Source organism: Salvelinus alpinus, chromosome 17 (genome assembly GCF_045679555.1).
Source record: "Salvelinus alpinus chromosome 17, SLU_Salpinus.1, whole genome shotgun sequence".
NCBI lineage: Eukaryota > Metazoa > Chordata > Actinopteri > Salmoniformes > Salmonidae > Salvelinus > Salvelinus alpinus.
In genome coordinates, this window is record NC_092102.1 from 30096411 (window position 1) to 30209167 (window position 112757).

At 43.9% G+C, this 112757-nt stretch overlaps 1 protein-coding gene across 1 annotated transcript; it reads left to right on the forward strand.

The window, feature by feature from the left end:
* Window positions 1–25389: 25389 nt before the first annotated feature.
* Window positions 25390–103227, forward strand: LOC139542722 (semaphorin-3G-like). Its single transcript, XM_071348496.1, has 16 exons — window positions 25390–25786; window positions 51227–51387; window positions 55986–56048; window positions 63242–63361; window positions 67344–67434; window positions 69035–69151; window positions 69515–69657; window positions 75376–75490; window positions 75718–75787; window positions 76008–76152; window positions 82577–82808; window positions 82922–83013; window positions 83129–83170; window positions 83302–83527; window positions 88683–88816; window positions 89384–103227. Exons 1-16 carry the CDS (start codon window positions 25678–25680, stop codon window positions 89876–89878), a joined length of 2355 nt encoding a protein of 784 aa, XP_071204597.1. The 5' UTR covers window positions 25390–25677; the 3' UTR covers window positions 89879–103227.
* The last annotated feature ends 9530 nt before the right edge of the window (window positions 103228–112757 follow it).

The following is a 112757-nucleotide window of genomic DNA, read 5'->3' on the forward strand; positions in this document are numbered from 1 at the left end:
TTCAAAAGTTTGTGGTCACTTAGAAATGTCCTTGTTGTTGAAAGAAAAGCAAAAAAAATGTTCATTAAAATAACATCAAATTGATCAGAAATACAGTGTAGACAATGTTAATGTTGTAAAGGACTATTGTAGCTGGAAACGGCAGACTTTCTTTATGGGATATCTACATAGACGTACAGAAGCACATTATCAGCAACCATCACTCCTGTGTTCCAATGGCACGTTTTGTTAGCTAATCCAAGTTTATCATTTTAAAAGGCTAATTGATCATTAGAAAACCCTTTTGCAAGTATGTTAGCACAGATGAAATCTGTTTTGCTGATTAAAGAAGCAATGAAACTGGCCTTCTTTAGACTAGTTGAATATCTGGAGCATCAGCATTTGTGGGTTCGATTACAGGCTCAAAATGGCCAGAAACAAAGAACTTTCTTCTGAAACTTGTCAATCTATTATTTTCTGAGAAATGAAGGCTAAACCATGCGAGAAATTGCCAAGAAACTGAACATCTCATACAACGCTGTGTACTACTCCCTTCACGGAACAGCGCAAACTGTCCCTAACCAGAATAGAGAGAGGAGTGGGAGGCCCCGGTGCACAACTGAGCAAGAGGACAAGTACATTAGAGTGTCTAGTTTGAGAAACAGACGCCTCACAAGTCCTCAACTGGCAGCTTCATTAAATAGTACCCACAAAACACCAGTCTCAAAGTCAACTGTGACTCTGGGATGCTGGCCTTCTAGGCAGAGTTCCTCTGTCCAGTGTCTTATGTTCTTTTGCCTATTTTAATATTTTATTTTTATTGGCCAGTCTGAGATATGGCTTTGTCTTTGCAACTCTGCCTAGAAGGCCAGCATCCCGGAGTCACCTCTTCACTGTTGAATGTATTTCTGATCAATTTGATGTTATTTTAATGGACAAAAAAGTTGCTTTTCTTTCAAAAACAAGGACATTTCTAAGTGACCCCAAACTTTTGAACGGTAGGTTATATATATATATATATATATTTACATTTTACATTTAAGTCATTTAGCAGACGCTCTTATCCAGAGCGACTTACAAATTGGTGCATTCACCTTATGATATCCAGTGGAACAACCACTTTACAATAGTGCATCTAACTCTTTTAAGGGGGGGGGGGGGTTAGAAGGATTACTTTATCCTATCCTAGGTATTCCTTAAAGAGGTGGGGTTTCAGGTGTCTCCGGAAGGTGGTGATTGACTCCGCTGACCTGGCGTCGTGAGGGAGTTTGTTCCACCATTGGGGTGCCAGAGCAGCGAACAGTTTTGACTGGGCTGAGCGGGAACTGTACTTCCTCAGAGGTAGGGAGGCGAGCAGGCCAGAGGTGGATGAACGCAGTGCCCTTGTTTGGGTGTAGGGCCTGATCAGAGCCTGAAGGTACGGAGGTGCCGTTCCCCTCACAGCTCCGTAGGCAAGCACCATGGTCTTGTAGCGGATGCGAGCTTCAACTGGAAGCCAGTGGAGAGAGCGGAGGAGCGGGGTGACGTGAGAGAACTTGGGAAAGTTGAACACCAGACGGGCTGCGGCGTTCTGGATGAGTTGTAGGGGTTTAATGGCACAGGCAGGGAGCCCAGCCAACAGCGAGTTGCAGTAATCCAGACGGGAGATGACAAGTGCCTGGATTAGGACCTGCGCCGCTTCCTGCGTGAGGCAGGGTCGTACTCTGCGAATGTTGTAGAGCATGAACCTACAGGAACGGGTCACCGCCTTGATGTTAGTTGAGAACGACAGGGTGTTGTCCAGGATCACGCCAAGGTTCTTAGCACTCTGGGAGGAGGACACAATGGAGTTGTCAACCGTGATGGCGAGATCATGGAACGGGCAGTCCTTCCCCGGGAGGAAGAGCAGCTCCGTCTTGCCGAGGTTCAGCTTGAGGTGGTGATCCGTCATCCACACTGATATGTCTGCCAGACATGCAGAGATGCGATTCACCACCTGGTTATCAGAGGGGGGAAAGGAGAAGATTAATTGTGTGTCGTCTGCATAGCAATGATAGGAGAGACCATGTGAGGATATGACAGAGCCAAGTGACTTGGTGTATAGCGAGAATAGGAGAGGGCCTAGAACAGAGCCCTGGGGGACACCAGTGGTGAGAGCACGTGGTGCGGAGACAGATTCTCGCCACGCCACCTGGTAGGAGCGACCTGTCAGGTAGGACGCAATCCAAGCGTGGGCCGATGCCCAGCTCGGAGAGGGTGGAGAGGAGGATCTGATGGTTCACAGTATCAAAGGCAGCCGATAGGTCTAGAAGGATGAGAGCAGAGGAGAGAGAGTTAGCTTTAGCAGTGCGGAGCGCCTCCGTGACACAGAGAAGAGCAGTCTCAGTTGAATGACTAGTCTTGAAACCTGACTGATTTGGATCAAGAAGGTCATTCTGAGAGAGATAGCAGGAGAGCTGGCCAAGGACGGCACGTTCAAGAGTTTTGGAGAGAAAAGAAAGAAGGGATACTGGTCTGTAGTTGTTGACATCGGAGGGATCGAGTGTAGGTTTTTTCAGAAGGGGTGCAACTCTTGCTCTCTTGAAGACGGAAGGGACGTAGCCAGCGGTCAAGGATGAGTTGATGAGCGAGGTGAGGTAAGGGAGAAGGTCTCCGGAAATGGTCTGGAGAAGAGAGGAGGGGATAGGGTCAAGCGGGCAGGTTGTTGGGCGGCCGGCCGTCACAAGACGCGAGATTTCATCTGGAGAGAGAGGGGAGAAAGAGGTCAAAGCACAGGGTAGGGCAGTGTGAGCAGAACCAGCGGTGTCGTTTGACTTAGCAAACGAGGATCGGATGTCGTCGACCTTCTTTTCAAAATGGTTGACGAAGTCATCAGCAGAGAGGGAGGAGGGGGGAGGAGGGGGAGGAGGATTCAGGAGGGAGGAGAAGGTGGCAAAGAGCTTCCTAGGGTTAGAGGCAGATGCTTGGAATTTAGAGTGGTAGAAATTGGCTTTAGCAGCAGAGACAGAAGAGGAGAATGTAGAGAGGAGGGAGTGAAAGAATGCCAGGTCCGCAGGGAGGCGAGTTTTCCTCCATTTCCGCTCGGCTGCCCGGAGCCCTGTTCTGTGAGCTCGCAATGAGTCGTCGAGCCACGGAGCAGGAGGGGAGGACCGAGCCGGCCTGGAGGATAGGGGACATAGAGAGTCAAAGGATGCAGAAAGGGAGGAGAGGAGGGTTGAGGAGGCAGAATCAGGAGATAGGTTGGAGAAGGTTTGAGCAGAGGGAAGAGATGATAGGATGGAAGAGGAGAGAGTAGCGGGGGAGAGAGAGCGAAGGTTGGGACGGCGCGATACCATCCGAGTAGGGGCAGTGTGGGAAGTGTTGGATGAGAGCGAGAGGGAAAAGGATACAAGGTAGTGGTCGGAGACTTGGAGGGGAGTTGCAATGAGATTAGTGGAAGAACAGCATCTAGTAAAGATGAGGTCAAGCGTATTGCCTGCCTTGTGAGTAGGGGGGGAAGGTGAGAGGGTGAGGTCAAAAGAGGAGAGGAGTGGAAAGAAGGAGGCAGAGAGGAATGAGTCAAAGGTAGACGTGGGGAGGTTAAAGTCACCCAGAACTGTGAGAGGTGAGCCATCCTCAGGAAAGGAACTTATCAGGGCGTCAAGCTCATTGATGAACTCTCCAAGGGAACCTGGAGGGCGATAATATGAATGAATATATAGTACCAGTCAAACGTTTGGACACACCTACTGTACTCAAGTGCATTTTTTATTTGCTGATGATGTTGACCTGAAACAAGAAAATGTAATAATAATAAAAAATGAAATACCAGTCAAAAGTTAGGGGACACCTACTCATTCAAGGGTTTTTCTTTATTTTTACTATTTTCTACATTATAGAATAATAGTGAAGACATCAAAACTACGAAATAACACATATGTAATCATTTAGTAACCAAAAAAGTGTTAAACAAATCAAAATATATTTTAGATTTGAGATTCTTCAAACGTGCCACCCTTTGACAGCTTTGTACACTCTTGGCATTCTCTCAACCAGCTTCATGAGGTAGTCACCTGGAATGCATTTCAACTTACAGGTGTGCCTTGTTAAAAGTTAATTTGTGGAATTTCTTTCCTTCTTAATGCGTTTGAGCCAATCAGTTGAGTTGTGACCAGGGGAGTAGCCAGAATTTTTGGGGGGGATGGCCTCGAAAAATGTGGATAGGCATTTTTTTGACTTATTTATTAAATTTATTTTGCGATGTGCACCGTATATTACTTCGTAATACAATCGTTTTATACTAGTGCATAGTACTTGGAGCAACCTCGTTACATATACAAATAATTACCTGTCCCAGCATATTAAAATAAGATAGTAACTTTAGACCAGTTGCCAACTTGCCAACAACATAAAACTCATCTTCATGCGCACTTTAATCTTGATGGGAAAACAAGCCTATATTTGATGTTACAATTTATACCACGGCGGGCAGTAGTACTATAAAAAGATACCTTACCTTTAGTAGACGTATCATAAGGCGTGACCTACATCACAAGGCACAGACGGCGAGGCTTTGAGTTGAATATGGTGATGATTTCATCATAATCCAATGTATCTGTCAGTTACCTTTGTTGATTGCCTCTTCAGTTTCTCTGTGCCCTCTGAGTGGAATTTCCTGCTTTGCACACAATTGAACAATGTCTATGACCACTTTAACATGTGCACGGTTTATTTCTATAAAAACCATGTTTGCATCACCGTTTATTTGGTTTAACAGTCCCACGACTTCTAGGCTCATGGGTCGCCTTGTAGGATTCACATTTTTTAAGGGCACTAGCATGTAATTTGCTATTCTCGTGTTTGCAGCAAGCATTTCTTGTGAGTTTCCAGTTTTTAAATCCATCTCGTACAAATCTGAATTCGACATTTGCCCCAGAAAAGTGCCTACAAAACGTACAATAAATTGCATCTTTTGCTTTACTATACTCAATCCACACGAACTGGTCATTCCACCTTGAAGAGAAACAGCGTGATTTGCCATTTATCATACTTGAAGGGAACTTTGCTAGCTTTGGTTGACAGGCTGGTTCATCAACGGCAGACAAATATGTCGTTGGGCCTACTGCGGGTTCACCCCGCCCGCAGCATCAATAACGAGAGGAGACGGTGGGGTAGGCAAGCATGCCTGGCTCAACGTGGCATTGGCGGTTGTGATGGCAATTGCGGTTGTTTCTATCCTGGCGCCACCTGTTAATGTCTCATCAAAGTTTATCCACGTGACGTTGCCAGGTTGTTCAGGTAAACCACCGTATTAATTTAAAATAAATGTAACCAATTGTCGGAAGCTAACTTGATTGTCACGGACTATTTCTTTGTTGCATAGAAAGTAAATCTCACATGCATTTATTTTTAAAATGTAATAAAATAAATAAAAATAAAATAATTTCTGGAACCTTTTGGGGTAGGCCTTATATGAAACTGGCCTACCTGTGGCTACGCCGCTGGTTGTGACAAGGTAAGGGCGGTATACAGAAGATAGCCCTATTCGGTAAAAGACCAAGTCCATACTATGGCAAGAACAGCTCAAATAAGCGAAGAGAAACGACAGTCCATCATTACTTTAAGACATGAAGGTCAGTCAATACGGAAAATGTCAAGAACTTTGAAAGTTTCTTCAAGTGCAGTCGCAAAAACCATGAAGTGTTATGATGAAACGTGGTCTCATGAGGACTGCCACAGGAAATGAAGACCCAGAGGTACCTCTGCTGCAGAGGATAAGTTCATTAGAGTTACCAGTCTCAGAAAATGCAGCCCAAATAAATTCATCACAGAGTTCAAGTAACAGACAGATCTCAACATTAACTGTTCAGAGGAGACTGCATGAATCAGGCCTTCATGGTCAAATTGCTGCAAAGAAACCACTACTAAAGGACACCAATAATAAGAAGAGACTTGCTTGGGCCAAAAGACATGAGCAATGGACATTAGACCGGAAATATGTCCTTTGTCCTGATGAGTCCAAATGTGAGCCGTGTCTTTGTGAGACGCAGAGAAGGTGAATGGATGATCTTCACATGTGTGTTTCCCACCGTGAAGCATGGAGGAGGAGGTATGATGTGTGGGGGTCCTTTGCTGGTGACACTGTCAGTGATTTATCTAGAAATCAAGGCACACCAGCATGGCTACCACAGCATATATACAAATAAAACTGAAATACACATTTACATAAGTATTCAGACCCTTTGCTCAGTACTTTTTTGAAGCACCTTTGGCAGCAATTACAGTTTCGAGTCTTCTTGGGTATGATGCTTGGCAGACCTGTATTTGGGGAGTTTCTCCGATTCTTCTCTGCAGATCCACTCAAGCTCTGTCAGGTTGGATGGGGAGTGTCGCTGCACAGCTATTTTCAGGTCTCTCCAGAGATGTTCGATCGGGTTCAAGTCCGGGCTCTGTCTGGGACACTCAAGGACATTCAGAGACTTGTCCCGAAGCCACTCCTGTGTTGTTTTGGCTCTGTGCTTAGGGTCGTTGTCCTGTTGGAAGGTAAACCTTTTCACCAGTCTGAGCGCCTGAGCGCTCTGGAGCAGGTTTTCATCAAGGATCTCTCTGTACTTTGCTCCGTTCATCTTTCCCTCGATCCTGACAAGTCTCCCAGTCCCTGCCGCTGAAAAACATCCCCAAAGCATGATGCTGCCACCACCATGCTCCACCGTAGGGATGGTTCCAGGTTTCCTCCAGACGTGAAGCTTGGCATTCAATCTTGGTTTATCAGACCGGAAAATCTTGTTTCTCATGGTATGTGAGTCTTTAGGTGCCTTTTCGCAAACTTCAAGAGGGCTGTCATGTGCCTTTTACTGAGGAGTGGCTTCTGTCTGGCCACTCTAACATAAAGGTCTGATTTGTGGAGTGCTGCGGAGATGGTTGTCCTTCTGGAAGGTTCTCCCATCTCCACAGAGTAACTTTGGAGCTCTGTCAGAGTGACCATCGGATTCTTAGTCACTTCCCTGACCAAAGCCCTTCTCCCCTGATTGCTCAGTTTTGACAGGAAGCCACTAGAAGAGTCTTGGTGGTTCCAAACTTCTTCCATTTAAGATTGATGGAGACCATTGTGTTCTTCGGGACCTTCCATGCTGCAGACATTTTTTGGTACCCTTCCCCAGATCTGTGCCTCGACACAATCCTGTATCGGAGTTCTATGGACCTCATGGCTTGGTTTTGCTCTGACATTTAATCCGTTTTAGAATAAGGATGTAACATAACAAAATGTGTAAAAAGTAAAGGGGTCTGAATACTTTTCAGAATGTTTTTCCAACAGTCTTGAAGGAGTTCCCACATATGCTGAGCACTTGTTGGCTGCTTTTCCTTCACTCTGCGGTCCAACTCATCCCAAACCATCTCAATTTGGTTAAGGTCAGGGTATTGTGGAGGCCAGGTCATCTGATGCAGTGCTCCATGACTCCTCTTCTCCTCCTGGAGGTGTGTTGTGTCATTGTCCTGTTGAAAAACAAAGGATAGTACCACTAAGCGCAAACCAGATGGGATGGAGTATCGCTGCAGAATGCTGTGGTAGCCATGCTGGTTAAGTGTGCCTTGAATTCTAAATAATTCCCTGACAGTGTCACCAGCAAAGCACCATTACACCACCTTCTCCATGCTTCACGGTGAGAACTACACATGCGGAGATCATCCGTTCAACTACTCTGCGTCTCGCATCTACATGGCGGATGGAACCAAAAATCTCAAATTTGCACTCATCAGACCAAAGGACAGATTTCCACCGGTCTAATGTTAATCTCTCATGTTTCTTGGCCCAAGCAAGTCTCTCCTTTTTATTGGTGACCTTTAGAAGTGGTTTCTTTGCAGAAATTCGACCATGAAGGCCCAATTCACACATTCTCCTCTGAACAGTTGATTTTGAGATGTGTCTGTTACTTTTTTCCGAGGCTGGTAATTCTTATGAACGTATCGTCTGCAGCAGAGGTAAATCTGAGTCTACCTTTCCTGTGGTGTTCCTCATGACAGCCAGTTTCATCATAGTTCTTGATTGTTTTTTCGACTGCACTTGAAGAAACTTTGAAAGTTCTTGAAATTTTCAGTATTGACTGACCTTCATGTCTTAAAGTAATGATGGACTGTTGTTTCTCTTTGCTTATTTGAGCTGTTCTTGCCATAGTATGGACTTGGTCTTTAACCAAATAGGGCTATCTCCTTGCTCGCTCACGCTTTTTCAGTTCCGTCCACAAAGTTTCTATAGGATTGAGGTCAGGGCTTTGTGATGGCCACTCCCAATACCTTGACTTTGTTGTCCTTAAGACATTTTGCCACAACTTTGGATGTATGCTTGGGGTCATTGTCCGTTTGAAAGACCCATTTGCGACCAAGCTTTAACTTCTTAACTGATGTCTTGAGATGTTGCTTCAATATATCCACATCATTTTCCTGCCTCATGATGTGTCACGCCCTGACCTTAGAGATCCTTTTTATGTCTCTATTTTGGTTGGTCAGGGCGTGAGTTGGAGTGGGCATTCTATGTTTTGTTCTATGTTGTCTATTTCTATGTGTTTGGCCAGGTGTGGTTCTCAATCAGAGGCAGCTGTCTATCGTTGTCTCTGATTGAGAACCATACTTAGGTAGCCTTTTCCCACCTGTGTTTTGTGGGTAGTTGTTTTCTGTTTCGTGTGAGTGCCTGACAGAACTGTTGCGTTTTGTTCCACTTTTGTTTTTTGTTTCAGTGTTCAGGCTATATTAAAACATCATGAACACGTACCACGCTGCGCTTTGGTCTACTCCTTCTTCCTCAGACGAACATCGTTACATGATGTGGATATAGATATTTTTGTACCTGTTTCCTCCAGCATATTCACAAGGTCCTTTGCTGTTGTTCTGGGATTGATTTGCACTTTTTGCACCAAGTACGTTAATCTTTAGGAGACAGCACTGATTTTGAAGGTAGGCCTTGAAATATATCCACAGGTACACCTCCAATTGACTCAAATTATGTAAATTTGCTTATCAGAGGCTTCTAAAGCCATGACATCATTTTCTGGAATTTTCCAAGCTGGTTAAAGGCACAGTCAATTTAGTGTATGTAAACTTCTGACCCACTGGAATTATGGTGCAGTGAATTATAAGTGAAATAATCTGTCTGTAAACAATTGTTGGAAAAATTACTTGTGTCATGGACAAAGTAGATGTCCTAACCGACTTGTTAAAACTATAGTTTGTTAACAAGAAATTTGTGGAGTGGTTGAATAACGAGTTTTAATGACTCCAACCTAAGTGTATGTAAACGTCCGACTTCAACTGTAAGTGTCTTATACCGGCTGAAAGCTTAAATTCTTGTTAATATAACTGCACTGTCCAATTTACAGTAGCTATTACTGCGGATAAATGCCATGCTATTGTTTGAGGAGAGCTCAAAACAACAACTTTATTTCACCCCGACAGGTTTGATAAATTCACCTCTGAAGGTGAAATGTGTACTTACATTCTGAAATCTTGCTCTAATTTATCATCCCAAGGGTCCCAGAGATAACATGAAGTGTCGTTTTGTTAGTTAAAATCATTTTTCATATTCTAAAAAGGTCCATATAGCATGCACAATTGATTTTGTATTTCCACTCGTTCAATTTGCAAAGAAAGGAATCTGTGAAAATCTAACCCTAAATGTTGTTTCAACCAGTCAAATCACGTTCGTATTTATTCCTCAGAGATCCGAGAACGTAACCAGACTTCACTATATCATTAGAAGTGTAGTATATCCTATAGGACACCAAATTTAGTCTGAGAGCGACTTCTTCATGGCCCGCCGATGACACGGGCGGTCTTCACTTGATTGACTGTAACTTTGTCAAATAAGCACCAATCGGGATCAAACAAAGCTAGCTAGATAGCCAAAGAGCTGGGTTTTACGGGAATATGCACAATTTTGCTGCTAACCTTGTGTGACAGCAAGCATTTTCCTTTTGGACAAAAATGGCAAGAATATGGAGAGTTATGAAGTTATTAAAACTGGGTGTTTTGCAAATGTTGAACTTACAATATGGCTACTAATACTGGAAAAGCTAAATCAAAGTCCAAATATACAGATTTGACGATATTCTTGCAGAAAAATTTAATGTAAATGTAAATGTACATTTGGGCAAATCGTGAAGAACACCTGGGTGACTTCACACTAAATGTCATGTTTCTTGCTCATACTTAGTTATCAGTCTGTTATCAGTCTGACACTTTGCACATACACTGCTACCCTCTTGTGGACACCATCGAAAATACAACCAGAGTGATGGCTAGATTTGGGACCTTTCTGTTGCATTTCAAAGATGGTGGTAGAAAGAAATACAAAAAACGTTTTGTTCTTTGTATTTTCTTCTACCAGATCTATTGTGTTATTTTTTTCCTACATTAAATCCACATTTCCACAAACTTCAAAGTGTTTCCTTTCAAATGGTACCAAGAATATGCAAATCCTTGCTTCAGGGCCTGAGCTACAGACAGTTAGATTTGTGAATGTCATTTTAGGCAAAAATGTTTTAAAAAATCTATCCTTAAGGAGTTTTTATTAATAATTGAAATGCATTCCAGGTGACTACCTCATGAAGCTGGTTGAGAGAATGCCAAGAGTGTGGAAAGCTGTCATCAAGGCAAGGGTGGCTACTTTGAAGAATCTCAAGTATAAAATATATTTGTTTATTTGTCTAACACTTGTTTGGTTACTACATGATTCCATATGTGTTATTTCATAGTTTTGATATCTTCACTATTATTCTACAATGTAGAAAATAGTAAAAATAAGGAAAAACCCTTGAATGAGTAGGTGTGTCCTAACTTTTGACTGTTACTGGATTTTTAAAATAATTATTACATTTCCTTGTTTCAGGTCAACATCATTAGCAAATTAAAAATGCACTTTCAGTTCTCTACTCTTTTACAATGTGTCATAGTGTTTCCTGTAGTTAATATGCACACTGCATAATGCCCAGACAGGCAGTGCTGGTATATGTAAAAAGGAGGAAAAAGGGATATGTTGAGATGGACTGATAAGAGAGGGAGAGAGGGAAGGAGGGACAGATTGTCATCTGGCAGAGGTTGTCCCAGTGTTTAGATGTGGCCTCGGTGCAGAGACTGATAAGCAAGAGGAAATCTCAGATTAGCTGTAATCAGCACAGACTCGTTTATCTGGTCACACTTTGACCCATCCATTCAGAGAGAGAGAGCGCAAAACTCTGCCCTTCAATTCCCTAGGACTAAGGGAGAAAGTGATGGAGAGGGAGAGGAACCAGAGTTCCAGCTCCAAAAATAACATATATTTCACCAATCCAATTAATTTAGAACTTGGTTTGGTCTCCAAAACTAAGTTAGAAGAGTTAAGCACCTTACAGGGATGGAAGTTGAGTCTATAAAATCATCAATGCGCCAAAAGCAGCTCTGAATCAAAATCAGCTCTGCACAGTACAGACAAGGTACAGGATCAGCACAGACAGGCTGGACCACATAGCCTTTGAACATGTCACTGTGTATAGGGAGTGGGACCCCAAAACCAGCCAAGACTTAGGGGGTGTGAAAGGGAAAGCTCCCTGGCCATCTGTTTCCAGTTGGGTTTGATCTCTCAAACTGGTCTGGGCCCAACAATATGCCCTTTCAGTGACACACTCACTGGTCGCAGCTACATGCTTGCATTAAGCCAGCGCTGTGATCGGCCAATCAGAGGCATAAAATAATCCAGTTTACCTCAGTCTAAGGACTGGGCTCAGCACTCTGCTGTGTTGTAGGCATGGGTCTGGTTTAGTTGAAACAGGACCATTTCTTAAGACAAATTAGATTTTAGTTGAAAGAAGGTATCATGTTCAGGAGAGTGGGGTAAGTTGAGCCAAAAGGGTAAACTGAGTCACCCTTGTGAAGGAAGAAACCACATGGAACAAGTGGTAAGCAAGTTAAGTCCAAAAAAATGATTTTCACCCAGTCAAATGAATTGATTTTGTTAGAGGTTTCATGATGCTTGTACACTACATGACCAAAGGCACTGATGTTGTGCGATTAGGCCTGGCTCGCAATCGGCGTTCCAATTCATCCCAAAGGTGTTTGATGAGGTTGAGTTAAGTTCTTTCACACTGATCTCGACAAACTATTTCTGTATGGACCTCGATTTGTGCACGGGGACATTGTCATGCTGAAACTGTTGCCACAAAGTTGGAAGCACAGAACTGTCTAGAATGTCATTGTATGATGTAGTGTTAAGATTTCCCTTCACTGGAACTAAGCAGATTAGCCTGAACCATGAAAAACAGCCACAGACCGTTAATCCTCCTCCACCAAACTTTACAGTTGGCACTATGCATTGGTGCAGGTAGTGTTTTCCTGGCATCCGCCAAACCCAGATTCGTCCATCGGACTGCCAGATGGTGACTGCTTGTGTGCGGCTGCTCGGCAATGGAAACCCATTTCATGACAAACAATTATTGTGCTGACGTTGCTTCCAGAGGCAGTTTGGAACTTGGTAGTGAGTGCAACCGAGGACAGATTATTTTTTACGGGCTACGCGCTTCAGCACTCGGCGGTCCCATTCTGTGAGCTTGTGTGGCCTACCACTTCGCGGCTGAGCTGTTGTTGCTCCTAAACATTTCCACTTGACAATAACAGCACTTGAATTGTTGAATTAGTGGTTGTGGTAGTGTAGGCGGCTTAACTTACCATATCCCACGGCTCAACTTACCCCATATCCAGGGTAAATTGTGCCAAGACACCACTTCTTTTTGGACAAGCTATGTTTTCAAAACTGTTTACATGAATTCTGATTATTTCCAGGGATACCTAACATCCTGAAATATAGGTAGATATCTTTGTTAGAAAGAAGATTATATTTCCCTTGACGCAGTGATGCTGAATGTAAAATATAGCACAATTTACCTCACTCTCCCCTACCTATAAGAGAAATGGTTTGGCTTTGGATTGGTCTTATGTTCTTTCTCCAACTTTATGGGCTGTTTAACACATATTTTTCCTACTGTGTGGAAGATTCACTGGGGATCTGGACTGGTGAGAGATGGTAATGGCATGTATTGACTGGAGAGTGTGTGTGTGTGGTCCGTGGGGAGTACTATAGAGTCCAGTACTCTGACATTTCTCTCCCTGCTGGACTATAACGGTAAACCCTGAAGGCACCCAGAAGATACACACACACACTCACACACACACACACACACACACACACACTGTTAGACCACCCATGTGTAACACTAAAATCAAACAGACCTACATATTGACAAAAACCACAATCACTCAACCCACAACACATTCTAGGCTCACAAAGCAAAGAAGCAGTGCGACACATACACACAACCACACTGCCACCCTCCCTTTGACAGACTTGATGAATGGCTTTCTGGATGGAGGGGGTAAACAAATATACATCAAAAACCATGATCTCTGGGTCAGGGGTTATAGGTCACGGTGAATGACAATGCCGCTCTGATCATCTGTGTTCAGGTCACGAGCTTAACATTCTGCACCAATCACAGCGCAGCAGAATCCGCATCACTATCTCCCCTGAGCCAAATGTAATGGATTATCTGCCGTACTTAACATTATCGTTGCATATCATAAATACTTATTTAGTCAGAGTGGTGTGTCTTCCAGGTTCCCAGACGCTCTAGAGATGATGAAACCATCCATCAGGAAGGGAGATTATCCTGACATGTCTCCCCATAGAGGGAGCACTACTCTGGGGCCTGGTGCCAGGGAACCTTCCCTCAGTCCTCCTGGGTGTAGGCTAGGAGCCAGGGAGCTATCAGTTTGGTCAGTAGTGGATAAGAGGGCTATAGAGCAGTCACCCCGTTCTAGAGATATGAAGGTTTTGGAGAGTTCCAAGAATACAGTGCATTCGGAAAGTATTCAGACCCCTTCACTTTTTCCAGATTTTGTAACATTATATCCTTATTCTAAAATGTATAAAAAATGTATAAATCCTCATCAATGCCCCATAATGACATTTATTACAAATACAAACTGAAATATCACATTTACATAAGTATTCAGACCCTTTACACAGTACTTTGTTGAAGCACCTTTGGCAGCGATTACAGCCTTGAGTCTTCTTGGGTATGACGCTACAAGCTTGGCACACCTGTATTTGGGGAGTTTCTCCCATTCTTCTCTGCAGATCCTCTCAAGCTCTGTCAGGTTGGATGGGAAGCATTGCTGCACAACTATTTTCAGGTTTTTCCAGAGATGTTCGATCGGGTTCAAGTCAGGCTGGGCCACTCAAAGACATTCAGAGACTTGTCCCGAAGACACTCTTGCTTTGTCTTGGCTGTGTGCTTAGGGTCATTGTCCTGCTGTAAGGTGAACCTTCTCCCCAGACTGAGGTCCTGAGCGTGCTGGAGCAGGTTTTCATCAAGGCTCTCTCTGTATTTTGCTCCGTTCATCTTTCCCTCAATCCTGACTAGTCTCCCAGTCCCTGCCGCTGAAAAACATCCCTACAGCATGATGTTGCCACCACCATGCTTCACCGTAGGTATGGTATTGGTCAGGTGATGAGTGGTGCCTCGTTTCCTCCACACGTGACGCTTGGCATTCAGGCTAAAGAGTTCAATCTTGGTTTCATCAGACCAGAGAATCTTGTTTCTCATGGTCTGAGAGTCCTTTAGGTGCCTTTTGGCAAACTCCAAGCAGGCTGTCATGTGCCTTTTACTGCGGGGTGGCTTCCGCCTGTTCCGCTCTACCTTAAAGTCCTGATTGGTAGAGTGCTGCATTGATGGTTGTCCTTCTGGAATTCTGGAAGGTTCTCCCATCTCCGCAGAGGAACTCTGGAGCTATGTCAGAGTGACCATCGACACTTCTCCCCCGATTGCTTAGTTTGGCCGGGTGGCCAGCTCTAGGAAGAGTCTTGGTGGTTCCAAACTTTTTCCATTTAAGAATGATGGAGGCCACTTTATTCTTGGGGACCTTCAATGCTGAAGACATTTTTTGGTACCCTTCCCCAGATCTGTGCCTCGACACAATTCTGTCTCTGGCACACCTGTTCCTTCAACCTCATGGCTTGGTGTTTGCTCTGACATGCACTGTCAACTGTGGGACCTTATACTGTATAGACAGGTGTGTGCCTTTCCAAATCATGTCCAATCAATTGAATTTACCACAGGTTGTCTCCAATGAAGTTGTAGAAACATCTCAAGGATGATCAATAGAAACAGGATATACCTGAGGTAAAATTCGAGTCTCATAGCAAAGGGTCTTATGTAAATATATACAGGTATTTCTGTTGTTTTTTTAAATAAATTTGCTACAATTTCTAAAAACCTGTTTTTGCTTTGTCATTATAGGACATTGTGTGTTGGTTGATGAGGGCAAAAAATATTTCATCAATTTTAGAATCAGGTTGTAACGTAACAAAATGTGGAAAAAGTGAAGTGGTCTGAATACTTTCCCAATGCACTGTAGATCTCTGAGGAGCTCCAGAGATTGTTTCAAAGTCCCCCTGGTACTGAATGTTACTGAGAGCACAGGTGGCACTATGAAATGGGTCATGTGGTATTGGGGAGGAAAGGGAGTAAAGGAGTAAAGGAGAGTAAAGGAGAGACAGAGTAACAAGGTGAGAGAGAGTGGGAGTGGGACAGAGGGACGAGGAGAATTCTTGGTCAGGGGAGGGTTGAGAGAAGAAAACCAGAAAGAAGGTATAACTGGGACTGCTCTATTTCAGGCGAAAACACAATCCACAACTGTGTGTCTGGGAGTCAAAAACAATATCCTCTCAGTCTCAGGACAGTTAGAAAGGCTGTTCAAATTACATGTACTGTATAGTTAACCGTGTCTTTGTTTGGCTCAGTACATGAATCGAAACATGCCTTCTTGTACTACAACATGTGTTGTTTTTGACTATCAGTTGTTCATTCTGACTATGTATGTGAGGCAGTAGTAGCGTTGAGTCTGTTGAATACAAAGCTCCACCTAGTAAGCAGCTCCCTCCCATGCTGCTGTGTTTAAAGGCACCGGTCAGCGGTCACTGTACAGGTCAGTCTGCAATTAGGGTCTGCTTAGACTGATGCCCTCTGGGGTGTCTACAGGGCTCCTGAGCAACCCCCAGGGTCAAAAGTAAAATGTAACTAGGCTAGGTCCATGAGCCTGGGGGTTAGGCCCACTGATATAACCATGGCAACCCAGGTGGCTGATAGGTGGGGTGGCAGATACATTGTCTCATGAAATGTACGTAGTTATACACACAGCAGCCATTCCCTCAACACATCCAGACCCATCTACAGTCACTCTGCACCTGCACTAAGATACTATATATATTGGAGGTTTGGAGTGAAGCCAGGTGTGCTTTGTATCTATCAGCCAAACATGACTCGGCTCTCCTTCCTGTCCAGACTATAGCTGCCACACACACACACACACACACACACACACACACACACACACACACACACACACACACACACACACACACACACACACACACACACACACACACACACACACACACACACACACACACACACACACACACACACACACACACACACACACACACACACACACACACACACACACACACACACACACACACACACACACACACACACACACACACACACACACACACACACACACACACACACACACACACACACACACACACACACACACACACACACACACACACACACACACACACACACACACACACACACACACACACACACACACACACACACACACACACACACACACACACACACACACACACACACACACACACACACACACACACACACACACACACACACACACACACACACACACACACACACACACACACACACACACACACACACACACACACACACACACACACACACACACACACACACACACACACACACACACACACACACACACACACACACACACACACACACACACACACACACACACACACACACACACACACACACACACACACACACACACACACACACACACACACACACACACACACACACACACACACACACACACACACACACACACACACACACACACACACACACACACACACACACACACACACACACACACACACACACACACACACACACACACACACACACACACACACACACACACACACACACACACACACACACACACACACACACACACACACACACACACACACACACACACACACACACACACACACACACACACACACACACACACACACACACACACACACACACACACACACACACACACACACACACACACACACACACACACACACACACACACACACACACACACACACACACACACACACACACACACACACACACACACACACACACACACACACACACACACACCCCTCTCTCCTCTCCTCCCCTACTCTGGAAGAGTACAGAGGATAGGCTGAGGTGAGGCGGACTGTAGAAATAGATTCTAGACTGGTCCCAGTGGAGAGACGCAGCCTACTGCTCCTCTCTCCTCACTCCGCTCTGATCCACTTCCACTCCCAGTGTCCACGCTCAGCTCAGTTCCAGAGAGGGATGAAACATTTATGAACCCCCCCTTCCTGCCTCTAAAGGATAGGCTGCCCGCTGGCTGTGGCTCCCCCACTACTGCCTCCTCTAGCTAGCAGAGCAGGGACCATGGAGACCATGCATGGAGGGTAGCAGACAGCTAAGTTAGTATCGCACAGTTATATCACCTTCACTGACTTTGTGGACATCTGAGTTACATCACACTATTTCCAAATCATCAAGATTTGACCCTCAATACAGGGGATTTAGTCAGGAGGAGAAAAAATATAGTGAAGAAAATGCGTTAAAATGTTTTAATCAAGAAGCCTGACACTATGATTTTCACGGTTGTAATATACTGAACACAAATATAAACAAACATGCAACAATTTCAAAGATTTTACTGAGTTACAGTTCATATAAGGAAATCAGTCAATTTAAATAAATTCTTTAGGCCCTAATCTACAGATGTCACATGACTGGGCAGGTGCGCAGCCATGGGTGGGCCTGGGAGGGAATAGGCCCAGCCACTGGGGAGCCAGGCCCGCCCACTGGGGAGCCAGGCCCAGCCAATCAGAATTTTTTTTCCCCACAAAAGGGCTTTAACAACATTCTAAAGATTGATTCAATACATCGTTTGACATGTTTCTACTGACTGTTACGGAACTTTTGGACATTTCGTCATGTTTTAGTGAACGCGCTTTTTGACTTTGGAATTGTTTACCAAACGCGCTAACCAAAGTAGCTAATTGGACATAAATAACGAACATTATCAAACAAATCAAGCATTTATTGTGGACCTGGGATTCCTGGGAGTGCATTCTGATGAAGATCATCAAAGGTAAGGGAATATTTATCATGTAATTTCTGGTTTCTGTTGACTCCAACATGGCGGCTAATTTGACTCTTGTTCTGAGCTCCGTCTCAGAATATTGCATGGTTTGCTTTTTCCGTAAAGTTTTTTTGAAATCTGACACAGCGGTTGCATTAAGGAGAGGTATATCTATAATTCCATGTGTATAACATGTATTATCATCGACATTTATGATGAGTATTTCTGTTGAAACGATGTGGCTATGCACTATCACTGGATGTTTTTGGAACTAGTGAATGTAACGCGCCAATGTAAACTCAGATTTCTTTATATAAATATGAACTTTATCAAACAAAACATGCATGTATTGTGTAACATGAAGTCCTATGAGTGTCATCTGATGAAGATCATCAAAGGTTAGTGATTCATTTTAGCTATATTTCTGCTTTTTGTGACTGCTATCTTTCGCTGGAAAAATGGCTGTGCTTATTGTGGTTTGGTGTGACCTAACTTAATCGTTTGTAGTGCTTTCGCTGAAAGAATATTTGAAATCGGACACTTTGGTGGGATTAACAACAAGATTACCTTTAAAATGGTATAAGAAACATCCTCAGTATGTCTGAGGAATTTTAATTATGAGATTTCTGTTGTTTTGAATTTGGCGCCCTGCACTTTCACTGGCTGTTGTCATATCATATCATTACCGGGATTGGCCCAGCCAATCAGAATTTGTTTTCCCCACAAAAGGGCTTTAATACAGACAGACACGCTCTCTCAAAACTTGAGACATCTGTGGCATTGGGTTGTATGACAAAACTTAGAGTGGCCCTTTATTGTCCCCAGCATGAGGTGCATCTGTATAATGATCATGTTGTTTAATGAGCTTCTTGATATGCCACACCTGTCAGGTGGATGGACTATCTTGGCAAAGGAGAAATACTTACTAACAGGGATGTAAAGACATTTCTGCACGAAATTGGAGAGAAATAAGCTTTTTGTGCGAATGGAACATTTCTGGGATATTTTATTTCAGCTGATGAAACATGGGACCAACACTTTACATGTTGCGTTTATATTTTTGTTCATTATATGTATTAGTTTTTATTTTATTTTATTGTTCCCTTCACACTTAAGTTTAGAGCTTAAGTATTTACTGTACTCTGCATGTGACTTAATAAAAACGTAATCTAAGCACTTGGATAGTATAGTAGGGCATCTGCCATTGTGTAGTGGTTGTTTTCAATGTGTTTTATGTCATGCGATCTTGATGATAGCTGCTGTCAGACTTGTGTGTGTGTGTCTGCATGTTCAATATGGCCTCAGTATGACCCGACTGGACATGGAGTCATAGAGACAGACCCAGACATAGTCATTCTCTGTCTCTCTGTCTCTCTGTCTCTCTCTGTCTCTGTCTCTCTGTCTCTCTGTCTCTCTCACACTCACTCTCTGTCTCTCTCTCTGTCTCTCTCTCTGTCTCTCTCTCTCTCTCTCTCTCTCTCTCTCTCTCTCTCTCTCTCTCTCTCTCTCTCTCTCTCTCTCTCTCTCTCTCTCTCTCTCTCTCTCTCACTCTCTCTCTCTCTCTGTCTCTCTCTCTCACACTCACTCTCTGTCTCTCTCTCTCTGTCTCTCTCTGTCTCTGTCTCTCTGTCTCTCTCAATTCAATTCAATTCAATTCAAGGGGCTTTATTGGCATGGGAAACATGTGTTAACATTGCCAAAGCAAGTGAGGTAGATATTATACAAAAGTGAAATAAACAATACAAATTAACAGTAAACATTACACATACAGAAGTTTCAAAACAATAAAGACATTACAAATGTTATATTATATATATACAGTGTTGTAACAATGTACAAATGGTTAAAGCACACAAGTTAAAATAAATAAGCATAAATATGGGTTGTATTTACAATGGTGTTTGTTCTTCACTGGTTGCCCTTTTCTTGTGGCAACAGGTCACAAATCTTGCTGCTGTGATGGCACACTGTGGAATTTCTCCCAGTAGATATGGGAGTTTATCAAAATTGGATTTGTTTTCAAATTCTTTGTGGATCTGTGTAATCTGTGGGAAATATGTCTCTCTAATATGGTCATACATTGGGCAGGAGGTTAGGAAGTGCAGCTCAGTTTCCACCTCATTTTGTGGGCAGTGAGCACATAGCCTGTCTTCTCTTGAGAGCCATGTCTGCCTACGGCGGCCTTTCTCAATAGCAAGGCTATGCTCACTGAGTCTGTACATAGTCAAAGCTTTCCTTAAGTTTGGGTCAGTCACAGTGGTCAGGTATTCTGCCACTGTGTACTCTCTGTTTAGGGCCAAATAGCATTCTAGTTTGCTCTGTTTTTTTGTTAATTCTTTCCAATGTGTCAAGTAATTATCTTTTTGTTTTCTCATGATTTGGTTGGGTCTAATTGTGCTGTTGTCCTGGGGCTCTGTGGGGTGTGTTTGTGTTTGTGAACAGAGCCCTAGGACCAGCTTGCTTAGGGGACTCTTCTCCAGGTTCATCTCTCTGTAGGTGATGGCTTTGTTATGGAAGGTTTGGGAATCGCTTCCTTTTAGGTGGTTGTAGAATTTAACGGCTCTTTTCTGGATTTTGATAATTAGTGGGTATCGGCCTAATTCTGCTCTGCATGCATTATTTGGTGTTCTACGTTGTACACGGAGGATATTTTTGCAGAATTCTGCATGCAGAGTCTCAATTTGGTGTTTGTCCCATTTTGTGAAATCTTGGTTGGTGAGCGGACCCCAGACCTCACAACCATAGAGGGCAATGGGCTCTATGACTGATTCAAGTATTTTTAGCCAGATCCTAATTGGTATGTTGAAATTTATGTTCCTTTTGATGGCATAGAATGCCCTTCTTGCCTTGTCTCTCAGATCGTTCACAGCTTTGTGGAAGTTACCTGTGGCGCTGATGTTTAGGCCGAGGTATGTATAGTTTTTTGTGTGCTCTAGGGCAACAGTGTCTAGATGGAATTTGTGGTCCTGGCGACTGGACCTTTTTTGGAACACCATTATTTTGGTCTTACTGAGATTTACTGTCAGGGCCCAGGTCTGACAGAATCTGTGCAGAAGATCTAGGTGCTGCTGTAGGCCCTCCTTGGTTGGTGACAGAAGCACCAGATCATCAGCAAACAGTAGACATTTGACTTCGGATTCTAGTAGGGTGAGACCGGGTGCTGCAGACTGTTCTAGTGCCCGCGCCAATTCGTTGATATATATGTTGAAGAGGGTGGGGCTTAAGCTGCATCCCTGTCTCACCCCACGACCCTGTGTGAAGAAATGTGTGTGTTTTTTGCCAATTTTAACCGCACACTTGTTGTTTGTGTACATGGATTTTATGATGTCGTATGTTTTACCCCCAACACCACTTTCCATCAATTTGTATAGCAGACCCTCATGCCAAATTGAGTCGAAGGCTTTTTTGAAATCAACAAAGCATGAGAAGACTTTGCCTTTGTTTTGGTTTGTTTGGTTGTCAATTAGGGTGTGTAGGGTGAATACATGGTCTGTTGTACGGTAATTTGGTAAAAAGCCAATTTGACATTTGCTCAGTACATTGTTTTCATTGAGGAAATGTACGAGTCTGCTGTTAATGATAATGCAGAGTATTTTCCCAAGGTTACTGTTGACGCATATTCCACGGTAGTTATTGGGGTCAAATTTGTCTCCACTTTTGTGGATTGGGGTGATCAGTCCTTGGTTCCAAATATTGGGGAAGATGCCAGAGCTAAGGACGATGTTAAAGAGTTTTAATATAGCCAATTGGAATTTGTTGTCTGTATATTTGATCATTTCATTAAGGATACCATCAACACCACAGGCCTTTTTGGGTTGGAGGGTTTTTATTTTGTCCTGTAACTCATTCAAGGTAATTGGAGAATCCAGTGGGTTCTGGTAGTCTTTAATGGTTGATTCTAGGATTTGTATTTGATCATGTATATGTTTTTGCTCTTTATTCTTTGTTATAGAGCCAAAAAGATTGGAGAAGTGGTTTACCCATACATCTCCATTTTGGATAGATAATTCTTCGTGTTGTTGTTTGTTTAGTGTTTTCCAATTTTCCCAGAATTGGTTAGAGTCTATGGATTCTTCAATTACATTGAGCTGATTTCTGACGTGCTGTTCCTTCTTTTTCCGTAGTGTATTTCTGTATTGTTTTAGTGATTCACCATAGTGAAGGCGTAGACTCAGGTTTTCCGGGTCTCTATGTTTTTGGTTGGACAGGTTTCTCAATTTATTTCTTAGATTTTTGCATTCTTTATCAAACCATTTGTCATTGTTGTTCATTTTCTTCGGTTTTCTATTTGAGATTTTTAGATTTGATAGGGAAGCTGAGAGGTCAAATATACTGTTAAGATTTTCTACTGCCAAGTTTACACCTTCACTATTGCAGTGGAACGTTTTACCCAGGAAGTTGTCTAAAAGGGATTGAATTTGCTGTTGCCTAATTGTTTTTTGGTAGGTTTCCAAACTGCATTCCTTCCATCTATAGCATTTCTTAATGTTACTCAGTTCCTTTGGCTTTGATGCCTCATGATTGAGTATTGCTCTGTTCAAGTAGACTGTGATTTTGCTGTGGTCTGTTAGGGGTGTCAGTGGGCTGACTGTGAACGCTCTGAGAGACTCTGGGTTGAGGTCAGTGATAAAGTAGTCTACAGTGCTACTGCCAAGAGATGAGCTATAGGTGTACCTACCATAGGAGTCCCCTCGAAGCCTACCATTGACTATGTACATACCCAGCGTGCGACAGAGCTGCAGGAGTTGTGACCCGTTTTTGTTGGTTATGTTGTCATAGTTGTGCCTAGGTGGGCATATGGGGGAGGGAATGCTGTCACCTCCAGGTAGGTGTTTGTCCCCCTGTGTGCTGAGGGTGTCAGGTTCCTGTCCAGTTCTGGCATTTAGGTCGCCACAGACTAATACATGTCCCTGGGCCTGGAAATGGTTGATTTCCCCCTCCAGGACGGAGAAGCTGTCTTCATTAAAGTATGGTGATTCTAGTGGGGGGATATAGGTAGCACACAGGAGGACATTTTTCTCTGTTAAGATAATTTCCTTTTGAATTTCTAGCCAAATGTAAAATGTTCCTGTTTTGATTAATTTAATGGAGTGAGTTAGGTCTGCTCTATACCAAATTAGCATTCCCCCTGAGTCCCTTCCCTGTTTCACACCTGGTAGTTTGGTGGATGGGACTACCAGCTCTCTGTAACCTAGAGGGCAACCAGTGGGTCCGTCTCCTCTATACCATGTTTCTTGCAGGATGACAATGTCTGCATTACCGATTTCTTTGGTGAAGTCCGGGTTCCTGCTCTTTAGGCCAAAGGCAGATGACCTACCCCTCTGTTAAGAGAGGGGGGGTTAACGAGGGGTGGAAACTCAGGATACTTGACAACGAGGACTCTGAGTCAGCTAATATTAATCTCTATAAGTCTGGAACAGTATTGGTACAGGGCAACCACAAACAGTTTCAGCTGGACTTTCACCTAATCAAAGAATTAGCCCAGCAGGAGAAGCTCTCCCTTGATAAAGATACCCCCACCCCAAGTGGGTCAGACCAAACCTCTTCACCATATAACCCCACAGACGAGCAACCCTCAGCAGACAGTCAACCTCCCAGTACAGAGTACTTCTCCCTCATTGAAATGAAGGATAAATTCACCCAGCTGGAGGTAAGGCAGGTGGAGCTGGAACAGCAGGTGATCACACTCCAGTCAGCACTCTCTCTCTGTCTCTGTCTCGCTGTCTCTCTGTCTCTCTGTCTCTGTCTCTCTCTCTCTGTCTCTCTCTGTCTCTCTCTGTCTCTGTCTCTCTGTCTCTCTGTCTCTCTGTCTCTCTGTCTCTCTGTCTCTCTGTCTCTCTCTGTCTCTCTCTGTCTCTGTCTCTCTGTCTCTCTGTCTCTGTCTCTCTCTCTCTCTCTCTCTCTCTCTCTCTCTCTCTCTCTCTCTCTCTCTCTCTCTCTCTCTCTCTCTCTCTCTCTCTCTCTCTCTCTTTCGCACACACACACACTGAATATAAGGAGTTCAACATTCTCTTTGACATTCTCAATCATAGCTATGGGATGTTCTCTTGATAAGTGAGTAAATTGAACCACTTTCCTGTCCTGCTAAGCATTGAAAATGTAACAAGTACTTTTGGGTGTCAGGGAAAATGTATGAAGTAAAAAGTACATTATTTTCTTTGTGAATGTAGTGAAGTAAAAGTAGTCAAAAATATAAATAGTAAAGTATAGATACCTAAAAAAACTACTTAAGTAGTACTTTCAAGTATTTTTACTTAAGTACTTTACACCACTGGTAACAATGTAATTCAGACCAAAAGAAGCACAATTTATTCAAATGCCCCTTCAATCATACTTTCCTATACATTCCGTATTCAACCATCCACACTTTTTCCCTGAACTTGGGTGTTGAATACATGCAAGGCCGCAAAGCTCTAGGATCCCTTATAGTTAAGAGTTCCTTTGGTCCATTCCAATTAGGTGTTGCTATGGCTTAGCCAGCACTGGAATGCATTGCTTAGGTTTAGGTGATGGGGACAAGAACAGTTCCATTTTGCATTGATATCTTAATCAAGCTGCAAATGCTACTACCACTGCCATTAAATCCCTCAAGTACAAGAGAAGGGAAGAGGGAACCCCTTTCCTTGAAGAAACAAATGCCACAAAAGGCAATGGATTGCCATTTCCCTGACACCTTAAATGCCTAGCCATAACCCCTTTGAGACCCCTGCTCATTTGGAGAGTGGAGGAGTACCTGCAACTTAATGACAGCACCGCACACGTTACAATAGCTCTCAAGGGGTTAACGCAAGTCGCGCACAGACGCCCATGGTGCTGACAAACTCAGTGATACCACATTATTATTGCGCACAGACCATGATAATTTATTCGTTTCACTCCATGTCAGGTTAAAATACATAAACAGACGCAGGTTTTGAGCTTTACTCAATTACAGCCACTCATCGACAAAATAATGTAACAAACTTATTTATCACATAGTGCGTAAAGTGGACTCTGATGAGCATTTGCGTTGAGAGCGTGTCTGGCGAGAGGCGGGTCGCTTAGAACGCTTCCCTTTGCTGGCTGCTGCTCTGCTCTCTTGCTCCTCCAGAGAAAGGCGGGGTTATAGCGAAGTCTGTTCAGAGCTAGAAACAAACCCACGCTGTCAAGCCCGGAACAGAGAGAGTGGTGGACCCGGAACAGACTAATATCTGAGACAATTATGCACGGAGTCTAGATACAGGAGTGACTGAGTCCTTCAAATTTATGACAAACAGTTTTATAACTTATGAAAATACAGTGCTACAATAATTTTGAATGTAAATATTCGTTTGTTACAGAGGTGAATTGCAAAACTTCCCAAACTCAAAGATCTATCGAAATTCAAAAGGACATTTCTAAGGAAACATGAAGGAATTATCATATTTCTGCCAGAGGATGATTCGGTTTGCTCTTCTTCTAACAACAGTCTCAGCTACCAAGATGAACGTACCACGACTCAGACTTTCATACAAAGGTAAAAATACATTCAACTACATTCATTTGATCACATTTATTTTTCTGGTCAGCTATATTGATAACTTTTTTATTTTCAAATGTTTTATTATTTCAACAACGTCTAAGACCCCGATGGGGAGGAACGTTTTTGACCGATCTAGGCTTACAACTGGGGAATAATTTAATTATTCTATTGCCTAATAGGCTATTCATTTTCAACTATGTGTCATCATTTGAAAATAGGTTTTGACAGAATGCGCACAAGGTGTTTGAACATGATCTGTCAAAATTGTTTGAACAAGTGCATTACTTTTTCCAGGGCGTGTATGTGAATTATAGCCTATTGCTTTTTATCCATTATTAGGGTACCCACTCCCATGTAAGCACCTCAAAGTTGAAGAATGTATGCTAGTGTGTGTTTGTGTTTGTGTTCGCCTGTGTGTTCGACAAGACACATCACAGACGCCAGGGCTCTCCACAGAGCAGAGATTCGCGACCATTCAAAGCGCTTGAGCTCAATTGTGGGCAACAGTGTGATTTTAAGAGGTCTCTGAATTTCTTAAAAACACTCAGAAGCTAAATTTGTAGCTATAATATACCTATAGAATATTGTATTTTTTTGTATCTAGGCCTATTACATTTTTTCAATGTTCTCAAAAATCCTACACATGAACTCATGTTCTCATGAACTGAACATTAGAACATACTGTATTTCTTATTGTCCAATAAATTATGTCGATTATATTTAATTCAATAGTACATAGAATATAATTTCATTAACACCAATATATTTAATTGCCTTTATCCCATTGTCTGAATTGTGCAAGCATAGGCCTATAATACTCTACAGTATTATTTGCAACACACCTTTAATGCACAGGCCTGTTTTATAACATGTGGATGAGTTAAATATTTTAATTCCTCAGTGTTATAACCTACATCCCACGCACAGGCTTCTTGGAGGGTCTTGTCAAGGTGGGAAATGATTGTTTAAATATGGTTGATTGTGGTCTACTGTAGGCAGCGAGCGGTTAGTCGAAGCCCCACATTTAGTTAGTTGGTTTTAACGTGGATACATCGCCGACCTTTCTCCCTGAAGGGATTTTTAGCGTATTTTCACCTCCTTGCGGTCTGGCACACTGTGGCGCGCGAGACGTTTATTCCATTCCTGCGCCGCAATTACGTTTTATAGAGCGAGCGGACTCTGCTGTTCGAGACGGAAACCTCTAGGCTCTGTCTTCGCACACTCAACTATGACAATATATGGATTCATAATGTATTGTCTAACCACTTACATTCAACTGCTGTTTTATCTGCGACTCATAGACTGGAGTGGGATAAATCAATCTCACAAGGTTAGATATTTGGAACCGATTATGGTTGTACATGCCTTGAACGTGTGATACCCCTGAGTAGCTTTGTCATCTCAGGCTGCCTGTATATGTATATGCTTCATTTGGCTGAAACATAGAGTTGTAATTTCCTGGTCAGTGTTCACAAACATGGCCCTTCTCCAGTCCCAGTGGGTCTGCAAGCATTAGTGAGACAAATCAAAGGGATTTCCCCCTGTTGGACTAGATGTTTTCAATATAAAATAATTATGCTCATATTTTATTTATCCTGTTGCTGAAAAAATGGCACATCTGACTGACCTGTAAAATTTAGCTGGTATTGACTCAAATCTTGACCTAAGTTTCCCCTAGTCAGATCCCGCTATAAAGCCCTGAGATATCATCCTTCCCTTTTAGAGGCAATTTAGAAAAAGGAAAAAGTGTAATTATCTCATTTAATCAATTAGTATGGGTATTTAAAGCAGGAAGGAGCACCAAGCAGCACCCCTTCCTCTGAATCACCACTACCTCTCCTTCCCTCCATCTGTTACAACCCTCCTCCCATCTACTCCTTCACTCAAAGATAATCATCAGACTGTTAAGACTCCAAGTCCCAGGTCCCCCTAACCCTCCCCTTTACTCCTTCCCCCCTTCACTTCCCCATACCCCCCTCCCCTCCCTCTCACCCTCTTCGCCCCCTGGTGGTATTGGTTGATGTTGGTATCTGGTGGTGCCCCTGCCTCCTGCTCTGTGTGATTAGTCTGGGTGTCAGGCTGGATGGATGGTTGGTGTCGGAGCAGGCAGTGTTTGTGATGTGAAGTGGGGAGCCCCTGGTGGTGGGCTCTTAAAGTGGGTCTGGGGCCGGGTGTGTACTAGGGGTCTCAGGGGGTGTCATTGTAGCCCCAGGTCTGTTCTGTTCTGTGTGTGCTGGTGAGTGTTTGTAGATGGAGACCCCCAGCCCCCTGGCCCTCTGTCTCCTCACCTCCCACCATGTCCTCCCTTCTCCCCATCCTCCCCCTCCTCTGCCCCATCAGGCATATGTAGACCTCAGCTGGGTAAATAAGCCTGGACACGCTCCCATGCACTGACGCAAACAGTCACACACACACGCGCACGCACACACACACACACACACACACACACACACACACACACACACACACACACACACACACACACACACACACACACACACACACACACACACACACACACACACACACACACACACACACACACACACACACCTCTCTCTTGCTCACATGTACACAAGCATAAATACACACATAAACACAGGGCTCCTCATCATCACCCATTTTGAAAGGATTCAATTTGTTTCCAGAGTACTGCAGATGGAGAGGCTGTTTGTTTTAATTAATTAATGCGTTTGTTTTTCCAGTGTTTTCCAGATGTTGTTCGAGTGGGGATTTAGAAGGAGCTGAATAATCTGTCATTGTCTGGAGATCCAGAGGCTGGAATGTTGGGTGTTTCCATCCCTCTCTCTCTAGTTCCCAGGCTTCTGCAAAAATCTAGAAACAGAAAGCAGAAAAAGGGGTCTCAGAAACCAATCCAGTTGGCTCATCACACCAATTAACAGCATACTGTACAGCTCTGAGAGTGAAATACGGAGTAAAACGTTTTGGTGTATGACAGAGATTGACAGAATTGGAGTGGACTAGCTCCTGCTGGCATTACCTCTCAGCTCAACTCCAGGAGTGTGTTTAGAGTGTGTGTCCATGAAAAGGGTCATTATGGAGTCACTTTAGGAAAGCAGAAGCTCAAGAATGTCTGAGGAGATGTTCTAATTAAGCAATAAAGCCCGAAGGGATGTGGTATATGGCCAATATACCACAGCTAATGGCTGTCCTTAGGCCCAAAGGTGCCTTATTGCTATTTTAAACTGGTTACCAACTGTCACGACTTCTGCCGAAGTCGATGCCTCTCCTTGTTCGGGCAGTGCTCGGCAGTCGACGTCGCCGGTCTTCTAGCCATCGCCGATCCATTTTTCATTTTCCATTTGTCTTGTCTTGTTTTCCCACACACCTGGTTCTCATTTCCATCATTATGTGTTGTGTATTTAACTCTCTGTTTCCCACATGTCTTTGTGTGGTATTGTTTATTCTATTTCATGTTATGCGCACGTTAGTCTGTTGCGCTGGGTTATGTTAACCCGTATTGTTATTTCGTGTTCACTTTGCCATGTGCTTTTGGTTCGCCTAAATAAAAGGCTCCGTTGGCTACCCAATATCTGCTCTCCTGCACCTGACTCCCTTACAGCCATTTACGCATACCTGACACCAACATAATTAAAACAGTAAAAATATGTTTTATCATACCCTTGCTATACGGTCTGATATAGAACTCGAACCACCCAGTTTATAATATAGACTACCATTGAGTGGTCTACCATTGAGTGGTGGATTGTTCTAGAATGTCCATCAACAATGTCTGTGTGTTCCAGTATCTCACAAAACAAGATGGTGCTGGTATGCAGGGATGGTGACAGTAGCAGGTAGCTATCTGCTTGACGCCCGACACCTCAGAGCTGTCATCTCTTCTCTTATCACACCCTGTGGCGCTCTCACACGTGTGTGTTTGGTGTCTGAGCCCTGATAAAGTGTCACCTTGTCGTCACTATGTCTGCCACCTCCGCCGCAGCACTCTGAAGTTACAGCTCCCAGACGACAATACCGTCAGATCACACAGCACCGACAGAGGAGAGAGGGAGAGGAACACAGGAGATGTGTGAGAGAAGAGAGGGGGAGACTGGGAAAATAAAAGAGAGAAAGAAAGAGCCTGAGAAAAAGTTCCACTTGCCAGACCGATGGATACTCTCCGGACTCTGGCAAACCTGTTGTGTTTTTCTTTATGCCTATAAAGGAAATTAAAATGAAGTGAGGTTGAAGAAAACATATTTCTTGGCAGGACAGATCATTTGACGTGGAACCAGAGGGTTTTTGTAATGCCTCATCAAGTCAGTGAAAGCAGGTGGGGTTATGAACTCTACGCAACCTAGATGCAACCTCTCCTCAGACCCCCTCTACTCCCAGCACCCCCAGTATCTCCCAGTCCCAGTAAGGGCATGTTAGTGTGACTGGGAAGTAATGATTACATAGCCATGGCTGGAGCTCCGTCATGAGAGACCTGTGGCTTCCTCCAGTCCAGCGGTGGCTATCACTGGGAGCTATACACTGCCTCTAATTAGGTAACATGCCTTTCTCCCACCGTTTCCCTTGCGCACACACACACACACACACACACACACACACACACACACACACACACACACACACACACACACACACACACACACACACACACACACACACACACACACACACACACACACACACACACACACTCTGATAGACTCATCTCTTGGTCTGTTTCTTTAACCTCTTTGTAGATCATTGTCTGTGGAACCATTAGGGTCCAGCTGAGCCACAGCATTTAACAAACTAAAGCAGCAGCATAGAGAACAGCTGGGTCAGTGTGGCAGGCCTCTATAGGCCTGGCTCTATAGGACGACTGTGTCTGTGTCTGTGTTAAGGGACGACTGTGTCTGTGTTAAGGGAATGTTAGGGAAAAGAGAGGGATTGATGAATGCGTGAATGGAGAGGATGGTGGTATAGCGATGGAAGGAGGATAAAAGGAGGACTAGCAATGTGGGTGTGTGTTGGTGTGTGAGAGGGAGACAGTGTCTGTGCAAGTCTGTTTGTCTATATACACACTATACATTACAGCATAAGCCTCTGTGTGTCATCTGTATTTTTGATTGTTTGTGTGTGTGTGCGTGTGTACTGTATATATGTATAAATCAGTGATGTGTATAAACGCTGGATTACTGAGGACACTGTATTGAAACCATCATGCAGCCATCTTGTTGGTGCTCCTCAATTGTAAAAAAGAGTTTGGAAGCTATAGGAAAGCATTAATTAATGTCTACATTCATTTTTGAAACATTTATTATATTACAGAAACCTTAATGATAACTTTTAAATGAAATGGTGTGAGCTAAACACAAAAAAAACATTTTCCTAAAAGTATTGTTTTTTTAAAGACTACTAATGTTACTGTCCCCTAACCTTAACCACACTGTTAACCTTATGCCTAACCCTAATCTTTTTTGTTTTTGACTTTGTGGCTCTGGTAACTAGTGGAAACCCCTAATTCTATGCTTTACAGATGTAGACTGATTGTAGCTTCAGATTGGATTAGATTTAGGCTGGTGACGCCATTACGGTTTGTTGCTCCTAGTTCACTGTATTAGTCAGACTCAGACATGAGTTAGCTACCACCATAGCTGAATCCATTATTTAGATTTGCCCTAGAAAATACAGAATATACTTGTATGAGCTACGAACTAATTTGCAAATCCGACTTGTAGTCTAACGTTAGCTAGCCTGTAGCTAGCTAGCCTGCCTCACTACTATTATCAAATGATAACGTTACATAACCAACAGTATCTCTTTTCTATTAAATATATGTTCAAACTAGTTTTCACTGGGATCACTTTTGCATTTGGAAACACAGAATCCTACTCATTACTCCACATGCTAATTACGTCACTTTTGTTTTGAGTCGACCTCGCTGTGAGCTTTGAATGGGGACCCTCGCTCATGCCCCTTAGGCAGCCGGTTCCAAAACGAAAGCAAGTAGTAAACGCCTACCCAGGTGCCAGGGCCAGATTAATCGATTCCCCTCAATGAAGGGAACCGAAGAGGGAAGAGGGGCAATTTGCACGTGGAGCTTGGCAAAAGGGGGTATGATTTCTTGACATCACTGAGGATCCAAACTCTGTTTTGGATGAGACTGACTTTATGACAGAACTTATTCTATTTACACTTTGTAGTTAATTTTGACACTAGAATAACTGTTTCTGACTCGTATCGATGCCACATAGGCCTTTTTAAAGGGATTAGTTCCTGTTTAGGTGCAACTCATTCTTTAAAGGTGATGGATGCCAGGGATTTGATGCCGGCTCTCGGTTTCTTCATAAAAGGCTCTATCTCTCCTAGTCTTGGGTAAACAGCTCAGACCTCTGCATATTTCATTGGAGAGAAAGAGAGAGCAAGAGGTCCTGCTTGGCCCGTAGCGCAGGCAAAGAAAGGAGGGAGAAAATTTGAGAAAAATAGGTCTGGAGTTTGAGGAGGAGGGAGGAGTATTTACTTTAGGCTTTGAACCTACAGCAATCCCTGCTTTCACTGCTACTCTATGAGGAGTGAGTGGGTTTTGTATATTTTCTGACTGCTGGTGGGGTTGGCCCTTTCTGCCATGGCTAGTTGACCCGGTGAGAGAGTTAGTGAACGGGGCTACAGTTTCAATTGGGGTCGCAGGGCCGTGGTCCTGGGGGTCCCATTGGGCTATGGTACTGGGGGTCTGGGGAGCTGGAGGAAGGTTGGGGGGGGGGGTGGGGTAGTAGTTTGATTACTACTGTAATCACATTGATTGAACGTCTATTTCTCTGATTCTCTGATTTCTCCTATTGGCTGATGTTCAGTGCAGTGAACACAGGAAGCCGAGAATGTTATTCTTGCCTTTTGGCAAATGAGACAGAGGACTGGTAGGGTGGAAGGAAGGTCCTGTGGTCTCAGTGTGTTGGTCTGGGTGAGAGGCTACGTGTGTGGGTGTAATGTTGAGTGTTGTAGAATTAGTTTGGATGAGGAATGGAGTCTCTGTCTGTATGTTGTCTGTGTGCGTGTGTGTTAGTCAGTTAGTGTAATGTGTGTGTATATACATGTGTCTACCCATGTCATTGCACTAGAGATCCAGAGTTGTGTGGCTGTGGGCCAGTGAAAGGTGAGCAGGAGTGGGGTGATGGGAACCCCCTCTGAGAGCGTTCACAGCACACAGGGAACAAAGTCCGTGTCGCTCACAGTGATGTGCGTCGCTGTGAACAATCCCCCCCACTGCAGGCTGCATTGGGACACGGACGTTGTTCCCCATGCGCTGTGAACGCTCTCAGAGGGGGTTCCCATCACCCCATGCTTTCTGGGGCGGCAGGTAGTCTAGTGGTTAGAGCGTTGGACCAATAACCGAAAGGTTGCTAGATCGAATCCCCGAGCTGACAAGGTAAAAATCTGTTGTTCTGCCCCTGACCAAGGCAGTTAACCCACTGTTCCTAGGCCGTCATTGTAAATAAGAATTTGTTCTTAACTGACTTGTCTAGTTAAATAAAGGTTAAATGAAAATAATAAAAAATTGGCTCAGCAATAAATTAATTCCATGCTGGAGCTGCTGACAGGAAGTGCCAAGAGCAACAGTGCCCGCTGCATTTGATAGAAACACAGCAAAAAAAGAAAGGTCCTCTAACTGTCAACTGCGTTTATTTTCAGCAAACTTAACATGTATAAATATTTGTATGAACATAACAAGATTCAACAACTGAGACATAAACTGAACAAGTTCCACAAGCATGTGACTAACAGAAATTGAATAATGTGTCCCTGAACAAAGGGGGGGGGTAACAGTCAGTATCTGGTGTGGCCACCAACTGCATTAAGTACTGCAGTGCATCTCCTCCTCATGGACTGCACCAGATATGCCAGTTCTTGCTGTGAGGTGTTACCCCACTCTTCCACCAAGGCACCTGCAAGTTCCCGGACATTTCTGGGGGGAATGGCCCTAGCCCTCACCCTCTGATCCAACAGGTCCCAGACGTGCTCAATGGGATTGAGAAAAAGGGCTCTTCACTGGCCATGGCAGAACACTGACATTCCTGTCTTGCAGGAAATCATGCACAGAACGAGTAGTATGGCTGGTGGCATTGTCATGCTGGAGTGTCATGTCAGGATGAGCCTGCAGGAAGGGTACCACATGAGGTAGGAGGATGTCTTCCCTGTAACGCACAGCGTTGAGATTGCCTGCAATGACAACAAGCTCAGTCCGATGATGCTGTTACACACCGCCCCAGACCGTGACGGACCCTCCACCTCCAAATCGATCCCGCTCTAGAGTACAGGCCTCGGTGTAACGCTCATTCCTTCGACGATAAACGTGAATCCGACCATCACCCCTGGTGAGACAAAACCACGACTCATCAGTGAAGAGCTCTTTTTGCCAGTCCTGTCTGGTCCAGTGATGGTGGGTTTGTGCTCATAGGTGACGTTGTTGCCGGTGATGTCTGGTGAGGACCTGCCTTACAACATTCCTACAAGCCCTCAGTCCATTCTCTCTCAGCCTATTGCAGACAGTCTGAGCACTGATGGAGGGATTGTGCGTTCCTGGTGTAACTCGGGCAGTTGTTGTTGCCATCCTGTACCTGTCCCGCAGGTGTGAAGTTTGGATGTACCGATCCTGTGCAGGTGTTGTCACATGTGGTCTGCCACTGCGAGGACGATCAGCTGTCCGTCCTGTCTCCCTGTAGCGCTGTCTTAGGCGTCTCACAGTACGGACATTGCAATGTATTGCCCTGGCCACATCTGCAGTCCTCATGCCTCCTTGCAGCATGCCTAAGGCACGTTCACGCAGATGAGCAGGGACCCGTGGCATCTATCTTTTGGTGTTTTTCAGAGTCAGTAGAAAGGCCTCTTCAGTGTCCTAAGTTTTCATTACTGTGACCTTAATTGCCTACCGTGTGTAAGCTGTTAGTGTCTAAACGACCGTTCCACAGGTGCATGTTCACTGTTTCCCATTAAGCATTAAAACCTTTACAATGAAGATCTGTGAAGTTATTTGGATTTTTACAAATTATCTTTGAAAGACAGGGTCCTGAAAAAGTGACTTTTCTTTTTTTGCTGAGTTTAGTTATTGATATTTATAGGATACAGACGCACGACTGCACACACACATATAGGAGCCCGCACGCACGCACACACGCACACAAACCACAAACACACACACACACTGCGTTCATTACCTCAGCACTCCTGGCGATTACATAGGCCGCCGTTAACTGATACTTGAGCCAATCCTCCATACAGGCCACGTGTGTGTTAATTAAGAGAGTAGCTCAACATGGGGTGCTGCCTGGCTCTGATAGGGAGAGTCAGCTGGTACAGGGGCCAGGGAGACTACCTGCCTACTAGTGTTTACGAGGGTCATTTCTTCATTACAGAGAGAGAGAGGAGGAGGGAGACCTTCTCAGCAGGGTCTGGCAAGACTAGCCTGGACTGGACTGGGCATTCCAGTACCCCTCTAGACCCTCCAGAAGTGGCCTGGTTCTGACCCACCTTGTTGGGAAGCACTAGAACATTTGACAGATGATGGACCATCTTATTGGACGTATCATCACATGCCTGTCCCATTTCACGCCCCTCCATACCAGCCATTCCCAATTCAGCCCAAATTCCTCCATAATTCCAGGTTTAGGGTGTTTTATGAGCACTGTGTGTGAGCCAGTAGGGTTTGGACTGAGTTTTGGGTGAAACCTCACTCCACTGTGAAAGTCATTGGTGAGGTTTACAGTGAGTTGGCTGTCCTTCTGACAAGGGGTTGATTGAGATCCGGGGTGCTGAGGTCACCCTCTACCCCCCTCTCCCTCTCCCCCCTTTTCTGGTTGGCTCTATAGGGGGATCGTGTGACCGTGTCAGATAAGCGTCCTGAGACGACTGATAAGAGAGATGTTCCTCTGTGTGTGTGTGCACGTGTGTGTGTGTGTGTGTGCACGTGTGTGTGTCAGTGTCCAGTGGATCTCTTCTGACAGAGCCCTGGCAGTGGTGCGAAGAATGTACTACAGCTCTACCTCAGAATCCACAGGGACAACTTCTGTCTCCACTGAGGACCTTCACAACACAGAGGTCAAACAACACTATGTGAGGTCGTAGACATAGAATGACTAAATGTGTTCTTAAGAAGCAAAAAAACGAGCTTAGGAGTTGAGGGCAGGTCCAACGCACAGTCAATGTGTCTATATACATTACTCTCTCTGTCAAACAGACACACAGGCACTCCCTCACACATACTCAGTGTAGAGTTTCACCATATAATACCATAGAAAGACCAGGTCCCTACCAGTAAGCAGTAACCCAGAGTATTGTGTCACCAGCCAAGACAAACACCTGACTTCTGTCCCATAGACTCATGTAGCCATAATAGACCCCATACAGATTCACAGTCTCCATACACTGTGGAAGAATCTCGTTTGCATACTCCTTGCGTCCTCTCTCCTTTCTTCTCTTCTCCTTCCCAAAACCTTCATTGGAGGAGAAGCTCAGAGGGGAGGGACCTCTGGCATTCTCATCCAATGGGTTTTGAGAAGGAGACGAGGAGAGAGGACGTGAGGAGAATGCAGTTGAGATCTTCCCTGTAAATATGATCTAATTAGGAAAGAACAGCTCTGGGGATGATATATAGCAGATGTTTTTCTGGGTGAATTTGTTGTTTTCGTGTGTGTCTGTGTGTCTGTGTGTGCGTGCATGTTTGCTTACTTGTGTGTGTATGATTCTGCGGTCGGTTATATATGACAGCCCCGGAGATGGTAAAGGACACGTGGGCAGAAAATACAGGGCTTTCATGTGTCACGGGCATCTATGGTGGGGCAGGTGGACACAGATAATGGTGGCAGCCCTGCCAAGTGGGTCCCCTGTGGGTCCGTGCACAGAGGAGGGGGTGGGTAGTCCGGACAATGTGGAAAAGATGGAGGAGGAGGTGGGAGGGTTGATTTGTGTGTAGACCCAGATTCCTGCCATTCTTGGCACACAGTAATAATATACAGCAGTGCTAAAACAAGGAACATTGGCCTGGGAAGTCTTTTAGTAGTGTAATAACTTTAGTGTGTGTGTGTATGTGTGTGTGCACGTGTTTATCTATACTTGTGGGGACTAGAAGTCCCCACAAGAATAGTAAATTAACAAACATTTGACCAACTGGGGACATTTTGTTAGTCCCCACAAGAGCAAATGCTATTTATATAGGGTTTAGGGTTAAGGTTAGGATTCGTTTTAGAATTAAGTTTATGGTTAGGGTTAGGAGCTAGGGTTGGGTTTAGGTTTAGGGTTAGGGTTAGGTTTAGGGTTAGGGAAAATAGGATTTTGAATGGGACTGAATTGTGTGTGTCCACAAGGTTAGTTATACAAGACTGTGTTAAATTGGTTAAATTGGCTTTTTTTATAGTGCACACACATACAAAGAGACACACACATACAAAGAGTGTGTGTGTGTGTGTGTGTGTGTGTGTGTGTGTGTGTGTGTGTGTGTGTGTGTGTGTGTGTGTGTGTGTGTGTGTGTGTGTGTGTGTGTGTGTGTGTGTGTGTGTGTGTGTGTGTGTGTGTGTGTGTGTGTGTGTGTGTGTGATTGTGTCTCTTTGTATGTGTGTGCACTATAAAAAAAGCCAATTTAACCAATTGTTTAAACAGCGTTCTTCTGTGAGTTGAGTTTACTTCAAAAGGACAAGAATTTGAGCTAATGTGTTAAAGTTTGTTTACTCAGCAAACTCTGCTCAAAATGAGCTGAATATCAACAAGCTTGTTGAGTAAAATTACAAATTCATGTTTGCTCAAAATCACTCAAAACTACACTCATCATTATCATATTTCCCACCATTTTTTCTTGCAGGTTGATTTTTCAGAATAATTAGTTTAAATAACTGTGTTTTTACAGGTACTTTGATTAGTTGATTAAACTTATGCCACACAGCGATAAATATCATACATTTTTCTGTGAATGAAATTTGTTAGTTATTGGACTTATTGCACCCGATAGTGAGATGGCTGTTCCAGTTCATGTGATTTAGGTAGCTCAATAATCAATCTTGGCAAGGCCTCTGAGAAATATGCAAATAACGTAGAATACATTCTCAAGTTGAATTGTATCTTAACTCAACCTACATTTCAAAATTGAGTGATCATACAATTCAACTTGAGAATGTATGTTGGTTCAGCTATATTACCAAATTTTAGGCAAACTTACAATCCTATTGCAGCTAGTTGCCTTACAATCTTTTTTTACAGTGTGTGTGAACCTGTCAGATGGAGGGAGTAGGTGGGTTAGAGATGTAGCGATGAGAGGCATGAGATGAGAGGCATGAGATGGAGACAATGAGAGAAGGGATGTGAGTGTATCATGAAGAACGAGTGAAGGAGAGAATAGAGAGAGAGAAGGGTTGTGAGTGTACCATGAAGAACGAGTGAAGGAGAGAATAGAGAGAGAGAAGGGATGTGAGTGTACCATGAAGAACGAGTGAAGGAGAGAAGAGAGAGAGAGAAGGGATGTGACTGTTTCACCAGGGTGTGGCCCCGGGGGTCTAATGGGCATCAGATGTGCCCCCCTCCTCTGCCCCTCGCCCATCACCCCCTCATCCCTCACCCTGAGCTCAGAATAACACTCCTCCAGCCAGCCCTTAACACACAAACTACTAACACTGCTTGGCTTGGGGCTCAATTTGTACCTATAGATGATACAGTCAGATACAAGAGCTTGAGCACTCCCTCACACACAGACTACTTTTCACCAGCCTCTCTCTCTCTCTCTCTCTCTCTCTGAATATTTATTTATATTCACTATTTGAATATTATATTTATTGGCTAAGGCATCCAGAGGATCTGTATTGAGTACAATTTCACAGAAGTGATTGGATGTTATGGTTACAGAGAATGTAGGAAATTGCATGTTGAATGTTTTGTGAGTTTTCCCCCAATCCTGGAGTTGGTCAGAGGTTACCATTGGGCAAAACTGGTTAACTCATCGTTGTTTCCACGTAATTCCAACCCCCAAAATCTATGTGATGTCGTTGAAGCAACGTGGAAATCTGATTGAACTTGCAAAAAGTCATCAACGTAAGGGCATTTCGTCTTTTCACCCAACTTTTAACGTAAATCCAATGATATGGTGACATTAGTTGTAGATTTCAAGTTGCATTCATGTTAATTAACAACTCAACCAAATGTAAATCAAAACTAGACGTTGAACTGACGTCTGTGCCCAATGAGCATCATTATTCCAAGTCAAAGTTTTTGTGGCTGGTGGCAATGTGCATCACTGAGGTGGCTGAGGCATCGTCTGGGTCAATGGTGTTGTGGTTAGCACTCAGACAGACCATAACCAGGGACACTCTGCATTAATATTGAATTGGTATTGGGTTAGTATTTGGATAGTCTGGGTTAGTCTGGGATTTCAGGCTGTCTTATAGTGTTCTGTTGAATCAATATTATCCCTGGGCTCAGGTGTCAGCTCTGAGGACCATCCAGACAGGGAGGTGGAGACACACGTGCACGCACGCACGCACACACGCACGCACGCACGCACACACACACACACTATTACGGGGCATTAGCCTATGGGGTGCCAGTATAGTGCGACCAGATGAAGGGCCCAGACCAGATGTTTACACTCTTAATCCACTGGATAAACAAACATGAAGACTGAAGAGGAGGGGAGGAGGAGGAGAGACAGGAGAAGAACCCTCAATAGACTCCCACCCTCCCTGGTCCCCTCCTCTCTCTCCCCAGTCTCCAGCCGCTGTGTTTGGTTCCCAAAGCCCCAGACCCACAGAGAGTGACCCCTCTTTCTCTGTTTATTTGTGTCTGTGGGACACTGCAATGGGAAGACAGTGGATGTTGGTTAAAAGCTGCATGTAGGAGCATAGTTCGTTTTAGTTTTGTTGAATTTAAGGCAGAGGGTTTTGCTGTGATAATCAAGATTTGACACATTGACAACAAATGGTTATTACTTAGATTTGGCAAGGATGTTCTTATTTTGGAGCATTGCGATAATGTAAATGTGGCATATGTATCTCCGTATGTACAATGTTGTTCTTTACATTTGGGGTTATTTTTTTGGTAACTGTAGGGTTCTAAATGATTTGGCAGATGTTTTGCTGTCGTGAGGTTTTTTAAATAGGTAAAAAGAGAGAGAGTTGAAGATGGAGAGCGAAGGAGAAAAAGAGGAGAAGTGTGTGGTGTATGTGTGAAGTATGACCGTTTTCCGAGGCGTCAGGCTGTTACAGTGATAACAAGCTACAGATGAGCTGAAATCTGTTAGGTATTAGCTTGCCGCCACCACCTTTCTGTGTGTGTGTGTTTGCATGTGTGTGTTTTATGTGTACTGCACAGTATCTTCAGTTTGGAGGGTTTGGGAACAGGGAGAGGAGATAGTGGCTAAAGGAATGGAGTAGGAGCTGCATCACTGACAGGTTTCCTATACTCCTCTCTGTCAAACAGAGGTGAGAGCAGAGCAACAGATCTCTACCTCATAGTTGGCTATCTCAGGCTTCAACACTCACTCCAGACTGAAATCTATCCTCAGCTCATACAGATCAGTGGAAAACACTGAACCCCTAAATGCATTTACAGGTGTACGCTGATAACTTAAAATGAAAACAGTGACTGAATTTCTGCAAGTGTTCAGTTGGACACTGTATCTTTGTCTGTAACATGATCTGCTACAGAATAGTATTGATGATGTTTCCTTCTGCTTATACTGTACATGTGTCTCAACCCTACTACCTCTCTAGGTATCTCTCTTCTGTACTGTCTGTATTTGCTAACCTGTCTGTCTCCAGTATATATATATATATATATGTATACATATGTCACCTGTGGCCTTGTGGCCCTCATCTGTACTTATCGCTATGCTTCCCTGTCTGTTAGGAATGTAGGTCAGTACCCCCCCCCCCCTCCCTATTTCTCCCTGTTGATGCTAATGTCTACAGGATCTGTTTTTGTGTCTGTGAGTTAGATCTCCTGTCTGTCAGTTTGTCCGTCCATCCGTATGTCTGTATGCTGAGTCAGTGGTACCTTAGGCTGCGTTCTGCTGAGAGGTAGGCTTAGTCTTTGAAAAGGCTTCCAATAACTTTTATAAGGTCTTAATAACAGGCAGCCCTGTTGTTTGGCTTCTGCTGTAGCGATTGTTTCATCAGATTCCAATTAAAGGGGTTGGGTCTGACTCGTGCCACCTCAGCTTTTCCATTCATATACATTTATTGACAATTAGGAAATATATGAGGGGAAAAACACTGTAAAGTGAAAAGTGTTCTCCAATGCTTTCTACAATTCATTATGGTGATGAGGGATAACTGTTTGTGTGTGTGTGTGTTTGTGTTTAGTTGGCTGTTAAAAAGCTGTAATAGTGTTTATGTACTTGGGTAGACCAATGCATAGAGCTTATATGATATCATCAGTGTATATAAGGTTTATTGTGCTCTCTGCATGTCTGTCATCACTCCACTGTCACCTTCTCTACTTCTCTACTGAGTCTCTCTACCTTTCCGCGCATGCACAAACACACAAACACACACGCTGATAGACGAGCCCCTGTCACTCAGTGCTCCTCAGTGTTCGCTGAGTGATGCACAAGGTCCCCTCTGTACCCAGCGACACCTTGTCCATCCGTGTGGCCCTACAGAGTTCTGGGCGTTAGGTCCCCACAAGACACAGAGAGAGAGACACACACACACCCCACACAAAACCCCCCACCCCCACCCCCAGACACACAGAGACACCCCCCCCCCCCCCCCCCCCCCCCAGACACACACTGGGCTGATCTGGCAAAAACATACAAACCACCACCTCACATCGAACTTGAACTGCGTATCTAGTCCACTCTTGCAGAGAGAGACTGTAGGTGTGTTTGTTATTTGATGTTGTTGCCAGAATAGCTGGAGATCCAACAGTGAACTAATGTCTGTGAGACATTAAAGAGTAGAAGTGGCAGGCTGAAGAGATGTTTGAAATGTAATTACAACATTCCCTGAACTGAATAATACCTCAGGTACCACTCTGCCTTTTAATGAGCTCAGCGCTCAGTGCTTCTGATCTGATGGTTAGAGATCAAACGATTTTCTCTCTCTCTCTCTTTCTCTCTCTGTCTGAGTTCCACCCCCTGACTCTCGATTGGTTTTGGGAAGAGGGAGATCTGATGTGTACAGACCAGTCTGGCAACACTTCACACACTTACACAGAGACCACCGACACACACACACACACACACACACACACACACACACACACACACACACACACACACACACACACACACACACACACACACACACACACACACACACACACACACACACACCACACACACTTTTTCTGTCTTCTCTTACAACACTCCAGCCAAGATGTCAGGGGAGCATGCCTCGCCTCCCTACTGTGCTCTATGTTTATGGTCTGCGTGTGTTTGGTCGATCTGGGTCTGCACTGTAGAGGTGAGCCAGTAAGAAGAAGGCCCTGAGTGGATACTGTGCACACTAAAAAGTAGGGTTCCTCAAGGGTTCTTTGGGTGATTCTTCAGTATGGAACCATACTGACCCAAATAACCCTTTGAGGCCTTCAATGGTTATTTTCAGTTCAAAATATGATTGTTTCCTCTTTTAGTGACGAAGGGTAGTGTCATTCCAGTTGATATAATCTGTTGTGTTATGCTACGACAGTCTCATTTGGCTCTGTTGGTAGAGCATGGCACTTGCAATGCCAGGGTTGTGGGTTCAGTTTCCACTGGGGATCAGGACGAACAAATATGAAAATATATGCACTAACGACTGTACGTCGCTCTGTCTGCTAAATGACTGAAATGTAAATAGAAACACGTTGTACTGTATATGACTATGGCCAGTGATGGTGTCTTGTGAAAAACTCACGTATGGTCTTATGTCAATTGAGAATGGTTGACTAAGTCAGTAGTTCTTCATTTCCTGCACAGGGAACGCCAGCCATTCCAGAGCTAGCACAGCTGAATGAACTTACTAATAAACACAATAATAACACCTATGGGCGTTTAACAATATAATATGGCTAATAAACTAGAAATGAAATATAAAGAATACAAACGTTTTCTTATGGTTCTTTATAGAACCTTAGGAAAGGGTTATTTATGAAACCATACAGGTTCCATTTAGAACCGTATGAGCATGGTTATGTATAGAACCTTCACATTTTTTCCCCATATAATGCCAAAATGGGTTCCACTAGGGTTACAAGCCAAATAACCCTTATATGGCACTACAGTGCCTTCGGAAAGTATTCAGACCCCTTGACTTTTTCCACATTTTGTTATGTTACAGTCTTATTCTAAAATGGATTAAATAAAATAAATTCTCAGCAATCTACACAGAACACCCCATAATGACAAAGTGAAAACTGTTTTTTAGAAATGATATACATACGTATTCAGACTCTTTGCTATGAGACTCGAAATTGAGCTCAGGTGCATCCTGTTTCCATTGATCATCCTTGAGATGTTGATTGGAGTCCACCTGTGGTACATTCAATTGATTGGACATGATCTGGAAAGGCACACATCTGTCTATATAAGGTCCCACCGTTGACAGTGCATGTCAGAGCAAAAACCAAGCCATGAGGTCGAAGGAATTGTCCGTAGAGCTCAGAGACAGGATTGTGTCGAGGCACAGATGAGGGGAAGGTTACCAAAACATTTCTGCAGTATTGATGGTCCCCAAGAACACAGTGGCCTCCATCATTCTTAAATGAAAGAAGTTTGGAACCACCAAGACTCTTCCTAGAGCTGGCCGGCCGGGGAGAAAGGCTTTGGTCAGGGAGGTGACCAAGAAACCGATGGCCACTGACAGAGCTCTAGAGTTCCTCTGTGGATATGGCAGAATCTTCTAGAAGGACAACCATCTTTGCAGCGCTCCACCAATCAGGCCTTTACGGTAAAGTGGCCAGACGGAAGCCACTCCTCAGTAAAAGGCACATGACAGCCCGCTTGGAGTTTGCCAAAAGGCACCTAAAGACTCTCAGACCATGAGAAACAAGATTCTCTGGTCTGATGAAACCAAGATTGAACTCTTTGACCTGAATGCACCATCCCTACGGTGAAGCATGGTGGTGGCAACATGCTGTAGGGATGTTTTTCAATGGCAGGGACTAGGAGACTAGTCAGCATCGAGGCAAAGATGAACGGAGCAAAGTACAGAGAGATCCTTGATGAAAACCTGCTCCAGATTGCTCAGGACCTCAGACTGGGGCGAAGGTTCACCTTCCAACAGGACAATGACCCTAAGCACACAGCCAAGACAAAGCAGGAGTGGCTTCGGGACAAGTCTCTGAATGTCCTTGTGTGGCCCAGCCAGAGCCCGGACTTGAACCCGATCGAACATCTCTGGAGAGACCTAAAAACAGCTGTGCAGCAATGCTCCCCATTCAACCTGAAAGAGCTTGAGATGATCGGTAAAGAAGAATGGGAGAAACTCCACAAATACAGATTGTAGCGTCATACAAGCTTGTAGTGTCATGCCCAAGAAGACTATATGCTGTAATCCCTGCCAAAAGTACTTGAGTAAAGGGTCTGAATATTGATGTAAATGTGATATTTTATATTACCATATATTTTTTATAAACAAAATGTCTAAAACCTGTTTTTTCTTTGTTATTGTGGGGAATTGTGTGTAGATTGATAAGGAAAAAAATATATTTAATCAATTTTAGAATAAGGCTAAAACGTATCAATATGTGGAAAAAGCAAGAGGTCTGAACGCTTTCAGAGGACACTGTATATAGAACCATTTGTTTTTAGTGTGTGTGTTTTTGCGTGTGTGTGCGCGCATGCGAGCAAACATGCGTATGTGTTGATGGGTGGTGTACCTCAGAGTAGCGCGTTCCATGTCAAGCCCAGATAACTCTTTCTGCAACTAATGTGTATTACAGGCGTAGGACATCCTATAAACACTGTGAAGTAGAAGGAAGCACGGGACTCCACTCAAACTGCTATTGATCTTTATTTGTCATCTCAGAACACAGAACACTGAGTCATTCTCTAGCTGAGCCAAACCTTCCAGTTCTCTAATGTTCTGGAAGACCCCTGAATACCTTTGAACAAACATGGAGATCTCCTTCCCAGCAGGGAGCCCACCCAGAACAACAACCCAAATTCCATCTTAATCACAAACTGACTTTTCTTCAGCATATTGAGCAGATTTATAGTAGTCCTCCATATTGATGTATTGCATACAAAAAAGAAAGAGAAACATCATTAAGAACAGGTTACTCCATATTTGCACAGTATGGCTATTAACATAGGACATGACTGCATGTGCTGAAATACAACAGAGACATAATCTAAACGGCAGGCTCCTCACAGGCCACAGACATCAATTCAACATCTATTCAACTAAATGATGTGGAAACAACATGATTCAACCAATGGGTTTCTACGTACTCCATGAATGGAGACCAGGTCAGGTCAGATTTCTTCCAGGACCCTGTTAGTAAAACGTTTACTGGAGACAGGAGATCAAGTAGAGACATAGGACGAGGTGGATAATTATATAATAAGGCCGTTTATTCAGATGCAAAGATATCTTAGTAAATCGTGCAGCACGGCTCCTTCTGTCTGACTCGTATGGAATCGTCGGAAGAGAGACCTCTAAACAGTTCATACATATTATATAGGCAACAAGCAAAGTAGGTTGATCTTGTAGTCTGGCCTTCCGATTGGTTGATCTGGGTCGTGGGTAGTCCTGTCCGGGCCTGATGTCGACATTCCATTGGCTTTTCACACAGTTCTTTGTCCTAGTCTCATCCAAAGGCATCCTGCATGTGCGTTTGTTTTCACAGGGCACTATTCATGGGGGAGGGGTGTGTGTGTGTGGGTCTGACAAAGTAGTGGGGATGGGTGCATGTTGTGTCAAGTATAGCTTGTGCTGAGAAGTGGTTAAAACAAGTTACCAGTATCCATTACAATTTCTTACAAATCCCCCTCTTCACGTCTCACAAGAGACGTGACATAAAAGTAAAAAGGACAAAGCTATGGGATAAAATTTGTCAGAAGACAAATTTTTGATTCCCCCTCTTCACGTCTCACAAGAGACGTGACATATAACACGGCTAGCAAGCGTCCGCGCACATGGAATGCAACAGCATCCACAAAGTACAAGAATGTACACAAAGTACAAGAATTTTAAATAAGTTTATTATCCAATAGGCCCCATCCTATCCTAGACCACAATGTACCCCTCCCCCGTTTGATACCTGGCTCTGGCCAGGTATCAACCTTACCTACTCTAAATAATGACTTAGTACATTATAATATAGAAACGTCCCTTTCATTCGCCGCATATCCAATTCTCCCTTGGGCGTACATTCATATCTATTCTTTTCCAATTCTCTGTCAAGTGACTTATCTACTTTAAAATGTATCTGTGCTGCTTATATATGTTAAACCCTTTCTCTCCTTTCTTATTTCACAGCCTACCTTGCTCATTTCATGGTACCCCCCCCACTCTGCTCTCAAACCTTCAAAGTCTCAACAGTGCGGGGTAGACCCATCTGTCTGCCTTTTTCTAATAATGGTCAATAACAACCATGTGTTCCTTTGCAATATTAACTAAGTGTCTCACTGTTTTGACTTTATCTATCCCAAATGACCACAAATCCATTATCCCCACTACATTCCCCCGTGAGTGATCAAGTCACAGGAAAATGCAATGAAAATAGGTCAAAAGGTTACACCTACATTCGTGTTCCATACCATATCTAGATATACCAAAATAACCCTTTATCTTAACAAAGTCCCTTGCCTAAATAAAACTCAGAAAGTAAAACTCCTATTCCAATATGAGTGTATTCTTTTGAGATATCTTGTCTCTGGGAACACGGAAAACCCCCTAACCCAAACGTTTACCACAAAAACAAAACCTAATAATTATGATAATACCCTTAAATCATTCGTTTTAAATTTCCCCGATGTTTCATGTAACAGAACTGTGATAAACGTGTACTGTCCCTTTAAAAACTCCCTGCCAGCCATACCAGGTTGCGAGTCATTCATTGTTCCCCATAATGAAAACAGATCACGTTTAGAATACGTTTACTTATTGTTCGAATTCTCTGGTGTTACCTAAACAAAAAAAACAATAACTTTCAGCAACTTTTGAAAAGTATCTCAAAGCTATAATGTACACATTTTCCCTCTAAATGACACAACCAATTTTCTCTAGCATAATTCAATACGGCCACACCCGGTGGGGAAAGTACAAATTGTATCCCGTTCCTCCTATAATACCCAATGCTAAATTCAAAGTTGTGGTTAAATATATGGATTTGCCAATCATTATCAAATGTTAAATATACAGGTTTAGTACTTTTATCAAATAGATTAGTAAGGTTCAAATAAAGATATGCGTTTACTAGCGCTCAACCTGTGTTCAGAACGCAACAACTAGCCAATATAATACCAAAAATGACTGTCTTATTCATGCCTCTAGGCAAAACATCTAGTTACTCCAACTGAGTTTAGCAGCAAAACTATCGTATAAGTAAAATCGACTTCTCAACTTTCTCCATTCCAAAGTGTAAACTTACCATATACTTCGCTAAATTTATATCGCATGTCAGCCAATCCATAACAATAATATCATTAGTCTGTAAATTTAACCTAAATAAGTTATTAAACGTATTCTCTCTACTCCGAATTGGTTTTAAGTTTTTTCTCTGTCACCAGCACTCAAACAGGCTCCCCGTTTGCTGGGAGACCGTTGAGTGCTGCAATACTGCCATCTTCTGTCCATTCTCTGTATAGCTCTCCACCCCCAGACTATTCTAAGAGTTATGAGTGTGTGGAGGAATATCACAAATAAGGGGCCAGATATCCCTAGCCTTGCCCAGGGAGGGAGAAATGTCCCTCTAACTGGGCGAGGTTCCTTTTTCAGGGGAGGCGGAGTTTGATGCCGCATCCCCTGAGTCAGGAATGTCTTCATTTGGAATCGGATTTAAGCTGTTTAAATCAGCTCTGACTTCTGTCAGTGTTCTAGAAGGGATTGGGGCTGGAGTGCAATGTGTGAGGTGGTGCCAAGGTGCGCCTGATTTACCTTTGACCTGGACTGAGTGTGAAGTAACCTCCCTCACTTCGTACGGTCCAGTCCACCTGGGTTCTAGCCACTTTCTCTTGTGGACTTTAACCCCACCCAGTCACCAATTTTTTACCTTCCGTGGTGCCGGATCTCTCGTCAGCTCCCCTTCTTGGACCTTGTGAATATGTTTGGAGAGAGCTGCAGAAAGTTCCGTCAATTATCAGACATTACAATTTGTTGTACATCAAGGGCGGGCATGTGACCTCCCTCCCTCAGTGGACCAAGCATGACTCTACCAGTCATTATCCCATGAGGAGAGAGATGGGTGCCTGCACCTGGCGAGGCTCTCATGGCCATCAATGCCAGGGGCAGGGCCTCAACCCAAATCAACTTCAAACCTGCACATACATTTGATTGGCGCGTTTCACGAGGCTTTTGAGATTGTGACCTGTACACTAACCCAAACTTGTGCACAATACCCAATCTTTCCTCCACCTGTCTCAGGTGTTGGTTACTGAAATGGGACCCGTTTGTCGGATCGGATTTGCCTTGGAACTCCATACCTTGGTATGAGTTCAGTCTGCAGCCACTTAATGACTGACCTGGCATCCTCACGTGCTGTTGGTATTGCCTCGACCCATTTGGAAAACCTGTCTACCATTACCAAAAGGTTATTTTTGATTTTTTTGATAATTATTATTATTAATTTATTTTTTAAACAGTGCTGAACGTGAATTCTTTGCACATCAGATATGCTGCAACTCCATGGTGGGTGTGGATTTCCAATGGATGGCACATTACCAGATGAGCTGTTTTTTCCAATAGCTTTTGCCACTTCAGCCACATACCTGGAGCATGTGGTTTGTCCTACTTCAATGTGGTCCAGTTTGGAGGAGTGATACATCAACACTCTACTCTCCCCCTCTTGGTTCTGGAAAAGGATGGATGATGTAAATCCTTCTTTTTCAGAAACATCAAGATGGAACTTGTTTTTGTTTTAGTCAGGTGCTGTTAAGGCTGCTGCCACTGAGAGATCTGTTTTCAAGAGTGCAAAAGCCTTTGATGCTTCAGTAGTCCAGGTCAATGATGAGTGTAGGTTAGTGGTGGGCAGCTTCAGGGCCATGGGGCATATTCGTCAGACATGCCCTGGAAAGGGGGAGGTGATTGCTGATCCAGGTCTGGATTGGGGTGATTGTATGCGGGTTGAAGGGCCGCACGTGGTTGATACATCATGGGACGGACCCCTCCCCCTCTTCTGTCCTGCATTCTCTGATCTAAGCATTCATTGAATTTGAGTTTGGGGCGATGGTTGTGGCCATTTTGTCGTTAAGCTATGTCTGGCTCTATGCTATTTTGGTGCACTCAGCCCGTCACTGGCCAAAACTAGCGATGTATCTCTGGTGCCGACACAGTCTTATCTCTGGTGTCTCCCCCTTGTGCACAAAGAATTTTATTGCTTTATGTTTGGCGAATTAATTAAATACTTTCCCAAAGTATTTCGGCAATATCCTTTTGGAACAATATACTAGTATTTTCAAGCGCTTCTATTTTAAATATAATAATAATTTTAGGAACTATTTTCAAAAAGTTATTATTAGTTTTCACTTTTTCGATTATTTAAATACTTTGCCAAAACATTTCAGAAATGTCCTTTTGGGACAATATATTAGTATATTCAAGCGCTTCTATAATAATTATTTAATTAATTCTAGTCCTTAAGGCAAACCCAGGAGCACGAGAGGGAAAAAATCAAGTCAACTTATCAGCAGAAAAATAGCTTCAGAACAGCCCACCCATTTTGACTCGGCGGTCACTTTCACACAGCCCCAATTTAGCATATGGCTAATCAGTAGCAATCGGCCTCGTGGAACGTTCAATCACCCACATTGATTTGGAGAGTTTCAGGTTTAATACCTTCTACCATTAATTTCGCTAACACAACTTGAACATACAATATCACATTAGATTCCTCACGGTAACACCTAGCTGATTGCCAATTCAACTACTGCCCGACTATTTGGATCTCACATTAGATTCCTCACGGTAACACCTAGCTGATTGCCAGTTCAACTACTGCTCGACTATTTGGATCTCACATTAGATTCCTCACGGTAACACCTAGCTGATTGCCAATTCAACTACTGCCCGACTATTTGGATCTCACATTAGATTCCTCACGGTAACACCTAGCTGATTGCCAATTCAACTACTGTCCGACTATTTGGATCTCATCTTTTAATTATGGATTCCTCACGGTAACCCCTATCTGATCACTTATCAGTTATGGCCCGACTATTTGAATCGTTATGGATTCTTCACGGTAACCCCTAGCTGATCACTTATCAGTTATGGCTCGACTATTTGAATCGTTATAAAGCTCATTCCTCACTGTACATCTAGTCGATCAACATATCGACTAGTGCCAGACTATGTGAACAAGTCTTATTATTACTCAGATATCTTTACACAATGCCTTAGATTCTAAACAATTTCACATAAATTAAACCGTAATTCATACTCACTCCAGTACTCCTGATCACAATTTAGATATTGACTATAATACAATATACAGAATTTGATTAAACAGGCTTCTGCTTACCTTTAAGTTTCGAGCTCTCTGATCAGTTTCCTGGGTGAGTTGAATCGCGATATCTCCTGGACAGGTCACCCCTCCTTCTAGAATCTTTCTCCCACTCGCCTCCTGTCTCTTGAACTTTCTATGGACCGAATTCAAAGGTTTTAACAACCATCCTCTGCTTACCAAGTTTCTGTTAGTAAAACGTTTACTGGAGACAGGAGATCAAGTAGAGACATAGGACGAGGTGGATAATTATATAACAAGGCCGTTTATTCAGATGCAAAGATATCTTAGTAAATCGTGCAGCACGGCTCCTTCTGTCTGACTCGTATGGAATCGTCGGAAGAGGGACCTCTAAACAGTTCATACAGATTATATAGGCAACAAGCAAAGTAGGTTGATCTTGTAGTCTGGCCTTCCGATTGGTTGATCTGGGTCGTGGGTAGTCCTGTCCGGGCCTGATGTCGACATTCCATTGGCTTTTCACACAGTTCTTTGTCCTAGTCTCATCCAAAGGCATCCTGCATGTGCGTTTGTTTTCACAGGGCCCTATTCATGGGGGAGGGGTGTGTGTGTGTGGGTCTGACAAAGTAGTGGGGATGGGTGCATGTTGTGTCAAGTATAGCTTGTGCTGAGAAGTGGTTAAAACAAGTTACCAGTATCCATTACAATTTCTTACAACCCACACACGGTGTACCTAACCTTTTCAAGTGGCAGAGATGACATCACCTCCTTGACCTACTGCATATTGATGTTTTGCTTAGTTTTTTTTCCCCCACTGGGTTTATATATCTTCACATGCTCACTCTGTTCTTCTCCGCATCCATCCATCCATCCATCCTCCTTCACCTCCTCCTCCCACAGACCTTGTAGCCACCAACCGGTCCTCTATCTTCAGTGGTCACCACGGTCAGCTTTCCCTGAGCGCTGTGTTTCTGGACGAGTACCATGACCGCCTGTTCCTGGGGGGCAAAGACGTCCTCTACTCCCTGAGACTGGACCATACCAACCTGGACTCCAAAGAGGTGAGTCCATGTTCCCTGTAATACATACTGTACCGATAGGCCAATGGGGGTTTAAACCCCTCTCCGTACTCGCCAACTCATGTACAATAAACCCCACATATATATAATTATTCCTAAACTCCCCCATTGAGTTTGTGTTGTTTGAGCTGCTGACAAGGGTGGCATGAACATCTCACCAGGATTCCATATAGTCATTTAATAGACACTCTTATCCAGAGAAATTTACTGTAGTGAGTGCATAAGTCATACTTTTTTGTACTGGTCCCTTGTGGGAATCAAACCCACAACCCTGGCATTGCAGGTGCCATGCTCTACCAACTGAGCCACACAGGAATACCAACCTCAAATGTTTCTGAATCATCTCTCTCTTTAATCAAGCTCCAATTTTAGGATTCCTAACTTAATCCCTGTAGAGATTAACACTTTAACAGTTTGAGTTAGTGGGAATCACTGCTTGAGCGGTGTGTGTGTGTGTCTGTCTGTCTGTGTGTGTATTTGTGTGTCCTCATTCACCCTGTGATATACAGCCTCCTGTGTGTGTCACACTTCTCCTGGTCTAGAGTTTACACTAAACTGTTCTCTTATCAGGCCTCTGTGGTTTCCCACCTGATAGGGTAGCAGAGGGAGAAAGAGCGATTGAAAAGAGAGACAGGAGAGAAAGCTTAACCCTAGCCCCAGGTTTCTCCAGCCTCCTCACATATCATTACCTCTAGAATTCTTTAATCCCCCTCTATCCCTCCTTCTCTCTGGTCCTCCATCATAGACTAAGCTCTCTGCTCCTCCCTCCCTGCCTCTGTATATCACTTAACCTGCTATGTACCAGTTTACTGTTAGACTCCATTTAGAAAGTCACCTCACTATTTATTATATTTTTAAAAATGTATTATGTAGGGAGTAGATCAGTTTTAATATTGCAGATATATTGTAGCTTCCATCAATGTAATTGTCTGCATCACTTCCAATCCCCCATATATTTTGTTGGCGCATATACATACACATATATATATATATACATACATATACATACACATATATACATACATATACATACATATATTAATACAGTTGAAGTCGGAAGTTACACCTTAGCCAAATACATTTAAACTCAGTTTTCACAATTCCTCACATTTAATCCTAGTAACAATTCCCTGTCTTAGGTCAGTTAGTGTAACGCTCGTCTGAAGAAGTGGACCAAAGCGCAGCGTGGTACGTGTTCATGATAATTTATTAACCAACAACACTCAAGCAAAATAACAAAGTGAGAAACGAAACAGTCCTGTAAGGTGCAGCAACATTAAACAGAAAACAACTACCCACAAAACACAGTTGGGAAAAGGCTGCCTAAGTATGATTCCCAATCAGAGACAACGATAGACAGCTGCCTCTGATTGGGAACCACACTCAGCCAAAAACAAAGAAATATAACACATAGAATGCCCACCCTAATCACACCCTGGCCTAACCAAAATAGAGACTAAAACCCTCTCTATGGCCAGGGCGTGACAGTTAGGATCACCACTTTATTTTAAGAATGTGAACATGTCAGAATAATAGTAGAGAGAATGATTTATTTCAGCTTTAATTTTTTTCATCACATTCCCAGTGGGTCAGAAGTTTACATACACTCAATTAGTATTTGGTAGCATATACATATATGCGTGGTCCCATGGTGTTTATACTTGCGTACTATTGTTTGTACAGATGAAAGTGGTACCTTCAGGCATTTGGAAATTGCTCCCAAGGATGAACCAGACTTATGGAGGTCGACAATTGTTTTTCTGAGGTCTTGGCTGATTTCTTTTGATTTTCCCATGATGTCAAGCAAAGAGGCACTGAGTTTGAAGGTAGGCCTTGAAATACATCCACAGGTACACCTCCAATTGACTCAAATTATGTCAATTAGCCTATCAGAAGTTTATAAAGCCATGACATCAAACCTGGAATTTTCCAAGCTGTTTAACGGCACAGTCAACTTAGAGTATGTTAACTTCTGACCCACTGGAATTGTGATACAGTCAATTATAAGTGAAATAATCTGTCTGTAACAAATTGTTGGAAAATGACTTGTGTCATGCACAAAGTAGATGTCCTAACCCACTTGCCAAAACTATAGTTTGTTAACAAGAAATTTGTGGAGTGGTTCAAAAACGAGTTTTAATGACTCCAACCTAAGTGTATGTTAACTTCCGACTTCAACTGTATATACATATCTTTAAAAAAAATACATATTTCCTTTATTACCCTCCAACCCTACCACCCCTCCCTCAATTGGAGCAAACTAGTGAACAACAACGCTTAGGCCTGTATTTCCAGCTTATACATACTATATACATTTTATGTAGATTTTAAGTCAACTCACTATTAGTAATGTCTATACTCTTAGGCTCAGTCTGGCTGGGCCCACTAGTCTTTGACAGGGAGAAACAAACATGGATGAGTTGGAGAGATGAGGTCACAGAGACCAGGTTTGTCTGTGAACTGCCCACAGCTCACAGCTCACTGCCCACTGCCAACTGCCCACAGCTCACAGCTCACTGCCCTCAGCCCACAACTCACTGCCCTCAGCCCACAGCTCACAGCTCACTGCCCTCAGCCCACAACTCACTGCCCTCAGCCCACAACTCACTGCCCTCAGCCCACAGCTCACAGCTCACTGCCCTCAGCCCACAGCTCACAGCTCACTGCCCTCAGCCCACAACTCACTGCCCTCAGCCCACAGCTCACAGCTCACTGCCCTCAGCCCACAACTCACTGCCCTCAGCCCACAGCTCACAGCTCACTGCCCTCAGCCCACAACTCACTGCCCTCAGCCCACAACTCACTGCCCTCAGCCCACAGCTCACAGCTCACTGCCCACTGCCCACTGCCCACTGCCCACCACCGCTTCTTAAGAGCTTCAACAGCCACTCTGGCGCATCATATTTGGGAAGTGTTTGAACTGTTTCAATACAGTCTTAATGGTAATGACCATGCCAGAAATAAAACAAACACATGCCTATTAAACTCATGTAAATGTGCCACATTAACATGTAAATATTTTACTCTAAACAGAAATGATTGCAACTCGATATAGACCTTTAGCTTTTGAGGAGTGTTTGTGTGTAAAACCAAACTTGTTTTATGTTGCCATAAATGTGGTCGGTTCTTAACAAACATGTCCCCCTAGTTTCACTCACACTAGAGACTAGATAAGAGTAGATTTAAACATACGGTCTGTGTGTAGTTTAGTATGTCATGGATCTACTTGATGCATGCCACAGTAAGGTCCTTGATTGGCCAGCTCATGCCAGGGTTTGTCAGTGCTTGTTATGATTGACTGGTGCCTGGGCTTTCCGGCCAATGGATGACACTACTGAGCCAAACAGGAAAAGGAAGTTAATCAGCGCGCTGACAGCCAAGCTCTGGTAAGAAGTTGCCCTAAGGCACAGAAACCCAAGCTGACCAGATCAATGTCTAGACATAGAGGAAACTTTATCCTGCAATTGGTGTTGATGACTAACATGTCAGGATGGTTAAACAGAGGGACGGAGTTATAGAGACAAATAGAACATGATGACCACACTTCCTATTTGAATCCAGGCAAGGAATATTAGTATAAATAGCGCAGTGTTGACTATCAGGTTGGCTGATTCTGTGGTTCAGACCATAAAAAGGCATGTTTCAGACAGGCAGGCAGTGATTTATTGTGGTTCAGTTCCAGACAGGCTCGATAAAGGGATAAAGTGTGATTTATAGAGGAGGCCCTAATCCTTTCTGTAACATTAATTTATGATATGATAGCTGTGTTACAGAAAAGCACCTGTATCAGGTGTCATTTTCTCTCTTATGATGAATGGCTATGCATGCACTATAATGTAGGCGCACGCATGTACATGCACGTAAGCACAGACACAAATACACATGGACACAATTGCGGATGGACACGTACGCACATTGTCACAGAAAGTTACTGTTTCCTTGATTATTTTCTTGGTATTCTGTATATACCTCTTCCCGAAAGCAAAATAAGCTTTTAAATGAAACACACAAAAGAGCCATTGTTTCAGATAGCCATCTGTGAGTCAGTAATTTACAACACAGTATCTGATGGTGCCAAAGAGGGGCCTTCCAAAAACAATCTTGAATAAGCTGGATATTGATGATATAGAATGATATAGATGATATAGACCACACCGTCAATTAGCACTGATTAGCCCATGGATGATTGTGTGGGAGCAAAGACTTAGTGAGATACGGGCTTGGTTTCATATGTGATCTAGTAGGTCTTCATTGTTTAAACTGTGGCTAATAATGTTCTCATGCTCTAATTGCCTGTAGTTATATTGTGGATTTAGGCAGTGTACAATGTGATTTCTCTCTCTCTCTCTCTCTCTCTCTCTCTCTCTCTCTCTCTCTCTCTCTCTCTCTCTCTCTCTCTCTCTCTCTCTCCTCTCTCTCTCTCTCTCTCTCTCTCTCTCTCTCTCTCTCTCTCTCTCTCTCTCTCTCTCTCTCTCTCTCTCTTTCTCTCTCTCTCTCTCTCTCTCTCTCTCTCTCTCTCTCTCTCTCTCTCTCTCTCTCTCTCTCTCTCTCTCTCTCTCTCTCTCTCTCCCCCGTTGTAGATCTACTGGCCTCCGTTGCCTGGTAACAGAGATGAATGTGTCCAGAGAGGGAAAGATTCTCAGGTGAGTGACAGCTCAGTCAGACCAATCCACCTCTGAGGTGGCCTCTCTACTTCCTATTTACTCTAATATTGTCATATCTATGGTTTCCACCAGCCTAGCCTATTCAGCTGCTCTATCAGCCACTCTAGACAGTAACATTCTAGTCACCTTACTGACTGTACTGTACATTCTACATTGCCACATCTGGATCATGTTATCAGGAAGCTAACCAGCAAATTGATGTCGACAGTTGGCTTGCTGTGTCAACACTCCCTTTTCCTATATCCTACAGGCTACAGCCATAGTCCCATGCATCATCCCACCATCCCTTCATCTATCCATGCCTCCATCCATGGGTACAGTGAAGTTGTTTAACAGCCCAGTGAATGAGATAGGGAGTCTTTCAATATCTAGTAATAGCCCCTCCCACATGGCTGAGGTGTCCAGAGTCGGGTTCCGACACAATAAACACCAGTAATTATATCTTTAAGAAGACTGCCCATATTGAAACTGGCCCTCACTCCCCAGTCAAACACTCTAAAGACACTTGCGGTTCCATGTTTAATATCTTCTGTCCGTGGGCAGCCTTGGGTAACGACAGAAAGGGAAACAACCCTGGCATCTGGTCTGGGTTAGGTGATTTGGCCTGTAAAACATGACTAATCTGTCTCTGTGGATGTGGAGGGGGGTTGGAGGGAAGTTTAAGACCCCCCCATTGGGCGTCAACACTGGCCCTATAGGTAACTGTGGCGTTTGAAGTGCAGGTGAGGAGGGGTATCTATTATCAGGAGTTATTATCAGGAGTTATTATCAGGAGTTATTATCAGGAGTTATTACGCGTTTCCTCCTCCCGTATGAGGTATGTGAGCTGGTGTTCGTAGGGGAGAGGAGCAGTCGTTATGGGTTAAAGTTGGGCCCACGGTAACTCAATCTAACCTGTGCCAAGGGAGCCGTGGCCAGTGTGTGTTTAAGCTCCCCTCCATACCCCTGGAGACACACCCCTGCACCCCAGCAGCACTCACCTACCATCAGACTCATTCAGACCACAGTTCAAGTGGACTTGGTTCTTGTCCTCTCCATCGTTCTTTTAAACAGGCCTGGACTGAATCTGTTGCTGGAGATATGTTGTTTGTCAGAGAGGAAGATGGGGCCCATGTTTCTAGTCTAATGTCTAGCATCATTAACAATGACTGGACTGGGAGATGGAGGTGAAGTGTGTCTGCTGGGAATATGTGTACAGGGTCACATCTGTAACACTTCACACCTCTAGTTCCTCCCAACCGGAATACGACCCACCACCTCCACCCCAGTGCCCTCTGAGGCTAGGGATCCATGAGAAAGGCTTTCAGGTACTGTATGTGTTGTTAACCCTATGTAAGAGGCTGGTCCCCTGTTTTGAGGACTGTACTGTATGTGTTGTTAACACTATGTAAGAGGCTGGTCCCCTGTTTTGAGGACTGTACTGTATGTGTTGTTAACACTATGTAAGAGGCTGGTCCCCTGTTTTGAGGACTGTACTGTATGTGTTGTTAACCCTATGTAAGAGGCTGGTCCCCTGTTTTGAGGACTGTACTGTATGTGTTGTTAACCCCATGTAAGAGGCTGGTCCCCTGTTTTGAGGACTGTACTGTATGTGTTGTTAACCCCATGTAAGAGGCTGGTCCCCTGTTTTGAGGACTGTACTGTATGTGTTGTTAACCCCATGTAAGAGGCTGGTCCCCTGTTTTGAGGACTGTACTGTATGTGTTGTTAACCCCATGTAAGAGGCTGGTCCCCTGTTTTGAGGACTGTACTGTATGTGTTGTTAACCCCATGTAAGAGGCTGGTCCCCTGTTTTGAGGACTGTACTGTATGTGTTGTTAATCCTATGTAAGAGGCTGGTCCCCTGTTTTGAGGACTGTACTGTATGTGTTGTTAACCCCATGTAAGAGGCTGGTCCCCTGTTTTGAGGACTGTACTGTATGTGTTGTTAACCCTATGTAAGAGGCTGGTCCCCTGTTTTGAGGACTGTACTGTATGTGTTGTTAACCCTATGTAAGAGGCTGGTCCCCTGTTTTGAGGACTGTACTGTATGTGTTGTTAACCCTATGTAAGAGGCTGGTCCCCTGTTTTGAGGACTGTACTGTATGTGTTGTTAACCCTATGTAAGAGGCTGGTCCCCTGTTTTGAGGACTGTACTGTATGTGTTGTTAACCCCATGTAAGAGGCTGGTCCCCTGTTTTGAGGACTGTACTGTATGTGTTGTTAACCCTATGTAAGAGGCTGGTCCCCTGTTTTGAGGACTGTACTGTATGTGTTGTTAACCCCATGTAAGAGGCTGGTCCCCTGTTTTGAGGACTGTACTGTATGTGTTGTTAACCCCATGTAAGAGGCTGGTCCCCTGTTTTGAGGACTGTACTGTATGTGTTGTTAACCCTATGTAAGAGACTGGTCCCCTGTTTTGAGGACTGTACTGTATGTGTTGTTAACCCCATGTAAGAGGCTGGTCCCCTGTTTTGAGGACTGTACTGTATGTGTTGTTAACCCCATGTAAGAGGCTGGTCCCCTGTTTTGAGGACTGTACTGTATGTGTTGTTAACCCCATGTAAGAGGCTGGTCCCCTGTTTTGAGGACTGTACTGTATGTGTTGTTAACCCCATGTAAGAGCCTGGTCCCCTGTTTTGAGGACTGTACTGTATGTGTTGTTAACCCTATGTAAGAGGCTGGTCCCCTGTTTTGAGGACTGTACTGTATGTATTGTTAACCCCATGTAAGAGGCTGGTCCCCTGTTTTGAGGACTTTACTGTATGTATTGTTAACCCTATGTAAGAGGCTGGTCCCCTGTTTTAAGTACTGAATGTATTGTTAACCCTATGTAAGAGGCTGGTCCCCTGTTTTGAGGACTGTACTGTATGTATTGTTAACCCTATGTAAGAGGCTGGTCCCCTGTTTTGAGGACTGTACTGTATGTATTGTTAACCCTATGTAAGAGGCTGGTCCCCTGTTTTAAGGACTGTACTGTATGTGTTGTTAACCCTATGTAAGAGGCTGGTCCCCTGTTTTGAGGACTGTACTGTATGTGTTGTTAACCCTATGTAAGAGGCTGGTCCCCTGTTTTGAGGACTGTACTGTATGTGTTGTTAACCCCATGTAAGAGGCTGGTCCCCTGTTTTGAGGACTGTACTGTATGTGTTGTTAACCCTATGTAAGAGGCTGGTCCCCTGTTTTGAGGACTGTACTGTATGTGTTGTTAACCCTATGTAAGAGGCTGGTCCCCTGTTTTGAGGACTGTACTATATGTGTTGTTAACCCCATGTAAGAGGCTGGTCCCCTGTTTTGAGGACTGTACTGTATGTGTTGTTAACCCTATGTAAGAGGCTGGTCCCATGTTTTGAGGACTGTACTGTATGTGTTGTTAACCCTATGTAAGAGGCTGGTCCCCTGTTTTGAGGACTGTACTGTATGTGTTGTTAACCCCATGTAAGAGGCTGGTCCCCTGTTTTGAGGACTGTACTGTATGTGTTGTTAACCCTATGTAAGAGGGTGGTCCCCTGTTTTGAGGACTGTACTGTATGTGTTGTTAACCCTATGTAAGAGGCTGGTCCCCTGTTTTGAGGACTGTACTGTATGTATTGTTAACCCTATGTAAGAGGCTGGTCCCCTGTTTTGAGGACTGTACTGTATGTGTTGTTAACCCTATGTAAGAGGCTGGTCCCCTGTTTTGAGGACTGTACTGTATGTATTGTTAACCCTATGTAAGAGGCTGGTCCCCTGTTTTGAGGACTGTACTGTATGTATTGTTAACCCTATGTAAGAGGCTGGTCCCCTGTTTTAAGGACTGTACTGTATGTTCAGTGGACAGGCCCAGTTATGTCGTTGTCTCTGGGCTCAGTGAAGGGCCATTGATGGGGTGCCCTCTCTGCCCCTGTTCTCTACCTGACAAAGACTCGGACATGCACACACACTCAATCAGGGCTCTGTTTGCACCTTTCCCTGCTGCTAGACAAAACCCCAGGCAATGTCATAAGTCAAAAAGTTGCAAAGGCATGGATAGGTGTTTGTTTGATTGGTTGAAATTGACTTGTTTGTGATTTTGGCAGAGAGAAAGGCTTGGTTCACAACCCTTACTGAGGACTGATGTTATCCCAGTGGGTACAGGGACATGTGAGTGTGTACAGAGCAGCTCATTCCGTCACAGATGGACACTTAAATGTGTGTTCTAAATATACCCTGACTGCCTATGCCAGCGGGCGGGTGAGTGAGGACAGAGCTATCCCTCCCTCTCTAACTTTGTTAGGCAGTGTTGGACATGGAGACCTCCCATTAAACAAACACCGTGGAGTGAAACGGGCGCTGGCACTGACTAGACACTGACTAGACACTGACTAGACACTGACTAGACACTGACTAGACACTGACTAGACAGCCTGGCTGGTTTTAAAGCTGTAGCACGTTGTGTTACTATTGTTGCACCTATTCAGCGTTCTGATACAGTGACCTCTCAATGGAAAACACTGCAGGGCTGCTGGGCTGGTGGTCGCAATCTGTCTCCTTCCCTTATACACAATGTGTCTGTGTCTTGGAGCTGTAGGATGTGCATACTACTTCCCTCCATTGACTGTGGGGGGATGGAGGAGTTAGAGGTGGGTGCGTGTCTGTGAGGGTATTTTATTGACTGGCTAAAGGAGGGGAACCGGCTGATCAATGGGGCTGTGTGACCCCACTGGTTGACCACTGGGTAACACCCAACGTGTTTGCTTTATGATGGCCTTCCTCACAGATCGCGACCACATGATCCCTGATTTCATTACCCCCAGCAGACATAGATGTCCCATAGCCCCTCCCTCAGCAGGAACCAGACAATAACAAAGCAGGAACTACCAGGGTTGTGGGTTTGGGAGAGTTATTAGTCCGAGTGAATGGGTGAGAGATTTGAATGTTTAAAGGATTTGTAGGAGACTTTTGAAGAACTTTGTGAGACTTCATGCAACAGGGACCTGGAAACTCAGCTTGGTGCCATTTGGCACAGTGCCCTGGCATTATCCAGCACTGCCAGAGGAAACAGTCCACTATGTTCATTAATGGGCACAGCCGTACCTATGGGTAAGTGACTTGCTTTAAAAAGTGAATCATCTACAAACCAATCCAAGGACAAATCTGCAGACAGACACTGTGGATCGCTCTAGGCTAACAGTATGTCTAAGCATACTGATATGAACAACTACTGCTGGGCTAAAGCAACCAAACTTTAGGAGTTGAGCACGTCTTATAGTGTATTTGATGCCTACGCTTTTGTCTACCACTTGTCTGGGAGCTGGTGTGGTGGTGGGATTGTGTTGTGTGTCTGTCTAAGTTATGGATGTTCACATCTGTAGTCTGCTCATCTGGTCTTCTCCTCAGCACACTGCTTCTATGCTCTCTCTTCTCTGTGTAGCTCCAGCTGTGTGGACCACAGAGACTTGGACAGACTGAAGCATCCTGCTTTTTCCAAAACAGCTTTGTGTGTGCCTCTTTGTGTGTGTGAGTGTGTGTTTGCATCCATGTGTGTCTTCGAGTGTGTGTGCACAGCTGTACGCCTGTTTGAGGGTGTGTGTGTTTGTCTTTCTCTCTCTGCGTGTGTGTGTGTTTCCCTCAACGATGGTCTTGATTTCCTGTTAGTGTTAACAGCGCTGATTGCTCTCCAGTGAATGCATGCTGTTTACACTGGAACAAGATGTCTCCATCCCTCAGTATAAACATCTGAGGCCTGATGGTATTACCCTACCACCCCGCCTGTCTGTTACACACTCAATATTATGGAGAAATACATTACGAAGGATCTGCCACTCATCAGTTTATACACTGAGTGTACAAAACATTAGGAACAGGGAGGAAACAGGGCCAGGAGGCTGCTTCTCTCCACTGGGAACAGTCTGGAGTCTATTTCTACAGTCCGTCTCACTACAGCCTACCCTCTATACACTACCAGAGCAGGGGAGGAGAGAGGGATGGTGGTAGGTGAAGAGAGGGAGGGAGGGAGCATTTTGGGTAATTAAAACCTGAGAGGAGGTGTGTGTGTGTGTGTATGTGTGTGTGTGTGTGTGTGTGTGTGTGTGTGTGTGTGTGTGTGTGTGTGTGTGTGTGTGTGTGTGTGTGTGTGTGTGTGTGTGTGTGTGTGTGTGTGTGTGTGTGTGTGTGTGTGTGTGTGTGTGTGTGTGTGTGTGTGTGTGCAGCTATAGACTGGACTGGAAGAAGAGCCGAGTCATGTTTGGCTGATAGGTACGAAGCACACCTGGCTTCACGCCAAACCTCCAATATACTGTACAGTAGGTGTACAAAACATTAGGAACACCTTCCTAATATTGAGTTGCACCCCCCTTTGCCCTCGAACAGCCTCAATTCGTTAGGACATGGTGTCAAAAGCGTTCCACAGGGATGCTGGCCCATGTTGACTCCAATGCTTCCCATAGTTGTGTCAAGTTGGCTGGATATCCTTTGGGTGGTGGACCTTTCTTGATACAAACGGGAAGCTGTTGAGCTTGAAAAAAACAGCAGAGTTGCAGTTCTTGACACAAACCGGTGTGCCTGGTGGCACCTACTAACATACCGTGTTCAAAGGCACTTAAATATTTTGTAACGTGTCTCCTCCCCTTCATCACTACTGATTGAAGTGGATTTAAAAAGTGACATCAATAAGGGATAATAGCTTTCACCAGGATTCCCCTGGTCAGTCTATGTCATGTTCAGAATGTTTTGTACATTCAGTGTATAATACTAGTAGTCACACACACCCAGCAGCTAAGTGGACGAGTTTGACCCTCTCACCCTACGGCAGTGACACTGTTGGTCACTGGGACACCACTTCTCAGCATCTATTGTGAAGCTTCAAGAAAAGGATACATCGAGGATTCTATTTTCTCTTATTCTGTCTCTTGATCTCCTCTCTTATTCTCTCCCTCTCTCTCTCTCTAGCTCTCCGTCTTTCTCCTTCTCTTCTCTCTGTTGCCTGATCCCTCCATGTGGCCCTGTCTTTGGCTGTGGGAAAGATCTGGGAAGCCTAGCATTTGTTGAAGTTTATTGTTTTTCATCTTTTAAACTCTTGTTCTTGGCCCTTATTGCTAACATGTGGAATCAATGGCCTTTGTTAATAAATATTTTTACTCTACACAAAATGGTCAGAAATTGGTTGACAGTTTATTGTTGTCCTGTGTATTTGTATTTATTTAACCTGTGTGTGTGTGCGTGTGTGTTCACAGACGGAGTGTGCCAACTTTGTGCGCCTGCTGCAGCCCTATAACCGCACCCACCTGCTGGCCTGTGGTACGGGTGCATTCCAACCCATGTGTACCTATGTGTACGTGGGCTACCGTGGAGAGGTAAGAACCCACTGCATCACATCACCTCTTTTCTCTCACGCGCACACACACACACACACACACACACACACACACACACACACACACACACACACACACACACACACACACACACACACACACACACACACACACACACACACACACACACACACACACACACACACACACACACACACACACACACTGACAGATGAGTCATCCTGGTTTTGCTCTACATACTTTTGCTCTACGTACTACTCCCTATGGATTGTCTGTCTGTCTCCGTTGTATAGTATTTGATACCTGATACTGTCTTATTGGGTCCAGTCTGTGAGCACAGTGGTCTCTCTCTCTCTTTCTCTCTCTCTCTCTCTAAGACAGTGTATACAGAAAGAGGCAGCAGGCCGTAGCCATCAGTAACATTCAGTGCTCTGGCTCCAGGCTCAGAGCTCCAGGCTGAGGACACAAAGCCCAGGGTTGTGCTCCAGCATGCAGCTGTCCAGCGGGGCCCTGCTGCCCTGGTGTGAGGCCCTGTGTAGGCGCCTGTATGTGGTGAAACCCCACAAAGCTGCACACAGGCCCACGTGGCACACCCAGCAGGAGGGGATCGGACTGGGCATGAGGAGGGGAGGCACTGGGCTTGGAGGGTTGGTGAGGGTTCCACCTATTCAAGTTGGGGGATGGAGGTTGTGGAACCAACAGGGTGTGATGTGAGACAGGGAGGGTATATTTATAGGCAGGGAGTGGAAGGGTGGTCTGTCTGTGGTGGTCATGTTGGGGGTCTTAGTGTGTTTGTGTGTGTGTTGGTAGTTAGGGTGGGGGCTGCTGGATGAACTGTGGGGAGAGTTGTGTGTTCTGCCATGTTGGCCCTCTCTCTAAATTCATCATCCTCTGTGTGGTTTGGACCTATGCTTTATGACACTTCATTAAAAACCTTTAGATCTTATCTCTGTGCTGCCTCTGACAAGCTCACCATGACACTGAGAACAATACATCTACTTTGTAGAGTAGAGCAGCATAGTGTGTGTTTGTGTGTGTGTGTGTATGTGTGCATGCTTGTGCGTGTGTTTCTATGTCTCTCTGTGCCTGTGTGTGTTGGCAGATGGATACAGTGTGTTAAGGTTTGAAGGCGACGTAAGGCAGCTGACTGCACGTCTGTCCTGGGGAGGCCTGGAACAGAGGGGAAACACCCTGTCAAAGGTCATCCCACCCACAGACCGGCCTGAAGGTTCATGACCCCCCCCCACCCCCGTCTCAGAATCGAGGGAAAGAAACAGACGTGTGTTCCTAAATGAGTTAGTGACTGCTTAAATGAATGCAGGGTTCCCCGTGGCGCTGCCGCCGTAGGGTGGCATGGACTCCCAGGGCACCTTGTAGGAGTGGCACTGGTGACACACACACACACTGTCACGCAAGGAAAATAAACCCCAGTAGTGGTGACAACATCCAGAGGTTCCAGCCTCTTTCCCCCTCACACACCCACACACCCACACACCCACACACACACCCACACACCCACCCACACACACACAGCCCACTCAAGGTAAATGGGTCAGGTTCTCAACAAAGTCCACCTATAGGAATAATTTCTCTCTTTCCTGCTTTCTTTCTTTCTCTTTGTATTCATCTCGTTACCTTTCGTTTCTTTCTCTCTATTGCTCTGTTTCTGTCTCTTTCCTGTTATGACTGTGGTGCTGGGTAATGTTAGGGATGGACTAAGAGAAGAGAGGACAGAGTGCATCTTTCTGAGGCTGTCTCGCCTTAGAGAGAGAAATGACAAGATCATGAGAGAAGAAGCAAGCTGGAAAGGATGAGGGAAGGATTTTGAAAAGGTTGTGGGCGCAGACAGAGGTGGATATCTGCTTAGAGAAAGAGAGGGAGAGAAGAAAGATAGAGGGGTGGAAGATGGAGACCGACACATGGATCTGAGGAGCAGAGAGAGAGCAGCTTAGCGTATGTGTTTTCAAGTTTTTATTACACTAATATAGCAGTCAATATAAACTGACATCCATGAGCAAATAAAATATGAATGGATAAGAATAAAGTCCTGCGGTCTTAAAACTAGCGTGTGTGTGGCAGTGGAGGCTGCTGGGGGAGGACGGCTCATAACGGAAACCATATGTTTAAGATGGATTTGATACCATTCCACTTATTCCGCTTCAGCCAGTGCCACGAGCCAGTCCTCCCCAATTAAGGTCCCACCAACCTCCTGTGTGTGTGTGTGTGTGCATCATAGAGCATGTGTGTGTGCCAGTAGTCGTGTCAGTGGCCCAGGCTTGGTAGTGGGGTTGCTGGGCTGTTTGGCTTGGCAGGGCTGACTAGAGAACGACAACAGACATGACTAGCGCCAGTCCCCTCGCTCTGCACCGAGTTACCACAGAGAGACTGGATCTGAGAGAGACTAGCCAGGAGGAGAAAGAGAGGGAGGGAGGGAGTAGAGAGAATGGGGGTGGGGAGGGAGAGATGGATGGATGGATGAAGTAGAGAGAGAGGGGAGGGAGAGGCAAAAGAGAGGCGGTAAAGTAAAGAGAGTAGAGCGGTGCTGTAAGGAGGACAAATGAGGTATAGAGAATGGAAAGTAAAAGCGGTTTGAGATCTGACTATTTGAAAAAGATGAGTGAGATTGAACTATGGAGATTCACAAAGCGGAGTTATAATTGGAATTTGAAATCATGCTGATTGATCTGATCACGATAACTAATGTTACTAGATAGATTTTATAAAGGAGGTTAGTGTCTGTGCGTGTGTATAGGGTACTGTGTACTGTTTGTGTGCAGCCCGGAGAGTTACACAGCTCAGGGAGAGGTAACATCTGGTGTTTCTGCCACTATTTAGCTCACTGAGAGAGAAACAGCAGAGATCCTCTACCACTTGCCAAAGGGCCTGTCCTTTCTCTCTGCAGAGAGAGAGAGAGAGAGAGAGAGAGAGAGAGAGAGAGAGAGAGAGAGAGAGAGAGAGAGAGAGAGAGAGAGAGAGAGAGAGAGAGAGAGAGAGAGAGAGAGAGAGAGAGAGAGAGAGAGAGAGAGAGAGAGAGAGAGAGAGAGAGAGAGAGAGAGAGAGAGAGAGAGAGAGAGAGAGAGAGAGAGAGAGAGAGAGAGAGAGAGAGAGAGAGAGAGAGAGAGAGATAATAATATACACCTGACCACCGTGACTGACCCAAACGTAGGCAGACCTGGCTCTCAAGAGAAGACAGGCTATATGCACACTGCCCACAAAATGAGGTGGAAACTGAGCTGCACTTCCTAACCTGCTAAATGTATGACTATATTAGAGACATTGTGGAACTCAAAGCCAACCTTACTTCCTCCTCTCTCCTCACTGAGAGTGTCAATATAGCTGGAAAGGTCCTAGTGCCACTGGGAATCCCTGTGTGATTCAAAGCCAAGGAAAGGGCACTTACTGGAAAGGGCCACAAAATCAAGGACATAGTGTTATTTTAATCATGGTAGCGTTATTAAGTGTAATTTTATCCGGCTAACTTCCATGTCATGGTGTCCTACATGACAGTGTATACAGTCATTCAACCAGAGAACCACAATGCCTCAGTGTCTGCACTAGGAACTGCTACCCAGAGCTGGAGACTGTGGATAGTTCACAGAGAGGACATTCATCTGGGTCCTGATTCACTTGGAGCTCATCCTGTCTGTCTTTTTACACTCACTGTGTTACCCCTTGTTAATCCTGTCCCTCACTGATGACACCACTACAGTCAAAGAGTCACTACCGTATTAGGGCATAGAGATACATTCAATTAAGTGTTCTATTTAATTATATGTATTAGACTGACGTACTGTATGTTGAAATATTTACAATGAGTTCAGTAATTGCCCTTACGGCGATTAAAGGAAAACATTCAAATCGTAAGATTTTCTTAAGATTTTCTCTGTAGCCTGTAATTGCACTTGCAACCCTGGACATGTGACTATTAAACTTCTAATATTTTAATGATATGTGATATCTGGATTTTTCTAATCTCATTTCTCGTTTTTCCCCTAAACAGCATGTTTTCACCATGGACCCTACCAAAATGGAGAGCGGACGGGGGAAGGTTCCTCACGACCCCAGCCTCCCCTTCGCTAGCACCTTAATTGGTAGGTCCTGTACTCTGTGTCTTTATTAGTCCAGTATGTTTATCTCAACACAACAGCCGGAAGGGGTTTGAGGTTTCTGATTCTGTGAGATACACTGTAGTAAGGGTGTTCCTCTCTTGTTGTCATTCGACATAGCTTGTGAAATAAGTCAGATTTACTGCATCAACATGCAACTCTAGAAGTTGCAGGGGTGAAAAGTGTGTGTGTGTGTGTGTGTGTGTGTGTGTGTGTGTGTGTGTGTGTGTGTGTGTGTGTGTGTGTGTGTGTGTGTGTGTGTGTGTGTGTGTGTGTGTGTGTGTGTGTGTGTGTGTGTGTGTGTGTGTGTGTGTGTGTGTGTGTGTGTGTGTGTGTGTGTGTGTGTGTGTGTCTGTGTGTCTGTGTGTCTTCCCACCCCGCCTCAGTCCACTCTGCTGCTGAACCCCACAAACTCCAGGATCTGTCCCAAAATTCATTGGATCTGGCAGGCAGACACACAGGGACGGCCAAAGGCCCAGCAGTCTATCCTTGAGCACACTGATACACAAAAGACTAACCCTACACAAACAACGTAATATTCCACTAATGCTCACTCACATACACTGTGTAAAGCTAACATGGAAAAACACACTAAACATAGACACACACACACAAGGACACAAGTTGTGTACATGTTCTACACACATCTATTATCCTCTATTCATTCTGAAGGGACTTTTTAATCATGATTAAGGAGTAATTGCTGTCAAATGTTTAGTTTCAGAGGTCGCAATGGATAGATTAATCAGACAGAGATAGAGAGAGAGAGAAAGAGAGAGGGGGGAAGAAAAAAAATATAGAGAAAGAGAAGGGGAGACGGAGAGGGAGAAAAAGATAGAGAGAGAGGAAGACAGAGTGTATTTGTCATGGCCATTGTGTCCCACTAGTAAAGAGAGCTCTTTGGCAGGAGGAGGACAGGAGGTCAGTAACCCTCCTCCCCGCTTCCTCACACACACATCCTTCTGACGTTTCTCTGCATCTCTTCTATCTCTGTGATCAGCTATTGAAAGAAGCTATTGCCTTTCAGCGGGGCCAGAGTGCATTAATCACACTTCTCAAAACTCGGTGGGACCAAGCCAGACTGACTATCTGTTTGTGCATGCTCAGGGGTGTAAGGCAGCCTCACTGTCTCTTATAATTCAGCTCCTTGGTTGGGAAACGATCATCGGAGCCATAGACACACACACATGTGCGCGCACACACAGACACTTCCATCCTCAGTCAGTGAAGTGATGACAGGGCTTAGGGAGCTATGACACGGCCACTGTAGATTAATATACTCTTGTTAGGAGCATGACCATGTAGAGCAGGGATAGCATTTCATCTGATACGAGTTCAGTTGGGAATGCTGTCTGATTCAATGGGAGATGCTGTTACAGACAGTTGATCTCATCTTTGTCCAGTCTATGAACCTTCTCTAGGGATGCAGGACATGTGGCTTGGGGTATGTCTACCATATTGGCCAATGTTGTATTCCTGTCATTGTGACATTTTTCCCCTGCCATCCCTTATTTCCTCATCCTCTCTCCTCATCCCCTCATCTTTCATTCTCTTCCTCCATCCTTTCCGCTCTGTCTGTTCCCAGGTGGGGAGCTGTACACAGGGCTGACTGCAGACTTCCTGGGTAGAGACTCAGTGATATTCCGTAGTCTGGGAGGTCGCTCCACCATGAGGACTGAGACGGACCAGAGACTGCTGCATGGTACAAGAACTGTACTGTACTTACCACCCACACTGAATACACACCTAAAACCAATATCAATTATTCACCTATTCTACACCACTTGGTTCTTACATCTTCTATAGACACTACTTGCTATGAAATAACTCGTATTTGCTCTCTTTTTTTATATTTCTTTTTCTTTTTCACTGACTCCCACTCTCTCTCACTCACTCACTCACTCACTCACTCACTCACTCACTCACTCACTCACTCACTCACTCACTCACTCACTCACTCACTCACTCACTCACTCACTCACTCACTCACTCACTCACTCAGTCACTCACTCACTCACTCACTCACTCACTCACTCACTCACTCACTCTTCTTCCCTCTCTCCAGATCCTAAGTTTGTTGCGGCCCACCTCATCCCTGATAATGATGACCGTGACAATGACAAGGTGTACTTCTTCTTCACGGAGAAGGCCATGGAGGCCGGGGACAGAGAGGGGGCCATCCACACCCGTGTAGGACGTGTGTGTGCGGTAAGAGAAATATACATACAGTTACACCTAACTCATCCCACAGGAAAACCCTGTGTTAGTTCAGTGAAGCTAACAGGTTACGTGAAGCCAAGGTGAATCTGGATATGTGGGAAAGCTCTCTCATTGACTCCAACAGTGACACTGGTGGCTTCTATGCTCGCTTCGACGCAAGTAACACTGAACCATGCATGAGAGCACCAGCTGTTCCGGTCAACTGTGTGATCACACTCTCCGTAACCGATGTGAGTAAGACCTTTAAACAGGTTAACATTTACAAAGCCGCATTGCCAGCAGCAGGTTAGGCGCTGACAAGCTGGAAAGTGTCTTGACTGACATTTTCAACCTCTCCCTGACCCAGTCTGTAATACTTACATGTTTCAAGCAGACCACCATAGTCCCTGTGCCCAAGAACATCAAGGTAACCTGTCTAAATGACTCATAGCACTCACATCTGTAGCCATGAAATGCTTTGAAAGGCTGGTCATGGCTCACATCAACACCATCATCCCAGACCCACTCCAAATCGCATACCACCCCAACAGATGATGCAATCTGTATTGCACTCCACACTGCCCTTTCCCAAATGGACAAAAGTAAGTCCTACGTGAGAATGCTGTTTATTGACTACAGCTCAGCAATCAACACCACTAAGTTAAGGACCCTGGGACTGAACACCTTCTACAACTGGATCCTGGACTTCCCGATGGGCCAATCCCAGGTGGTGAGGGAAGGCACCAACACATCCACCATGCTGACCCTCAACACGGGAGCCCCTCAGGGGTGCGTGCTTAGTCCCCTCCTGTACTCCCTGTTCACCAGAGGCTGTGTGGCCGTGCGCGACTCCAACACCATCATTAAGTTTGCCTCTACTGAAACAATGGTAGTAGGCCTGATCACCAATGACGCTGAGACAGCATATATGGAGGAGGTTAGAGACCTGGGCAGTGTGGTGCCAGGACAACAACCTCTCCCTCAACGTCAACAATACAAAGGAGCTGATCGTGGACTACAGGAAGCAGAGGACCGAGCATGCCCCCATTCATATCGACGGGGCTGTATCACTAAGGACCTATCATGGTCCTGCTACATTCCCCAGCTAGAAATCCAAATAATGTTGCTCAAACAGAAGGGGGAACTAACAAAAAGTCACTGACAACAACTACACAAAACAGGTGGGGTTTTAGCAGGGGTTCTGTAAGACACTCATGGGTGTGTCCACTGAAAGTTGACTATCAACAATAACTGGAACCTAAATGACACTCAACTTGAGGGTCCACAAAATTTGCCTAAGAAGAGGCAAACAAAAGAAAAACCCCACAATGAACTTAAAGACAGGAAGCAAACCAAAAAGTTGGAGCAAAATGAAATCAGGGTAAATCAGACAAAGGAATGTTATTTAAAAAAATATATATATAGGGAGTGCCAACTAAAGGTGGGCCAGCCACTCTTAAATAGTACATGGGTCAGCACAGGTGAAACACCTTCCCACTAACGAGATGGCAACCAGCACAGGTATAACACATACTGACTAACGAGGTGACCCCAATGGTGCGCCCTACGTGCTAACGAGCTACACGTGCTAAAGTCCAACCTAAAAACATAAATGGAAAAACCAAAGCCTGTACAGTCAAAACACACCAACACAGTCTTGAAGAGGGCACGACAATGCCTCTTCCCCCTCGGGAGGCTGAAAAATGTTGACATGGGCCCTCAGAACCTGAAAGTTCTACAGCTGCACTATTGAGAGCATCTTGACTGGCTGCATCACTGCATGGTATGGCAACTGCCTGAAGACCGCTGAACAGTTAATCACATGTCTACCTAGACTATTTGCATTGACCCCCGTTTTTTGCACTGACTTTCTTGCACTAACTCTATTTTTTATTTTATCTTTATTTAACTAGGCAAGTCAGTTAAGAACAAATTCTTATTTTCAATGACGGCCTAGGAACAGTGGCTTGTTCAGGGGCAGAACGACAGATTTTTACCTTGTCAGCTCGGGGATTCGATCTAGCAACCTTTCGGATACTAGTCCAACACTCTAACCACTAGGCTATGCACACTCACTGGACTCTATCCACACACTCACACATACTACACTGATACACCAACACACACATGAATATTGATGCCACAAACACAAACTCACACATACACACTTTCACACTCTTCACTTACGCTGCTGCTACTTTGTTTATTATCTATTCTGATTGCCTCGTCACTTTTAACCCTACCTACATGTTCATATCACCTCAACTACTTCGTATCCCTGCACATTGAGTCGGTACCGGTAGTCATTGTATATAGACTCGTTATTCTTTTGGGGAAAGGGCTCGTAAGTAAGCATTTCACGGTAAAGTTTACACTTGTTGTATTCGGTGCATGTGACAAATATAATTTTATTTGATAGTTCACTCTCCAGGACCCCCCAGGTCAGTCTTCATCTTCTCTGAGACCACGTCATGATCTGGGGTTTGGGAACTGGATCATGGCTCTGAGTTATTTCCACAGTGGAGCTTCAGCCCTGGCATAGTGATAGTTTAGCGTTTAGTTACAGGGAGATGTGCTTATAGTATCGCCTTACAGGGAGGGTCTCTAATGGTTTAGTCAGGCCACAGGTGGCGGGTTGAGAAGAGCTGACATTCCCCAACAGTTGGCGTCTTTCTTCCTCTACACACACACAGCTGTTGGATGTTCTCTGGTATGAGCGTCAGAGTGTGCATACCTCCCATCTCTCTCACACAGTCATACATCCCTTCTGACACACACACACACACAGCTGTTGGATGTTCTCTGGTATGAGCGTCAGAGTGTGCATACCTCCCATCTCTCTCACACAGTCATACATCCCTTCTGACACACACACACACACACAGCTGTTGGATGTTCTCTGGTATGAGCGTCAGAGTGTGCATACCTCCCATCTCTCTCACACAGTCATACATCCCTTCTGACACACACACACACAGCTGTTGGATGTTCTCTGGTATGAGCGTCAGAGTGTGCATACCTCCCATCTCTCTCACACAGTCATACATCCCTTCTGACACACACACACACACAGCTGTTGGATGTTCTCTGGTATGAGCGTCAGAGTGTGCATACCTCCCATCTCTTTCACACAGTCATACATCCCTTCTGACACACACACACACACAGCTGTTGGATGTTCTCTGGTATGAGCGTCAGAGTATGCATACCTCCCATCTCTCTCACACAGTCATACATCCCTTCTGACACACACACACACACACAGCTGTTGGATGTTCTCTGGTATGAGCGTCAGAGTGTGCATACCTCCCATCTCTCTCACACAGTCATACATCCCTTCTGACACACACACACACAGCTGTTGGATGTTCTCTGGTATGAGCGTCAGAGTGTTCATACCTCCCATCTCTCTCACACAGTCACACATCCCTTCTGACACACACACCACAGCTGACTACAGGTTTTCCCAAGAGACTCGCAATCCGCTTTAGAGTCTAGGCAATTTATAGTATAACATTCCTTTGCTCACACTTACAAGTATATGGTTCTCACACAAACAAACACACACAGTCCCCACAGTCCTCCCCAAATCTCTCTCCATACATAGTGTATTTCTTCCTGTACATCCCTCCCCAAGGCGTTGTTAAACACTGCCTGCTATTATCAGTTCCACCAGAACAGGACCACATCCTTCCAAGAAAGCAATGATTTGATCCCAGACAGCTTACACAGCCCTGGTGTCTATTAAACGACCCTGTCTGTCTGTACGCTGCCTATATGTTAGCGCTACAACAATACACTATAAAACAGTGTGGAGGAGAAGACAAGCTCATATGATTACATCTCCATAACTCGTGCTCTCTGTCTCCCCAGTGTCCAGTGCATGGTTATAAAAGGGTTTACTAGACAACTTTCCCACGGGAGAGGACAGACAGAGTTAGTTAGCTACAGTATGTACTTCTATGCTTTTTAGTCCTGCTGCCGTATAGATAATGGTTATTCTTTGTTTGGGTGTAACTGATATACTCTATTTGTTTGGGTGTAACTGATATACTCTATTTGTTTGGGTGTAACTGATATACTCTATTTGTTTGGGTGTAACTGATATACTCTATTTGTTTGGGTGTAACTGATATACTCTATTTGTTTGGGTGTAACTGATATACTCTATTTGTTTGGGTGTAACTGATATACTCTATTTGTTTGGGTGTAACTGATATACTCTATTTGTTTGGGTGTAACTGATATACTCTATTTGTTTGGGTGTAACTGATATACTCTATTTGTTTGCCTCGTATTGACAATTACACTGTATGTCTAGTCAGTGTGGGCCATCTCTCCTCTCTCCCTCCCTTTTTTGGTTAGTGTATGTGTTGTCTGTATGATTGAGATGTTATGGTGATGGTGGTGATGATGATGGTGGTGTGTTGTCTGTGTGATTGAGATGTTATGGTGGTGGTGGTGGTGGTGATGATGATGATGATGGTGGTGTGTTGTCTGTGTGATTGAGATGTTATGGTGGCGATGGTAGTGTGTTGTCTGTGTGATTGAGATGTGATGGTGGTGATGATGATGGATGTATGTTGTCTGTGTGATTGAGATGTGATGGTGATGGTGGTGATGGTGTGTTGTCTGTGTGATTGAGATGTTATGGTGGCGATGGTACTGTGTTGTCTGTGTGATTGAGATGTGATGGTGGTGATGATGATGGATGTATGTTGTCTGTGTGATTGAGATGGTATGGTGATGGTGGCGATGGTGGTGATGTGTTGTCTGTATGATTGAGATGTTGTGGTGATGGTGGTGATGGTGTGTTGTCTGTGTGATTGTGATGTTATGGTGGTGGTGTGTTGTCTGTGTGATTGAGATGTTATGGTGGTGGTGGGGATGGTGTGTTGTCTGTGTGATTGAGATGTTATGGTGGCGATGGTGGTGATGGTGATGGTGGTGGTGTGTTGTCTGTGTGATTGTGATGTTATGGTGGTGGTGTGTTGTCTGTGTGATTGAGATGTTATGGTGGTGGTGGGGATGGTGTGTTGTCTGTGTGATTGAGATGTTATGGTGGCGATGGTGGTGATGGTGATGGTGGTGGTGTGTTGTCTGTGTGATTGAGATGTTATGGTGGCGATGGTGGTGTGTTGTCTGTGTGATTGAGATGTGATGGTGATGATGGTGGTGTGTTGTCTCTGTGATTGAGATGTGATGGTGATGATGGTGGTGATAATGATGGTGGTGTGTTGTCTGTGTGATTGAGATGTTATGGTGGTGGTGTGTTGTCTGTGTGATTGAGATGTTATGGTGGTGGTGGGGATGGTGTGTTGTCTGTGTGATTGAGATGTTATGGTGGCGATGGTGGTGATGGTGATGGTGGTGGTGTGTTGTCTGTGTGATTGAGATGTTATGGTGATGGTGGCGGTGTGTTGTCTGTATGATTGAGATGTGATGGTGATGGTGGTGATGATGATGGTGGTGTGTTGTCTCTGTGATTGTGATGTTATAGTGATGGTGGTGATGATGATGGTGGTGTGTTGTCTGTGTGATTGAGATGTTATGGTGGTGGTGTGTTGTCTGTGTGATTGAGATGTTATGGTGGTGGTGGTGGTGGTGGTGATGATGATGATGATGATGATGATGGTGGTGTGTTGTCTGTGTGATTGTGATGTTATGGTGGTGGTGGTGGTGGTGGTGGTGATGATGATGGTGGTGTGTTGTCTCTGTCCTCTATAGAATGATGCAGGTGGACAGAGAGTGCTGGTGAATAAATGGAGCACCTTCATCAAGGCCAGACTGGTGTGTTCTGTACCTGGGCCTCATGGCATTGACACACACTTCGACGAGCTGGGTGAGACACACACACACACACACACACACACACACACACACACACACACACACACACACACACACACACACACACACACACACACACACACACACACACACACACACACACACACACACACACACACACACACACACACACACACGCACAAATAATTTATGCTCGCAGGCACCAAACCTGAGCACATTAACAAAAGTACTCAATAACGCTTGTATTTTGTTTCACAGAGGATGTTTTTCTGCTTAGAGGCAAGGATGAGAAGAACCCAGATGTTTATGCTATCTTCAGCACCATCAGGTGAGCTCCACACATGGTTACACACGTCCATATCGCCGTCTATGAATTTGACAGTGGTTGCATTCCTCCAGACCCATCCCTTGGTTGTTTACCAAAACAAGCGGCAAGGCGGACATTTTGTTGTTTTTCAAATCCCAGTCTGTAGTTTTAACATGTACAATGGAGGAACCAAACCCTAATGAAATCAGTCACTAACATTAAACGTTCCTCTCTCCCCTAGTAACGTGTTCCAAGGCTTTGCAGTTTGTGTGTACCGTATGGCAGACATCAGAGAAGCCTTCAACGGGCCGTTTGCACACAAGGAGGGACCTGACTACCAGTGGGGGGCTTACGAGGGCAGAGTGCCCTATCCAAGACCTGGCGTGGTGAGTAATACCATACAGTACCATACTGCAGGCTACCATGCCATATCTACAAACTAATACTTTGTTTCAGACTCCTTGTCAGCTTGCTTGTGTGAGAGAGATCAGGTGATCAAACTGGGGCGAGAGAGAGAAATAGAATGAGAAAGGGAGACAGACAGCGACAGAGAGCATGAAGAAGAAACTCCAACAGAGGGATAAAGAGCTCGTCCAGCTGTGACAGTGTGGCTACTGTTGGTCCTTCCCTCAGCAGCTCTGCCTCATGTTTTCTTGTCATCCACATCGCTTCAATTTAGCTTCATTCAGTGCCCGAGTGTCAGAGCAGAGTCGGCACCTCTGTGGTTTCAATCCACACACACAGGCCTGATTAAGAAGTATGTCCTGGCCGAGAGAGAGAGAGAGAGAGAGAGAGACAAGCCATTCAGGGACAAGCCTGTAATTAATTTTTTATTTTACCTTTATTTAACTAGGCAAGTCAGTTAAGAACAAATTCTTATTTTCAATGACGGCCTAGGAACAGTGGGTTAACTGCCTTGTTCAGGGGCAGAACGACAGATTTGTACCTTGTCAGCTCGGGGATTCGATCTTGCAACCTTTCGGTTACTAGTCCAACGCTCTAACCACTATGCTTCTTTTACACCCATTGGTGTAAAAGAACCCCAGCATTGGTGATTTTTTTTAAATTGTTTGTTTCAATCTCTATGTTTTTGCAACTAAATTGATTTATTAATTAATCTAATGCTACTCAAATATAAATAATATATATTTATCTTAACTAATCCAATCTGTTACTTGTTGTTCCGGTTTAAATGGTTAGGTAGTCTCATATGCTGTATTAGTAGTTTTCCCAACCTGGCAGTCATTCTGAAGAATTCTAAATGTTGGATATCCCCACTCTGGTTGGATTCCAATAGGAAATACACATCATAATGTGACTTGCAGGCCTGAAACCCATGAGTTTTAGGCCACTGTATTAGGGTAAAACTAAGCCCTCAAAATAAGACCTTATTAAATACTTTGTACGTTGTATTGTTTTAGGGAATTTAATGTTAATGATAACATATATTGTCGAAGACCACAGGTCTAAAAATCGATGAATGCAACAACCATGTGTCCATCAGAAAAAATGTGTCATGGGTATTAACTACAATTCACTGGAAAGCCAAGGCACTCTGGGAAATATTCAAATAAGGCTTTACCCTAGCATTGTGTTAATTTAACACTGAAAAGTGTGGACCCGTATAGACACTGGAGAATTTACTGTGTACATGCTCCTTTACGAATACTCTACATATGCAGGAGGGATCTGCTACAGTTTGCTCATTCCTGAGGTTCACCAATGTAAACACTCCTAAGCCAAAGACACCCTAAATTACGGGATCAATATATAGCTGACTGGCTTGGATCTGTGTTCGTCTCAAATAGCACCCTATTCCCTATATAGTACACGACTTCTGACCATTGTCCCTAGGGAATAGGTAGCCATTTTGGACGAATCCTCTGTTTGGCACTGTGGAGACATTTAGCTGTCATCTCCTCCCTCAAACAGAGATCACCTCAGCTGTACTGTTTCTGAAAGCTATTGTGTAATTGTGCAATTTTCTATGATTTAGTGCTTAGGCGGTGTGCATAGTTTTCACACCCATAATGAGAGTAGATAAGAATTTGGCAACAATTCTTTCTCCATTCCTGTCAATTCAGGAATTTAGATAGGCTTTGATAGCAGTAGTGGTGCGTGGGTAAAATCACTGGGGAAGCTAAAAAAAAAAGCCATATTACAACCTACAACCAGTCAAAAGTTTGGATACACCTACTCATCAAGGGTTTTTCTTTATTTTTATTATTTTCTACATTGTAAAATAATAGTGAAGACATCAAAACTATGAAATAACACATATGGAATCATGTAGTAACCAAAAAAGTGTTAAACAAATAAAAATATATTTTAGATTTTAGATTCTTCAAAGTAGAGTTACCTCTGCTGCAGAGGATGAGTTCATTAGAGTTACCAGCCTCAGAAATTGCAGCCCAAATAAATGCTTCACAGAGTTCAAATAACAGACAGATCTCAACATCAACTGTTCAGAGGAGACTGTGGGAATCGGGCCTTCATGGTCAAATTGCTGCAAAGAACCCACTACTAAAGTACACCAATAATAAGAAGAGACTTGCTTGGGACAAGAAACACGAGCAATGGACATTAGACCGGTGGAAATCTGTCCTTTGGTCTGATGAGTCCAAATGTGAGATTTTTGATTCCATTCGCTGTGTCTCTGTGAGACGCAGAGAAGGTGAACGGATGATCTTCACATGTGTGTTTCCCACCGTGAAGCATGGAGGAGGAGGTATGATGGTGTGGGGGTGCTTTGCTGGTGACACTGTAAATTATTTATTTATCCGACCTCAACCCAATTGAGATGGTTTGGGATGAGTTGGACCACAGAGTGAAGGAAAAGCAGCCAACAATTGCTAAGCATATGTGGGAACTCCTTCAAGACTGTTGGAAATACATTCCTCATGAAGCTGGTTGAGAGAATGCCAAGAGTGTGCAAAGCTGTCATCAAGGCAAAGAGTGGCTACTTTGAAGAATCTAAAATCTAAAATATATTTTGTTTTGTTAAACACTTTTTTGGTTACGACATGATTCCATATGTGTTATTTCATAGTCTTGATGTCTTCAGTATTATTCTACAATGTAGAAAATAGTAAAAATAAAGAAAAACCCTTGAATGAGTAGGTGTATCCAAACTTTTGACTAGTGCTGTATTGTGTTGTGATAAATGTATTGTTTGCTCTTTAACCTGTTAGTTCATATGCCTTGCGACTGTGAAATATAGGCCTAAAGGCCGAGACAAAAATAAGACATTTTGGCAGAATAAATTCAACCACACCTTTGTTTCATCACAGGAGATGCCTCCATTATTCCAGCACCATTTCAACATCATCAAATCACCAATGTTTACTCTAATACAGCGACAACTAAAAGATACTAAACACAATTTAGTCCAAAACTTTGTCATATAGTACACGCTTTCATTTTTTGTTGTCTTAGGCTAGCTGGCTAAAATGCTTGTTAGCTAGCCTAACTTATTTTCATTGGCAACTTTAGTTAGTTAACATTAACCTTCTACATCTAGCTACATATTGAACTTCCATCGTCTCAGGCTAGGTGCACAATGTAGCAAACAATGGTTGGATCAGAATCGGCGTTCTAACCATTGGCTAGTACGTAGAATTAAGTAAAACCACAAGATCAAATCCCCATCTCCATCCATGGTTAATTTAGAAAAGGGCAGCAACACAACAAGATGCAACAATTCAAGTTGTTTCTGTCAATGACATATGCTCTCGATGCGATTTGATAGGAGTGACGCCAAATCCAAACTGGCTTCCATTTACACTTTTTTTTGGTGCGCCAGGACCAACGCTGATTGGCTATTATATATTTTTTTATTATCAAGGGAGGCCAAATGGTCACGGGCGTCCCTTGCATTCAGTGCTATGGGCAGCAACAATGTCATACTTTTTTGGACCAGACTGCTTTAGATAGATGGCCTACACATACAGAGGGGCGCTGTTTTGCTCGCTCGGATGCTATCTCCGGTCAGATACATTCAGCCTCTTGCGATTTGAAGGAAAATTATGAAACATAGAGACAAAAGATACATTGTAACGGCTGATTTCCTCCTCTTCGTCTGAAGAGGAGGTGTAGGGATCGGACCAAGACGCAGAGTGGAAAGTGTCCATGATTTATTAACAATAAACTGAACACTACACGAAACAAAATAACAAAAGCGAATCAAACCGAAAGACAGTCCCATGTGGCACGAACACTGACACGAAATACAAACACCCACAAAAACACACGTGAAACCCCGGCTGCCTAAGTATGATTCTCAATCAGGGACAACGATTGACAGCTGCCTCTGATTGAGAATCATACCAGGCCGAACACACAAAACCCCAACATAGAAAACAACACATAGACAACCCACCCAACTCACGCCCTGACCATACTAAATAAATACAAAACAAGAGAAAACAGGTCAGGAACGTGACATAACCCCCCCCTCAAGGTGCGAACTCCGGGCGCACCACCTAAAACTCTAGGGGAGGGTCTGGGTGGGCGTCTGTCCGCGGTGGCGGCTCTGGCGCGGGACGTGGACCCCACCTTAACAATGTCTTTGTCCGCCTCCTTACTCGCCCCCGTGGCCTCCTAACAACCACCCTCCATGTCAATCCCACTATACCAACGGGCAGCACCGGACTGAGGGGCAGCACCGGACTGAGGGGCAGCACCGGACTGAGGGGCAGATCCTGGCTGGCGGGCGGCTCTGGTGGATCCTGTCTGGCTGGCGGCTCCGGCGGATCCTGGCTGGCTGGCTCTGGCAGATCCTGGCTGGCTCCGGCGGATCCTGGCTGGCTGGCTCCGGCGGATCCTGGCTGGCTGGCTCTGGCGGGTCCTGGCTGGACAGTTCTGGCTGGTCCTGGCTGGCTGGCGGATCCTGGCTGGCTGACGGTACTGGCTGCTCCTGTCTGGCGGACGGCACTGGCTGCTCCTGTCTGGCGGACGGCACTGACTGCTCCTGTCTGGCGGACGGCTCTGGCTGCTCCTGTCTGGCGGACGGCTCTGGACAGACGGGCAGCTCTGACGGCTCGGGACAGACGGGCAGCTCTGACGGCTCGGGACAGACGGGCGGCTCAGATGACGCTGGGCAGGCAGGCAGCTCAGATGACGCTGGGCAGGCAGGCAGCTCAGACAGCGCTGGGCAGGCAGGCAGCTCAGACAGCGCTGGGCAGGCAGGCAGCTCAGACAGCGCTGGGCAGGCAGGCAGTTCAGACAGCGCTGGGCAGGCAGACAGCTCAGACAGCGCTGGGCAGATGAGAGCAACTGGAGAGAGAACCCGGAGAGACAGCCTGGTACGGGGGGCTGCCACCGGAGGACTGGTACGTGGAGGTGGCACCGGATATACTGGACCGTGAAGGAGTACATGCGCTCTTGAGCACCGAGCCTGCCCAACCTTACCAGGTTGAAGGGTCCCCGTAGCCCTGCCAGTGCGGCGAGGTGGAATAGCCCGCACTGGGCTATGCTGGCGAACCGGGGACACCATTTGTAAGGCTGGTGCCATGTACGCCGGCCCGAGGAGACGCACTGGAGACCAGATGCGTTGGGCCGGCTTCATGACACCCGGCTCGATGCCCAACCTAGCCCTACCAGTGCGGCGAGGTGGAATAGCCCGCACTGGGCTAAGCACGCGTACTGGGAACACCGTGCGCTTCACCGCATAACACGGTGTCTGACCAGTACGACGCCCTCTCACTCCACGGTAAGCACGGGGAGTTGGCTCAGGTATCCTACCCGGCTTTGCCACACTCCGCGTGTGCCACCCCCCAAGAAATGTTTGGGTCTGACTCTCGGGCTCCCAACCGCGTCGCCGCGCTGCCTCCTCATACCAACGCCTCTCTGCCTTCGCTGCCTCCAACTCCGCCTTGGGACGGCGATATTCTCCTGGCTGAGCCCAGGGTCCCTTGCCGTCCAGGATCTCTTCCCAAGTCCAGGAGTCCTGTGTCCGCTGCTGCTGTCGCTGTCGCTGCCCTTTTCCACTCCGCTTGGTCCTTTGGTGGTGGGTGTTTCTGTAACGGCTGATTTCCTCCTCTTCGTCTGAAGAGGAGGTGTAGGGATCGGCCCAAGATGCAGAGTGGAAAGTGTCCATGATTTATTAACAATAAACTGAACACTACACGAAACAAAATAACAAAGCGAATCAAACCGAAAGACAGTCCCGTGTGGCACGAACACTGACACGAAATACAAACACCCACAAAAACACACGTGAAACCCCGGCTGCCTAAGTATGATTCTCAATCAGGGACAACGATTGACAGCTGCCTCTGATTGAGAATCATACCAGGCCGAACACACAAAACCCCAACATAGAAAACAACACATAGACAACCCACCCAACTCACGCCCTGACCATACTAAATAAATACAAAACAAGAGAAAACAGGTCAGGAACGTGACATACATTTTATATATTTTTTCTTTGTCAATTTTTTTGGGGAAGCCTGGCTTCCGTTGGCATCCATGAATTCACGCCACTGTTCGATAATGAAATTCTATGTCCATTCCAACTTACAGTAACTGAAATTATTTTTTTCAATGCTGTCAGAAGTGCCTATGGATTAGTCAATGTTATGACAGAATTTTAAGAAATCTTCCCAAGCAGTGTTGAATATGACTCCCAGCCAAACATTGTAAGGGAGTCACAGAGAAACACAGACCTAACTTACTAAATGACTCATCAACTGATCTCTAAAAACACAGCTGAATAAAGCGTTCATATCACATTCCCCCAACCCTTTTACATTTAACACAAATCATGTTTTTCTAAAATGATTACTAAAGAGTTCCTCTCATCTCCAGTGCCCTAGTAAGATCACCAACCAGCCTGGCAGACAGTTTGGCAGTACCAAGGACTTCCCAGACGCAGTGCTCCAGTTTGCCCGAGGGCACCCCCTGATGTGGCGACCGGTGTACCCGGCCATGAAGCAGCCTCTGCTGGTCAAGGCCAACTTGCCCTACCGCCTCAAACAGATCGTGGTGGACCGTGTAGAGGCAGAGGATGGACAGTATGACGTCATGTTCATAGGCACAGGTTCGTCCTAACTTCTCCACATTTCTGTAATTAGTCTGAGTGGTGACTAGTTAGGAAACTTGAGTGTATTGGGATGTAAGTTGACCATTTTGACCCCTGACCTCTGACCCCAGACATAGGCACTGTGCTGAAGGTCATTGCATTGCGCAGCGGCAACACTTTGGACACAGAAGAGGTCACTCTGGAGGAGCTGCAGGTCTTTAAGGTAACTAGATAAGACTCCTCCTTTCTCCTCCGTCTCCCCTCCTCATGTATTTAAAAGTCTAACCAATTCACAATGTCTGAATGCGAATGAAATATAATATTTTTATTTTATCAAGGTGCCAACTCCCATTACCTCTTTGGAGATCTCAGTAAAAAGGGTGAGTAAATGTAAATTCTTTATCACAGTTGACATAAATTTAAAGAAAACATGCAAGCACTGAAGCCAACACCACGATAAAACATTAGATTCTCATTCTCTGGTTGTACTCTGATCCCTTTCCGCACACAGCAAGCACTGTACGTGGGTTCTCCGGTGGGTGTGGCCCAGCTGAGGCTTCACAGGTGTGAGACATATGGGAAGGCCTGTGCTGAGTGCTGCCTGGCCAGAGACCCCTACTGTGCCTGGGACGGCACCTCCTGCACTCGCTACACCTCGCTCAGCAGACGCCGCTATCGCCGTCAGGACATCAGGCACGGCAACCCGGCCCTGCAGTGTATGGACCAGAACCTCAGTGGTGAGAGAGGGGGAGATGGAGGGTAAAGGGTGGGAATGAAATGAGTGTAAATGAATTACAAAACGAAGATGATAGACTATTTGAGAAGGATATACAGTACAGAGACTCACAACATGAGTTGTAAATATCCTGTTGATAAATGCTTATTACAATGGTGTGCATGACAGAGGGGTGAAGGGGGTGAGCTAGTCTGGCTGCCATGGTGGCCAAGCGGAAATTGACCCAAAGTATTTGCTCCAGGGAGGTCAGAGGTCAAACTCGTCCATTGAGAGGCATTAGACTCTGAGAGGTGAGGTAGGACAAACACTGGGACTGCATCTGTACATAGCCCATCTGTAAATAGCCCATCCAACTACCTCATCCCCATACTGTATTTATTTATCTTGCTCCTTTGCACCCCAGTATCTCTACTTGCACATTCATCTTCTGGAGCAGAACTATCACTCCAGTGTTTAATTGGTATATTGTAATTACTTCGCCATCATGGCCTATTTATTGCCTTACCTCCCTTATCTTACTTCATTTGCACACACTGTATATAGACTTTTTCTACTGTATTATTGACTGTATGTTTGTTTATTCCATGTGTAACTCTGTGTTGCTGTATGTGTCTAACTGCTTTGCTTTAACTTGGCCAGGTCACAGTTGTAATGTAAATGAGAACTTGTTCTCAACTAGCCTACCTGGTTAAATAAAGGTGAAATAAAAATATATATTTTTTAAATCATAAATGGTACCCTATTGCCTACATAGTGCACTACAGGAAGGATTGGTTTGGTTACTTTCTAAATGTAATCCGTTATAGCTACTAGTTACCTGTCCAAAATGTTTATCAGGAATGTAACTTTTGGATTACCCAAACTCAGTAACTGATTACTTTCAGTTACTTTCCCTTTAAAAGGCATTAGATGAAGACAAAAATGACCCATCAAACACATTTGGTGTGTCATCATAAATTTGGTTTGTCTGAATGTAAAAGTGATCCAATAAGTAATCATCTAGTTTTTCAAAAGTATCTGTAATCTGATTACAATATTAGTGCTGGTAACATAACTGATTACAGTTAGTGTTTTTGTAACCAGATAACACTCCAACCCTGACTACAGGGCTTTGGTCAAAAGTATAGTTCACTACAGTATATAGGTAATAGGGTACCATTTGGGCTGCAACCTGGGTCTGTAGAGAAATAAATATAAATAGCATCTCTGATTTTGTCTCAGGGGAGAGCGAACAAGACATACACTGTAAAAAATGTATAGGTTGGACGACCAAAGGCCAGTTGAAATCATGTGTAGTTTATATTGTATATCCCAGTGTCAGGTCTAGAGGGAAGTTGAAATCATGTGTAGTTTATATTGTATAGCCCAGTGTCAGGTCTACAGTCGTGGCCAAAAGTTTTGAGAATGACACAAATATTAATTTTCACAAAGTCTGCTGCCTCAGTTTGTATAATGGCAATTTGCATATAATCCAGAATGTTATGAAGAGTGATCAGATGAATTGCAATTAATTGCAAGGTCCCTCTTTTCCATGCAAATGAACTGAATCCCCCCCAAATATTTCCAATGCCTTTCAGCCCTGCCACAAAAGGACCAGCTGACATCATGTCAGTGATTCTCTTTTTAGGGATAGGGGGCAGCATTTTCACTTTGGATGAATAGCGTGCCCAAATTGAACTGCCTCCTACTCTGTCCCAGATGCTAATATATGCATATTATTATTACTATTGGATAGAAAACACTCTGAAGTTTCTAAAATGGTTTGAATTATGTCTGTGAGTATAACAGAACTCATATGGCAGGCAAACTTCCAAACAGGAAGTGGAAATTCTGAGGCTTCTACTCATCGCCTATTCAAATCCCAGGAAGATATGGATTTGTTTGCACTTCCTACGCCTTCCACTAGATGTCAACAGTCGGTAGAACATTGAATGAAGTTTATACTGTGATGTGGGACCGGATGGGAGGTGTTTCAGTCAGTGGTCTGACAGATTGCCAGTTCCTGGTCATGCGCATTCCTCATGATATCGCCTTGCGTTCCATAACTTTTACAGACATGAAGGAATGCTCCGGTTGGAACGTTATTGGATATATATGATAACAACATCCTGAAGATTGATTATCTACTTAGTTTGACAAGTTTATTCGACCTGTGATATAACGTTTTGAAGTTTTCGTCCGACGTTATGCGTCACTTGCACGAGCGTTTGGATATGTGTACTAAACGCGCTAGCAAAAGTAGCTATTTGGACATAAATAATTGACATTATCGAACAAAACAACAATTTATTGTCGAACTAGGATTCCTGGGAATGCATTCTGATGAAGATAATCAAAGGTAAGGGAATATTTATGATGTAATTTCGTATTTCTGTTGACTCCAACATGGCAGAGAAATTTTATTTATATTTGAGCGCCGTCTCAGATTATTGCATGGTGTGCTTTTTCCATAAAGTTTTTTTGAAATCTGACACAGCGGTTGCATTAAGAACAAGTGTATCTTTAATTCTATATAAAACATGTATCTTTCATCAAGGTTTATGAGTATTTCTGTTATTTGACGTGGCTCTGCAATTTCTCCGTATATTTTGGAAGCATTTTGGATATAAATATGCACATTATCGAACAAAAAATACATGTATTGTGTAACATGATGTCCTATGAGTGTCATCTGATGAAGATCATCAAAGGTTACTGATTAATTTTATCTCTATTTCTGTTTTTGTGACTCCTATCTTTGGCTGGGAAAATGGCTGTGTTTTTTGAACTTGGTGGTGATCTAACATAATCATATGTTGTGTTTTCGCTGTAAAGCATTTCTTAAATCGGACAGGATGGGTAGATTAACAAGATGTTTATCTTTCATTTGCTGTATTGGACTTGTTAATGTGTGAAAGTTACATATTTCTAAAAAATATTTTAGAATTTCGCTGCCTTTTCAGCGGAATGTTGTGGGGGGGTTCCGCTAGCGGAACGTGTGTCCTAGAAAGGTTAACACAGGTGTGACTGTTGACGAGGACAAGGCTGGAGATCACTCTGTCATGCTGATTGTGTTCGAATAACAGACTGGAAGCTTCAAAAGGAGGGTGGTGCTTGGAATCATTGTTCATCCTCTGTCAACCATGGTTACTTGCAAGGAAACACGTGCCGTCATCATTGCTTTGCACAAAAAGGGCTTCACAGTCAAGGATATTGCTGCCAGTAAGATTGCACCTAAATCAACCATTTATCGGATCATCAAGAACTTCAAGGAGAGCGGTTCAATTGTTGTGAAGAAGGCTTCAGGGCGCCCAAGAAAGTCCAGAAAGAGCCAGGACCGTCTCCTAAAGTTGATTGAGCTGCGGGATCGGGGCACCACCAGTACAGAGCTTGCTCAGGCATGGCAGCAGGCAGGTGTGAGTGCATCTGCACGCACAGTTATGCAAAGACTTTTGAAGGATGGCCTGGTGTCAAGAAGGGCCGCAAAGAAGCCACTTCTCCAGGAAAAACATCAGGGACAGACTGATATTCTGCAAAGGGTACAGGGATTGGACTGCTGAGGACTGGGGTAAAGTCATTTTCTCTGATGAATCCCCTTTCCGATTGTTTGGGGCATCCGGAAAAAAGCTTGTCCGGAGAAGACAAGGTGAGCGCTACCATCAGTCCTGTGTCATGCCAACAGTAAAGCATCCTGAGACCATTCATGTGTGGGGTTGCTTCTCAGCCAAAGGAGTGGGCTCACTCACAATCTTGAGGTGAATGAGTGGACCAAGGCGCAGCGTGATATGAATACATCTTCCTTTTTATTGACGAAGATGAACACGAAACACTTTTACAAACTAACAAAAACAACAAACGACCGTGAAGCTACAAAACTTACGTGCACACATGCAACATACGTTTAGACATAGACAATTACCCACAACCTGTCTAATGCCTATGGCTGCCTTAAATATGGCTCCCAATCAGAGACAATGATAGACAGCTGTCTCTGATTGAGAACCACTCAGGCAACCATAGACATACCTAGACACCTACACTGAACACAACCCCATAAACTCTACCAAAACCCCCTAGACACTACAAACACCCTCGACTAGACAAAAACACACAAACATCCCCCATGTCACACCCTGACCTAAAATAATAAAGAAAACAAAGATAACTAAGGCCAGGGCGTGACAATGTAATTGTCAATAAAAGCCTTTGACACTTACGAAATGCTTGTAATTATACTTCAGTATTCCATAGTAACATCTGACAAAAATATTTAAAGACACTGAAGCAGCAGACTTTGTGAAAATTAATATTTGTGTCATTCTCAAAACTTTTGGCTATGACTGTAGAGGGAAGTGTAAATCATGTGTAGTTTATATTGTATAGCCCTGTGTCAGGTCTAGAGCGAAGTTGTTATCTGATAGAACACAAGCTGTGGTTGACTGAGGTGTCAGGTCCCTGTGTAAAATGTGCATCCCTCTGTTGGGAGCCAGAGTGATAGCAACATGAAACACATGCTTTATCTTAAAACAACACACTTGTGTATATACTGTACACAGACATATACTGTAACACAGATTATCACAAATATACACAAATTGTGCTGTGTTTGGGTTCCTTGTCTGTATCTTATAGGTATGAAACATATGCTATGGTACAGTTGAAATATACAGCATTACCGGTATGTGTGCGTAAGAAATTACATCATACACAAGCCGTGGGCTGAATGAGAGGGTCTTCATTTGAAAAACCTTTTAATTTACCAAGTAATGGAAACTAGGTTATATTTATGGAGAAGCTTCACTGAACCTTGACACGCCTGTGCTGAGAATAAGACAGATTCCTGTCGGTTTGTCAACGTGTGAGAGGGGAACAGAAGGGGAGAGAGAGGGGGAACAAAAGAAGGAAGGGTGTAGCAGTCAGAGGGGCGGAGAATGTGTGTTTGCTCACCTGAATGTGTGTGTGAGGGGTGGTGAAAGTTCTCTGCCAGGTCTAGAAGTTCCTTAGGGTTGGATTGCATTACACTGACATTGAATAAGGGCACTAAAAAGGGAGATTTCGTGTCTACCATAGCTGAAGATGACATGACCAAAGTCACAGGGCCTACTGAGAACACACCATACTCTGAAGATCACCTTTCTAAGTGTACATATTCTAATGTTGTGTCTGCTGTGCTACAGTGGAGGAGCTGGACGTAACAGAAGACAGAGTTGTATACGGGACAGAGAACAACAGCACCTTCCTGGAGTGTATCCCCCGCTCCCCCCAGGCCACTGTTACATGGCTGCTCCAACGAGACGACCGCAAGGAAGAGGTGAGATAGATGGATCAATGGAGGGAGGGAGGGAGAGAGAGACCGCTCGCTCTAGCGCTCTGTTGGATGTACAGTAAAGTGCCTGTTTCCTCAATGCCAGGGTCTCTTTATGGTTCCTCTAGGCTTAATGGAGTGTTTCAGTCAAGCATGTACGTATTAAGACATTAGAGCAGCTTTCTATTTCCCACCAAATAAACCTGGCTCTCAGCTGTCAATTGGAGAAACCAGGCTGCCCTGTATGCTTTGGCACAAATACAAAAAACTACTGCTGAATTTCATGGCAAAATTCTTCTTAGCCTTCCAAGCTGAGAAAACAGCACAAAAACTCAACTTTGACCCCTCCCCCCTCTCTGTGCCATACCTCATCCACTTTGCATCCCCTCATCCCTCCATCTCACTACCACTTTGCCCCTCTTTATTTTTTCTGTTATTTTTTTACCCCTATATGTTCCCCTCTTGCCTTCCTATCTCCCCTTCTCAATCCCTTCCGTTCTCCCTCCATATCTCTCTCTTGTTATTTCCCTTCTCTTCCTCCCTCCCTCACCCTCCCTCCCTTTCTCCCTGCAGGTGAAGCTGGATGACCGAGTGATGCGTTTGGAGCAGGGCCTGCTCTTCCGCCGTGTTTTCCGTCAGGATGAGGGTGTGTATGTGTGTCTCTCCCGTGAGCACGGCTTCACCCAGACCCTCACCCACCTCTCCCTGGAGGTCCTGCAGGGGAACACACTGAGTGAGCTGCTGGCCCGTGACGACACCCCCTTCGAAGGTCCCCTCGGGGTGAAGGGGTACCGGTCCTGGCCTCCCTGCCATGCTTACAGGAGCACCAACCCCCTCAGCCACCCACGCCCCTGGTTCAAGGACATCATGCAGCTGATCGGCCCGTCCAACCTGCCGCACGTGGAGGAGTACTGTGAGAGGATGTGGTGCAACGACAAGCTGCGGCGTAAACACAAGAGCATGCTAGACAAGTACCGGCAGGCACAGGATAGTGCGCGCAAGACCCGCAATAAGGGCTCCGGGGAACGCAACCGGACGCCGCGGGACGTCAGTAACCGACAGCCGTAGAGGGGAGGGAGAAACAGATGGAGGGAGGAAAAAGAGAAGGACTGAGAGAAGGACTACATGACATGATGAATGAGAGAAGGAAGAGGTGGTAGTGATATGTATTGTAGGAAGATATACTGCCAACAGGCTGTAGTGTTAAGGGTTGAGACTGATGTGGATGCAGAAGGGAGGAGGAGAAAGAGAGAGACAGGGACTCATGGCACTCATCAACTCTCATTTGCTTCATGAAAAACCCTCAACTGTTTTCACCAGGGGACCCCTTCTCCTCTCCACGCACTCTTGCAACGTCAATGTCTCTGTATGACTATGGATTGACTGTAACATGCTGCAAATAGTGTGTGTGTTGGACTGCTACAGCTGATCACCTTCAACCCAACATTGCACTCATTTCTCTTAGGTCATTGAGCCCATTCCATGTTACCCATTCTGTGACTGCTTCTGTGTTCTTCGCTCTGTACCCCTTAAAACTGCATTTCCGGAGCCTTTGCCTTACCCTGCACCTCAACACATCCTACACTGCTAGATAACAATGGTCCTATGGCACACTTCATATACAGTCAAAAAGTGATTTAAAGAACCCCAAACCCCAAAGCACCGTTATTTTTAGCAGTGTAATCCCATCACCCTGCAAATGATTCACAACAGCAAATAACAGCCATAACAACACACAAGCACACTCACACAACCATCACTCAACCAGCCATAACAACACACAACCATCACTCAACCAGCCATAACAACACACAACCATCACTCAACCAGCCATAACAACACACAACCATCACTCAACCAGCCATAACAACACACAAGCACACTCACACAACCATCACTCAACCAGCCATAACAACACACAAGCATCACTCAACCAGCCATAACAACACACAACCATCACTCAACCAGCCATAACAACACACAACCATCACTCAACCAGCCATAACAACACACAAGCACACTCACACAACCATCACTCAACCAGCCATAACAACACACAAGCACACTCACACAACCATCACTCAACCAGCCATAACAACACACAACCATCACACAACCATCACTCAACCAGCCATAACAACACACAACCATCACTCAACCAGCCATAACAACACACAAGCATCACTCAACCAGCCATAACAACACACAAGACAATTGCTTTAACTGGAAGTAGCCATGAGACGATTGTTGATCGTTCAACAGAGAAAAGGCCTGTTTGTTGCTTTGTATTATCAGCTAGACTCCAGTTCCCACCATTCCTTTGTGTGTCGTAGGTGTACTTCTCACTCCTGACAAAGGAAGGAAAATAAAAAGGGTCGTTGGCGCTGGCTGAATGTTCTGCTGGTGCTTTGTAAACACTGGTTCTTTATTTAAATACAGGATTTCTGTCTCCGTTGTTAAAATACAATGTTTCACTAACATACTTCACTGGAAGCTCTCCTTCCACGGGCACTGGTTGTAGGGGAGGGGGGAGAGTGAGAGCAATTATTAGCCTCTTGGCCTCCTCTCCTTTCTCTCCAAATATTGTTTCTGATCGTATGTTAGACCGACCAGATGTGACGGAGAGAGTGTCGCAGGGCTTAGCTCAAATAGACAAGAATGGGGAGTTGATGACTATTGATGATTGGATTACTGTAGGTCTGCCCTGGTTTGAGTGGTTCACTATACAGTACCAGATCTCATTCTGATTGGTTATAAAGATGGCATTAACACAGTATTTTTCATCAAAAGGGAAAATACACTGCTCCACACAACACAATAGCTTACGGCACACAACTATGAAAAATAGGATTGTTGAGTAACTAAATTAAAAATAACAGTGAATATGAATAAAACAATGAAAAATGTTACTGACAAAATGCCATTTGTTTTTGCCAATTTTTAGATCTTTCTGAAGCTCCGTCTCACAGTTACTATCAGCAATAGTTTAAAGAACAAAACAGTAGTTTTGACATGCTTTGTGTTGAAAATGTCAATCTTAGACTACAACATAAAGTGAGACTTCCAATGTCGATGACGTGTGGTTTGTAACTCATTGGCGGGTCTCTTTCACAGGGAAGAGCCTAATTTAAATGTTGTATTTATGTCTTATTTAATGAGCTCTCCTGCATGCGGTGTAAGTGTATTTAACATACAATACCAGTCAAAAGTTTGGACACACCTACTCAGGGTTTTTCTTTATTTTTACTATTTTCTCCATTGTAGATTAATAGTGAAGACATCAAAACTATGAAATAACACATATGGAATCATGTAGTAACCAAAAAAGTGTTAAACAAATCCAAATATATATTTGAAATTCTTTAAAGTAGCCACCCTTTGCCTTGATGACAGCTTTGCACACTCTTGGCATTCTCTCAACCAGCTTCACCTCGAATGCTTTTCCAACAGTCTTGAAGGAGTTCCCACATACTGTATGCTGAGCACTTGTTGGCTGCTTTTCCTTCACTCTGCGATTCAACTCATCCCAAACCATCTCAATTGGGTTGAAGTCGAGTGATTGTGGAGGGCAGGTCATCTGATGCAGCACTCATTCACTCTCCTTCTTGGTCAAATAGCCCTTAAACAGCCTGGAGGTGTGTTGGGTCATTGTCATGTTGAAAATCAAATGACAGTCCCACTAAGTGCAAACCAGATGGGATGGCGTATCGCTGCAGAATGCTGTGGTAGCCGTGCTGGTTAAGTGTGCCTTGAATTCTAAATAAATCACAGACAGTGTTACCAGCAAAGCACTCCCACACCATCACACATCCTCCTCCATGCTTCACGGTGGGAACCACACATGCGGAGATCATCCGTTCACCTACTCTTTCTTGTGGCGGTCCTCATGAGAGCCAGTTTCATCATAATGCTTGATGGTTTTTGCGACTGCACATGAAGAAACTTTCAAAGTTCTAGAAATTTTCCAGATTGACTGACCTTCATTTCTTAAGGTAATGATGGACTGTCATTTTTCTTTGCTTAGTTTAGCTGTTCTTGCCATAATATGGACTTGGTCTTTTACCAAATAGGGCAATCTTCTGTATACCACCCCTACCTTGTCACAACACAACTGATTGGCTCAAACGCATTAAGAAGGAAAGAAATTCTACAAATAAGTGTTTAACTTTTTAGGGATAGGGGCAGCATTTTCACTTTGGATGAATAGCGTGCCCGGAGTGAACTGCCTCCTACTCTGTCCCAGATGCTAATATATGCATATTATTATTACTTTTGGATAGAAAACACACTGACGTTTCTAAAACTGTTTGAATGATATCTGTGAGTATAACAGAACTCATATGGCAGGCAAAAACCTGAGAAAAAATCCAAACAGGAAGTGGAAATTCTGAGGCTGGTCGATTTTCAACTCATCACCTATTGAAATCCCTGTGGGATATGGATCTGTTTGCACTTCCTACGCCTTCCACTAGATGTCAACAGTCTGTAGAACGTTGAATGAAGCTTCTACTGTGATGTTGAGCCGGATGAGAGCTGTTTGAGTCAGTGGTCTGGCAGAGTGCCAGGTCCTGGTCACGCGCATTCCACATGATATCGACTTGCGTTCCATTACTTCTATAGACACAAAGGAATTCTCCGGTGGAACGTTATTGAATATTTATGATAACAACATCCTAAAGATTGATTCTATACTTAGTTTGACAAGATTATTTGACCTGTAATAACTTTTTGAAGTTTTCGTCCGAAGTTCGCCTGGACCTGCGCGAGCGTTTGGATATGTGTACTAAATGTGCTAACAAAAGTAGCTACTTGGACATAAATAATGGACATTATCGAACAAAACAACAATTTATTGTGGAACTAGGATTCCTGGGAGTGCATTCTGATGAAGATCATCAAAGGTAAGGGAATATTTATGATGTAATTTCGTATTTCTGTTGACTCCAACATGGCGGAGAAATGTTGTTTCTATCTGAGCGCCTCAGATTATTGCATGGTTTACTATTTCCGTAAGGTTTTTTTGAAATCTGACACAGCGGTTGCATTAAGAACAAGTGTATCTTTAATTCTATATAAAACATGTATCTTTCATCAAGGTTTATGATGAGTATTTCTGTTATTTGATGTGGCTCTCTACAATTTCTCCGGATATTTTGGAGGCATTTCTGAACATGGCGCCAATGTAAACTGAGATTTTTGGATATAAATATGCACATTATCGAACAAAACATACATGTATTGTGTAACATCATGTCCTATGAGTGTCATCTGATGAAGATCATCAAAGGTTAGTGATACATTTTATCTCTATTTCTGCTTTTTGTGACTCCTATCTTTGGCTGGGAAAATGGCTGTGTGTTTTTTGGACTTGGCGGTGATCTAACATAATCATATGTTGTGTTTTCGCTGTAAAGCATTTATAAAATCAGACACGATGGGTAGATTAACAAGATGTTTATCTTTCATTTGCTGTATTGGACGTGTTAATGTGTGAAAGTTAGATATTTCAAAATAATATTTTTTAATTTCCCGCGCTGCCTTTTCAGCAGAATATTGTCGATGGGTTTCGCTAGCAGAACGTGTGTCCTAGAAAGGTTAACAAGGCACACCTGTTAATTGAAATGCATTCCAGGTGACTACATCATGAAGCTGGTTGCGAGAATGCCAGAGTGTGCAAAGCTGTCATCTAGGTGGCTACTTTGAAGAATCTCAAAAATAAAATATATTTTGATTTGTTTAACACTTTTTTGGTTACAACATGATTCCATATGTGTTATTTCATAGTTTTGATGTCTTCACTATTATTCTACAATGTAGAAAATAGTTGTGGTGGGTTTGTGGTGTAGTAAGTTTGTGGGCCGATAGGGGTGGGGAATGGTTTAATGAGCCAATGAACAAGCAGATTGGCACATATGATTTTCTGTTGCTAATTAGAAAAACAAGACTTCCGTCTTGGAGGTGTGTTTCCTGACCAATTCCATGTTTGGTTAATGATGCTTGTCCCCCTTGAGACACTGTAGACACGGAAGCATATTTCACTTCCTCAAAATTCCCTGAATGAGTCTAAGATAATATAGGAAATCTGTGATTAAATGAAGTTTTTGCTGAGAATGTTTCAGTTGGCAATTGTAAATCTAACTAAGGTGTTTGGTGCAGTATTTCTCAAGTAATTTTTTTTAGCATTTTGTCTTATGTAAACAAAGTCGGGCTGCTGAGCAGGTCTGCCTCACTGTCTATGCTATTGGATAGAGAACAATCACCGCAGCTGTTCACCTCAGGTTAGTGGTCAAATGTACATCGTCAAATCAAAACCCAACCTTAATTTACCCATTGTGACACACGGGTGTTCCAAACTCCATTTTAGACTAGATTGACTTTAGGACCAAACTTATCCTGTTTACACTTTGAAGTCAATTTTGACACTAGAATAACTGTTTCTGACTAATATTGATATTACATAGGCCGTTTTCAAAGGGATTTGTTGCTTTTTAAGGCTGTGAGAGTTGTGGGCAAGGGTGTGGGTGTGGGGATGTGGGGTGTTGTTGTAGGGAGTGGGTGTATGGGGGTTGTGGTCCAGTGGTCCAGTGGTAGAGATTAGTTCTGTCAGGTCAGAGAGGAAGGAGAGTCCTGATCAGAGCCAGGAATCATGCATCACACAGACACACCAGACTGCTTTCATCAATCTACAGGATGCTTGCTTGCGTGCGTGCCTTTGCAGGACGTATTTGTGTCCGGGGATCAGCGGCTGCTCTGTGTATGAGTGTGTCTGTTTGTCATCTGGCAGTGCAGTGTTCAATGTTTTGTCTGTTGTTGGAGCAGGCTAATGAAGTATGCCAAATCAATTGTAATACTATCCCTGAGTAACATCTCAGTGGCTTTGTCTACACAGGCAGCCCAAATCTGATATATTTTTCACTAATTGGTCTTTTGACCAATCACATCAGATCTTTTCACATCAGATTTGGTTCAGAGCTGATCTGATTGGTCAAAAGACCAGTTAGTGAAAAAAAGATCAGAATCGGGCAGCCTGAGTAAACATAGCCAATGAGTCTGAAAGAGATTGAGTCTAGGATAAAATGGTTCTTGAGTGTAAATCAAATACCCCATTTGAGTGTAAACATTAGGTATGCCCTATTTGAGTGTAAACTTTAGACATGGCCCGTTTGAGCGTAAAAATTACCCATGCCCCATTTGAGTGTAAACGTGCAGTAGGTTGTGGTGCATTTCATTTTTGAACTCCTAGATGGCGAACTCCAGCCCCCAGCCCTGTTATCAATGAAGGTGCTCTTGCATGTTATTGTAGCGTAATTGCCAGGGTAACATCTGTATAAAAGCTTAGAATTGTTTTTTGTTTTTTGTCGGGGAAGCAAGAGACATGGTCTCATAAACCCAACCCCAACCCAAAAACATAAACGCCTTGACAACCTGAGCACAGACACAACCACAGAGCCTGCCCTGAAACTGTAAAACACCTCAGCCCATTCTGTCCTCATTCTTCACTGTGTGAAACAAAATGCCAGAGTTGTACAATGTGACATTGTCGGAGGGACATAGGCTGCGTTTGCAGAGACAGCTCAATTCTGATATTTTTTTAGTGGGACTTTGACCAATCAGATCACCTATGAAAAAGATTTGTGAAAAGATCTGATGTGACTGGTCAGAAGACCAATTAGTGGAAAAAAATTCAGAATTGGTCTGCCTGTGTAAACACAGCTTTAGTGGGAAAGACTTATGGGCAGCAGCATTAACCGAGGCTAGAGAGGCTCCGTTGGACCCAATCCCCCATAAACCCTCTTTATCCACGCAGCAGGGGGTGATGGGAACTCCAGCTGCTGCAGCCATTTCACTTAAGGCCCTTAACTCGTTAAAAATCAGCATTGCACATCGGTTACAGTCACTGCTTGTTAGGAGCCACCAGGGCTTAGCTTAAACAGGTGGGGCTCCTTCAATAATTTTACCTCTTTTGAGGAAGCCTGGGTGCCAGGCAAGCTAGTGTGGGAGGGAGATCAGGACTGTTAAGCCTTGATCATATCGACAGTTTGAAGTGACTCAAACCCATTTTTTTTGCATCTCTGATTTGAATCTGTTCTTTTTTCCCAGTCTGAACAGCCAAAAAGATGTTGATGTTTCAACCCACATTTCAAACCACTTTTGTAGGTGGTTTGAAGTCAGATACAAATCTGATTCCTGGCCATGCGACTTGAATTTTCTTATTTAATCTTTATTTAACTAGGCAAGTCAGTTAAGAACAAATTCTTATTTACAATGACGGCCTACAAAAAGGCAAAAGGCCTCCTACAGGGACGGGGGCCTGGGATTAAAAAATAAAAAATAAATACAATATAAATATAAATATAGGACAAAACACACATCACAACAAGAGAGACAACACTACATAAAGAGAGACCTAGGACAACAACACAACATGGTAGCAACACAACATAGTAGCAGCACAAAACATGGTACAAACATTATTGGGCACAGACACCAGCACAAAGGGCAAGAAGGTAGAGACAACAATACATCACACAAAGCAGCCACAACTGTCAGTAAGAGTGTCCATGATTGAGTCTTTGAATGAAGAGATTGAGATAAAACTGTCCAGTTTGAGTGTTTGCTGCAGCTCGTTCCAGTCGCTAGCTGCAGCGAACTGAAAAGAGGAGTGACCCAGGGGTGTGTGTGCTTTGGGGACCTTTAACAGAATGTGACTGGCAGAATGGGTGTTGTATGTGGAGGATGACGGCTGTAGTAGATATCTCAAATAGGGGGGTGTGAGGCCTAAGAGGGTTTTATAAATAAGCATCAACCAGTGGGTATTGCGATGGGTATACAGAGATGACCAGTTTACAGAGTAGTATAGAGTGCAGTGATGTGTCCTATAAGGAGCATTGGTGGAAAATCTGATGGCTGAATGTTAACGAACATCTAGCCGCTTGAGAGCACCCTTACCTGCCGATCTATAAATTATGTCTCTGTATTCTAGCATGGGTAGGATGGTCATCTGAATCAGGGTTAGCTTGGCAGCTGGGGTGAAAGAGGAGCGATTACGATAGAGGAAACCAAGTCTAGATTTAACTTTAGCCTGCCTTTGATATGTGCTGAGAGAAGGACAGTGCACCGTCTAGCCATACTCCCAGGTACTTGTATGAGGTGACTACCTCAAGCTCTTAACCCTCAGAGGTAGTAATAGCACCGGCGGGAAGAGGGGCATTCTTCTTACCAAACCGCATGACCTTTGTTTTGGAGGTGTTCAGAACAAGGTTAAGGGCAGAGAACGCTTGTTGGACACTAAAAAAGCTTTGTTGTAGAGCATTTAACACAAAATCCAGTGAGGGGCCAGCCGAGTATAAGACTGTATCATCTGCATATAAATGGATAAGAGATCTTCCAACTGCCTGAGCTATGTTGTTGATGTAAATTAAGAAGAGTGTGGGGCCTAGGATCGAGCCTTGGGGTACTCCCTTGGTGACAGGCAGTGGCTGAGACAGCAGATTTTCTGACTTTATACACTGCACTCTTTGAGAGAGGTAGTTAGCAAACCAGACCAAAGACCCATCAGAGACACCAATACTCCTTAGACGGCCCACAAGAATGGAATGGTCTACCGTATCAAAAGCTTTGGCCAAGTCAATAAAAATAGCAGCACAATAGTGTTTAGAATCAAGGGGAACGGTGACATCATTGAGGACCTTTAAGGTTGCAGAGACACATCCATAACCTGAGCGGAAACCAGATTGCATACCCGAGAGAATACTATAGACATCAAGAAAGCCAGTCAGTTGATTATTGACAAGTTTTTCCAACAATTTTAATAAACATGGCAAAATAGAAATAGGCCCATAACAGTTAGGATCAGCTTGATCCCCCTTTTAAATAAAGGACAAACTGTGGCTGCCTTCCAAGCAATGGGGACCTCCCCAGAAAGGAGAGACAGGTTGGAAAAAGGCTTGGCGATGATAGGGTCAGCAACCTTAAAGAAGAAAGGGTCTAAACCATCTGACCCAGATGGTTTTTTGGGGTCAAGTTTAAACTCTTAAGGATCCGACCCTTTTTTTCAATTTTCGCCTAAAATGACATCCCCAAATCCTACTGCCTGTAGCTCTGGCCCTGATGCACCATTTGAAAGGAAACACTTTGATGTTTGTGGAAATGTAACATAACACATTAGATCTGGTAAATAATAATACAAATAAAAAAATATATTTTTAGTATGTTTTTTTGTATCATCATCTTTGAAATGCAAGAGAAAGGCCAGAATGTATTATTCCAGCCCATGTGGAATTTAGATTTTGGCCACTAGATGGCAGCAGGGTATGTGCAAAGTTTTAAACTGATCCAATGAACCATTGCATTTCTGTTCAAAATGTTGTATCAAGACTCCCCAAATGTGCCTAATTTGTTTATTAATTAGGAGTTCTCAGTTCTCTCTCTGTGGGTCTAACCCCAAGAAGTTCTGGGAAACGGTTAAAGACCTGCATAATAAACCCTCCTCCTCACAGCTGCCCATGTCCCTTAATGTTGATGATGTGATTGTTACTGACAAGAAGCACATGGCTGAGCTCTTTAATCACCACTTAATTAAGTCAGGATTCCTATTTGACTCAGCCATACCTCCTTGCCTGTCCAAAATTTCTTGCTCTCCCACCCCTTCTAATTCAACTATCCCCGATGCTTCTCCCACTTTTTCCCCTGCCCCGCTAGAAGGTTTATTCCTGCAGGCAGTCACTGAGTCTGAGGTGCTAAATGAGGTCCTTAAAGTAACTAACTTTGGCCTTCCCGATAGCCTGAGTGCACTTATTTCTCATTTGCCTGAACGAGAGCCAGTCAGCCTGAATATGCCTGTGCCTGAACAGTCAAATCTGATTTATTTGCCCTCAAGTGTTTTTAGGCTGATATTTGACATGTCTTGTTGCTTACTAGCTACCCTGTTGACAGTTTGACAAGAACATGTGGTAGCTAACTAGCTTATTAATTGTTTACAAACACATTAGTGAATGAGCTTGAAAGCTACACAGCTAGCTAGTTGACTGCTGTGGCTAATCAAAAAGGACTTTTGACATTTGGATCATCTTATTCGTTGAGGCTTTACACTTTGATTTTGAACATTCAAAGCAACTGGGAAACATCAATGGAAGGTGTTGTTGTCATACGGTACATATTCTGAGTGATAGGAAGCACGAGCACCACCAACCAGCCTTCACCACTGCTCACCCACCCTTTGTTACTATGACTAGCATAGCCATGTCAGCAAATTACTGTTGTCTGAACACACACACACACAAATCCGATTTGGTCACTTGTAACTTGCTGTTTGGACAATTATTATTCCAAAACAAAACAGATTTGAGCATTAAGGCCTGCAACGTGAACAAGGCTTTTAGAGTGTTTTTTGACAACTAGGGGGTTCCCTAATATGGATGCTGTAATGACGTTGCATTGTGATATGCTGGGCCATACAACTCGGTCAACCTTACCTATTCCATTGTGTTAAGTAAATATAAAATGTACACACTAAAACAGGCCCAGAGACAATTATGGGCAAAATCTTTCGATGTGCCCTTGAGCAAGGCATGTGCCCTTGAGCAAAGCAAGGTCGCTCTGGAAAAGCTGATAAATTACTAAAATGTAAATTAAAAAATACTTACAGGCAGAGAAAGTCCCCCTATAGATAGTGTTGGGAAGCTACTCTGAAAATATAGTTTACCAAGCTACCAATTACTTCACACTGGAAGAAGTTAAGCTACCCTATAGCTATATATAGTTTACTTAACTAAATGTACTTTGAAAAAGTAGTTCACTACATCCAACCTACTTTGTGATAAATTATCATATCTAAATCTGAAATGTCAGACTACAAATTGCAAGAACAGATCACTCTGGTGTCAGATGTCAACAGAATGTGTAATTTAGCCTATTTCACACTGTTTCAAGTGACAATTGGGCAGGTTTGATGCTGAAAAATGTAATAAATTCTTGGCCACTTCACCATTATTTTATTTTTGCAAAAAAAGCAGTATGTAGGTCCAGTAGTTAGACACACCTCTACAGGGCAAACATGTAATTAACTACTGAAAACTTTACCAATATTTGCATTTAGTTCAACTACCGCCAAGCCACTGCAAAATGTAGTTATATTACTACATAGTTGAACTACATGTGTGCCAATAGAATGTACATTTACATTTAAGTCATTTAGCAGACGCTCTTATCCAGAGCGACTTACAAGTTGGTGCATTCACCTTATGATATCCAGTGGTACATGCCTTAGTTAATGGTTTCAGCAGTTAGTACACACAAACGTACATAACCACTATCCCTGTTTAACATCCCATAAACACACTTTATATAACGTTTAGGCAATATCAAATACTGTAATAATGCCACAGGCCCAATTCAACATCACTCTGGTGACATAATTTCTGGTTGTTGATTCATACACTAAACACACCCTGTTAGTTGACACTGTCTGTAGAAATACTGCTGCTCCATGAATGTGCCATGTACAGACTTATGTCTACATTGTGGTTTATCAGGTGTAGAAATCCCAGCATGTATCTGCAACAACATGTCATCCGGGGTTGTGTTTGCTATAGAGCACAGATTAATTTGGCAATGGTTAAACCACTGCTAGTCATGGCTTCAACTTGGATGTAATAGAGGATGAGTCAGTCTACAGGGTAATCACTGAAAATACAGCAGAGAAAAAACAACATCCGCAGAGCCCAATCCAAACAGCTCATAGCCTTTGAAAACCGTCTGGTCTATGAAGTCTTTGAAATGTCCACCAGAATCAGACATGAGAGGATTTGAGGACTGTTCCCAGATCAGATTTCAGTCTCTAGCCCCAACCTGCAGTCAAACTGCCAGCCTGGTGTTCTGGGAGGCAGAAGGTGGGAACAAAGTTCTGGGTCTGACAGACAGTTTGTGTGAGACTGACACTCTTCAGCTGCCAGTAGAGCCAGGGGCAGACCCTACCTCTCCTCTGGTGGGACTCAGACACACAGACAGAGGTGGAAGAAGACTGATCCAAGGTTGTTATAGTTGTGTTTTTATATTTGTTTTTATTTATATACATTTAAAATATATATATATATATAATTCTGTTGACTTTGTTAGTATTCTGACTTGATTAAGTTTTAGTTTTATAAAAACATTTATTTTCGTTTGTTTTATTTTAAGTTTCAGTTGTAGTATTATGGACTAGGTTTAACGTATACCGGGATATTTGGAAATAGCCACAGGATGGTTTTTACCAAAGATTTTTTTGTTGTTGAAGTTTTTCAATACATTTTTATATTTGTAGCTACTTTTAAGTAAATGCCTGCAATCCACTTGTGAAATACGTTGGGAGATAAAGCAGATTGCGTTCTTCATATCACCTATCACATTATTTTGCCACGTTTTATATTGAAAGTCATTGTTTTTTTGCTTCAATCGAGTGATCAGGGACATGCAACTATAGTTGTCCTTTACAGAAAATGCATTAGTGCAACATATTCAGCAGAAAATAGCTTAATTGTCATCAGATGACAACAGAATTGCAACACTATTTGGCTGGCAGCCATACAAGTAAATGAGCTTACAATGAAAAAGCAAGGTATTTTTTTGCAAAAAACCTGTGCATGACTGTGATATTGCTAATGTTTACCATAGAAAGAATATCATCAGCTACATTTCCAAATGTTTTGCTTAAAGTTAATGTTGCATTTTACCAAAGATTAGAGCGACCCCTAAGTTTAACTTGCTAGTTATCTAAGCAAGTGGCTGAATTAATATTATTCCTGCCGTGTTTGAGAAGTTAAAGCCCTTTGGATGAATTCTGTACAGCTGCCACTGCAGTTTGATTTCCTTACGTTTTTTTCTTGTCAGTTCTGGGGCTGTCTGCTCCTCCCCCATCTTCTCCAAGCACAGCAGGCAAGCCCGTTTCCCTAGCAACTCCCAGACTCCACATAGACACAGTGTGCACACTGTACTGTTCTTCGTTCAGACAAGCATGCATCAACACTTTGTTAATTTGCAATGTTTCTCATTCACATTCGCATGTAAGTGACCAGAAATGACATTCGGTAACTCCTACCTATATACATGTATAACTTTATGAGCTGAATTGCCTGCCTTTGCAATTTGTTTATTTTTGTTTGCACTCGTTAGCATATTTAGCTAGCAGCCTCCATGGATATTCGCTATTACATGTGCTAATTTTGTTAGCATTCTGGCAATAGATGCCCAATGATCCTTTTTGCATTTTTTGGTGCCCCTTGTGTACTAAGCCGGTAATACCATAAATCCTGGTGTGAGAGGACGATATGAGGATATGAAAATCGGGATACCACCCAACCCTATTAGGGACAGAAAGTAGCCTAGGCATGGGAGGCTAGTCTTGTGGACTTGCCAGATTCAATAAATAACTGAACCAATGCTTCTTCTCTTTTTTTATACTCATTGAAATGAGGTTGCCAGGTTTCTGCTCTGTTGTCCTAGGGAAGAGGTTGCCATTTGCATTGTCGAAGCAGCAGCTAGCTCTTGTGGCTGTCTGACTTTGTCAAATTGTTTGACTGCTTCTTTGTGGATGTTGTTCAGGTGAACTTTCAAGATGGAAGGGTTTTTCCCTTTGATCTCCATCTAACACAACAATACATTCACTTTTTTCTCTCACATTAATGTACTCAAAATAATCTGATATGGGGCTTTGTTGTTATTGACCGACCACTGGTGGTGTAGGGTTTACTGCCGCCAGTGTTCATATTGCAGAGTATTTGAATAAAGTTCAACCTTTCCCCGACTTAGTTCCCGCCCTGTTCACGCTCCCTCGACCATGCTTGCATTGCCTGACAGTCACCCCGCCCATTTAACAACCATTTAAATGAATGGGCCTCCATTGTTTCATCGCCCCTACATGCTCTATGGATCTCAGGCATTATGAACAAGCTATGCCTATTCGAAACATCACCATTTCCTGGCAACATTTACCTGCAAGATTCAGAAGCTCGAAAACCCCATTCGACTTTTGTTAAAGTAAAACATGAATAAACTTGGAACATAGCCATTTAAAGGTATATTGTAGATAATGCTCTATTTCTAAAAGGTCGAGGAAAGGATATCCACTATGCCCATTTATTTAGCTATAAGCATTGAAGCCTTGGTTGAGCGCATAAGAAAAAAGGATAGACTAATGGATCTGTGGTAAAATGTCTATCTAACATGCACCTCAGCTACTCAATGTCACATCAACATCCCAGTACACTCGAATGTGACCACTATCAGTACTTCTGGAACACATGTACGGTAGAAGAATGAGGTAGTTGTAGGAATTGGAATAAAGATATTCCAAAACATGCATCCTGTTTGCAATAAGGCACTAAATTAAAACTGCAACAACAACAAAATGTGGCAAAGATATTCATTTTATGTCCTGAATACAAAGCGTTATGTTTGGAGAAAATCCAACACAACACGTCACTGAGTGCCCCTCTGTGTTTTCAAGCATGGTGATGGCTGCATCTTGTTATGGTTATGCTTGTCATCGGGAAGGACTAGGGAGTTATTTAGAATAAAAAGATAAATGGAATGGAGCTAAGCACAGGCAAAATCCTAGAGGAAAACCTGGTTCAGTCTACTTTCCAACACACCCTGGGAGACAAATTCACCTTTCAGCAGGACAATAACCTAAAACACAAGGCCAAATATACACTGTAGAACACACCTTCATTTATTTGATCTCCACTCTAAATGAATTACCATGCTTAAGTTCAAGGTCAGAATACACATAGAGAGAAAAGGGCATAAAAAGGGACTTCCATTCTATTTACGTGCACTTAACTTGGATCAGCCCCTTAGCCATTTACCCAGAACAGCTATAATCGCTGCCAAAGGTTATTCTAACATGTATTGACTCAGGGGTGTGAACACTTATGTAAGTGTTTCATTTTCAATGCATTTGCAAACATTTCTAATAACTATGTCATTATGGGGTATAGTGTGTAGATGGGTGAGAAAAAAACGTATATTTAATACATTTTGAATTCATGCTGTAACAACAAAAAGTGGAATAAGTCATGGGGTATGAATACTTTCTGAAGGCACTGTAACTCTCTTCATAGTTAGTCACATCCAAACGATAAGAGCAAGTAGAGGTTTCCAGAGCTATTATTTAATTCAGTCTATGGGACTTATCCCTATGTTACAAATCACCATCCTATCGCACTAAGGGGAGAAGCCACCCCTCCATCTCGCTATCCCTCCATCCCTGATCCCAGTCCTGCGTTACTGTACTGTAGGTCTGGGTCCAGGCCCATGTCCTCCCTCTCCCCTGCAGCTCCGTATTAGTGGTGTGTGGCTGAGTGTGAGGGACAGATGACCGGCGGAGCAAGTAACATAAGAGGCATTATGAACACAGACTGACAGAGCTGGGCTATGGGCCTGTTGCCTTGCTATGGAGGCTCCATTGTGGATGAAGATTTAGTGCCATGCAGGGGACCGATGGAAGGTTGGAGGACCGATGGACGGAGGGAGGAAGGGGAGTGGGTAATTCATCTCAGAGGAGAATGTTTTGACCTCACACCTACCTGGGGAGAGCGAGGGAAGACATTCACATTGTGTCACAAATTAGGGGACAGAACTAGGGCAGCTGTGAATAGCTCCTACACACACTCAATATTAGGATGAGCCGTTCCAGTATTAACCCTATGGTCATGTATGAACTGACATTCCTTCTGTACAGCATTACATACAGTACGTTAGTCTATAATCAACTAGTTATCCATTTGAATACTTACATTACTTTCAGTGGAGACCAAAATATTGTTGGAGACCTACTTACTTCATCATACAGTACAAGTCCTTATAACCACACAGTCCTGACCATTTCCCAACATCTGTGTCTTCGATAGAATTTCTCAGCTATTGCATAAATCCAAATGGTTTTCATATGAAGAATATGTCATTTTGGCTTTAAGTTCAACTATAATGCCAAAAGATTTCCCATTTTGTTATCTTGACATGACCCACTAGTTATACTGGGAAGAACACGTCATTTACAGACAACCATTTGCTCTGAGCCAATATGGGAATCTCCCAGATAGTGCATGAGTCGTAATGTGTATAGAAGATCTCCTCTATGGAGTCCTCAGGTGCACCAGAGAGGGGAAGGGTATTAGAAGTGGAATAAACCACAACACCTGGTCCATTTGTGAAGCGGAAGAGAAATGAGTGTGGCCGATCCTACACCACCCCAGGTTCAAACAAGAGCATGGGGGGCTCTGCCTAACATACATACAGGTTCTTACAGTTTGGGTTGAGTGGCAAAATAAAGTCAGCAGGTTACACATTTACAAGTTATTTTCACCTTTTCCACCATTAGTCAAAACCTCAGACTTCTCTCTTTGAAGCCTAAGTCAAAGAGCACACTAAAATATATAAACAAACACAGGCTCTGGTGCAACATCAAGGGCAGCACTACCTAAAGATAAATTCAACATCATATCAGTATAAATCAAATATAGTCTCTCAACTTAAACAGACAGTCAACACCTAACACCCGGGCCACATGGCAACTTCCCTCGTACAGGCACCTTCCCCGGGTGGCCGCACCTCAAACAAAAGCAGAGACATTATTTACAGAAACAGTCAGCCAATGAAATTACATGATCAATCATTTAATTAGCAAGGCAGAAGCATGCATGATAAGCAATGAAGGCTCATTGTCACACCTGTGACACATAATATGGTGTGACGAGGTAAACACTTCCTAATTCAATCAGATCCGCTTTAGCCAACATCTGCATTGCGGTTGTTTTGGCGATGTCGGAAGTGGAACCGCATTCGAGCTGTCAAATCTTCAAGCAGCTCTGTGCGGTAGACAATTGCGGACACTGCCATTGGATGGACCGAGTCACATTAGTAATAATCCAATGCAGCCTCTACACCTCCATTAGGGTGATATAAATCCTTATTATTTTGTATAATGATTTTCATTTTGAGTGTCATTGTTTCGATAGGTCATACAGCCTACACTTTCTCATTCTGACTTCTATCGTGAGTGGGAGGGATGTTGCTTCGTGACGAGCAGCCGCTCACTGATTTGACAGCTTAACTTCCGAAATGCGGATTGAATAGAACCCTACGTTAATGACCTGGGACCGGTTTCCTAAAAGAATCTTAATGCTAAGTTCTTTGTTAGAACTTTTGTAGGAACATCGTTAAACCTATGAGCTGTTTCCCAAAACCATCGTTATTAACGTTGCATTTGAAAATGCTCGTAATCTAACACCTGTCTCAGACCACCAGTAGAACAGCTAAATTAGATGCTTTTTTGCCCTCCCGCATCACTTTACACAAAGAACATCTCTGCTAAACATAGAATCCCATGGTTTATCCATCTCTCTGTGACCGCTGATTATTTCAGAACAAAGTTGACCACAAACACAAAGTTGCCAATGTCTTTGCAATTGATACAAACAAACAACTTATAAAAATATGCACAAAAAAAGTAAAATATACGAGATGACTGCATTAAAATATAAACAGTAGGCTTTAGGCCTATTTCAATTATTGAAATACATTTCATGTTCTATCAACTAAGTTGTATTTTGCTACTTGTCAGCTACTGTCTGTGGTTTGTCTCAATATATTTCATGATGTGTAGCCTAATATGTGCGCAATGATGTGCCAAATTGGTGATTTAGTGCATTTTTATTGAGTAAGCCATAGAATAATCCACCTAAATATTTGCATCAGTAGGTGGTAATATCTCTTTATGAGCTTATCCGTCATAAGTACTGTGAAATAATTATAATGTTAAGGTAAGATTTGAGTAGAGAAAGCTGATCAGAAAACAGTGCCCCCTTTCTTTTGATCCTATCAGTATCGACACATGCTCCAACAACACACTTAGAGACTATTCTCTCTTTGTGTTACAAAGACCCTGGGTCATCTCAAATTGTATTTGTCACATGCTTCGTAAACAACAGGTGTAGACTAACAGTGAAATGCTTACTTTGGGGCCCTTACCAACAATGCAGAGAGAATATATATTTTTTATAATGGAAAAATAAAAAAATTATGAGTAACGATAACTTGGCTATATACCGTACATAGGGTACCAGTACATAGTACCGAGTCAATGTGCAGAGTTGCTAGGTAATTGAGGTAGATACAGTGCATTCGGAAAGTATTCAGACCCCTTAATTTTCCACATTTGTTACGTTACAGCCTAATTCTAAAATTGATTATATTTGTTTTTTTTCTCAATCTACCACAATACCCCATAATGACAAAGTTGAAACTGTTTTTTATTTTATTTTTATGTTTGTAAATTTATTACAAATAAATAACTGAAATATCAAATTTACATACACTACCGTTCAAAAGTTTGGGTCACATAGAAATGTTCTTGTTTTCCATGAAAACATACATGAAATTAGTTGCAAAATGAATAGGAAATATAGTCACGACGTTGACAAGGTTATAAATAATGTTTTTTAATTGAAATAATCATTGTGTCCTTCAAACTTTCAAAGTATAAGGGCACAAGGCGAGACCCAGATGCAGATGGTTTGAGTCTTGATATTTATTAAACAATCCAAAAGGGGTAGGCATTAGCATGGACAGGCAAATGGTCAAAACTAGTTCAGAGTCCAGGAGGTACAGAGTGGCAGGCAGGCTCGAGGTCAGGGCAGGCAGGCGGGTACGGAGTCCAGAAAACAGGCAAGGATCAAAACCGGGAGGACTAAAAGAGAATAGAAGCAGTAGTACGGGGAAAATGCTGGTTGACTTGGAAAGCATACAAGACGAACTGGCACAGAGAGACAGGAAACACAGGGATAAATACACCAGGGAAAATATTCGACACCTGGAGGGGATGGAAACAATCACAAGACAGGTGAAACAGATCAGGGTGTGACACAAAGAACCCTCCATTTGCAGCAATTACAGCCTTGCAGATCTTTGGCATTTTACTATAGTTGTCAATTTGTTGAGGTAATCTGAAGAGATTTCACCCCATGCTTCCTGAATCACCTCCCACAAGTTGGATTGGCTTGATGGGCACTTCTTACGTACCATACAGGTCAAGCTGCTCCCACGACAGCTCAATAGGGGTGAGATCTGGTGACTGTGCTGGCCACTCCATCATAGACAGCATAACGGCTGACTGCTTCTTCCCTAAATAGTTATTGCATAGCTTGGAGCTGTACTTTGGGTCATTGTCCTGTTGTAGGAGGAAATTGGCTACAATTAAGCGTCGTCCAAAGGGTATGGCATGGCGTTGCAAAATGGAGTGATAGCCTTCAAGGAACGCCATGCCATACCCTTTGGACGATGCTTAATTGTAGCCAATTTTCTCCTACAACAGGTCAAGATCCCTTTTACCCTGTACAAATATCCCACTTTACAACCACTAAAGCACCCCCAGACCATCGCATTTCCTCCACCATGCTTGACAGATGGCGTCAAGCACTCCTCCAGCATCTTTTCATTTTTTCTGCATCTCACGAATGTTCTTCTTTGTCATCCGAACACCTCAAACATAGATTCGTCTGTCCATAACACTTTTTTACAATCTACCGCTGTCCAGTGTCTGTGTTCTTTTGAAAATCTTAATATTTTCTTTTTATTGGCCAGTCTGAGATATGGCTTTTTCTTTGCAACTCTGCCTAGAAGGTCAGCAATGCCTCTTCACTGTTGACGTTGAGACTGGTGTTTTGCGGATACTATTTAAAATGAAGCTGTCAGTTAAGGACATGTGAGGTGTCTGTTTCTAAAACTAGACACTCTAATGTCCTCTTGCTCAGTTGTGCACCGGGGCCTCGCACTCCTCTTTCTATTCTGGTTAGAGCCAGTTTGCGCTGTTCTGTGAAGGGAGTAGTACACAGTGTTGTACGAGATCTTCAGTTTCTTGCCAATTTCTCGCATGGAATAGCCTTCATTTCCCAGAACAAGAGTAGACTGACGAGTTTCAGAAGAAAGTTATTTGTTTCTGGCCATTTTGAAGCCTGTAATCGAACCCATAAATGCTGATGCTCAACTAGTTTAGAGGAGGCCAGTTTTATTGCTTCTTTAATCAGCAAAACAGTTTTCAGCTGTGCCAACATAATTGCAAAAGGTTCAAGTCGGGTTCAAGTCCAGGCTTTGCAAAAACGTCTAAAAACCTCTTTTTGCTTTGTCATTATGCGGTATTGTGTGTAGATTGATGAGCTAAAAAACGATTTAATAAATTTTAGAATAAGGCTGTAATGTAACATAATGTGGAAAAAGTCAAGGGGTCTGAATACTTTCCAAATGTACTGTACACGTAGGTAGGGATAAAGTGACTAGTCAACAGGATAGAAAATAAACAGTAACAGCAGCATATGTCAAAAGAGTCAGTGCAAAAAGGGTCAATGCAGATAGTCCGGGTATCTATTGGTTAACTATTTAAATAACTATTTAGCAGTCTTATGGCTTGAGGGTAGAAGCTGTTCAGGGTCCTGTTGGCTCCAGACTTGGTGCATCGGTACCATTTGCCGTGCGGTAGCAGAGAGAACAGTCTATCATTGGGTGGCTGGAGTATTTGACAATTTGTAGGGCCTTCCTCTGACACGACCTGCAATAGAGGTCCTGGATGGCAGTGGCTCGACCCCAGTGTTGTACTGGGTCGTAAGCACTACCCTCTGTAGCGCCTTATGCTTGGATGCCAATCAGTTGCCCTATCAAGCGGTGATGCAGCCCGTCAAGATGTTCTCAAAGATGCTGCTGTAGAACTTTTTGAGGATCTGAGGTCCCACGTCGAATCTTTTCAGCCTCCTGATGGAGAAGAGGCATTGTGGTGCCCTCTTCACAACTGTGTTGGTGTTGTGTGTGGACCATGATAATTCCTTAGTGATGTGGAACTTGAAGATCTAGACCTGCTCCACTACAGCCTCGTTTATGTGAATTTCCACGATCAAATCAAATCAAATGTATTTATATAGCCCGTCTTACATCAGCTGATATCTCAAAGTGCTGTACAGAAACCCAGCCTAAAACCTCAAACAGCAAGTGATGCAGGTGTAGAAGCACGGTGGCTAGGAAAAACTCCCCAGAAAGGCCAAAACCTAGGAAGAAACCTAGAGAGGAACCAGGCTAAGAGGGGTGGCCAGTCCTCTTCTGGCTGTGCCGGGTGGAGATTATAATAGAACATGGCCAAGATGTTCAAATGTTCATAAATGACCAGCATGGTCAAATAATAATAATCACAGTAGTTGCCGAGGGTGCAGCACCTCAGGAGTAAATGTCAGTTGGCTTTTCAAAGCCGATCATTAAGAGTATCTCTACCGCTCTTGCAGTCTCTAGAGAGTTGAAAACAGCAGGTCTGGGACAGGTAGCACGTCCGGGGTGAACAGGTCAGGGTTCCATAGCCGCAGGCAGAACAGTTGAAACTGGAGCAGCAGCACGGCCAGGTGGACTGGGGACAGCAAGGAGTCATCATGCCAGGTAGTCCTGAGGCATGGTCCTAGGGCTCAGGTCCTACGAGAGAGAAAGATAGAGAGAAAGAGAGAATTAGAGAGAGCATACTTAAATTCACACAGGACACCGGATAAGACAGGAGAAGTACTCCAGATATAGCAAACTGACCCTAGCCCCCCGACACATAAACTACTGCAGCATAAATACTGGAGGCTGAGACAGGAGGGGTCAGGAGACACTGTGGCCCCATCCGATGATACCCCCGGACAGGGCCAAACAGGAAGGATATAACCCCACCCACTTTGCCAAAGCACAGCCCCCACACCACTAGAGGGATACCTTCAACCACCAACTTACCATCCTGAGGCAAGGCCGAGTATAGCCCACAAAGATCTCCGCCATGGCACAACCCAAGGGGGGGGCGCCAACCCAGACAGGAAGATCACGTCAGTGACTCAACCCACACAAGTGACGCACCCCTCCTAGGGACGGCATGAAAGAGCACCAGTAAGCCAGTGACTCAGCCCCTGTAATAGGGTTAGAGGCAGAGAATCCCAGTGGAGAGAGGGGAACCGGCCAGGCAGAGACAGCAGGGGCGGTTCGTTGCTCCAGAGCCTTTCCGTTCACCTTCACACTCCTGGGCCAGACTACACTCAATCATATGACCCACTGAAGAGATGAGTCTTCAGTAAAGACTTAAAGGTTGAGACCGAGTCTGCGTCTCTCACATGGGTAGGCAGACCATTCCATAAAAATGGAGCTCTATAGGAGAAAGCCCTGCCTCCAGCTGTTTGCTTAGAAATTCTAGGGACAATTAGGAGGCCTGCGTCTTGTGACCGTAGCGTACGTGTAGGTATGTACGGCAGGACCAAATCGGAAAGGTAGGTAGGAGCAAGCCCATGTAATGCTTTGTAGGTTATCAGTAAAACCTTGAAATCAGCCCTTGCCTTAACAGGAAGCCAGTGTAGGGAGGCTAGCACTGGAGTAATATGATATTTTTTTTTGGTTCTAGTCAGGATTCTAGCAGCCGTATTTAGCACTAACTGAAGTTTATTTAGTGCTTTATCCGGGTAGCCGGAAAGTAGAGCATTGCAGTAGTCTAACCTAGAAGTAACAAAAGCATGGATTAATTTTTCTGCATAATTTTTGGACAGAAAGTTTCTGATTTTTGCAATGTTACGTAGATGGGAAAAAGCTGTCCTTGAAATAGTCTTGATATGTTCGTCAAAAGAGAGATCAGGGTCCAGAGTAACGCCAAGGTCCTTCACAGTTTTATTTGAGACGACTGTACAACCATCAAGATTAATTGTCAGATTCAACAGAAGATCTCTTTGTTTCTTGGGACCTAGAACAAGAATCTCTGTTTTGTCCGAGTTTAAAAGTAGAAAGTTTGCAGCCATCCACTTCCTTATGTCTGAAACACAGGCTTCTAGCGAGGGCAATTTTGGGGCTTCACCATGTTTCATTGAAATGTACAGCTGTGTGTCATCCGCATAGCAGTGAAAGTTAACATTATGTTTTCGAA

Coding starts and splice junctions, on each gene's coding strand:
- LOC139542722 (XM_071348496.1), top strand. CDS start 25,678: ATGAAGGAATTATCATATTTCTGCCAGAGGATGATTCGGTTTGCTCTT. Junction 56,049..63,241: donor AGAGAGGGAAAGATTCTCAG/GTGAGTGACAGC, acceptor GTGTGTTCACAG/ACGGAGTGTGCCAACTTTGT. Junction 83,171..83,301: donor TGGAGATCTCAGTAAAAAGG/GTGAGTAAATGT, acceptor TTCCGCACACAG/CAAGCACTGTACGTGGGTTC.